Genomic DNA, 129,502 nt, shown 5'->3' with positions numbered 1-129,502 from the left:
GAGAACCGCTTTTGAGTTGCTACAATGAAATTTGGGCAAACTGGACTAGCCAGTCACACCTTGATTTTCAGGGTTCATCCCTCTGTGAGTGATAAATTTCATTCCCATCAAACGATGCGGAGTCCTTTCATGCCAAACATATCACCAAGATAACCAGCACCGCCTCCCATTAAACTCTGATGTGTTATAAGCATTATATCTGATTGAATGAAAAGAGCGGCCCCTGAGAGACGAAGTAAAATGTATCTGAGGAAAACTGCTGTGAAGAGTCTGGTCACATAATCGTCAGGACAGGTTAAATGTGTTTGTGTACGCCTGCAGCGTGTTCTTCCAGTCTGTTCTGGTTTATTCTGACTGAAATGATGTGAGCACAAACAGCAGGACAGAAAACTGTTTTCGTCCTGCAGAACATTTTCCAACCTTCTGCAGTTCTCAGTGTGTAATCAGAGAAATATGCTGCTGCAGAAAGAGTCCAGAAGTCCAAACAGCTCATTAACACACAAAGATTTGCGCTCTTCATCCAGAGAGCAGTTAGACGCTGATCTCAGGTCAACAACTTTTATACAGCCTGTATATTCACGTCATTTTCCTGAACACGGAAACATGTCTGCCCGCGCGTTACGGACATCTCTGTAACAGTGACATCATGCTAGACCAGTGCCAAGAAAACTACAGCTAGAACAGAGTCCTACTCATGTCAGATAAAATGTTCTGCTCCTCTGCAAGTCCAGAGTACAAGTTCTCACCGTGTGATGACGTGTCAACAGAAACCAAACAGGACTCCCTAACAGAGGAAGCAGGAGCACAGCTGGAACCATTTTACCACATCCTTCACTGTTTAGCCTTCCACTCATGGTTTCAGCAGTTTCACATGTTAATATGTTCATCTTTAAGCCACTTCAAGCTGCTTTCAGTTGGTCATCCCTCTGGATAAAGATTTAAGGTCAGCTATTAAAAGATGTACGCCTGTGTGAGATTTGATTTGTTAAATAGAGCAGCGTGCAATCATATTTCAGGAGTTTTGAGATATCCTAATGGAGTTTTGTTTGTTTTTTTATAAAGGGGGGGTTAATCTTGAGCTGAGTATTTACAGTCATATACAAAAGTTTGGGCAATGGCTCAATTTTCTCCCTATGATACAGTGAACAACAATCATAAGCATGTCATAAGTTTCAAAGACTTTATTGCTAAATAACTCACTTTTACAGTGTAGAGTCCGTATTTACAGTTGTGAGTCTCCTTCATAACGTTTTCAATCCTCCGTAGCATGCTGGACTTACCAACACTCCTAGCTAATCACAGTTTGTGCTTTTAAAGGACTGCTTGTAGGTCTTCAGTTGAATTAAAAGTTGAGAAGTTTCCTGCCAATGGATACAAACTGCTGGATAATGTCACTTTGCTCCTGGATCATTCAAGCTGGTCTTTGAGGAGATTTAAGGGCAGTCTTTAAAAAGCAGACTTGCACAGATCATTTTACTGGAGCTAGAAGAATTTGGACTGTTTTTAAGTGCTTGTTTGATTCTGAAACCCGAAGGAGCGCTTGGACCCAGAAAGAGCGAATGGCAAATCATATCCACTTAACAAGCGGATTTCAATGGTCTTTCTTTACTGTGAAAATTCAAACCTATTTGATAGTGATGGTTCACTTCAGCCAGTTTGCCATCTATGAGATTGGAGCAAACACAAGTCACTTGACCTAAATAACCCCACAGCTGACCAATCGACTGATCCTACATACCCATTACTGAGACCTCTGCCCGTCAGGCCGTAGATTACGTGGAGCCACAAGGTGGCTCCACGTAATCTGCCCAATACTTGAGTAAATATTAGTTGGGATAATAGGAGCTTTTGGTCTTACAGAAACAAATAAGTGTTGTAGAGTGAAACCTCTTTATATGACACAATGTCTGACAGAGTTCACAGAGTCAAACCATTGATCATTTTCACTGCTCATTAATAACCAAGGAGAGCAAACTTAATCCGGCTCAAACAGAAAGAAAATGGACAGTGTGCAATGAATATTAATTGCACACTGCAAAAAATAAATGAATAAATAAATATATAAATGTCTATAGTAGATTGTAAAAAACAATCTTTTTTGTGTAGCATGAACATCCATATATTGGGTAGATAAAGCTATAAAGCTTATGAAAATACAGTTAAAAATGTATGTTTTCTGTCACATTTTCTAAAGCTGTCTGTATGAGGTCACAATTTTAAAAATCCACACTTTCACAAGTTCTCTGTGTAGTTAAAAGTCAAGATGGGTTCAGACTAGTTCGCACTCAGAAACCAAAGAGTGCGATGAAGCTGAATGTCTGTGGGCTGACAGAGCTGATCTGAGAGGTCTGAGGGGGTCCGAGAGGTCACAGCTGAGGAAACGGTGAGATCATCAGACTAATAACAAACATCCTGATCAAATTTACACAAACTGATCAAACTGAAAGTCCAGACAAACACGCAGAGAGGACGTTTATGAAAGAACACAGAACTCGTACTAAAAGTGTACCTGCACTACAAATATTTTATAACACTGTCTGCACCTGTGATTTGGAACAGACTTGTTTTAAAACCACAGTCCACCTCATAATGGACACAACTCATTCAACCAAAAATGCAAAGCACCTCATGAATGTGGATTCTCTCCTTTTAGTTGCAGCACTCTAGCTAAAACCTGCAGTAGGCTGGCGAACTGGTTCATGGGTGCTGCTATGCCAAAGTCACAGAGGTTGCAGAACAAGACGAGGACTCCAAGCTGCAGTCCAACACGGAGGAGATTGAGTGTGTCTATGGGAGGAGAGACGCACTCGAGAGCCAGCTGGTCTGAATGTTTCCGCTAAAGGGGCTCTGTAAGCGTTTTTTATCTTATAAATTCCAACCTTGACATGAGGTGTGTGTGTGTTTGCATGTGTGTGTTTATAAAGGAAGCCTCAGGACTGGAAACCTCAGGTCAGATGTGAACAGACAGCATCTGGTTTCCTCTACTCTACCTCCTGAGAGACTCGTAAGCCTGCAAACTGCTGCTGCTTCTGTCGGCTGTTTCTCACAAACAAAGCATGGAGGACGAGCAGCTTTAGCAGAAACCCGAGCTCCAGCAGAAACTCAGAGGAGGAGCATGTACAGAGGCTCTGATTGGCTTGCATTATCTCACATCTGGAGAACATCCCAGCACCTCTGACTGCATCCCCACACCAGGAGGAGACATGAGAGGAAACACCTTATTAGAGATCTTTAGATCACAGCTGGATGACACTGAGATTGAATGTGAGCCAAAACTACGAAGTTTAAAAGTAACCGAACACCTGGCTGCAGCTGTACGTCGTATCTCCTGAATGCTGTTTGGACTCCAATCAGATGAACTCAAGAACACACAAAACTCCCCCATAAATCAAGCCCATTCTGGTGTTTAAACTAGAGCCATCTGCAACCCCACAGATTCATGAAACCTAACGTGGAGGCAGCTCCTCGTGTTCTTCCACCTCATCTATTTAAAAAGTAACGACACACACAACAATTACTCTCATTTTGGTTATTTCAATCTTACGGCGCGGTCATGTGATATCGAAAAAAGTTGTTTCCAGCTGGCTAAAAAATAAATAATGGGAAAATGGTAATAAAGTTGAAACTTTTCGTTGTTTTGGGATTTAGTTTGTAATTTGTAACCGTTCACAGACAAAGATGAGTTGGAAGAGGTATTAACTGGCAGTAATCCTCTTCGGCTAAAATCAGCACAATACTATCATAGGAATGATTTCTCAGCTTGGGAGATTCCGGCTCTCCGAGGAGCACATGAATGCAAAGGTGCATGCACTCTTATTATTAAAGCAAATTAATCACATTTTTGAGGTTTAAGACTGTGAGGAGTGATTAAAATTTTAATATTTTCTGTCTAATTGGTTTACTAAAAAACCCCCAAAACAAACATTAAAGCTTTCCCACTGCTAGATTTAGCATGTGTCCATGAAATTCATACACATATGCAATTTGACAAGATTAGTCATTTGAATTCTCCTTTATGGAAGGAGAGGAGATAATGCTGTCCCATAATTCATAGTAATGCAGACATGAGAAGCCTTAATAAGGAGGAAGAATGGAGTTGCACTGGATCTTTTTTTTGTAATGACTTTTTCATGGTAACAAACTGTTAGCATGAAGGCAGAGCACAAGTTCTTATCAGTCGTACTTCAGAGCTATCTTTGACCTCACGACAGAAGGAGGCAGGAGGTATTTTTGGACCGAGATGTCATTTAAGCTATTTCCAGGTACACTTCAAAACATATCATGTACCACAAAACATATTTGGTTAATCTAGTCCAGGGATCTCAAAGTTATTTTGCATCATGGATCAGTGAAAGTATAGAACAAAATGTGTAAAATTACAGAAAATATAACTGCTGACGGTTCATTGTCCAGACTGTCCTGTAAATATAACATATGAAGTTTTTGTTCATTCACAGAAGACTTCCTTGAACTCGCGGGGGGGGGAGAGTAATTTCTATACCAGAAGGTGACCTTTTTTTCTTTGTGTATCTATTACTATTGCAGGGAGGGGTCTTTTATCAATATAAAAAGCTGTAAAACCTATGAAAAATACCTGATCAAGTCTAAAGATCTCAGCTAAATTGCAAAGCCTTGTCTGTTCACCTATCCTGATACTGGAGCAGATCCTGAAGCTTGAGCTTCATATTTAGATCATACTTTTAAAACCTGTAAGTTTCATTTCTGCCAGCATCACTGAAAGTAGGTGCTCTCTAATGCCATAAAGTGGGAACAGAAAGTGATTTGTAACTCGATTGTGCAACAGGCAAAAAGAGTACAGGAATGTGGCTTTAAGGCAGCCACATTTCTGAATTAAACTCTTCAAGTGCCGTTTTCATTTATTTAATATCATAGAGGTCTGGACTGTTTGTGGGACAAGATGAGCACGTGAAGGCGTCTCTTTGAGTAACTGTTCTCGCGCCTCTTCTCCACAGCAGAGTGATGTGCCATACATAAATAATAACAACCAGTATGAACTAAGTTTAGTAGATAAAGCTACCCTAACTGTAGTTTTTGTCAGGAAAGGAAGACACGATGTCCAGTGTGCTGCTTTTTTCTGCCACGACTCATGCTGTCAAAGCATCGTCAACCTGAAAAGGATAAGCGCAAGAGGATGGATGAATGGATCTTAAACAATGTCTTACCCCTGCAATAAGGCAGCATTTCCAACCTCGGGCAGTTATTAAAAAAATCCAGCTCCACAAACCGTTTCTAAAACAACAATTCAAACACTCAAGTGACCTCATTTGTTCTTGGTGATGAAACTTAAAGGAGCAGTACAGTATCTTGCTACAGAAATACAGTGAGGTGTCGGGAGGGAACAAGTACACTATTTAAGCCCCAAATGCTTGGTTTTAATTGTTAGTAATCTGCATTTATGCCGTTAAAAAGTAAACGATCGTGAGTCGTGAAAAGCATATTTATTGTTTTTGGTAGTTGAAGCTAAAGTCTGTTTGAATAGGTTATTAAGTCACAGAAACCAATACTGTCACAATTATACTGCCCTGTTTCCTATTAAAATGTGAGGACCGAAACTAGTCAATCTCCGAGGTTTGTGCTGTTTTAAACCTTTAAACAGACTGTGGACCTCAGAACCAGGGTTCTGGCTAGTCTTACCCAGCAGGGGGGACGTCTCGGGGCATTTCTCCAGCTTCTTCACCGGCTGCTCCAAGACTTCCCCCTCTTCGGAGACTTTATCCCCGTCTTTCGCAGGCTCGAGTCCGGAGGTCACCACCGGGTTGTTATTCTGGATCTTAGGGATGTTATTACTGGACTGCTGATTCTGAACGAAGGCGAGGCGGAAATCGTAGGAGCGGACATAGAAGACCACAGTGACGGCGATGTGGAGAAAACAGAGCAGCACCACCAGCTTACAAATCCGGTGGAGGACGCCGAAGTTGACGGAGGACTCTCCGGGCATCCTGGCTCGCACAGTCCCGGAGGTGTTTCGTTAAAACCCGGCCGATGAAGCGGAAATAACGTCTGTTTCCCCTGGTCGCTTAATGTTATCTGCTTTCAGACTCCATTTTCCTGCAAGTTGTCGGGAAAGTTTCCAAGTTTCCTGTGATATCCGGTTAAAATAAGAGCGAAATGTCGCGGGAATAAAGCGAATAACCGAGACGTCAAAAACAAAAACGAGCTCCGTCACGTTCAGGTGGATGGTAAATTAATTAATTTGCCCCTCAGTTCCGGTTTAAAATAAACTCACAGCTACGCGGCTCGGAAACTATGCGTCTCCGTTAAACGGCTCTTTTAAAGTTGGCTAACAAACGTTAACAAATCCCGCATAAAAGTTCTGAAAAGTTCTCGAGAGAAACATCCGCACGTCAGTCAGTACCGGAGCCGGGAGCAGCAAACGTCAGTTCGGAGGGTGAGCTGCGAAGTTCCGGAGAGAGTGGATAAACTTTCGCGTGCCGCAGAGGACACTAACCTGTCAGTGTGACGAAACTATTGTGAACACCTCCGGTTTCAGACTTTCACAATAAAACACAAAACCACCCGGAGTGCCGTTTCTCTACATGCTTACTAATAAATTATATGTTATAAATTAATCCCACTGATCTGTCAGTCAGTCAGTGAATTAATCAATCAAGAAGTCTTTTTCTATATAAAACATGGATGTATCCATTGATAAGTTTTTTTTTCTTTTATTGACAAACACTCTTTTTAATATAACACCCCCCCCCACTCCACCCCAAGGGAGGGAGTAGGTAGTGTCGGTTTGTTTGTCATTTGACCTTTACCTTCACTCTCACTGCCCAAGGCCAAAGTTAATTGAAATAAAAATTCAAGAAACCATATTGAGTGTTCACATATGAAAGGGCAACACACTTTTGTACCTGTGCAATACAGTACCCTAAAATGCCACAATGAGGCACATAGTGATTAATATAACATTTCAACCAGTTCTGCTCCAATCATATAGATAAACATAATAAAAGAAACACCTCACCATTTAATCTGTCACTGTTAATCAGCTATGTACCACATGCCTTCAAGTACTTTCATGATCATTTTTAAAGGCCACTGTCTTAGCTAATTATAGGCCAATCTCCAAGCTTCCTTTTATCTGAAGATGGTTTATTTGAAGAGATCCAGTCAGGTTTCAGAGCTCATCACAGTACAAAAAACAGCTTTAGTGAAGGTTCCAAAAGATCTTCTTATCCTAACAGTGGAGAGGCAGACCCAGGCCAAACTGTAGAGGTCAGAAGAATTGTCATATGATTAATGAGACAACATCGAATGTAAGAACTACTAGAACTCAAATCAGAAATTATTGTTAAACATAAAAAATATGTCAAAATTATCAGAGCACCAAATCATTTAGGATGTATCAGATTATTGAATGAAATTACTCACATAATCAGTTACTTTTTTCCTAGGCTAATATGCTAGGGTGACGATAACACCTGAGAATAAAATTAGCTAAACTCTTCTTAGCTCCTAGCCAGACCTTTATTTTGAAGGCAAACGCAACGATTTTCCTGGAGGAAGTTCACGGTAGTGAATTTGAAGAAGAGACTTGGCTTCCGGTTATACAAAGCAGTGACGTCTTCTTACCGCCTACAGACTTCACAAATCTTTTATTTGCGTTATGAATCATTGATCTTCCCTGAGTCAAGCTAGTTATTCTTAAGGATTAAAGGCTGTAAAGAAATTAAACGAAGAAGACGAATAAATAAATAAATAAATAAATAAATACATAAAATGAAATGAAATGAAATAAATCATACTAAAATAAAATAAAATTACTTAAATCAAATGAATTACACAAAGTAAAATAAGAGATAAAAATAAAGTACATTAAGACAAAATAAAACAATGAGAAGAAACAATTTAATAAACAACCAATAAACAGGTAAACAACAACAAACAATGCTTCAGTTAAACAAACAACAGAGTTGTCGTTACTTAAGTGACAATCAGTTACGTACCTTTAAAACAATGACTACATTAATTTAATATTAATGCATTTAGACGATTAAGCAAACAAAACTAAAATAAAATAAAGTGAAATTAATTAATTGAACATTGAAAAATTGGCACAAAATAAAAACTACAAGCCAAGTAAATTATCTGAAAATAAATCATATAAACTACACAAAAGAACTTAAAAAGTATAATAAATTGTTGACATGAAGTTTATTATTACAGTCTGAACGGGCTGTGGTAATTTACGAATGTTTACTGCGCCTCCATGTGGTCAAAATGTTGAAATACAACAACAAAGTTTTCACCAATCTCAGTAATATCCGTTTGGGCAATAGCACATATAAATGAATGATATTGGTGGTGTCTGGCCGTGTCAAGAACTTTGTTTTAAATTCAGTCTTCGCTTTAATCCAAAAATCTATAAAAAGTTGATAAAACAGTCCCACTCTCTCAAACTTTAGCGAAGATCTGCAGCACTCAGAGATTTCAAAGATCCTGATCTGCGCCACAATGAAAATATTACATTTAATGCTAAAAAAATTATACTAATCAGGTTAAAAGACACTATATCTTTATAAGATATTTTTATCTCTATCAGATCAGATAACCAAAATTTGGAGACAACATTTTAAACCATTTTAAATGAAATTTATCCAGTTAATGATTTTATTACACTAAGATTTAAAGAACAGGTAAATCACTGTATTTTTGTAACAGTGAGTCAGAAAAATTCAGTGTAAAACAATACAGTCCTTTTGGATTGGTTGCGGGCCAGAATAGAAAAGCAGAAATTTGCTCAACAATCCATCCATCCATCTTCATCCGCTTTATCCGGGGCTGGGTCGCGGGGACAGCAGCCTAAGCAGAGAAGCCCAGACCTCCCTCTCCCCAGCCACCTCCTCCAGCTTATCCGGGGGAACACCAAGGCGTTCCCAGGCCAGCCGAGAGATATACTCTCTCCAGCGTGTCCTGGGTCTGCCCCGGGGCCTCCTCCCAGTGGGACATGCCCAGAACACCTCCTGAGGGCATCTGATAAGGATGCCTCCTGGCATCCTTATCAGATGCCCGCTGGCCCGCTGGCTCCTTTCGATGTGGAGGAGCAGCTTCTCTACTCTGAGCCCCTCCCGGATGGCCGAACTTCTCACCCTATCTCTAAGGGAGAGGCCAGCCACCCTTCGGAGGAAGCTCATTTCGGTCACCACCCACAGCTCGTGGCCAGAGGTGAGGGTAGGGACGTAGATCAACCGGTAAATTGCGAGCTTTGCTTTTACACTCAGCTCCCTCTTCACCACGACGGACCGGTGCAGCCTCCGCATTACTGCAGCTGCAGCACCAATCCATCTGTCGATTTCCCGATCCCTTCTCCCATCGCTCGCGAACAAGAACCTGAGATACTTGAACTCCTCCACTTGGGGCAGGAACTCATCCCCGACCCGGGAGTGGGCACTCCACCCTTTTCCGGCTGAGAACCATGGCCTCAGATTTGGAGGTGCTGATCCTCATTCCCGCTGCTTCACACTCAGCTGCGAACCGTTCTAGTGCGAGCTGGAGGCCTTCACCCGATGAAGCCAACAGAACCACATCATCCGCGAAAAGCAGAGATAAGATTCCGAGGCCACCGAAGTGAAAACCCTCCGCCACTGGGCTGCACCTAGAAATCCTGTCCATAAAAATTCTGAACAGAATCAGAATCAGAAAGGGTTTTATTGTCAAATGTTGAGCAGGTTTACAACATTAGGAAATTGCTGCGGTACTTAGTGCAAACATACTGTCATATAACGCTTAAATAGACATAAAAATAAAAATAAGAATTAAAAGTGCTAAGTAGATAGATATATACATGAGTGCAGGTGGTGATCAGTTCCAAACATGGAATGATGCAGTGAACACAGGGGGGGTGGGGCTGTGTGCTTCCTGAAGTCCACAATAATCTCCGCTGTCTTCTGGGCATTCAGCACCAGGTTGTTGTGGCTGCACCAGGACACCAGACGTTCAACCTCCCTCCTGTAGGCAGACTCATCCCCGTCCGAGATGAGTCCAATAACAGGCTAACGTACAGGCTAACAGCCTAAAGAACAGAATCGATGACAAAGGGCAGCCCTGGCGGAGCCCATCACCTACCGGGAATGAGTCCGACTTATTGTCGGCAATGTGAACCAAGCTCTTGCAACGGTTGTATAGGGATCGAATGGCCCATAGTAATGGGCCAGACACCCCATACTCCCACAGCACCTCCCACAGGACACCCCGAGGGACACGGCCGAATGCCTTTTCCAAGGCCACAAAACACATGTAGACTGGTTGGGCAAACTCCCATGCACTCTCAAGTGTCCTTGAGAGGATAAAGAGCTGGTCCAGTGTTCCGCGACCAGGACGAAAACCGCATTGTTCCTCTTGTATCCGAGGTTCGACTAGTGGATATACTCTCCTTTCCAGCACCCTGGCATAGACTTTCCCAGGGAGGCTGAGGAGTGTGATCCCCCTGTAGTTGGAACACACCCTCCGGTCCCCCTTCTTAAAGATGGGGACCACCACCCCGGTCTGCCAGTCCACAGGTACTGCCCCTGATCTCCACGCAACATTGCAGAGGCGTGTCAACCAGGACAGCCCTACAACGTCCAGAGCCTTCAGGAACTCGGGGCGGACCTCATCAACACCAGGGGCTCTGCCACCAAGGAGTTGTTTAACTGCCTCAGTGACCTCGCCCCCGGAAATTGGCGGGTCATTCCCCTCATCCCCAGACTCTGCTTCCTCCTCGGAAGACGTGTCAGTGGGATTAAGGAGGTCCTCGAAGTATTCTTCCACCGCCTGACAATTTTCTCAGTCGACGTCAGCAGCGCTCCGCCAGCACTATACACAGTGCAGGTAGAGCACCGCTTTCCCCTCCTGAGACGCCTGACGGTTTGCCAGAATCTCTTCGAGGCAGTCCGAAAGTCTTTTTCCATGGCCTCTCCTGAACTCCTCCCACACCCGAGTTTTTGCTTCAGCCTCTGCCCGAGCCGCATTCCGCTTGGCCTGTCGATACCTGTCGGCTGCACCGGGTCGGTCCAGCGTCCTCCCCCGCCACCTGATCCAACTCACCACCAGGTGGTGATCAGTTGACAGCTCAGCCCCTCTCTTTACCTGAGTGTCCAGAACATATGGTCGCAGGTCTGGTGATACGATTACAAAATCGATCATCGACCTACGGCCTAGAGCAGGGCTGCCCAATCCCAGTCCTCGAGAGCTACTATCCTGCAGCTTTTAGATGCATCCCTACTCCAACACAGCTGAATCAAATGAATGGCTTGTTATCAGGCCTTTGCCAAACACGATGGCATGCTGAAGAGGTAATCAAACCATTTGATTCAGCTGTGTTGGAGTAGGGATGCATCTAAAAGCTGCAGGACGGTAGCTCTCGAGGACTGGGATTGGGCACCCCTGGCCTAGAGCGTCCTGGTGCCACGTGCAGTTATGGACACTCTTATGTTCGAACAAGGTGTTTGTTATGGCCAAACTGTGATTTGCACAGAAGTCCAATAACAAAACACCGCTCCGGTTCAGATCAGGGAGGCTGTTCCTCCCAATCAGGCCCCTCCAGGTCTCGCTGTCGTTACCCACGTGAGCATTGAAGTCTGCCAGCAGGACAACAGAGTCTCCAGGTGGAGCACCTTCCAGCACACCACCCAGGAACTCTAAGAAGGCTGGGTACTCTGAACTTCCACTTGGTGCATAAGCGCAGATGACAGTCAGGACCCGTTCCCCGACCCTAAGGCGCAGGGAACAAACCCTCTCATCCACCGGGAAAAACCCCAACGTACCGGCAGCAAGCCGAGGGGATATTAGAATACCCACCCCAGCCCGCCGCCTCTCACCAGGGGCAACTCCAGACTGAGACAGAGTCCAGCCCCTCTCCAGGAGACTGGTTCCAGAGCCCAAGCCATGCGTAGAGGTGAGCCCGACTATATCTAGCCGGTACCTCTCAACCTCACGCACTAACTCAGGCTCCTTCCCCACCAGAGAGGTGACATTCCATGTCCCTATTGCCAGTCTTGGCAGCCGGGGGTCAGTCCGCCAGGGCCTCCGCTCCTGGCCGCCACCCGGCACACAATGCACCCGACCCCTATGGCGCCTCCTGCGGGTGGTGGGCCTGCGGGAGGATGGGCCCATGTCTCCTCTTCGGGCTGTGCCCGGCCGGGCCCCATGGACTAAGGCCCGGCCACCAGACGCTCGCCCTCGGGCACCCTCCCCGGGCCTGGCTCCAGGGCGGGGCCCCGGTAACCCTATTTTTTTTTCTTCATAAGGGTCTTCTGAATCGCTCTTTGTCTGGTCCCTCACCCAGGGCCAATTTGCCATGGGAGACCCTACTAGGGGGCAAAAGCGCCCAGACAGCATAGCCCCTGGGATCCCTGGGAACACAATAAGGTAGCGATTCACGGAGATTCTCCGTGAATTGAACTTAACAATGTAATTTTAATTGGAAAATATTTCATTCACAAATGCAGATTCTGGACGAATGATCTAAAGCTGTTTAGTAAGTCTCTGAAAGCAGTTCAAAATGGATCAGTCTATAAATTACTCTCATTACTTAGTAATTTAAATCTAATATGTGTGTGTGCCTTTTTTCTTTTTTCTCTTTTCTTTTTGTATAATTTTTATTTATTGACATATTTATTTTTCATATTTATATTTATGGATCATTGTATTTGGTCAGCCTGTGTTGTTGTTACAATATGTTCAATACAGCTTTTTGCCTGGCAAAAAAGAAATCAAGTATCCATCCATAAATTTAAAAGTTTATGCTGGACTTGGAATCAGTTTCGTTATGTTTTTCCAGAAGCGTTTAGCAGCACCTGCAGTCTTCCTCGGCCGGCAGTCTTTGCTCTGTCGTCTGTGCAAACTGAAGGAGAAGTGATAATACCTGTAAGTAAGCTGCTGGTTGTTTCTCACTGTGGATGAAACTTTTAATGTTAGGCAGGCTCCAGATGGAGGCCCAGAGGTACCAAACCCCCACTTTCTCTCCTCATTCTCATTCCTTTTTTTAAGTGGTAACTGCTCCAAGATCCTTTTAGAAAAATCTAAATAAATAAGGTTTGTATTTTGTTTTGTAGCTCCTGTCACTTGTTTCCAGTAATGATGCCCAGGTATCATCTTCTTGAATTAGCTGTGTCTCGTTACCCTGATGTTTCCTGTATCACTGAATACTGCTCACTGCTCTTGTTAAACTCTGAGAACCTTGTTCTTGAAAATAGGTACCAACGCACTTCTATTCCATTTCTCAGTCATCCTCTCCAGAGCACGCCTTTGCCTCTCCGGGCTCTTTTCCAGCTGTTCCCTACTCTCATTGTGTTAAACAATCTGATCAAAAGGTCCACTGCCCTCTCTCCTAGACATCTCCTGGTATGTCATCTGGACCATCTGCCTTTCCACTCTTTGTCCTCATCATAGCTACCCTCATTTCCTCCCTACGAATCATCAGCTCTTCCTGATTCACTCTTTCCACCATCCATCCTCCACTCAAAGTACTCACTTTGAGTGCTAGTACACTTCCATCTCTGCCCTTAATCACCCTAACCTGTTGCACATCCTTTACAGTTTGATATCTCTGCCAGCCAGTTGATACAAGTTCTTTTCTCATGCCTTAGTATCCGACCTCCAATAAAATTCACTATTGGCCTTTTCCTTTGCTTTTGCCAGTCTGTAAGCACTGTTTTGATATACTCAGATGTTAATTTTGTGTTTAAAATCATTCAATAAGGAATCAAACCTGATTGACTGAAACAAAAATGATTCTGAGAAATCAGTGGTGTGAGCATTTTTAACCCTTTATTATACAGATTCATATACTTTCATCAATAATGGGATAATCTAGTTGAACGATAGGTGTGTATGGAGGTTTTACAATTTGTATAAATTTCACGGTCAGGTGAGGGTGAGGACTATGTACAGTTATGTCCAAAGAATTTGGGGAAGCAACATATTTTGTGATTTTGTCTCTGTCCACACCACAGTGGGTTTAAAATAAAATAACAAACAAACAAAAAACAAGATGTGATTGAGGCACAGACTTTCAGCTTTAATTCAAAGAGTTTAACAAGAGCACTGCATTAGCTGTTTAGGAGACAGACATTTCTATAGTCTCCCAGTTTCTTTCTTTCGTTCTTCCTTTTTTTTTTTTTTTTAACAGGAACTGGCTATTTGGTGTAGCAAGCACAAGAGTTCCATAACAATACAAGGCACTTTTTGGCACAACACTGAAACAACAGAGTATAACTTTTTGTTTTCAATTAAAAAGCAAAACAAAAAAACTGTCTTTATTGTTCTGTATGAGGGAAAAGTCATCTTTGTAGGTAACTGTGACTTTTTTTTATAAAACAAATTAAATCAACTGGATGTATCAGGTACAATAATCAAAATAAAGTGAATAAAATTAATGAATTATGCTATTTAATAAATAAATAAATAAATAAATAAATAAATAATACGGTTACTTTAAAATAAAAGATTGGGAACTGATTTCCACACCTCCTCGCGCTGTGTGAACGACGTGCTGACGTCACGGTCGTGCGTCGCTGTGGAGGAATGTGCGGAAAGTTGTGTTCACTTTTCTCCGTGCGCTGTTCGTCGAAGGGAGAAAGAAAAACTACAAACAGAAGCAGAAGTCCAGGAAAAGTTTCGTAGAGTTCGGACGTGAGGAGCCGGTGAGTGTCCAGGCTGCAGGGCGGGAAGTGTCGGGCTGAAAGCGCATCTGTGCGGGGTTTTTGTCGGAGCGAAGCGGCTGCAAAGTTGAAGTCAGTTTGGGAAAATGGAGGCGGTGAGGTGGTGAAGAAGGCGCTGTCCGGGGCTGATCAGGACCATGGCTAACACTCTAACACATCGACCCACACTTTCCCCACATTCTCCCGGCTGCCAGCTGCAGATTCGCCGCTGAAAAACAGCTGGAAAAGCTCCTGTAACACTTTAGACCGACTCCGAAGTGCCGCAGTAAAATGTCGCTGTTTGATTCGACTTGTGCGCTTCCGCAAACGAAGTTTGGTGAAACTCCGTAAGGATCTGAAATGGTGGCTGTAAATTACAACGGCAGCTTTACAGCTACCATTTTTTTACACGAGTAAAATATAATCTCATGGGTTCAAGTTAAAAGTGATTTAATCAAACGTCTCAGGAAAAAAAAATCGTGAGTGAGATTTTTTTTTTCTACAGAAAATAGTTCCTGATGTTGTTAGTCCCCAGACATCCTAAATCTGGGCAGATTATTGGACTTTCACTTTTTAATCCTTCACTTAAAACCTCCTTCTTTTGTCCACTCTGACCTTATTTAACTTGATCCAAATCAGCTGAACAAGTTTACTTCCACCACTGCTAATTCGATGTCGACAGATTTATGGAGGTATTTGTGTTTTTATGTGGCAGAGTTTTAGGTTTTTGTCACTTCTGTTTTTCCACCATAAATTCGGCTTATTTTCTGCTGAATAACTTTGACCTTTAGTTGGTGAGATGTGGGGTTTAAGTAGCTGCCAGGCGGCCTCCTTCCCCGCGGGATGGTCCTCTAAACTTGGTGTTTTTCCAGAGGGACTTCTGTGTGGCGCTGTCGACTGAGCCGTGGTGCTGCTTTCAAAATGGCCGACAAAGCGATGCAGTGAAAGTTTTCAGTTGTTATTTCAGCATCTTTACTGCAGGATGTTTATTCTGAGAGGAAGGAAAATTACCCTGTAATGACTTCCTCTTTTTTTATAATAAGCAAATTCATCTCCCGGGAGGCTCATTGATTAGTAATAAGCGCTAATATTTAAAATTGGTAAATTAAAAAGACCTAAGCCGCAAGTGACCAAGCTATTTAAGCGACTAACATGACCAACGAATCGCTTTTTTAATATGAAAAATATTTTAAACAAAATAAAATGAAGTCCCATTTTTTATTTATTGTTTTTTACAATAAGTTAAAAACACACACATTGTATCAGTAAAATGTATCATACAGTCCAAGTATTACAAATATTTTTAAAAAGTTTTAGTAATACTAGGAAAAGAATACATTTTTTAAAAGTTAAGACAAACACTGTTTCTGTGACACATTTTATTCCACGTAGGAGTACGCTGTGCAAATGCACTGCGTAAATTGTGAGTAAGAAAAATTTACACACAAGCCAGTGATTTATCAGTAATTTTATACCTGACTGTGTTCGTACTCTACCCTCAAACTTAGATGTAACAGCATGAGAACAAATAGTGGCCCTTTTCTTAGGAAAAAGCACAAGTTTTTAACTAGAAAACTGCTGCTAATAACAATAATAAAACTATTGTCGTTATTATTGCCCTTTGGTCATCATCTACAGTTTGCAAAAATCTCCCAAACAAACCATAATGTCTCAGTCATCCAGGTCATGTTAGCCTAGGAAGCTTTATAAGAAGGCAAGTGGACTTATTTAAATTTCTTGAAAACGTTTCACGTCTCATCCGAGAGTTTCTTTCGTTCTAAAGCCAAAGTGAAAGTGATCAAGTGGAACCTCGCCTTTCCCCCCTTTTTCTTGCCTTAGCGATGCAGGTTTCTCTCTTAAAACATCGTCACCACTTCTGCTTCAACTGGAGGTAAACTAGAGGAGTGATAGAGAAGTAGTGGCAGTATGCAGATTGCACAAGCCTGCTGGTTCAGAATGAGTCTGATTTAGTAACATGCGAAAACAAGCCGCTCCACATGTTTTGTAGATAATTTTTTTGCACAGGGTAGGAACGGTTCCACTCAAATATTCAGAAATGAGGGCCATGAGCTTTTGTGGATTTGCATTTATCTGTAATTATGGACATTATTAAGTAGATTGCGCTCAAATCCTACATGAGAAAAACTGTTATCTGTGGTCCGTCTTAGGCAGAGAGGATTTAGAACGCTTCATGTTCAGTGTTACACATAAGTTAAAGGAAAAAATAACCAGAAACATATATGTGGTTATGATTCTGAGATCGCAGTTATTAAAAATATTCCTCCCGTGTCGTTGTCCCTGCAGCTTTCCGTGTGTCTAGGTGAAGCGCTGAACTCCACATGGCAGTTCAGCCTGTGTTCTCGCTCGATATGTTCCCCGTGGGTGTTCCTCTGATGGAGGATGGGCAGAATCTCAGCGACATGCCCAGGAACACGCTGCCCGCCCCTCAGTTGGTGATGCTGGCAAACGTGGCAGCGGTGACAGCCGCGGAGAGCAGCGGTGGCTGTGATGGTGAGAAGGAGATGATGGAGCTGAAGACCGTGGGAGGCAGCTACTCGGACAGCGAGGACGAGAGTGTGGTCAGGTGAGGAAGTGAGAACGAGTCCGACCTCGGCTTGACCCCCATATTAACCAAGGGAAACTTTAAACAAACATTGAAACTATTTTTTAACTCATGGGTTGTTTGCTATTCCTGGAAACATCCAGCCGTTTCTATATTTGCAATTAAGAGAAAAAACCTTCAGCGACAGCTCCTCTGAATGGCAGAAATCATAATCACACTTTTTTTTCTGTTGAGATTGTGTTTGGTCAAACATGATTACACACACAGGGTTCCCGCAGGTCATTAAAAAGTCTGGATTTAAAATGAAGGAAGCTAAGATCTATAAATGTTTTATGTTTCCCTGTGAAGTTGCAAAAGGCGTTACATATTCCAGTTGAGGACAGCCCGTGAAGCTCCCATGTGCTCCCAGTTCAGAAGCGAGTTATCTGCCTTTTTTGCTGTCATGAAGAATGAGTTGTTGCTTTTGTAGTCATTTTCCCTTTCCAGCAGCACTTAGTGTGGGTAGTTTGGTTTGATTTCAGCTTAACTGTGAGTGCGTATTGCGAGGAATTCCCTTGTTTGTGCAAAGGATGCCCACAGCAGGCAAAATATTTTAAAGCATGCTCTAAATTTTCTGATTGAGATATTACTGATAATAAAAGAAAGACCTGCTCTATAGAACCTGATAGTAATATTGCAGATACCTGTTTCATCTGGCCACTAACTCACCTGTGTGTGCGATCAGGTATGGCTACGAGAACCAGAATCAGAGAGATGCCGGTATTGAGAAGTATCCCGAGACTCTGGGCCCAGGTATCCGTGCTGTGGTTGTTGGAAACAGGACAGAGGAGAATGAGAACGAGGATGAGGAAGACAAAGCTGAAGATCTGTCCTGCCCGCCTCAGCCCTGCTCCTCCTCCGCCACCACCACTAAAACACCACCTCCCCAGGGTGCCAAACGCAAAGAGGCCCCGCCTGCTGTGACGGAGAGCACGAAGAAGAAGAAACCGTTCCACTGCAAACCATGTCACTTCCAGGCGGAAAATGAGCAGGAGTTTGTGGATCATCTAAGCACCCACAGTATCAGCAAGATGATGGTGGTGAACCGGGTGGAGGGGAGGAGCAAGACCAAGGCAAAGGAGGCGGAAGCACCCGAGGCCCCGGCAGGTGGTGAGGCCGAGAGCGGCGGGGAGGTGGCAGCCAATGCAGATGACATCAAAGGGCTGATCAGGTGCGAGCGCTGCGGCTACAACACCAACCGATACGACCACTATATCGCCCACCTGAAACACCACAACAAGGAGGGTGAAGACCACAGGTAAGACCTGCACTTGTGCACTGACACACACACTTTGCCTCCATATACCAGCATTTTGCAGGAAAATTAATGACCATTTGTTTTACCGACCTGAGTAACGAGTGTGTGCTGCCGCTGTGTCTCTGCAGGGTGTTTAAGTGTACTCTGTGTCCATACACCACCGTCAGTCAGTACCACTGGAGGAAACATCTAAGGAATCACTTCCCCAGCAAACTGCACACCTGCAGCCAGTGCTCCTACTTCTCTGACCGCAAGAGCAACTATATCCAACACATTCGGACTCACACTGGTACGACGACCCTCTGCGTTCCTGTCTTTTGCCTGTCTGAAGTCTTTTAGGCACTAAAAGTGTCTGTATGTAGGTAGTCGTGGGACCTCAGTGTTATTTTCTGTCTATTTCAGGTGTTCGCCCATTCCAGTGTCCATACTGCGACTACTCAAGCTCACAGAAGACCCACCTGACCCGACACATGAGGACTCACTCAGGTAAAACTAACTGTAGAGGCTAATAAATCAGTTGGAGAGTTAAATAGTAAACTGTTAAATCAGTTGTACAACACTGCTCGATGTTTCTCTTAGCCAGCCAGAGTGAGTGGTTTGCTCTCTTTGTTTGGCACTTGTTCCAGGATTAAGCAGATGGCGTAAAGACCCGGGCAGTTTGTCAGGGCAGTAGTAGTAGTTAGGGCTGCACGATTTTGCATAAAATGAGAATCACGATTTTTTGGCTTAGAATTGAGATCACGATTCTCTCCCGATTTTCTTTTCCAGTATAAATATTTATTGCACTTATTAACTGCACATCAACTTCGTAACAGTTGAGACTGAACATAAAAACAATAAATAAACATAAAAACAACAAATGTCTCACGTTTTGTTGTTGCCGCAAAATGTTGTACTGCTTGAAATTCAGTTTCCACCGTTGCTCGACACTGCGTGTATAGAGCAGGTAGTGCAACAATAGAAAAATAGTTGCGGGACGGCACTGTGTAGCGTTTGTCTAGGGCAGGGCTGCCCAATCCCAGTCCTCGAGAGCTACTATCCTGCAGCTTTTAGATGCATCCCTACTCCAATACAGCTGAATCAAATGGTTTGATTACCTCTTCAGCATGCCATCGTGTTTGGCAAAGGCCTGATAACAAGCCATTCATTTGATTCGGGTGTGTTGCAACAAGGATGCATCCAAAAGCTGCAGGACGGTAGCTCTCGAGGACCGGGATTGGGCACCCCTGGTCTAGGGTGTTGATCATTTTCCTAAATCCCTCGTTTTGCACAGTGTTGATGGGAGCCATATCTTTGGTCAGGTGATAAGTGATAGCCTCCGTAATTTCTTTGAGTTTGACGGGTATAGGGAAGCGCTGTATAAGGTTCCCGTTATTGATGTTTGGGTGGTTGACCGGGACGGATTTTCTCCTGTCACTTTCTCGTCATCCCTGACGTGCTCTCCGTTGTTTTTTCCCTGCTAATTTTAGCATCACACGGCACAGCTTCTGTATCACGTGGTATAAGGCTCCGCCCTTGTCATTTGTTGAGCAGGAAGAGTGAGCGCTTGTTTTCATGCAGAGTACGTCCCGGATCAAAATGCGGTACAATCGTCGTCTTTTTTCTTTTTTTTTTGAATCGTTGTCATTTGGAAATGAGATCGCACATAAGTATGAATCGAGATCGCGATTTTCTAACGATTAATCGTGCAGCCCTAGTAGTAGTAGTTTCTTGTCCCTTGAAAGCAGCATTGTCCCATATTTATAAAATACGGCCGAGTTTGACACCCTTGGTCTAGATTCTGAAATGTACCTTTCTTTCTTATCTAGCTCATAGTTGAATATTCAAGACCCGAGAGTAAAATTGTTAAAGTATTAGTATTACAGTAGTTGTAGTGCTCACACTGCTGTACTTTAGTAGATGTAGCATGGTGATATTAGTGATATATGATAGGACTAAGTAGAATTAATATCACTGATGTTTTCGCTCTGTTTTTGTTCCTCTGACTCACTCTGAACATTTCTGTTTGTGTTGCTCTCACTGAAGCTGTCGCTGTTGGACTAACATGGTAACAGCAGAACTATATGCTACCACCTCCTGTGTTGTGTTGTGTTGTGTTGCTCTGTGGGGCATTCACACCGAAGAGCAGATGAATCTGAAAACATATCAGCGGGGTCAGAAAACGGCCTCTGATTAAGTGGTTTCAGTTTTATCTGCTCTTCTGTGATCCTCAAACTCCTGCATGAACGATCCTGTTTCAGTTGTTTGGCTTCCATCGAATACACGAATAAACCTGAATGATTTGAAAGTAATAATTTTGCAGATTTTACTAAACAAGATACAATTTATAGATTTGCTGAGAAAAGGTTAAATAAAAACTCCACCTATAAAAAGCAAAAAGCACATTAACAGCAATTTGACCAATCTCCACGTAACCAAATTCTGTGAGGAGGGTAGGATGGTAAAGTTTTGTTGGTTTGGTCAGCAGTAATTGCCCTCCCTCACACCGTTGGATAAATGTTTGGTCTATGGGCTCCAGCTGGAGACCGTTCAACTTCAGCAGTGATGATCTTTGGCCTGAAAGGTGGCCACTTTAAACCGAAGTTGATGTTTGGAAGCTAGTTTGCTCGATTTTACCATGGAGCTCATTCAAAAAACAGCAGCCACAATGGGAAGTTGTCCACAGGTGCACAAGGAGATTACTTTGAACTAGAGATGAGACAGACTTGTGCATGGTGTGTTTTTTGTTCTTTATGGTTAAGAAAGGGACCTCAGGGTTGTGAATACAGACATATAGCAGTTACAGACAAACATAAGGAATCAGTCTACTGATGTATATAGATCCTCAAGTATCAGACTCACCTGCTGCATGAAGCTTTTCTATATCCTACTGCCTTCACTGCAAGGGTGTAACACCTCACTTTCTTGTGTGCAGGTGAGCGTCCTTTCAAGTGCGAGAGCTGTACCTACCTGGCAGCCAACCAACACGAGGTGACTCGACATGCTCGACAGGTCCACAATGGTCCCAAACCTCTTTCCTGCCCCTACTGTGAGTACAAGACCGCGGATCGCAGCAACTACAAGAAGCATGTTGAACTCCACCTCAATCCTCGGCAGTTTCTCTGTCCCCTCTGCAAGTATGCTGCCTCCAAGAAATGCAACCTGCAGTATCACATCAAGTCTAGGCACTCTGGCTGCAATGTTGCCCTGGATGTTTCCAAAGTCAAGCTGCGAGTCAAGAAACCAGGTCCCGAGAGTGCAGAGGAAAAGTCAGACTCTGGAGCAAATAAGCTTGATGATTCATCCAGCATTGAGGAAGACCTGGACATGGACAACGGGGAGGAGGAGTCGAGTCCTATCAATCTGTCAATCAGAAAGAACACTCGGCCCAGCACTGGCCAATCGTTACAGACCGAAACACCTGGCAAGGTTCAGAAGAAATCAACCATCACATCTGAGAAACTGCCAAAAGCGAAGGACAAAGTGGAACCAGAGAAAAAGATCACAAGACAGAAGAAGGTCGAGAAGGTCACTGAGAGTCCGGTGGACAGGGCATCTGTTAAAGAAATCCAAATGGAGACAGAAAGTTTAGAGAACAAAGTGAAGAGACGAGCCAAGAAGCTTGCAACAGAGAAAGTAGCTGTTCAGAACCAAGCAGAAGCACGCATAACCCAGAAAGACCCAGCAGAGAGAGAGAAATCTGACCAACAAAGGCCAGAGGAGGCAAGATCAGCCAGGCAGAAGCTGGACAAAGAGGAACAAAAAGGGATGCCTGAGAAAGAGAAAGAAAATCAGAAGAATGACAGCAAAAATGCCAGCAAAGCCAGAAAGTCTGGAACAAAGAAGTCTGAGAAGACTGCAGTGCACGTCAAACAAGCTCCACAGAAACACAAGTGTCCAGAGAAAGGTCAGAAGGAAAAGGTAGTCAAGGAAAAGGCATTAAAGCGGAGAGCTGTGGAGGCTTTAGATCTTTCCAGCAAGCCCTGCACTCCATCCAAGACCAGGAGGGTGAAAGCCTCAGCTGTGGAGGATGTTCAGTCTAAACCTGCCTCACAAAACACCAGTAAGGTAACTGAGTCCAGTCTGACAGCACACAAGTCCAATGGGGCAATACCAGCAAAGCAGAAGAAGACGAGGAGCTCCAACAAGAAAGCCCCCACCCCTCAGCCTGCTGTGGAGCCAGCAGAGGGTCGAGCAACTTCAATCAACAGTCCATGCTCAGAGGCTCAGAAAGTTTCTCCTCATCTGGACAACTCAAAGGAAACCGCTCACAGCGACCCAACAGAACACAGCCCTACAGCAAGAACCACCGCAAGTACACATGCTCCACCAGAGCCAGAAAAGACTCCAAACAAACACTCTGAGAAGACGGACATTTCACCCACCTGCAGCTCCGGTGAGGACACGCCTTCTCCTGCTGAAGAACAACCTGCGCCAACATTCCTAAAACCCAAGTCACCACCTTCTCTGGTGCTCCCTGGGCAGCGAAGCAAACCCACCGAGCCCGAGGATGACGAGGGCATCCACAGCAGCCACGAAGGAGGGAGTGACATCAGCGACAGCGCCTCCGAGGGCAGCGACGACTCCGGCCTCAATGGCAACGGCGCCGGGTCGACTAAGATGCCCAATGACCCAGAAACACCCACTGATGAGATCCCAACTCCTACTGAGCTAAAGAGTCACATGTGCATCTTTTGCGACCGCACGTTCCCCCTGGAGGTGGAGTATCGGCGCCACTTGAACCGCCACCTGGTGAACGTCTACTACATGGACAGCAGTTCCCAGAAATGAGGAGCTGTATCCAGCACGCTGTGCATCTTTAGGACCCGTCTCTGCTTTAAAGTGCAGACACTCCAGTTGTGTGAAATAAGACTGCACAAAAGTATAAACTGAACAAATGTCTCATCATTTGGTGTCCGAGCACCAACTCTTTAAATTTAGCAGCTGATTCTATTCAGTTATCACCAGATTTGCTCTTGTTTTGCTGATTTGAAGACTTCCAGGATTCTGGAAGGTCTTCCAGAATCCGCCTCCTCCTGTGGAGTCCTGGAAGAGGCGTCGGGGGCTATGTTAGGTGCTCAGACCCTTTTGAACTTTTACATGCTGGTCTGGTCTGGTCTGTAGGGTCAGTTTGAGCCGACACACTGGCATGTACATATGCTTTTCTCTCTCTCAGATCATGTCCACCTCAACTCTGCTGTTGCACATACAATGAATTTTAACATCATATCAATTTTCATGACCTCCACAGAACATCTGGAGACCTTTTTAAACCTGTCAGTGTCGTGAAGTCTCCATGTAGGGAAAAAAAAGAAAGATTTTCTAGTGTAAAAGTGGAATTTTTTCCTCTTTTTTTTTTAAAGAAAAAAACATTCAGTGCCTTTGACAATCAGCTGTTGAAATGTTGCGCTTTTCTTCTCATTTGTTTTTATATTTGTCGTCTGAAGGTTCAAGTCTGCAGAAAAATGCTTTTCTCCTTTGGCGTGTTCAAATAAAACCTGAAGCAGAGTCGCTGGATTGTTTTTGGACCTTTTCACAATCACATATATTAATAGCCAGTGGCATGACTGCTTCTTAATAAACCTCACCAATACCTGGAGTCATGTAACATTCAAATGAAGTCCTAAGATTACTCTCCTTATCATTTAGCAACTGGCTTTTCCTCCATTTCTGGCTTGAAGTAAATGGACAGTCTGCAGGAAAATCGACACAGCTCAAAGCAAATCTGTTGAATTTGTGTTCAGTTCTTCCCAAACCTTTTCCAAACTTTGTTTGTAATCACGCTGCACTTAAACTTCACTTTGCATTTGGACTGAATATGCCATTTTTGTGTTAGGGACTAGTGTTAGGGCTACTTTATGGAAAAGATTGATTAAAACCAAACTAAATAGTAAGTCTACTTAAAATAACCAGATTTTTGAAAGGATGAAAACCTGCTCACACAATTATTTTGTGCTTCCACAAAAAAAGTGTGTGTGTGTGTGTGTGTGTGTGTGTTGAGCAGGCTTCAAACCACATAGCACCTGAGCCCCACGCCTTCAGGATCAAACACTTTAAGTGTCTCACCGTTTCCTGTGGTGACCTCTCACTATTGTGACCACTGATGTTCTTGCATCTGTGCATTAGCAGCTATTTGAGTTTGCTCAAATGTGCCTAACTGGAATAGCTGAATTCCGGATACTTTTCACCAGACTGTGCAAATTTGTCAGCACAGCCCATATTATAGAGGCGCCAACAGGAAGATGAATTTTATTCTCAAAATTCCTTTTTCCCCTTAGTGTGGCCCTGGCACCAGTTTGTGAATGCTTTGATTAAAGATCTGGTTATTAAACCAGCTGTAGTAAAACATTAAATTCCATTAATGGTTAGGGGTTGGGGGGTTATTTTTCATTACAGTTTCAGTGCGATATTCCTTTTAGTGGAGACGCCAAAGTGTTTTCTTTCCAACTGTACAGAGTGATCGTCATCCGAGGACTTATTATTACAGAGGCTTATTACTATCAAATGAAAACGACATCATGCGTATGAGTTACTGCTTGTAAAGGTTTGTGTCAGCAGCAGGTTGTGTAGTTTCTGTAACTTAACGATAAGGATGGTGTTATTTGATCTTTTCTGTAATTAAGCCCATTGGGGCTCATCGAGTCTTCCAGAGCAAGCACTGCGGTCAGTGCTTGCTCTCAGGCATCTCTAAGCCTAACTGAACTGTGACAGAAAGGTGAAAATGATCTTTTTAAAGAAAGGAACAAAATTTATTTGGGGCTGCGTTCAGAGGACACTACATTTACGTGAGCCAAAAAGTCCGTCCAGTCAGTCCCGAAACCGCTTTTGTTGCTAATTCACACTGCGATCAGAAGGTTCTTCCTGCTTCTACAGACTTTGTATTTTAGTTTCCGTCTTGAAGCCTCAACTTGAGCACCTTGGCCTCCACCATGCCCCATGTACAGCTTAATATCAGAGTAACTGAGTGATGAAAATGATCAGATAATATTACACCAACTTTATCGTTTACAAAGGTTCGCAGCCTGTTTAACAAGATGAAACGTCTTCTCCTGTCAGGTTTAAATCAAATTAGAAATGTTTGTCTAACTGTCTGATGTTATTGTGAGCAGCTTGAGTGCACTCTTCAGCTAAAAACTAACCGATTAAAGCTTTAATCTGTAACGTACTTTCTTCTGCTTTTTTGTAAATAAAGATTTCCAAACACTATCAGCAACTTCAGCATCTGTCTGCCCGTTTTTAATAAAGTTGGAACATATTCAGAATTAACCGGAGCTCTGAGTCTATTAAAAGCCTCATTAGTCCTAAAAATCAGACTTCAAAGAAAATCTGGTGTGACTTTAAATATTTACAACATTTAAAATATCACACATGGATGTGTTTTTGCACAGAATGGAATCAAAGCATCATGACCAGCTAACACCAAAACTCCCCAAATTAACAGTTTTCCCAACAGATTTTTGTGAACACGAGTTTAAATAGTAAAAAGATTTAATGTGAGGGTATTTCCACCTAGACCTCTGATTTTACACCTTACATTTAAAACAAATTAAATTTTATTTATATAGTGCCAAATCACAACAACAAGCATAAAGACCCTGCAATAATAGCGAGATAACCCCAACAATCAAATGACCTCTTATGAGCAAGCACGTGGTGACAGTGGAAAGGAAAAACTCCCCTTTACCAGGAATAGACCTTTAGCAGAACTGGCTCAGGGAAAATTAGTTTACAACTTAATGAAATACAAAGTCTAATGTCACTTATGAGCAACGTCAATAAAATAAACCATTTCAAAGAAGACGCTCTGAAAATAACAAAACAAATGATGAACACTGTCCAGGAGGTTAAAGTCTACCAGAAAGAGTGAAAGAAACAGGAGTTTCTCGGGGGAAACAAGTGAATTATTTATTTAAGAACCACAAATAAAGAGGTGAGGAAACGGCACTGGAGGCCCAGTTTGTGAGGATGTTGGTTTAAAAGTGTGAATTTTATTTCGATAGTATAACTTCATATTTATTGTGGCTGAATTTCAGCCTGTCACTGTCAGAACATTAAGACCCAGCTGTATAAACGCCATTGACGATAACAGTATGAAATATGTATATTTATTTAACAAAACGACACACATCCTCTAACAAAGCCAAATTGATCCAGAATCACATTCTCTGAGGTCAGAGGTCAGTTCTTCTAGATGTGGAGCTACAACCACCTGCAGAGAGTCTTGGTGGTGAGAGCGCCTCCTCCACATCCTCTACCCTTGGCTCAGTTCTTCTTCTTCTTCTTCCTCTTCACCTGCAGCCTCTCGGTTCCGGCGGCCGACAGTCCGCTGTGCAGCAGACCCACGGCTTTCATTGGTTTGTATGCAGCAGACTTGCGGATACGTTCTCCTTTCAGAGAGATGACGTGAGGAAGCAGCGACGGCGTCCTCAAACCGAAGCCTGCAGCTTGCGGCCCGTGAACTCTCAACAGCAGCTGATCGCCCTCCACTGCTGTCACAGCCACCCAGCCTGCAGAGAGAGAGTGCGAGAGATGGGCAGGTGAGGCAGGTGAGACACTGAAGGTGCTGCAGGTGATGTTTATGAATTTACCTGCAGATGACAGTTTGATGTCAGCAGCAGCCTCCAGGTAACCCCGACCCTCCAAACTGAACTCCTGAGGAACCAATGCAGGGAACTCCTTCATGCGCTCCGAGCCTCCGACAGGCACCTGAACGCAGCACGCACACAAGCATTAATAATCACAGGCACTCGAAAGCAGCACTGTGCAGGGCTCATGCAACTCACCCCCAGCAGCACGTGTCCACCGTGTTTCTCATAAATGCTGTCGGCTTTTTCCAGGCTAGTGATGTGAACCGGCACCCGATCGGAGGCCATGACAGAAAACCAGCAGGACTTTTCTCCCTGTGGAGGACAGCGCGGATCAGCAGCTTATCAATCACTTATTAGTCGCTCAGAAGCACCAAAGAGCTCATTTCTATTTGTGGCAGCAGCTGCTTCAGGAACATCCACATGTTCAAGTACCAGTGGTGCCGTTTCAGAGCCCAGGCTTACGTCCATGTGCCACTGTGATATTTGTAATCCTTAAACATCTCCAATCATGAATGTATCAATTTATTTAACAACATCTGGGTTAATTTAAACAGATACTGGCTCGTTGGTGTGGTCAGGATAACAGAAACTTGAAGTGTTCTTTGTCCAAAGTGGAATTATTGTACATCTTTAAAGACTTCAAAGGAAAAAAAGATTTAGGTTGACAAGTTTGAAATTTATTTTGGATTTTTCCCTTTAATTTTTTCCCCAGCCAACTGTGACATTCACACCCACAGGTACAGGTGACCACACCTGTACTCATTAATAAATAAATGACTGAAGAATACGTTCAGTGGCCTCTCCAGCAAGCCTCATCCCGCTGTTGGACTCTGATCCAAAAGTATTCCTTGTTCTGCCTTGCCCTACCCCCTCCCCCAAACTTCGAGGACTACAGTCACTAGCTCATCCAGCTCAGTGGAGATGGAGTCCGCTCTCACTGGTGCTGCTCCTCCACTCTGACTAACAGCTTGCTTCTCTTGCTCTTTTTCACTCTTCGCCACAGTAGTTGGATTTCAGTTCTTTTGTTCAGCTTCTTCTTCTCACCTGCAGGAAGTCGATCCTGGCCAGAGCTCCCACAAACAAACTCGTGCCGGGCTTCAGAACGAACGTTCGCGGGACAATGGCCTGGGTGGGAACCACCAACCTCACTTCCTGTTCATGCAGCAGGTTTAGAATCTGAGAAAGAGAGAGGAAAAGAAAGATTTGTGAACATCCAATGTCAGGAACACACTGAGGAGAAGTCTATTCAGTGGAGCAGTGCCCCCTGCTGTGTGGAGGCTGGCATTTACAGTTAACATGTAAAATCAGAGCTTCTGCCACTGATTTATAGTTAATGAAAGTGTAAGGGTGACTCCAGAGATATTTGCTTAGAGAATGAACTCAGGTGACTACAATAATTGGGACGAAGGGTAGCCAATCATAAGAAAGTCTTCTTAAAGGACTAGCTCCAAGCCTGAAGATTAAAATGAGCCTCACATCAAGCTCCTTCATGATTCCCGGCGTGTCGTACAGCCAGTGGGCGTCTTTTAGCTCGTTGTGACTCAGCTCCTCAGTTGACCTGCTGGCAGCTGGAAGGCAACGTCACACAGAGGTCAAAGGTCAAATCAGCAGTGTAGTAAAACTCTATAAGACTTGTAATAATTTATGAGCATCACAACTGGAGGCTTAGATGGGAGAGAAGATTAATGGAGTCTCCTGTGGAGTAAGTAAATATCAGTCTGAATACAGGAAGAAGGTAAAGCATGTTACAGCAAGATAACCACTAATTAAAGCTTCATTAATGATCACTTAAACATTTTTGGATTCTCATAAAATGCTTTCGACAGATTCCTGCATCAGTTCGCCCACCTGTCGTGGTCTCCTCGCCATCTTCGTTTTCTCCAAATGCCAGGCTGTCAGGATCAAACTGGATCTCATTCGGTCTGAATCCTTCAACCCGGAATGTTCTGCCAATGCGACCTGAAGAGATAAACACATGTTCAGACAGGAAGCACCTCCTCGTCTTTCCTGCTCCTTCACCACTTACCCACTAAGTATCCCTGCTTGCTGAAGTACTGCAGCCTTTTTAGCTCTTCTGGCAACAGCTCGCTCTCCTTTTGCTGCGACGCCTCCTTCAGTCGCTCCTGACGCTTGAACATCCTGTACGGAGTCGGGTTGATGATGGGGAACTTCAGCAGGTTCAGAGTTGTCCCTGAATGCACCACAGCAGGAGGAAACAGTCACATGATGATGGGAAACTCAACAGTTTAACCAAGAGACAAGAATATCAGAAATAATTGAAGAGGAGAAGAATTAAATCATTAAAACAGTATTTAGATATATATATATATATATATTTTTATTGCCAAATGTCTTAAAATAAAAATAGACTCTCTGACACCATCTCTCGTGGGGGCAGCTGTCATTAGTAACTGTTAACTAAGTTCCTTTAAATCATTCTACGGGAAAACAGGAAACTCAAAAGAATAAATATGATCGGAATAGATTTAACTAAAAATCTAAAAGCAGTAGCATTTGTCTTGAATGTATCGCTGACAGATTTGTTTGTGACAGAATTTTTTTCAACCCGAATTAAGAAGCAGCCACTTCAAATTCATAAACATCTCCCATCATGCTCTGGGACTTCTCTGTATCTGGATGAAGACAAAGATACGATAAATTGGGGAAAATGTACATGGAGTCTGGTGCAGACCTGGCCACGGTGAGATGGTAGCCTTGTGAATGACGTTTGAGGCTCTGGACTTGCAGTAGTCGGACTCCAGGAGCGTGTTGAAGAGCGTCGACTTCCCGGCATTGGCGCTGCCCACCAGGTACACATCGCCTTTGTACTTCCAGGACCGCTGCAGACTGGAGATCAGCTCCTCTATGCCGTACCCAGTCTTAGCACTGATCAGGTGGACGTCGGTCACCTGATCGCCAAAGCCGGCTTCCTTGCAGTACTGAGAGAGCTGCCGCTTGAGTCGCTGCAGGTAGTTCGGCGAGTCTCCGGGCAGCAGGTCGATCTTGTTGCCAAGAACAACGATGTATTTGTTGCGTCCCACCAGCTCAGGCAGGTCGGGGATGATGGAGTCCGGCACGTCGAGTAGGTCGACGATGAGCAGCACCAGAGCCTTGTGCGGGCGAATCTGCCGCACCACGTCCCGGTACTGGTCTTTGGGCATTTGCAGGTTCAGGGCCTTGTGGTGGTGGGTGAGCAGGTGGCAGCGCTGACAGGTGGCGCCGCTCAGACGACCCTCCTGAACCAGCACCTTGTATTTCTCACTGGGCAGGTAGCCAGGGACAGCGGCGGCAGTGCAGTGCAGCATGGCGCCGCAGCCTGAGCAGCACGTGTCGCTGACCGGCTCGTCCACGTCGGGGGTGCCGTAGATCTTGTGCTCGCCTTTCCCCACAGCCGCCTTCTTTTTCTTCTTTGCAGCCACAATGCTCTCGTCCAACGGGAAGTCCACATCATGGAACTGGATCAGGGAGTCCAGCTTTGCCTGCGGCTCCTTCAGGACGCCATGCCTCAACAGCTGCAGCTGACGCTCGAGAGACCTCAGGTGTTTCTGCGGGGACAACTGAGTATCGACCAATGATCCGGGCGCAGCAGCGGAGGAGGAGGAGGAGGAAGTGGTGGCACTCAGTTGATGGAGGAGCTCTTTCTCCTCCTGACTGGAGTCCTCATCTGCATCTGAACCAGGAGAGAAGAAGATAGACTCATGACACCTTTGCAGCAACTCTGCAGACACCTGTCCTCTGAAGCTGGAATTGGGGCTTTAAGGCTCGGTTTTCAGTGATTGCACACCTAACCTGCTCCAGAGCAGCTTATGTTACAGAACCACCACCAACCAATCATTCCACTAAAAATATAGCATTGCCACTCCTGGAATATCCCGCAGACCTCAGTGTGCAGACAGCAGGAGGGTCTAAAGCTTTTAAAGAGTATTCAAAGCATTATTAGGAGATTCTTAGTAGTACCCGTCTGTTCCTGTTGATCATATGAACATAGCAGAAGACAGACAGGTAATGCTATGCTAATACCTTTACTGATCCAGCAGAAATAATAATAATAAATGAGAAAAAACTATTACCGGAGAGTTCAACTTTCCAGTTAAGGTTGAACTGTCAGCTGGTGCTTGATTTTAGTGTTTCTCTTTGATAAACAGATATATCTCCACATTAAACACATATACAGAGATACACATAAACAGAGATATCTCCACATTAAACTGTTGCAGAACAGCTAACCACCTGCTGGGCTGAGCCTGTTCTTATCCCTGTAGCACCTGCGCTCTCACCTGTGCAGTCCAGAAACACGAACTGCTCCTCCAGGTTCGGGTCTACGGTGCAGGTCCGGACCCCGGGCCGGCTCAGACCGCGACCCCCCGCGGCCCCAGAGCCCCTCTGCGCTCCCGCAGCAGAAGAACACGCGCTCCTCCACAGGTGGCGGCGGACGCACACCTGCAGGATCGTTAGCATCCCGACTGCCGCACGCGCACTCAGCACACGCGGAGGAGCCGACCTCTCTGCTTCAACTTCCTCCTGTGGACGTGACGTGGTTTGTTTATGTTCCGGTTTAATAAAAAATAATAATTTACTTAACATTTACTTTATTTTTTTTTTTAAGCAATCAAAAATCAAACACTGCGCGTGAGATAGTGATAATAAAGTAATTCATAAATTCAGCCAAATGGAAAACGTTTTAAAAGTCGTGACGTCATAATGTCCTGCTATCTGAGACGTTAAGACAGGAGAGCTCACTCCGCCTTAAATTTAGACGCACAACTGTAAAAAACAAAAAGCAAAAACAAAGTGTTTACAAATTGGCCTTAATTAATTTGCTTATTTTATTCTTTAGCACAGACAATTCACAATAAATATTTGTCACCAGATAGTATTTAAGTCTTATTTGTGTCTTTACTCGTTAGGTGGAGAAGCCTGGAGGCAGCTAGCAGCTACAACCAAGTTACCTATGTGTTAATGATTGCTGTGGATGTAAAATCCCTCATCGTGTCTCCACGTACATTGAAAAGGTACTGTCATGCGTGGTTGGAGCCTTCTGAGTAACTCATTCAATGACCCCAGCTGGTGGTAAAGTAGGTGGTGGTGCAGCTGGATTGGAGCAGGGACTGGGTGCATCAGTCCAATCAGACACAGGGATAGTAAGGGGGCAGGTAAGAAAGAAGAGACATCAGGCAGAGCCAGTGCCAGTGTCCAGGGACTGACCAGTAGAATTAAAAAAAAGAAAAAAAGAAAAACCCTGATAGGAATCATCTCATTGAGAGGGAGCGGAAGGAAGTACTTTGGAGTGAGACCTCACGCTCATAGAGGATCTGCACACGTCCTGCCTGAGTTTCTTCCTGCAGTTCCACTCGTTTCGGACACTTTCTCAACATGTTGAAGCTGAGCTGCTCTCTGAGGTCCGCCGCGCTACTCCTCAGACCCGCTGCTGCTGCTCAGGTGAGTCCAGCTGCAGCCCAGAACCAGCCCAGCAGGTCAGTGCACCGAATCTGCACCTTGACCCTGACAGTGCACGCACATCCGAGCTGGAACATGTAAACTTTAACCTGTGCACACGCACATTCCTGCTCTAGACTTCATGTTTGTGAGCTCCGTGTGTGACCTGCTGAGCTTTGATCTGGGTCAAAGATCACAAGTTTAAAATTAACCAGCAGCAGAAAAGCAGTGGGTTCACGTGAATACGCACACGAGTACACACGGAGACACAAACAGAGCCTGCTCTGTGGTCCACGGTCACGTATCCCTCAGCTGCAGTGTTTTAAGGAGCCCAGCAGGTGGCAGCAGGATACAACTAAAACCGTTTCCATGACGACAGTTTTGTGTTGATTTTTATCAGTGTCTGTCCTCCCATGCTGGGTTCTGGATGTTCCTCTAACACTGGTCATATCTCTAACACAGATTAAAGGGCTCACATGCCCCCAATACAGACTTATAAACAGATTGTTTTGAGTTTTTTAATGTGGGACCCAAAAAGGCATGGGAGAAGGGGAGTGGTTAAATAAGAAACATCTCTGACAAATTAAAAACAAAACAAACAAACAAATGACCTCCTGCTACCTTAAACATGCTTTAGGAGTTCTGGTTCTGGTTCCAGCCTTAGATGGTTCGTTATGCTGAAAAACTGCATCTCACAGAGGAGTTAGTGATATTAGGTAAACAGAAATAATTTCATGACCCTCAACCCCAATTTTATTTAGATAAAGAACAGTCTGATGGTACACACTCATTTGCTTATTTATTATAAAATTGCCCATTCACACTGTTAATCTTCATCCTGTCAGTTTATGAGGGAGTATAGCCCTGTACACACTTCTGTACACTTCTTTCAGCAGTCACATCATCAGTGATGTTTCCTGAAGTCATCCGGTGTTTCAGTCCTGTGACATCAGACGTCCTCGTTCAGGTGACCCAGCCAATGGCGATCGGTCCCTGACTCGTGCCCCAGCAGCATTGGCCCATGATTCAGACCTTTTGATCCAAATGTGTTTCTTTGTTTGCTGATTGGCTTGCGTGTTCTTGTTGCTGTATCATACAAACGCTGATTTTAGGACAACAGAAACCAGAATGTGTTTTGAGTATCGATGAACTCCATGCTCCTTCTTTTCTGTCAGAGTGAGACCTCTGCACTCCTCCCTCCTCTCTGCAGCCACGTGCGCACTTCGGCACCGGTCCCCAGCAGAAACACAGAACCTTCTATGAGTTTCGCACCTACTGCATCCGCCCGGATCAGAATGCCGCCTTCCTCAAGCTGACCAATGAGAAGATCCACCTGCGCACTGCCCACTCCGAGCTGGTCGGCTACTGGAGCGTTGAGTACGGTGGCCTGAACAAGGCCTTCCACATATGGAAGTATGGTGAGGACCTGTTTCTTCTTCTCTCACACAATATGAAGGTGTTTCTTCTTCATGGGGCTTTTAAAAGGTAACGGGTCCCTACCCACTCCTCAGACAGTTACGCCCAGCGGGCAGAGGTCCGGGCGACGCTCGCTCAGGATCCCGCCTGGGTGTCAGAGTACCTCTCCAAGGCCTTACCAATGCTGACGTCACAGGACAACGAAGTCACCTATATGGTTCCTTGGAGCCGCCTGCAAAGTCCGCTGCAAGAGGGTGGTAAGCCCCGCCCTCTGTGTTTCACGTGTCAGTGACATCATCCCCAGCTGGTCAACACTCACCTGTTTTGTTTGTTTGTTTCAGGTGTGTACGAGCTGGTTTCTTTCCAGATGCGTCCTGGTGGACCAGCAGTTTGGGGAAAGGCCTTCCAGGCCGCTATCAATGCCCATGATGCACCTGGGTACGGCAAGCTGATAGGAGCTTTCCACTGCGAGTTTGGACTGCAAAATAGAGGTATTGAGGTGACGATGTCACTGTGAGTGATCATGGGACTGTGAGTGGTTGACAATATCACTGTGTGCATCTCGTCAGTTCACGCCCTCTGGTGGTTCGAGAGCCCCGACCATAGAGCTGAAATCCGACACACAGCTCACCATGATGCCAGAGTGGTGGCTGCAGGTGAGACTCCGCCCATCATAACATCGCACACTGACAAAAATCCCTCATACATTAATCAATAATCGATAATCTGTGTCTTTCAGTGAGAAACAACATCGTCAATCTGGACTCTCAGAGGAACCAGCTCATGTTGCCGTGTCCTTTCTCGCCTCTGAAGTAACTTCCTGTCCTGATGCCCGCCTCTCACCCAGAACAAAGTTTAGCATGCAAACCTGATCTTTAGTTTGACCTACTTGGGCCTCTGTAGACGCAGACGTGCTCAGCAGCAAGTGTTGGCGACAGCTAAAAGGTGGGCGGGGCTTATCTTTGCTTTAGGTTAACTGACTGGCTGCTTTAAAGTTTCAAAGTGTGAAAATAAACTGTCACGTGCCTCTCAGACTCTGTGGACTGTTTTTCCGCTCATGGATGGAATTATTTTCCACAAAGCTGGGACTAAAAAATATTTAAATAAAGGAGATGATTTACATGTCATTTCACGCCTGTTATCCGATAACATCTGGAGCAGTTTACACATTCACCTAACAGGTGAAAGGTCCCTCATTTGGCTCAGAGAGTGGTTGCATCAGGCATGTGTGGAGCTACCTGCTGTGAATAAAGGAGCAGCCCAAACTAGCTTTATATGTGATAATATCTGGTACAAAGACAACATATAAAAAGGCTGAAAACTGAGAAGCAAGTAGAGCTGGGTTAAAATCTGGAGCTTTTTAATGTAATTTTGATCGTGTTGTTTTCTGAGAAAACTTAAATTTTATCCAAAATGCACTTTTTAAGGCATTGTGTCTCCACGTGTGATGGGTGGCTGCTCAAAACAAGTTGGAACATGTGAAAATTCCCATTTTCACCTATTTTTAACACCAGGATCAACATCCAGTCCCTGTTCTTCCACCAAAGGGAGAGAGCATGTAATCGGTCTGTTTGTTTGTTTGTTAGCAGTCAGGCGTCCACAGTTTAAGGTTTCATTTTCAAATTTTGTGTGATGGTCGCGGGTCAAGGTCACAGCAACTGTGAAAATCAGTAGAAACTTTCTACTTCCCACAATTTCTATGCATAGTCTTCAGACTTTATATCAATACACAAAGGCCATTGGGTTGACTAAGCATTTGATCTTCATTGTTGGGATCCAAGGTCAAAGCTGACCTTGAAAAAAACAAAACATGGAGTAATATATTATATGAAAAGACACAGAGACGCCATAACAGGTTGGTGGCATCGTGTGGTGATACAAACATCAAAGTTTTAATGCAGCCTTTAGCCTTCGGGGTGCGATGTGAGCTATGGATGCTCTCCTGTAATAGCAGTTTTACTAGTATTCAGGTAAAATCAGCTGATTCTGATGAAATGACCCTAAAAGCTTATTTAACCCTGTGGGAAAGCATCGCATTCAAAATAAAGAGGAAAACTTAAGATTTCTAGAATTTGAAGATTTCTTGGTTTTAACATGTTTTCTTTTCTTTCACACAAAAACTTCAAACTGTGTGTAAATCTGAATTCTGTCTTTACAGTTTAGACTTTATTTTTATGCATGTCCACCTCAGGGCCTTTAACCTTTGGCCACATGGATTATGAACAGTAACATTACTTGGTTCTTCCTTAAAAAGTGGGTGGACAAGCAGAAACCCGCAAACTGATCAGCACGGATAGCCAGCACGTCACAGAGAACTGCAGCAGAAGAAGTCTTTGCTTGAAATTTGATTTATTTGCTAATAAAAGCCTTTGAAACATGAAATGCTCACGATTGTTCTTCACTACATCATAGAAACATGTAAAAAGTAATAATAATAAAGAACATAGTGGCACAAATTTTGTTTCCACAAACATTTTTTAGTCATGAGTGTATATGAGAGGTCTGAGGAGATTCATCAGGATCCATCCATCCATCTTCCTGCCAGTTATCCGGGTTCAGATCAGTGGGGCCAGCAGTCTACGCCGAGACGTCCTTACTGCCCTCTCCCCACACACCACCTCCCAGTCATCTGTGGGGATAGGGAGGTGTTCAGAAGCCTCCTACCTGTAGGGATATGGTCAAAATACCTCACAGAGGTGGTGTTCAGGATTGCTGGGTGAGATTCAGTGGCAGAAAAACTGATTCTGCTTTTTAAACTGAACTTTTCCAAACCTGAATTCATTTTTTACTGTTAGTGATTTAAAAAACCTAAGAGAGGAGTGTGTGTGTGGGTGTGTGTGTGTGTGTGTGTCAGAGCGAAGTAAAGAGCCGGGTGGAGGCAGGAGATTTGTTTCAGTTTAATCCTGGTTGTTCGGGTCGTAACAGCTCTTCATCCATCAGCCGCACGGTCAATAAACGTGATCAAGTTTGATTTCAGTGCAAAGACAAACTGATGGTGTTTGAACACTTCAAGTGCTGCAGTCACAGAGAGTCACCTTTAGCAGCTCGCCGACCAATCAGAGCGCCGATCGATCAGCAAGGCTGCTCATCAATACTGTAGTGTGCTTTAGAAGCTGATGAGGTATTTCACTGTTTCACACCCAAACTCACAAATCGGCTTTTCTTAGTATCCTTTCTTTAAAAAACAAAACTATAAAAATCAGTACATGTCTCCTCGGTATCAGGTGCTTTGATTGGCAGTTAAACACTACAGGAAACAGTTAATGACTCTGTCAAAATAAAACAACAAATTACACATGTCTCTTTTCACTACACATATAAATAAAGTCTGACAGTAGAAACGGAATCAATTTTTTTTTTTTTTTTTTTTTTTAAACGTGTGATTTTATTTTTTCAAACAGCCCTCGGATTCTTCATCGTTTGTCACCAAAAACAGTCGCTCGCGTTCTTCGCATTCAATCAGGAAGAGAAGAAGAGTCTCGGAGCCGCGGGAGGTCTGAAGGCACTCGTTCAAGTGTTTAAGTCGGCGTTGTCGGCAAAGCGCTCCCCGCCTCCAGAGGAAATCATTTGCATTGACTGGCATAAGGCAGCAGGTGACTCCGCCCACCGCCATTTTTTTAAAAAATCAGTGTGACATCAGAGAAGAGGTAGGTGTCTTCTCTGCTGCAGGTCAAGTCCAGGCTGAAACTTCAGCCTCACAGTGCGGTCACATGACACTCTCCGACAGCCTGCCACCATCATGCGAGGCTCCGCTGGTCGAGCTCAGTACCGGGAGGTCGATGACGACGACGTCCTTCCGCCTCACAGAGTTGTCTTTGGAGTGATAGTCGTCGCTCTGATCCTTCGCGAAGTTTACAAACACCTGAAAGTACAAACATCAGTCAGAGCCTCTGCAGGCCACACCCCCTTAGTACCTTCTTAGGTGCGTGCGAGTCTCTACCTGGTCCAGCGTGGTCTGAGTGACGGAGTAGTCCTCGATCCTCAGCGTCTCTTTATTTTTGGCCAGGATGGAGAAGATGTGAGCGAGCGAGGTGAGCGAGGACGGCAGCTGGTACTGCAGCATGTTCCGGTGCTTCTCCTTCAGCGTGCTGCCGCTCAGCTCGCTTTCAATGAACTTCATGACGGGCAGCAGGTCGGGGTTCGGCCCCGCCACCCGCAGGATGATGGTGTACCCATCGCCAAACCTGAGGCACAAAACCGGGAGTTCAACACTGAAGATACTCATTTAAAATAAACTCACATTAGAGGCTCTCTGAGCACAAACTTCTCTGACCGAACAATTGAAAAAGCTGGATTTGGAGGATGAATGTGTTTAAATGTAGCTGCTGTCGTGTGTCAGTGAGCGCTACCTGTTCTTCAGGTGCTGGACGCTGCCGAGACATCTGAACCGGCCGTTCACCATGATCGCCATCCTCGTGCACAGAGCCTCACATTCCTCCATGCTGAAACACACACAGCCGCTTTAATAAGCACACGCAGAGGGGACGCCAGCTGGTTTCACAATAACTGTTTAACATTTAAATGTTTGGCTGTGCTTGTAGATATCTATTACTGTTTTTATCACCAGCCAAAGGGTTAGTCACTGATGACAGTGAGCAATTTTGGAATCAATAAAGATAAATCTGAACTGGAAATATAAAAGTGCCAAAAATGTTCTACAGATATGGTAAAAACATGTCTCAACCGTTCAAAATCTCTACCAACTAAACTGAGCGACTGGCAGACCCACTATGAGGACGCATTAACCATGAAACCATCCGCCTGTCCTCGTGTTTACCTGTGCGAGGTGAGGACGACGGAGCGGCCCTCCTTGATGACGCTGTGGATGCAGTTCCAGAGGGCTCGGCGGGCCTTGGGGTCCATACCCGTGGTCGGCTCGTCCTGTAACGAGTAGGATAGCCAGGTTGAGGTTGGCCCACAGATGCAGCAGGAAGCAGAAGGTAAAGGTGAGGAGGAGGGGGAGGAGTGTCATTGTAGCCACACCTCCTCTACCTGCACCTGACAAAGCACCGGCTCTTGTTGTTCTGTGCTTCAGACCTTCCCGTCTCCTACTCCGGTTTTCCTCAGCAGTTCCTTTAAATCCTTTTCCCATTACACAACCTCCACCCTTCCAACTCCACCTCACCCCCCCACACACACAAATCCTACTGTTAAGCATCTGCACTGTGATTGGCTGCCTTGGTTCTGCTGCTGTTGTGCAACAGCGTGTTTCTTCAGCTACAAGACGAGTGACAAATTAAAGGAAAAACCTGCAGTCTTGACCCCTGCGGTGAATCTGTGGCTCTGCTTCAATGCCCCTCGTGGTGATCTTACTGAATCTTACTTCAATCTAGTTTTACCTTTAACTAAAGTTAGGCAGTGAGGTGCATCTTACCAGAAACACTACAGGGGGCGCTCCGATCAGAGCCATGGATGTGGACAGCTTCCTCATGTTTCCTCCGCTGTAGCTTCCAGCTGCTTTATCTGCATACTTGACCAGACTCAGCTTCCTGATACCCCACTCTGCTACCTGTCAATCAAACAGCAGCAGAATCATCACGATGAGCATTATCATGGGTAGCAGATGCACAGCAGTGTGTTGCTCAGGGTGTCTTATTATTTAAAACTGCATATTTACAATGTGTGTTGGCAGTGCATGTTTGCTTTGTGCTTTTGAGTGTTTGCAGTCTGTTGGCAGTGTGTTTACACTCACGTCACACACTTCCTTCTCAGGCACCCCTCTTAGGATGGCGTACAGCTCCAGGTGCTCTCTTCCTGTCAGCAGCTCGTTGATGGCGTCAAACTGAGGGCAGTAACCCATGTTTTGATGCACCTCGTCAATCTCCCGCAGGATGCTGCAAACACACAGATATTAGCATGAAGAGCAGAAAAATACTTTAATTTAAATTTAGATTAATCCTCTTGCTGTCCCACCACTGCACCTGTGCCTAGTGTGACTTTTTGGTGGATGGAGGACGGTGTGTGAGGGCAAAGGCCCTGCAGGGAACATTGCGCAGCTCTACACGTGAATTGCTGACAATTATAAAATAATGGAGCAACTTCCTGGCTTTGTTTTAGCAACTTTGTTTGAGCTGCTGAACGAGGATCCGAGCAGCCAGTAATGAGCTGCTCGGCTGTTAAAGCTTCAGCTCAGGTTCTGTTTGCACAGTCAGAAGAAATCACGAGAAGACAAAGCCCTCAGAGATGAAGACGCTCATGTCTTTAGTTAATTAATCAGTGTTCATGATTTGGAATAACATGGCGGCTGGCTCCACAGATTTTAAATCCATGATTTTTACCTTAGATGTTCTTCCTGATACAACCCCAAAGAGATTTCAGGATCGATCCAGAGATCTCTCACTTGTTTGAAACTTTTTTACGTGTCACACATCGTCCTACCTTCTCTTTTAAAATGAGGTTAAATTATTTAATTACGACTTATGGCCTCCAATTTTAAGGCCCAACCACGTGAAGTGAAATGAGTTCTCAGTGAACTAAATCCTCAGAATAAATCTGCAGGAAACCAGGTCAATCCCCGACTCCAACACACAACAACAACAACAACCCAGAAAGTTTCAGCTCCAATAAGCTCTGAGCTGCTTAGACCTTTGACCTCACCTCTTCCCAGCCAGGAAAGCCTCTCCTCTGGTCACTATGGTGTCTCCCGTCAGCATCTTGAAGGTGGTCGTCTTTCCGGCTCCGTTCACACCGAGGAGGCCGAAACACTGAGGACGCACATTTTAAAATCACCATTCACAGGTTCGTTTTTATGAAGGTGATGGTTTGGTTTTAGAGGCTGAACTGAAACACGAGACTGCAGATCGAGCTCACCTCTCCGGGAGGAATCCCGACACACAGTCGATCCACCGCCGGCTTCTCCTTCCTCTTAAACACCTGCAGGACACAGTTCACTCGGTCACGAATCATTTACTTTGGATTAAACTACTTCCAATCTCCAATAAAGTTTAACAAGCATCATAAAAATACACATACACAACAGCAGATTTGTTATAATCTGGGAGAAAGAGAGAGTGACTCATTAGGTTTTCTTTCTCAGGCTCCTCCAGATTTGAGGAGGAGCCTGAGAAGTTCCCAAAAGAAGAATGGGCTGGGATTGCTCAGGAGACGTACACGAGACTTGTTAAAAACTACAAGAAACGACTGCAAAAATTAAACAAAACTGACTGTTAGGATGGGGGCTAATCATCTTGACCCTGGTAGTTTCTGGTTTTGGTGAAAAAATTCTGTTTCTGTGTGGAAAGTAAAATAACGTAAGCATCTGAAATAAAACCAGATGTTTGGAAAAGCTGTGTTAAAATTTCCTTGCGTTGGGTAACAGCTCTTAAGAAGTACTTGCTTTGTTTCATTAATATAGTTTATCAGCGTCATTCAGCCTCTGACTGTGTGTTTGGTTCAGGTGGAAAAAACAAGTTGGATAAAAATCTGCACCTTCGTCAGCTGCCGAAGTTCCACGATGTCTCCTTGTCCGAGGCCGTGGACGATCCTCTGTCTCTCTCGGGCCACGTCCTCATCCTCCTCACCCAGAGGTGCCAGTTTGGTGAGCTTACTGACCGGCCTGCACACACATAGACGCACAAACACGGTGCTCATACCGGCTTTCCTGCAAACTGGTCTACATAAGACGAAATGAAGCGATCCAGGTGTGCTGACTCACTTGGGTTTGATGCAAAACCTGTACTGAATGAGGACGGTGATGAAAAAGAAGACAACTCCCTCCACAGCCATGGCGAGCAGGTTCTTTCCCACCATGTCCCACTCCAGAGGAGAGCGGAACCTGTTCTCACCTGGAACACGACCACAGCGTTCACAGAGCCATTCAACAGCCTCACATCACGCTGACTGACTACAGACAACAAATAAATAAATGCTGCGATCAGAAACTGGAAAGCTACCGAATCTCTCGAGGGCGTCGGCCATCGCCTGGTTCTTCACCATGTCGATGAGACCTCGACCGAGACAGAAATGAGGGAAGATGAGGAGGACGTTCTTCAGGATGTCGTTGATTCCTCCGATTTCCTGAAAAGAATGGAAAGTCAAACCGCTGCTCTCGGGTTTATTTTCATTCGATCTGTGAATCGTTTTGAAATCTAGCGTCGGCGTCCGTGAGGACTCACGTTGTTTCCGAACAGCTCCATGACGAAGGTGGAGATGCTGCCGTTGATGCCGATGAGGATGTTGACGCTGGTGAGGACGACGTACGCCGTGCTGGGGATCTTGAAGAAGAAGGAAGCCGGGTACATGAGCGGCGTGATTGACCAGCTGGGAGAAAAAGGAAAACAAAGGTTTCTGTTAGAGCACAAACTGGCTCGGTGCCTCTGATGTAGTATGATACAGTGGCAGCATGCAGTACACTGCAGTACTTCGCAGTATTTTGCAGTATCTGACCCGTAGAGCAGCAGCAGCAGGGCGAGGGTCGGCAGATTTGTGGATGATACGTAGGCTTTTTGTTGGAAGCAGATGAAGATGAGGATGACGAGCGTTGCCGGGACGATGTAGTTGCACTGCAGAGACAAGCAGGCATCAGCAAACACCCAAGCGCACAAACACACAGGACACAGGGGCACTTGTTTCGGGTCTCACCATGTCCCATATGAAGTTGGCGGTCCAGTAGAGCAGCGGATGGACGCCACTGATGAAATGCATGTGTTTGGCTTTGCTGACCCGCTCCTGGATGAGGAAGACCACGAAGCTCGCAGGCACGAAGGACATGGCGAAGATGACGCAGATGGACACAAGGACGTCCACGGAGGTCGTCACCCTGGAGATGAAGAGCAGAAGGAGGTGGTGGGGAGAGACAAAGAGGGGGGGGGTTAAGAGGACTGAGGTGCAAACAAAGACTGCCGACAGGTGTGTCGTTCAGGTGTGCACTCACAGAGCGACCTGGGACAGCTGCTCCTTGGTCAAGTTCAGCGGGTGGTTGACGGCGCTGATGCCGTACTTGCTGGCGTCTCTCCCCTGAGGGAGGTTTGCCCTGAGGATGGCGTTGTTCATCACGTTGATGAAGGCACCGATGCTGTGCCAGCCTTTGTTGTTAAACCAGATCTGAGGAGAGAGGATTCAAGGACAAACCAGTGAACAGCCTCTTCATGTTAGCTGGCGTCCCCTCCTCCCAACAGAGCCGTGAATGACCAGTTTTAATCCGCAGGTTTGACTAAACTGACTCTTTCAGCTGTCAGTGGGTGAAGTGAGTCAAATATTTGATTGAAGGACTGATGGTTTTGTTTCTAACATGTAATTAGTAATAAAATCAAAACATATTACATTACAAACAAAACAACAAAGAAAAATGACATCAAGTTGTCTGTAAACCACACAATTTACCTGCCGCACGTTCATGTTGAGTCCACAAAAGTCCACTCGTATTATTAGATTTCAATAATTGGAAAAAATGTAACTATAAAACGATTTTAACTTAAGTGTTTCTCAACCCTGAAAAAACTGTCTTAATATCTCCTGTTGATATAAAGCACGAAATGCTGGAACGCTAATTCATAGTATAAAGACCAAACAGACCTTCATTGAAAATACTACAGTTATTATTGCAGTCATACTCCTGAGGCCGGCGCCACCATGTGTTCTCACCTTGACGTTGTTCTTTGTGTCGAGACCGTTGATGAAGCCAGACAGAGTGTCCAGGAATCGATCTGCAGCGGCTCCCTGCAGGAAACAGCAGTCACATTTCAAAGTCTTACTTTCCCTTTAAAGAACCAAGGGCTGGTTCTGGATCACACAGGTGGACTGGCCTTCCTCTGATGAACTTCATTAGACTAAAGATAAATTATTTCTGACCTAAAATATATCCACCATCTCAACTTAGATTCTGATGGTGTAATTGTCTTTTGAGTTCATCAGCCTGTGAGTCGAGCCTGAAGCCGGCGTGTTTTTAGTAAAACGTCTGCTTTGTAATAAACCCGACAGCCTGGAGGAATGTCTGGACAATAAAAGCTGCAATGAGTCAAACATGTTTCTCTCTGACTGACCTTCTCTAACTCAAAGATCTTTCGGACTCTCTCTATGGCGTCGTCGATCTCGTTAGCCGGAGGGAGGACTTGAGTGCTCCTGGCACCCAATGAGAAGCCTCCGTACCTGTAAAAATACCAAAAGAAAACAGCTGAGCACCTACAAATGACCAACAGATGGTGTTTATGATTTCAAAATAAAACCAGACAATGACCTGAATTCATTCACCCAGACTTTGTTCTTCAAGCTGTGAAAACAGAAAAAAACTTTCAGTCTGGCTTGTGTTCAGTTGGTGTGTGTGTGTGGCTGTGTGGTGTGTGTGTGTTGTGTGTGTGGTGTGTGTGGTGTGTGTGAGGGTGAGTCTTGGAGTGTGTGGTGTTGTGTGTGTGTTGTGTGAGGTGAGTGTCTGTGTGCTGTGTGTGTGTGTGTGTGTTGTGTGTGTGGTGTGTGTGCGTTTGTGTGTGTGGTGTGTGTGTGTGAGCGCTGAGTGTGTGTGTCTGTGTGTGTGTGTGTGTGTGTGTGTGTGTGTGTGCGTGAGTTGTGTGGTGACGGTGGTGTGTGTGTGTGTGGGTGTGTGTGTGTGTGTGTGTGGGTGTGTGTGTGTCTGTGGTGTGTGTCTGTATGTGAGCAGGTGAGTCCTCTGTGTGTGTCTTACCTCTTGCCAATGATCTGAGCGTAAGTCTTCACCAGGTAGTCGGAGATGTTTCTCCCAGTGAGGTTCTGTAGGATGTCCGTTTCACTCAGCTTCATCTGAACGACAGGAAGAGTCCCTTTTTTTATTTAACCACAATTTCACAGGATGCTGCACACAGGTGGGTCAGGCTTAGGTCAGGTAAATCTAACACTAAAGTTGGGCCAAATGCACAAAATAGCGTTTTTTTTAAACTATGTTAAAACTAATTTGTGTGTTCAGGTGATTCTTTTCAAAGTTTTTCTAAGCTTACAGAAATTCCCCTTCAGAGAGCTCAAAGTGAAAAAGTGGATGATTTGAGTGTTCTAATTCTTCTAGTAATAAATGTTGGGATGCTGTGTAAAATGTAAATACAATCATTTAAAGCGTCTGCATTTATTTCACAAAATAATTTAAAATTAAAAATAATTGCTCGTCTTGAATTTGTTGTAGTAAGATGGCTTTGATAAAGTTATTACAGCTAAAAAAACGATTACACTAAAAACCTATTGTTGGAACATCTGCCAGCTAATGAGGTTAATTAGCAAGTTGACTGGGTGTAAAACGAGCATCCCATAGAGGTTGAATGTGTGTGTCCTCCTTTCGTATCTGCCCACCACTCCCCGTGCTCTGACCTCAGGTGGGGGCAGACCTCCGGCTCCAGCCGGGCAGTCTGGCAGCATCTTCTTCTTGCCATCGCAGCTGCACATGCAGGCTGGAGAGGGATCGTCCATGGTCCAGTTTCTGGAGCTAAAGAGTTCCAGGACGCTTTCAGGAACTTCAGGAGTGTACCAGTCCTCATCGCCCATCGTACAGGGTGCCTCTCTACAGGGAGGAGGAGAGGAAGAGACAGAGGGTAGAAAAAAAAAATGTAGTGAGGTTTCAGGTGAGTAAAAGCTGATTCGCTCACACGTTGATGAAGACTAGTTTAAAGTGAATGTAATGCCCAGGGTGTCGAAGTTTCTTACGGGATCGTGTATCCGTCCATGCAGCGAGTCCCAAATCCCGGCGCGTTCAGCAGCGCATCTAAAAGCTTCTGCATGTTGGCATTTCCAGGAGCATCATCACTGAGAGTTCGAAAAACACAACCACAGTCAGATCGCAGGAAATACCTCTGGATAACTCAGTGAGAGTTCAGGGCAGTCGTGTACCTGATGAAGGTCGCTTGTTCCTGGTACATCCACGGCTGCAGCTCCAAACTGGGATAAACTCCAAACGGCGGCACGATGAGACTGAAGACCAGAGCGATGCAGACAAACACGGCCGGAAGGACGATCTGAAACACAGATTTTTTTTCCCCGATGAGCCGCAGCAGGCCGGTTTGATCAGAAAGCAGCAGCGGGTTTTTATCGCTGGCGACGGCATACCTGAGCGAAGAAGCCCTTCCTGGAGCGCCGGGCATACAGAAACCGCTTCCACATCAGAGCAACAAACTGCTGCCTCCTCAGAGTCCAGCCTGTCACCTGATATGAGCCTTTACCGTCAGTACAGTTCAGCCAGTCGGTTTCTTTGCATTCTGAGAGGAAACGAGGTCACATGATCAAATAAGAAAACTTTGAGAGTGCGCAGACAGGATGTTACAAGACAACAAAAGTGAGAAACTTCTCATATTTGCACTCGTTACTTTGTACAGTTGGCGCTTTATTTTGAAATTCCAGTCTTTTGATTTCTTCCCTTGAATTTTGCGCCCCTGGTATTTTATCCCATTGTAACTCTCTGTGAATAAATTTTGCTTTGCTGTGTTTTTTTTGTACCTTGGTCTTCAGAATCATTGCAGTCATCGTTGTCATCATCTGTTAACGGTCTCAAGCAGCTCTGAGGGTCTCCTCCACCGAAAGCATGAGTCCTCCTCCGCCTCTGAACAGGAAATGTCCCGTCTAAACAAAAAAACTTGGAAATGTGATTTCAGGCTCTTATTTTGATATGTCACAGTCAGACATCACTCCTTCCTCACCTGAGGTCACTTCGGTGTCGACTCCGTTGTCTTCAGCCACTTTCAGGAAAATCTAAAGTGACATAAAACATTAAAACTAATGTCATACTTTTGTTTTCATGCTTCACGGTGTTTCACCGAGAAGAATGCTTCACAAATCAGTTTTACTCAAATGTGTCCCACCTCCTCCAGGGTGGTGTCCGACACTCCGTAGCTGGAAATGCTGAGGTCGGAAAGCTTCGTGTCCAGGTCTTTGAAGAGCTCCACGAAGGCTCCGTCTTTGGCAGCGCTGTACGGCAGGACGTAGGTCAGCTCGTGTCCCAGGTCCTCCACCAGGCGGGCGTCGGGGACGTGACGCAGGATCAAGGCAGAAACCAGCGACACGTCCGGGGGTACAAAGGGGATATTGCAGATGGATGCTGCTGGGCCATTTTCTGAAGACGGAGACACAAAACAAATCAGATCCACCGGACAGCGAACCAATCAAACGCTCTGTGGGAACAGAGAGCTCACCGATGGTAGCGGCCTCACTTTCATGTTCGCTGCCGAGTCCTGCGTCGCTGCTGCTGACTGAGCCGCACTCCTCCTCCTAAAACACAAATGGTTTTACTTTAAGGTATTGCTACTGCACAGGAATTAATATTGCTAATTAATACTCCAAATGCTAAAGAAAAATACTATAAGGAGACAACTACACGGTAAAGGTAAAATACTGCAAAAATACTTTTCACTAACAGACAAACTGCTGAAAATTAATTAATCATGCTGGAATACTGTGTAAAGAAAGACCCATATACTACTGAAAACTGCAGAGCTAAGCATTACTAGTAAATAAATTCTACAGAGACCTTCTTGGTGAAGGAGACTGTGCTGGCAGAGTTCCTGCAGGAGCTGAGTGATGGCTCTGGGTTCTTCTTCACCAGCGTCAGGTAGTAGCCAGTCCCCAGCTGGTTCTTCAGGTACAGAGATGAGCCCACGCAGCACAGCTTCCCGTGGCTGATGATGGCGATGCGGTCGCCGAGGATGTCAGCCTCGTCCATGTGGTGAGTGGACAGGATGATGGTCCGGCCTGAAAGGAGACCCAACGTTAAAAATCCAGTCAAAACGAAGAGAGTAGCTAAAATCTGACCAATCTGGGAGAACCTTACCCTGACGGTACTTCAGCAGCAAGTCCCAGATTCCTCTGCGGGCGTAAGGGTCCACGCCGGCTGTGGGCTCGTCCAGGATTACAACCTTTGACCCCCCGACGAAGGCCAGGGCCACGGACAGCTTCCTCTGCATGCCCCCAGACAGAGTGCTGGTCCTGCAGTTGCGTTTGTGCGGCAGCCCTGTGTCCTGCAGGATCTGCTCGATCTCACCTTTCACGCGTTCCTCTGGCAGGCCTTTGAGCCGTGCGTAGAACCAGATGTGCTCCTCCACCGTGAGCCTGCAAGAGGTGCCACAACATGAGCAAGGTCACGTAACAATCGAGGTAAAGACGGAGCGAAGACAGCATAACAAGCATGTTGAGGAAAAGCACTCACATGCTGAAGAGGACGTTGTGCTGTGGACAGACTCCCAGACTCTGCCTAATGGCGCTCAGCTCTGTCCGGATGTCTCTGCCCAGGATGTAGGCAGTGCCAGAGGTAGGTGGGAACAGGCCAGTAAGTATGGACCTGCAGGGAAAAGAGAGGAGGATGTTACCTGCACCAGGACCTGTGGCAGAATCTGTATCAGCAGTGTGGTGTGTCTCGGACTCACATGGTGGTGGTTTTTCCGGCTCCGTTGTGTCCCAGGAAGGAGGTGATTTGTCCCTCGTAGAAGCCGAGCGTCAGTCCATCCACCGCCAGCTTCTTACCATGACGGTAAACTTTCACCAGGTTCTCTATGTAGACTCCAGGCTCCAGATGAGCCGGCTCCTCCTCCATGCACACCGCTGCAGACATACAGACACATCTTACTGCAATGTTCAGGAAGTCTCTTTCACATTAAAAACTCTGTTTAAAAATAAAGAGAACTCAGTTGTTGGTTTTTAGGAGGAAGTTCTGGAGCTTCGCAGCACAGTAATCTCACCTCCGGGGTTTCCTCTCCGATTCAGTGGGAGTTTGTTGGACTTTCCGTCCTTTTCTCCAACCCAATAGGATTTAGTGAAGGGGAAGTACCACGGCCGAGGGATCCCATACTGACCTGAGGAGCAGAACGTGCTTTATGGAGTCTTTGTTGTGTATCAGAGATTTTTCATGGTCAGTGTACAAACAGCCTGTGGACTGATCGATAGTTTGAAGAACTGGGGATGAGCTATTCAAAGGATGTGTTGATTATAACCGTTAATAATGTATAACTAACAATTACTTCTTGTAGCATGCTAAATAATGATGACTGCAGTTCAATAAACACACGAAGAAGAAAAGCTCTCACCTGGAAACACGGCTTCAAGGTACCATGTCAGGACTCCGTACAGGAAGGAGTCAAAGTACATGATGATGATGGCGGTGCGGAGGCTGAAGTCATCCTCCTCCAGTGGGCTGGACACCAGGTTCTTCCACTGGATACCGACTCCCTGCTCCTCAAACAGGGCGAAGTACTCGCAGCCGAATCCGAACGCCACAGGGGACAGAAGGCTCTGCAGAGCGAGAGGTGGGCATGTGACTCGCCCCATCACATCACAACATTAAAATTGTGAAAAAGATGCGCAGCCTTACAGCGAAGACTTTCGTCCCGAAGCCGATGTACTCTTCCCAGGCGACGCAGAGCACGTATGGCAGGTAGAGGGTGAAGTAGATGATTCCTCCACAGGCGGCGGCGAGGTTGGCACGGGCAAATGCCGTGCTGAGCAGGAAGCATTGCATGATGGTCACCACACCGAAGGACCCCAGGAAGAGGAAGATGACGCCGGGGTCACTGTAGGGCAGGAGGTTCCCCATCTGCACAGGAACCACGAGAAGAAGAGATGGGACATTATTAATATTGCATTCTTGGAGATGTGTATGTGTGGATGCTCTGTTTTTCTAATGACACTGTTTTCTATGTATTTTGGTTTTTAGTCGTCACCTTGAGCAGCAACACTAGCAGCCCGGCGCTGATGAGCAGAGGAATCAGGCTGCTGATGAACCAGCTGAACCACAGGATGCCGTTATCCAGACCCATGATCCTCATAGTCTCCTTCAGTCGAGCCTCCTTCTCATACACCACGCTCTTCAGGATGATGGCCACTGAGTACATCCAGGCAAGAGTCATGAAGAGAGGCATGGAGCGGCTCATCACCCGCAGGAAACTGAGACAGAGGACAGGAAGGACGGGGTTACAGACCGAGAGCGGCGAGGAGGGGACCAAACCTGGGAAATGATGTGAATAATCTCACATGTCATCTACGTAACACGGGTACGGCATCTGCTGGATGTAAACTCCCGTCTTCTCCTTGGTGCCCGTCACCGCTCTGATGATGCCTTGCTCAATAACGTCCTGAAGGTACGAGAACCCACCCCAGATGTAACGCATGTCCTCAAACGGGTCGGCACGAGGACCCGGGTCCCAGTATCTGAGAAGGAGGACAGAGTGCAGGAAGTGCTGCTAGTTAAACAGCAGGATGTGCTAAAGAGCTACAGAAGGAACAGTACAAGACTGAAAGAAAGGTAATGCTCAAGCAAAGGAGCCAAGGCCATGACTTTGTCAATTTAGACCTCAAATGCATTATTTTGCATTGCAAGGTCTGTAACTTAAAAGTGCATTAAAAAAAACTGTTGTTGTAAAAATGTAATTATTATAAGACAAATGTTAAGTGTTAAAATTTGCTCCAATTAATTTTAAAAAACAAACCTAAAACTCTGGTTTGCAGAGCATCAGATAACCTTTCACCCACATACTGTTTATGCTTTCTCTACAGTTTCAGATACAGTTTTTACCTGTAGAAATTAAATGCTTTACATTACGGGGATGTCCTGGCTGTTGCTGACTGAGAGGCGAGTCCTCACACGGACCGTATACAAACCCACCTATAAACTATTTGTGCTGGCTTTACTGGAGTAAATTCTGGAATTTAGGAATGAGGAACGGGACACTTTTATCTGCGTGTGTGTGTGGCTCCTTACGCGTCTTTGATCTTATTGGTCCGCTCCACGTTGTCGATGTCCATTCTGATCTTGTAGTTGAGTTTGGGAGGTAGCTCTGTGGCGTTGGAAGGGACATCCAGAAACACAATCCCTGCCCAGAACTTCCTGTCTTCCAGTAGCTTCATGGACACGTTCACCATTCTCTCTTCGTTGGAGACCGGCTCCAGTTTGTCCAGGTTCACACACTTAAAATACAGACAGACACAGATCCGGTCATGTGATCTGTGCACACCAACTACAGCCAGTTTCCCTGCATGCTTGGATACTGACCTCCATGAAGTGGGAGATGCTCATGATGGCCTGATCGGTCTCGTTGAACACATCCCTCCAGGTGAGGTAGCTGCCTGGTGGCTGCTGGTTATCTGCCTGCTTGGACAGGAAGTTGGAGATGTCCTCTACGGTCCAGTCCGTGTCAGCAAGCTGAGCGCGGAAGACTCCGGCGGTGATGTTGTTCTTTAGCAGAGTCTGAATGAAAGATAGGAAGGAAAGAAGAAAGGAAACAAGAAAAGGTATGAGAACATTTTGTCTAAAATAAAGCAGATGAGTTAGAAAGACATCGATGATGAAGAACACGTGAGGTGGTGGGCGGAGCTTGCTTACCCTGATCACGTTCATCTGCTCGCTGTTCTCCATGAAGTCCCAGACTTTGGGTCTGATCTCCTCCCACATCCCCCCCAGCTCCCTGAACACACCGAGCTCCTGGAAGGTCCGATTCACCTAAACACACCACAGACATGAGTCTTTTTACCCTGGGTTACTATCAGTTGCAGTCTGAAGCTTTTGCACAGGAAGTGACATCATACCTCGTGGATGATCTTCTGCGTGGCGGGCGTGTGGGGGGTGTACAGGAGCTTCCCTAACAGCAGGGGCTTCAGGGCCTGCCAGATCATCCTGGACATGGGGTTTGAGTCCATGTTCTTCACCAGGCTGTTACAGTACGGAGCTACAACACACACGTGATGGAGGTTACCACATACATGTAGCAGGCGTGTTTCAGGAATCACGATAACACAAAGAAAAATAAATACAGAAGTATCAGAGTCTGGCTTTAAAAGCACCTAGAGTACTTGAAGTGGACATAATAGCTCATGTCCACCTCAGTGTTTTTATTCTTGGACTCGGACATATATCTGTTCACAGGAGGCTGTTATATAGCAAGAGTTTAGTTTCTCTGACATGGGCTGTATTAGCTGAATGTTTGTCTACTGAATACAAAAGCTTCATTGGGGTTGGAAGGTCCGAGGATGACCCCGAGGACTCACTGGAGGAGTTGTCATAGAGCGACGCCGTCTCGTCCTCGCTGCTGTTGTAGTTTCCGAACAGAGCCTTGTAGTTGCTGTCTTCGTACCAGTTGAGGGATTTGATCTGCAGGCCGCCGCCTTCAGGGTGACCGCACACGATCCGGGAGACGGCCTGGTACATGGTGCTGGGCGACGAAGTGGCGTTCTGCGTCAGGAAGACTATCTCGTTCCTCAGATCGATCCAGCTCTTCATACTGGCCAACTGTAGACCCAAGACAGAAGATACTGGTCAGACTGGTCGAGGGAGACTGGACTGATAGCTAAAGCTGGATCATGCAACCCTGAACCCTCCCTTAATTTACGCTGCTATATGCTCAAGGAGATGGGAGACTTCCCATCATGCACTGAGCATCCACTTCCCTCTTCAAAATGTTACATTTTGTCTGCACTTGACTGTAGCTTGTGTTTTGCCCTGTCTATCTACACTCTCCTCTCTGTTCCTTCACCCCTCAGGTCAAGGCAGATGCTCCTCCCTGACCCAATGTTTGGGTTCTCTCTCTGTTGTTATGAACCAGCGCTAGATTTACATAAAAATTCTAAATTAAAATATATAAACATGTAATAAATGAAAAATATCAAAGTTAAGGCTCAAGTGGAAAACAATGCGTAATTAAAAATGAAATAAACTTTAAAAAGAGTCTGAACTCAGGAATTATAGACATTCGCCGAAGGTTAAAAACTGAACATGCTAAAAATGGATCACAGAATGAAGCTGAACTCTCCCCTAGCTAAAAACTGCTGACAGTAAACTCGTGTCTGGCTGCGCTTCCTGTTGAAGCTGAGACTAATTTTATACATATCATAACAAAAGTGATGTAACAAAGCAAAAGTTCAGATGCAAAGAGCTGATCCAGTTAATGTAAAAAAAAAAAAACAAGGTTTAAGGTCCACATGCTTAATTTGAAGTAGCTTTTAAAAGTCTCACAGTTGTAACCAAAATATCTGATAACTCATTAAGCAGTTTGGTTTTCTGCTCACAGATTAATCATTCGGTCCTTAAACCACATCATGATTTATGTGTCTGCTCAGTCTCTAAAAATATCTCATTTAAAGGAGAATAAACCAAACAGATTTACAGATTTGAGCATCAACTTTTGCTTGTTTGACTCAAAATCTTTCCAGTTCTGCTATTTCACCTGTTTTTGGTAATTAGGTCCTTTTAAGCTCACAGATGTTCCCCAGGTGTGTCACAAAATAGGAACCAGAAAGAAGACATTCTTCTGTAACAACGTGAGTTTCTTCTAAATGAAAAGGTTATAATCTGACCGGAACACCACAGGTGTTTTGGTGCCTGCTGGCAGAATCTAAATATGAGCATTAAAAAAGTACCAATAGAGGAAAGGTAAAGGGAGCTTCAGATGATATTATTTTTATTGCCTCAGGAGGAAGGGACCTCAACGAGGAAGAGCCGCAGGTTACTTTAGGTCAGCGGCATCAGCAGAAGTGAAACTGCTGCAGCTCCAATCTGAGGAAAAGGGTAGTTATTGTCCCAAACATGTCCTCAATATGTCTACAGTTTTGTCCCAGTATTTCTTCAGTTTGTCCCCACCGCCTCTTCAATATTTATCCGGATTATCTGCAAAAGTTTGAGTACTATGTGTCGAGTATCTCTAAAGTTTGTTTCCAGTATTTCTACGCTGGGTTTCCTGTTTTTGTCCTCAGCATGTTTATTGTTTCTCTACTGTCCCCAGCCTTTGTTGTCAGTGCTTCTATAGTGTGTCCCCTGGGCTCTGGGAAATTCAGACAGGCATGTTTTACCATTCATGTTAAAGCTGTAAAGTTATTGTTCAAAGCACTCTTTTATGAACTGATTAAACAAATAAATATATTAACCAGGCAGTAAAACAAGGACTACTTTATTGTCGCCGTATCATCAGATCCCGTACATATCGCCTTTAAACCTCACAGCTGAGACGCTTGAAAGTAGGTCAGGTTTTGACAGCGTGGGCGTGTAAACTACGTGTTTACCTGTGGACAGGGAGACACTGTATGTGTTTTTCATATGACTGGGATCCTATCAAACAGATGGAGCTCCAGATGTTTGAATAAAGTTATTTTAAACTGGGAGTTTTTCACAGAAAATGTAAAATGGGTTTTGTTCTAATGGTCCCATCACAGCTGAGTGTCTCTTCTTTCTTCATCACATGATTTTTAATGCAGTGCTGGGAAAAACACTTCCTCTCTGACCATGAGAACAAAGCAGAACGAAGGAGATAAGATTGTTAAAGTTATTTAGCTGTTTGGGTTTTTTAAACTAAATGTTGTAATTTCCTGGATTGCCAGTTCAATAATGCCCATCTTAAATCCCTTTTTCACAGGATCACACTCATCCTGTCCCTGACTCAGCGCCTGCACAAACCAAACAAACCACTCTGTCACATGTTTTCACTTTAGCCCACAGAGCGATTGTGTGTACTGTGTGTTTTAAAGTGTGTGATAACCTCGGGGCAAAAAACAACAATCTGGGGAAGTCTAACTGAACTTTACTCTGGTTATCAAACTGTTCACGCCAACCACAGTCTCCCACTCAAACTTTATTTCCAGTCTATTCCCACTGTAATCCCAGGCTGGAGGCTCTGCAGAGCTGCAGATGTGTCGCAAACCACTTTCTGCCACACAATGCAGCTTTCAGAGCCCCCTCAGTGTCTCTGTGACCTCTAACATGGTCACTAAAGGCTGCATGCAGCCATCTGCGGTCTTCAGCGTCTCAGCAGGACGTAGACGGACGCTGAGTGTTTGCTGTTTGTTCGGACTCGTGCCTTCTCCTCCTGAGGCGGCTGTGAAGTAAAAACCCACTGAGACATTTGAGTCTTTGTTCAGCTGGGAACTCGTCTGTCTCTGCTGCAGGGAAACTGCTTTTATCTGGACACAAAGACTCGCAGAGACACTCGGAGCTGCCAAGTAAACCCAGTGGCCCCTGATGGTGCTGACGTGGCCCGGAAGACTCGATTGGGTGACGCGCATGTCCAGTAAAAAGCTGACTGTGATATTTTGTGCCCTGATCTTTGTTCGTGAGACAAACACCATCATTAAAAGCACATGATGAAAAGACACAAAGAAAAACTGACTGATGATCTTTGCATCAGCCTGAATCAAGGGATAAAAAGTTAAGCTAAAGCTCCAGTTCCTCTAATGTCCACCAGAGGCTCCAGCAGTGAGCCAGTCCCCAAAGAGGCCAATTTAAAGCAAAAATAAACCCCTTCAGAGCCTGATACAAAAGGGGAGTGGCCTCTTTGACTGACAGGTGGTTTAAGCTGCTAGCTTATGCTAAGCTAAACCTCAGTGTCTGAACTGGACCTGTGAACCAATAACACGGCTGCTGAGATATTAATCGTACTAATAAAGGTCTGAGCTCCTGCTGATGACTTACCTCAACTGCCAATGAACCCAGACTATCCAGCAGGTTGTCGGTTGCCCTGGCGACCTGTTGGACGGCCTCGGGGTCAGCCCTGACGTCCCTCTGAAAGACACAAAGAGACATTTTCAGTTTCAGCTCAACCTTGGCTGAAATAAATAATAACCCACTCATCTATCTTCAGTTTAGTTATTTTTATTTTTACAGGTTTCACAGTCAGATGAGACAGAGACCTTCCTAGCAGTGTTGAAAGATACTGAGTGATGACATAAGTCATCATACGAACGTTCTCTGGATCCTGTAAACAGACAGATTTAGCACTCGTCCAGCAAACTGAACTCTTTAGGTGTTCTGCACTTCTAGCAGATCACCTGAACTCTGCTCGCTGTTGTTTATTTTTGGCTCATATTTGTGACGATTTCACTTCTCTGTCTCTGAGTATCTAACATTTCTTTGCTTTCGTGTTGTCCACTTTTCTCCGAACGTTGTCATTTGTCTGATTTTTAATCAAGTTTTAAAAGTTGCTGTGTCATAACTGGAGATAAATGCACGGCAATAATGGGCATGTGTGGGGGATTTTCCCCTAAAATCTGGCTTTTAAGTCTAGTTCACTCTGTTTAAGATTCCTATAATGATAACTAGCTAAACACCTATGACTTCTCTGAGACGAGGCTGCTGGATTTTCACGGACTTTGTTCTGTGCTGCTGTGGAAACTCGCACGGTTTCAGCTTTGCAGTCACTCGAAGTGCTCGTAGATTTCTGCACACAAAAGAGGCTGAGGCCTCTTGTGACATACGGCTGCATTGAATCCTTCAAACTCTTTAAAACTGGTCTCCGGGCTACGAAAACTGAGACTGTAAAGAGCTGGGACAGGCCGAGGCACGCCTCCTCCCACACACACACATTTAATATGCTGAGGACACGCCAGCACACCTTTGCTGTGTCACCTGAACGGAGGGGGGGGAGGAAAAAATGCCTTTGGACTATTCCAGTGTAAAATTCACGTTTTCAGACAAGTTTGTTATTTAAAGTATGTTAGAGACAGCCTGAAAGACACACCTGCAGGCAGAACTCGGGGCTAAAAAGTGCTCAGTGTGCCAGTTCAAGTGTTTGACATCTATAAGGATCATTATATCTGAGAAAGTATTTAACAGAAAAGCAGACAAGTCACGATTTGAAATGTGTTCATACAGGATAAGCTGAAACGCTGCAGGAGGTGGTTTCACACTGGGAGAAAAAGTTTCTAAAAGTTTCTGGATGAAAAACCTGCTTTAAATGAGCAAAACATGAATCATATCAGTGGATTAGCAGGGCCGTATTTACCCGGATGGGTTTGAGGAAGTCCAAGTTGTCCAGAAAGTGCTCCTCGGCGTGGTCGAGCCAGGCGGGCGGAGCCTGGCAGATCTTTTCTTGAACCATCGCCGACACCTGTTTGTCCGAGATCGTCACAAATTCCTCCAGGCTCTGCTTGCCCCCCTTCCTGGGACACATGTCCCTCAGGTGGACCCCGAACCCCCCGAGGAGGACCTGAGACAGAAACAGAGGCCAAAGAGGGATTTCTTTATCTTCAGGTTTCGCTTCATATAGTCTGACTTTAATATTCTGAAATTAGTTTCAATCATTGTGTTTATTTCATGTTTTACTGTGTAACATGTACTCCAACATTTCAGTCTTTTATTCCATATACTCTGCAGATTTTCTGCAAGTTAGCAAATTTTATTTCAAGTGTTTAATCATTCACGAACTTTTCCTCCTTATTGTTATTCCACCTCTCCACTTAATTCATATTTGCATTTTTCTTTCTTGTGTTCTGTACACCGGTTCATAATATTCCAGCTTTTATTGCATATTTTTTTTTTTTTTTATTTTATGTAGTCTGACACTTTCTTCTTCTTCTTTTACGCCATACTGTGTTGTGTTTCTTTGCATTTTATATATTTTTTAAATTTTACCTATATTTTCAGACTTTCATCTGATATCTGTCAACTTTTTATCTTGTATATTGTGGATGGTTTTACTCCACACTGTTAGTTTTCTCATGAATGAAAGTTGGAGTAAAATTCCTCCAGCTGCTCGTATCCATGTAATAATAATAATAATAATAATGGATTGGATTTATATAGCGCTTTTCAAGGCACCCAAAGCGCTTTACAATGCCACTATTCATTCACTCTCACATTCACACACTGGTGGAGGCAAGCTACAGTTGTAGCCACAGCTGCCCTGGGGCAGACTGACAGAAGCGAGGCTTCACAGGGGTCAGACTGAGCATGTGCAGAATGCCTCCTCACCTTCTGCAGGTTTACGTCGGCCTCCGTGATCTGCTGGACGCTGTGTTCGGGGAAGGAGGCGTTCCTCAACAGAAAACTCGACAGAGTCTCATTGTCTCGCAGGAAATGCTTCAACTTGAAGCCTGTGGGAGAAAAAACAAAAACAGACAAAACAGAGCAGGTCAGAGAAACCTGACTCCTCCTTCTCCTCCTCCAGTAAATCAGAGGGTTTTGTCTTTTAAATGTGAACGTATTTGTGGCCACAAAGCAATTGTGTAATTTTTTACAGAGAGGGTGAAGCAGTTCCCCCAGCACATTTTTAAAATGTCATCTCTGCTTTCGGTTTGACTAAAATCCGTCCAAGCTGAGAACGAGACAGGCTGATAAAACATTGGTTTCATTCAAGCTTTTAGGCCTCTCAGGTGACACACCACTGACTCGTGATTGGTGCAGGAGAAAGACTAACAGGTAACAGTCAGGCCATTAAACAGAGACATTCCTCTATGTTCTTATGACATTGGTAAGTAAACTGTGAGGAATCCCTGAAAAACAAAATTCCTCAAACACCCCAAAAAACTGCGATGAGAAAAATTCAATTGCACAAAAACACAGATCTGAGATTAAAATAAATAAAAACAAACAAACAAACAAACAAACAAACAAACAAACAAACAGGTGTGACTGTTGGTAACAGAGCCGACTGCTACAGCAATAAAAACCTTTGGGATTATTGGTAGTTCAAATATCTTTCAGACGATTGAGAGGTTTTATGTGTTTGGATTTGGACGGCTGGAGTGATTGTTAATGGTCCGTTTACTGTGGTTGGATTTTCTATTTTAATCTGATGTCAGTTTGAATCTGAAAGTCAGATTGAAATCATTTTAGTGAAGGTACAGATGCTATAACTGCGGCCTGAGGAGGCGTTCGGACCATATTTGGGCTTGTCGGGGGCACGTCCGTACCCGAGCGGCTGCAAGTGGGCTTTACGTTCAGTCTTTGTTACGTCATCGCTGCTCTTCGTTCGACCTGCGTGCTCACACACGCCTGCAGCTCAAACTTTCCACTCAGCTCCATCACAGCAGCTGGATGCACTTTTGCATGATGCCCCCGCACGCATACATGCCCACCCCTCCCTGCGCCTTTCTTCTTCTTCTGCAGGTTTGAACAGGCAGCTGCAACGAAGGCTGAGAGGAGCTTCTCTTGTCATTCATTTGAAACAAACAGGAAGCTAACGTGTGAAGCTTCTCTGCCTGTGTTGCTTCACTCTTTCAAAATGTGGAGATTTAAGATGACGGATCATCCAAGATTACAGTCGTTGCTGTCCTCCTGCCTCCAGCCTGCTGAACATCAGCAAACCACAGAAATGTATCGATCGATTGGTTTTATTTGCAGCTTTATGGACATCCATGAAGAAACGCTCTAACTGGTAAAATGCGGCTGCTGATCCATCAGCCAGCTTCCATCAGAAACCCTAAAATTCAATAAAAGCATCGTCGAGCTTCCTCAGAAGCTTTTATCCTCCAGCTTAGAACGACGTCACCGTTATTAATTGGCTCCTTCATCACTCTGTTTATCAGCAGGAGAGCATCAAACTGAGGCATATCTTTTTATCCCTCTTCTGCTGCATTTTCCGTTTCACTTCTTATTTTCCAAGATGTGATCTGTATTTTCATACATCCAATTAATATTTGTACCCTTCTATTCACAGACTTTATAAAACATGGACAAAGCCATTGTGCTGTCACACAATTGTTACCTTAGCTCACTCAAAGTGACTTAACATTAGTAACTTGGCTCGTGCCATGTTGGTTTTTTATATTCATATTTTATTACAGGTTTGTCACAAACGACCATATTTGGACCGGACAGTACAGGTACTTCCGGCTGCTTCCTTATTTTCCCCAGAGGTCGCCATGGATGGATCTGCACATCTACTTTCCCACAGATTTTACGCCTGATGCCTTTCCTGACGCAAACCTCCCACTTATCTGGGCTTGGGACTGACACTAGGAGTACACTGGGTTGTGACAGCCCACACAATTTTCTTTACGTTTTATTTTAGTCCAGTTTTGTGTGACAGCTTATTGTTTTCACTAAATGCACTTTGTCTTTGCACTTATCTCACGTAGCACAACTTTATGGTTTACAAGCTTCTGTAAGCCTGGACGATCTACCATTTATCTGTTTAAATTTTCCACTTTTCATTCCATGTTTGCAGACTTCAGCATGTTCAGCTAAAATACAGAGATCATATTTATGATTTATGTGATTTTGTTGTGAAAGAAATTATTTAAAATCAGAAGCCGTCACTCCTCAGCCTCAATCTGATTTCAGTGCCAGCCCAGATCAGCTACTCGCTTCACTTCCTGCTCGAGCAGGAGGAACCCTGAACAGATCAAGTTCAGGTAGGACTGCCGTAAAAGCGAGTCTTTTCCGAGGAAGTATCATATGTTCTCTGATCTGTCTCTAATAAATCAATCGATGATTAATTTTCCTGTTTCAGCTCGAAGGCGACAATCATGTGGTGTTCATCTGCGCTCAGATGAGCGGAGGTATAGAGGCCCTTTGGGGACAAAAAGCCGACTGAGTGTTACTACAGTTAGTGTTAGTGATGGGTCAGAGGACAGGTCCAGCTGTCTGACATCAGCAGCTCGCAGTGATGCGATTGGTCAAATGAGAAGCAGTTTCCAGCAGAGAAGCCCGTCTGCTTCAATCACAACTCGCCATCATTAAACCACCACGTTCTGGTACCACATTAAAAAACTGGTTCTTGTCTGCTGCTCATCATGTTTGAACTTTTTGATAGTGTTTCAGAAACTAAAGATGTTCAAAGAGTCCTCCATTTTCTTGACTTCAAGCTTGCCGGATGGGTTTTAATCCACAGAGGAACTAACAGTCAGCTGCTAAACTGTACAGTAATGGTTATGTGAGATGCCTGCAGCGACCCAATCCAGGTTCAGGTCTGATGTGGACCCCCATTAGGGCACTCTGAATTACACGTTTGTACAGCTGCAGGGACACATCTGAACTCAGTGACGCTCTGCGGGACGGCGCCGAGCCGAGCAGCAGAAAACCCAAAACGACAGGGCGTCGCGAACATGCACGATACACACTGACCCTGTCAGTCCACCTGCAGGGGAGGGGCCACAGGGCCAGCCAATCAGAATCGGCTCCTGCTGCCACCCTTCTACCCCCCTCAGCAGAGTTAGAAGAGAGTTGTGTTAATATCAGAAAACTGCGTGTGGAGTGACCGCTCGCGATCAGATGACAACCGAAAGACAAAATCCACAACAGAGAGAAAACAACACAAAGTGGAAAAAATCAAACACGAAGAGGGAACAATTGAATAGAAAGATGCAATAACTGAATAAAAAGAAACAAAAACAATCACATAAAAATAAAAAAAGGACACAAAGTGGCAAATAAATAACCCATGGAACCATAGAAAAAAAATAACACGAACAGACACAAATCACAAACACGAAGAGGCAAAAACAAGATAAAAAGAAACAAAAACCAATAAGACACAAAACCATAAAAACAAAACAGAGACAAAAACCAACTACAGAGAGCCAAAAACAACATAAACAGCCAAAAATCAAATACAAAGAGAAGAAAACCAACACGAGACAAAGACAGGACACAAAATGACAAAAAAAACCAAAAAAAACCCTACAAATAAATAAACCAGAGACAAAAAAACCCATGTCATACAAAACAAACCAAAACATAAGACCAAAAACAACAGAACAAAACAACAAACCCAGCATAACGAGGCAAAAAACAACCACAGACAAATAAAAACACCACAAAAACAAAGACAAAAAACACAAAGAGGAAGAAATCAAACAGTAAGAGGCAAAAACTGGATACAAAGAAACAAAATATCATACAGAGACAAAAAGCAACTACAAAAGAGACAAAAACAGACAAAAAGACAACGAATTAACCATGAAGAGACAAAAACCAGGACACAAACACAGACAAACAAAAACAACACAAAGTGACAAAACAAACTATAAAAACCACCAGAAAGAAACAAACAAAGGAAAAACTTTCAGTGTGTTTCGTTGTGCGGTCTTTAGTCTTAACGCCTCGATGTGAACATTGGAGGTCTTGGCTCATTTGAAGCTTGAGAATTAGCTGATTAGCTTTCTATGCTTGCTTTAGATTTAAAACTGACATGAAAATTGTCTGTCAGATGAAAATCTGTTTTATTGGTGCTGAACAAACCGTTAAAGGTCGCTTTCCTGCAGAGAAACATTTGCATTTTCGCAGATCTGTTTCTAAGGCCTCGGGCTATGAAGCTTCCTGAGAACTCCTGAATCCTGGTTGCTGCCCTCTAACCAGGTGAGCTCACCTGGAAGGTAAGCAGGTAAACCTGCTGCAGCGTGTCATGCCGCCCCCTCATCACACCATCGCCCTCCTGACCAATAAAACTGCTTCATTTATTATCAGATTAGAGGGAATAAAGAGCAGAAACGTGCTGATGCTCAATCAACAGGGAGGAGAAGCAAGAGAGCCGGCAGGTCGGTGCAGGTAGGGAAAACAAACGCCCCCCACAGAGAGCCAAAGCTGCAAATTAACGCACAAAAGAGAGAAATTCTTTTTGTTCAGCGAGCCTGAAAACTCCTGCGGCAGAGAAAGGACGCCTAAAAACCTGCTGACCTTTGAGAGGTTCTGCAAAGACTCGCTAGCTGTTAGGTTCCTTCAGCGAGCTGATCTCAGAGATGATTTATTGACGAAGGTGGCATTCAAAAAAAGAGCCTGCCGACAGTCATGACTCACAGGTTTATGAATTACACTGTAGGGTTAGTCAAGGCATTCTCTCCAAACATTAACCTCTGGGGCTAAAAAATAAAAGCTAAGGCTCCAGTTTCAAAAGCTGCAGTTCCTCTAACGTCCACTCGAGGCTCGAGCAGTTTTTTAATTTTTATACAATTATCCGACCAATATTATGGCTGCTGTTAGCTTAATTGTATGAATACGGCGTCCAAGTTGCCTGTTAACTGTTTGTGTCCTACTGTACAGTCTATAGATGAAGCTTGCTAACCAATGTAGCCAGCATTAGGTGATAACTTCAATCCATCTTCTCCTCTAACATGGTAACCTGGGGTTAAGGAATTCATCAGGTGCGTCTCAAAAGACCAAGTCCTATAGCTGCCATAAAATCAGCACAAGAAATGTTTAAACCTTTGCCTCCAGCTTCCTTGTTTTGCACGAGGAACTGTTCTCACAGAAATATGGAAGATGGGTGTTATGTGGCTGGTTTCCGAGGCTCTCATCTGGCCTGAAGTCTCAGTAAGTTTAACTTCTTAACACCAATCAGGGCCCAGGTGACCAGTTTTAGGGTTCTGCTGTGTTTTTACAACATTACCTTTCAAAATAAGTGCATGCATTTTGGCCTTTAGGTTCCTCTGTTAAAGGAATGGCGATAAAACCTTCACATTTAGGCACCGGCTGGATGTTAAAAGAAAATGTTCTACTTCTTTTAAATTCTGCATTTGTTCTGTTATACAGTTTAAAAATGATAATAATGAATATTATTACTATGGTCATGTTGACACAGTAAGATTTTACTTTTCTTATCCAAAAGCTGGCAAAGTCCTTTTTTTAAATCTTTGTTGCCGTGTGCAGGTTAAGATTAAAACAAGAACATGTCTATAAATACACCTCGTAGCTGGAACTTTAGCCATTTAAACGCTTTGAGTTTTTATCTACACTGTGTATTTCTTATTTGTGATGACGTGATTACGGCTGATATGTCTGTTATCACTCCAACCCACACTGATGCTCAGATTAGCGAAATCAAACAAAGTCAAACTGCATCGCTAACCCTGATCTGAGCTCATCCCCACACAGTGAGGGTTGCGTTTTGCGTGTCCTACCTGAGCGGCTGGACTGCAGCACCTGCAGGGCTTGAGACAGCTCCTTGAAGCCCTCAAGGTTTTTATCATTCTGACTGTACAGGAGGATCTTCTTGGCGTCCGAGAAAAGGCGAGAAATTCTGCAAAATAAAAGTAAAACATCAAACGTGAGCCACAAAGGAGCTCTTAGCGTGCATACAAACACAGAGGGAAAGACCCGGCACATGCCAGCTTACAGTGAAAACAACAAACAGGTTAAAATGACATTTCTGTTGACACTCAAAACAGTTAAAGTGTTAGTTATTATGGAAGCAGTGACTAACTAAACTCCAGCGTTTAAGGTTTACATTCGCCTAACAAGCAAAAGATCCCCCGGTTTGATCACAGATCCAATCTGCAGCTGAAGTGACCACCTTCTGAATAAGGGATCAGCCAAAGGTAGGTTCTAGATAAAAGTAGTAGATATGTAAGGATACTACTTCAGTCCACAGGTTCAAAAGCTAACCTTCTTACACTGACTGTCTGCAGACAGAAAAGGGAGGAAGGTGTCAGCAGATGGTGCTATTTAAAATATGTGAAGTGAAACAGTGGAAAAAGGTTCAAAATTAAACTCTACAGGAAGTTTAAGTGTCACTTTAAAACAAGTAAAGGAACATGAAGTATTAAAGTGAAAAAGCTCAGATAAGTAATTTATATCGTAGCTTTAAGTCTTAAAAGTAGTTGATGTTTATGTGTCACAACATCTGAGAATTATTGAGCTTCTGGCTCCTTAGGAGAATGAAAACGTAGCAGGAATTTGATAAGCAACCAATAAGATTAAAGATTTGGGGCCTCAGTCACACAGGCCTAGAGACCAGCGAACCTCCAGCGACCTCTGGGTGATATTGGCTCACAAAGAAGATGTTGCACCCAAAACCTCTTTATGATCGATCTGGTCACCAGCAGATTCCCACGGTACACCACAGGTTGGATGAAAGATGCCGGTTAGTCTGCAAACGCTCGCCCACTAACCACAGAGTGGTGGTGAAAGTCAAACACATACGACACAAACCAGAAAAAAAAACTATGTTCGCCTTCATAGTAAAAGCGACTCCTTATTGCTGAAACCAACACATTTCAAAAGGCCGCAGCTTTTACTTTGAAGGTCACTGTTCCAGTACCGCTTAACGAGCAGCTCCCGAGTGTAAACTAATAGCGAAAAAAGCGACCACAAAATCGGCTGATGTGTGTGATGTAATCAGTCATGATGAATCCTTACTGATTTTGGGTTAAGGCCATGAAAACAGCTGAAGCGTCAGCTTATACACAAACACTGAGAGCAGATGACCTGCCGGTGTTGGTTAGAGGTCAAAGCAGCTGAAATCTTAAAATTCAGTTTTGTCTGTTAATGTGTGAGAGGAGGAAAGTTAAAGTGTATCAATAAAGTTTCAGAAATAAAGTCACTGACAGCCTGTTTCAGCTCTACAGACGGCATTTATGTAAGAACTGAGCTGAGATTTCACTCTATATGTAAATGTAAATAACAAGAAATGAAAGAATGTGAGGTACTATCAGAATAAAATTCATTTTACTTAAAAGTGTCTGCTGATTAGTAAAAGATGAAACCACAAGCACGCTTTAGCAGTTTAATAAAGATGAGAAGTTTTTCAGAATAAAAGCCTCTTTTTTTGGCCACTCACATTGAGTCGTTGAAGTTGCCGACGATGCCCGGGGACTCGCCCGGTGTCGGATGTCTGAAGCAGGGGTTGTTGGCGTTGCAGAGGATTCCCTGAAGCCAGGGCAGCGTGCCGGCTGATGGCATCGCCTTGTTTGGAAAATGACCTGCAGACAGGAAATGAAAACAGGAAGTCACAAGAAAGTCGGAAGATCTTGCAGTAAAAATGACAGGAAAGCTGTGACCAGCTCCAAACAGGCTCACAGGAGATATAGTGCACATTTTTAGGCGCCCTCCAACTCACATGAAGAGAATAAAGCCCCTGTGTTTCCCAATGTAAGATATGCAGGTTTTAAAGCCATAGATGTGGTTTTTCCTGTGTGCTGCGGTCAGATTTAATCTGAAAGATGTTCAGGGTGTTTCTTTATCTTCCTGCTCTGATGGAACAAAGTGTTCCCACGTTCACCTGGACTCAGAGGTGTCAGATAAGCTGCAATTGGTTTATTGTCGCTCGCAGTCGAGCATCAGCGGCACCCGCTGCAGGTTGAAGCCGAGGGCAGAGGCACGAGCGGGTTCACTTTGAGAGCAAAGACCTTTACCCCTTTCTCTCATTGAGCTTCACCGTGTCAGCTGTACGCGCAGAGAAGGCGCTGATATCAGGGAACCTTTAAGACTGCCAACTGGCCTCTTTTTAATCAAAACACAGATAAGATAAAGGAGAGGCGCAGATTCACTTCACTCGACAGCAGAGTGAGGGCCACACAGGTGGAACAACAGCTTCAGGATGAGCTCAGGGGTGAAAAACTCCCACAGGCTCCAGACCAAAACACCAGAGCTTGACTTGTTAAACTGGGTGTAAAAGACACACTGCAGCTTAAATCTGTGAACTGATAATGATCATAAAACATGTTAATAAATGGCCTGTATTTGTATAGCGCTTTACTAGTCCCTAAGGACCCCAAAACGCTTTACACATCCAGTCATCCACACACACATTCACACACTGGTGATGGCAAGCTACATTGTAGCCACGAGGCTGCCGGACACTGGCACCACCGGGGCCTCTGACCACCACCAGTGTGAAGAGTCTTGCCCAAAGACACAACGACCAAGACGGTCCAAGCCAGGGCTCGAACCGGCAACCTTCCGATTACAAGGCGAACTCCCAACTCTTGAGTCAGGAGTGCCACAGAGCAAATGATGAACTGTGTGCTGCTTAATCAATTAATAGCTCGAGCAAAAGCTCCACCCGCTCGGACCTCCCTCCTGGTGTTGGTCAGGTTCAGATTTACATTGTAAGCAGGTCCATATGCAGACTCGTGCAATTTACATTACTGCAATTGGGTCCACTTGTGCACGTGTGCACCATGATTTCCCCACACCAGCAGCAGTCTGCCAACAATCCTCAAAAACAGGCAGGTAAACATAAACATGCGGGTTTAGGCAAATATTTTAATAAACTTATCACTTTCATCATGTCTGCTGCCCGTGACAGAGAAGTCATGTTCATACACAGACAGGTCAGATCAAGATTTTTCCCACTGGGGCTGAAAAAGAAAAAACTAGAGGAAGAAAGAAAGCTGAGGTTATGTGGGTGTTATGGTTGGTAACCTACGCTAGCTCGCTATTCAGTGACGTCTGAATCATAGCCATAAACAGCCTTTTACACACTGTAATGAAAATAGTTATACTCTAAAGATGGCGCTAGTCTAGGCACAGACAGACTAAAGGGATGTCCTTCAGTCCTCCACCTGTCCCAGCAGCAGGTGGAGACTCTCTTGTCTGTGACTTATTATGAAACAGAACTTCTGTTTCGTGCTGCCAACTCAAACATGTGGATCTACGCACTGTGGCCTGACTCTGCTGTGATAACTGCGTCACACCAGCCACATCATCACGTTGTTTTCTTTGCAGTTATATTCCAGCGTGGTTACACCTCAGTCAGCTGGCTGCTTTATTTAGTAATTTCACTTATCGTGGCCCCTGAGGTGTTCAGAGTTTGCTGGAAGTTGGTAAAATAAACTCATTTGGACATATACACACACACACACACACACACACACACAAACACACAACACACACACACACACACACACACACACACACACATATACACACATGCAGATGTACACTCATCCCCCCTCCAAACGCCTTCGACGCTTATTCCCTTCCGATGCTGACGGTGGATCAAGGAGACCAGCGCTTATGCTGCAGGCCCGGATGCACTGTCTACACTGGCTGTCTCTCACCCTTTACCCATCCCTGTTGCTTGTCATGTGTTTCTTTGGTGTATTAAGAGTTTTTTCATGTGCTATGTGCAGAGGTGTTTTTTTTCTGTTCTCAAACTGATCTCCCTGTTGGAGCTCAGTCTGGGGGGAGTTATTTTTTTCTCCTTATCTTTCCTCGTGTTGTGCATACTCCTCTGACCTGTCTTCCCCATGTGATGTTTTTGTGTCATGTATGTATGGTCGGGGGGTAAGATGGCGCCGCTATTGCGTGCACTAGATCGGCAGCCTTAACATGAAATTTCCCACTCGTGGGACTAATAAAGGTATCTTATCTATCTTATTTGCTCAGGAGCACAGTTGAAATATTTTCTTCCCAAAGCGCTTCTTTATCTGGTCACTGTGCAGCAGGTGAGTTTTTCAACCACGCCTTAACTCTTAAATCACCTGTGAGACTTGGCGATGCATTCAAGTACACCCCTGAAAGGTCAGAGGTTTTGGAGTAACACGTTGGTGTACAGATGTGATGCACCTCAGTGGGAAACGTTCTCCCGTAACAACTTCACTCAAGCGTGTTAACAACTGAATTTGAGAAAGCGCTGATATTTTTTAAAAAGACAATCAAATTTCAACACTTGACGAGTTGCTTCAGGATGAAACATCCACACTTTGGTTTTACGCTTTAGATTTTAAACAGCAGCTAAACTTTTTTTAGATGCTGTAAACAGAGTCAACTGAAGTGAATAATGTGGAAAAACCTTAAAAAGAAGCCACAGATGAAGGAGACTGTCCTCACATGACTGATTCAGACTCGTTAAAGGTGATGTCAACAGCCACATTCTCTTTAGAAATTAATCTTAAAAAGTAATTTTACCCTGTTGACTCAATCACATCCATTATACTTCTGATGTTTTTGGCCGGCATGGTGGACAATCGCCTGAAAGAAAAGTGGGATCTACAGCTGAAAGCAGCTCAGCAGCTCTGAATATCTGCCACAAAAACAAACAGAAAAGTTTGAACTGTGTGCAGCGGAGCTGTCGTGTCACGTCAAGTCACATTAATTTGTACAGCACGTTTAGCACGCGGTGTTGACCCAAAGTGCCCACGCAGAGGGATTAACCATTATAAATTTGTCTCCATGAACATTTTCAAAGCTATGCTGGTGTGTAAAACTGGATATTAAAGGATCGAGCGGGCTCCAGCTCGTCTCTGATCCAGCGTGGCGAGTTTCAACACGTCCCTGCAGCTCACATCACTGCACAACTATTCTCACACAGCACGAGAAGTGAAAGTACTTCGAGTGCCCAGAGCTTCTGCTTTCACGGGGAAAGAGGAAGACGAGCAGCTTCCTGCTCCCTCTTCATCTCCTGATGTTGACGTTTGGCCCGAGTGAGGCAGAGAGGCGCTCCTCCTCTGAGATAATCGGTGAGGAATGAAAGCGTTTCCTTTTGTTTCCTGTGAGGCAGGTTTCATTCATCCAGTAAAAAAGTATAGCCTGAAGCTTCTGATTCTTCATCTTCAGCCGCTGACACCGGATTATCTCAAGATCCCCTCAGTCATTTTAAACTTTGGCATTTTACACCCTATTTGAGTCGGTTTATGCCGACATGTGTTACACTGCGTCGTTTTAAGGAAGGATTTCCTGAGCTTCAACAGAGCGAGATGAAAAGACGGCTGAAGAGTCAATTACAGCAAATTGCTGTTATTAACTGTGACAAATTCCCAGTAAAATCACAGATATTCCCGGTGCAGTGATGCCAGATTTAATAGTAAAAAGTTAACACTTAAAAGCATTTCTTGATCTGGACAAGTTGCTTGAATGCCTTTACGGTAAAGATTTCACGGGGGTGGAATAACAATAGGTCTCTAAGGACAGCAGTGTGGAAAAACACTGGTATATTTCCACTGATTTCTCTTAAGCAATTTTAGGCTGTTCTTCCTTTGTTTTTCAACTGAACTGCTCAACAAATGAGAAAAATTACTTTTTTTCCTTCAAAGTCTCGGCATGAAAACACACGACAGGACGTTTTGTTTTTTCCCGGAACTGCTGTAAAACAGTTTGGGGTTGGGGTCGTCCCAGATCGTGACTTTATATCTCACAGGGTTCATCCGGGTTAAAATATGACTGTTGGCTGCACAATATCGTCTGCAGCGGTGGAAGAGTTTACCGATCAGTTGATGGGAAGAACGTGAACTGATCAATCGTGAAGTCTGTGTTTTTGAGGTCTGGACTGTTGGTCGGGTGACGTCAGCTTTCGCTGAGCGGACGTGTCAGTCAGTGCTCAAAGTAAATGAACAAACAGATGGGTGGAAACATAATTAAGTTGCTGACATGTGACTAATAAATGGAGTTACCAGCAGATGTTCAGTTTTTCTTCATTTTCACAGCGCTCGCCGGGCGAAAAGGCCTCGCATCACACAACCATTCGCTATAGGTTTAAAGTGGACCTTCGCTACTGAGTCACCGCTTCACGTCTTCATATTTTGCTTTCAAGGAGCAAAATCCAGTTTTTCTCTGGACATTTGCTGCTTTTTCACTCATTTTCAGTCCAGTTCTTATACCTGACCATTTTTAACCATTTAGCATTAACAAATGAATCACTCAAACATAAAAATTCGCCAAACTCAAGAGATGAACCGGTGTTGAATCTACACATAACAGAAAACTTAAAAAAGACCAATTTCCATCTGCAGTGCAGTCCAGCTTCGAACACCTTTGATTCAAACTTGAGATCGTTTCCATGTGGAAGTAACCTGGAAAATGTTTTCCTGCTTTCTCTCTCTGTGAGATCACCATAACTTCCTGTCTGAGTCAGCTTCTTCTCTCCAACTTCTCCATGTCCTTCGTCATATTTCCTTCCAGGCTTGGGAAGATGTTCAAAACATCTGATTTCAAACAGCTGATTTATTTATGCAACATCGAGGTCTACGCTGAGACGGAAAAAGAAGACGCTGAAGTGAGGTTTAACCCTTTCGTGCAGTTTAGCACTCCTATCAGAGCTTTTTGATTGTCGATGGATCACTGTGGCCTTCACGACGTCTGATAATGAGTGATAAAGAGCAATAAAAAACAAGCTCCTCGTGATAAACAACACGGGGAGATTCATTTAGCACATGAAGCTTTAATTTGAAATCCTGCAGCAGTAAGCAATACTGCACTTCCTCCTGCTTCCAGGACCACTGTCAATCAATAACCTCGGGTAATGAGAAATCAATCAGTGTGAAACTGATATCAGATGTTCCTAAAGGTGCAAGGGTCTGAAGAGAGATGATAACCAGCACAAGATATTCCAGCACTCATCTGGCCGCCCCTGGACCCTCCAGGAACACCTGAAAACAGGACTCCAGCTGGACTGGGCTGGAATGTATGTGCCTACAGCCTGATCGCCCCCTGTGTGACCACCAATAACTGACACCCTCACTGCCACGCCGGAGGAGGAGACGGGGTCAGGGTGCACAAATTAAGGTAGTTCTATCCCCCCTCCATGATGATGCTGGGGTCAGAAACACGCCTATTGTGTGATTTATATAATGGTGCTGCACCTCACAGCAGGAACGTTCTAGATTTGAACCTTTGTGTTCATGTCTCTCACCTCCAGCGCGTATTTGCACCACCTGACTGGTGCTGGTCCAGTTCTGTTTTGGTTTGACACTGTTTCTAGCAGAAGCTGTGCTCATTTTTTGTGCAAAGAAAATCACTTTCGTAGCTGAAAAACGAAGTCAACGTAGATGACGTCCAACATACGTCAAACACCGCCTGATGTTGTCACCACCATTTTTATGACATCATCATTTTCAGCCCGAAGCTCCGTGTGCTGGGTCAACCATGACAAGCATAAACTTCGCGTCACACCAAGATTTGTCTCCCAGATCAAACAGACACGATGCTGCAGGCTGATTGGATGAGGATGCTCTCCGACATCACTCTTCATCTCTTGAAACTTTGTGAAACTGGGGCAGCCGTTGCCTCAATGGATCGATCGGCTCAGGCTCTGAACCAGAGCGCCGTTTGATTAGCGTTTAAATAAAGGTTTTCAACTCACACTCATGCTGCTCGTAGGGAGGGTAGTTCAGCCGCACAGAGATGAGGATGAAGAAGATGAAGAGGGGCCAGACGATCTCCGCCAGGAGCTGGAGCTGAAACACACACAGACACACACTTTGACACGTAATCCAGCTAGAAACGGGAAACCATTAGAGAAACACAAAAAGAGTGCGTGCATGCGGTCTAAAAGCCTCCTGATTGGCTCCTTTTAAGCTTCACGTGTTTATTATCAGAAGTTATTCATAATTAATGAAAAGTCACTGATCGATCAGCAGCAGAGCACGGAGCCCGGACCAGGTTACTGATCAGGGTCGAGTGAAAATCCCCCCCAAAAAAACAAAAAAACCCACATAACTCCAGAGAGGTGACCTTAAACCCCCATCACACTGACCGCTTGTTTCTGTGGTCAAACATAAAACAAGTCAAACAGGTGGATCTATCCAGGTAACACAAACTGAACCAGTTAAAGTCAGCTTCATCTCAGTTTGCAAACATAAAAATGTAGAAAATAAAAGTACTTTTTTTATTTCCAGCTCCTCACATGATGCTTTGCATAAAAGCATCATTAAAAAAATGTTTCTCTCTGTTATCAGACATGTTATCAAACAATCAAGCGATTGATTTATCCAGAAACTGATCAGCTAAATAACATTTAATCTAAATTGCTATACAAGTAGTTCTTTCTCCGAGGACAGGCGCACACTGATAACATATACAAACAACATGGCATTTATTCCACGCTTTTAGACTTTTCTTCTGTAACCATCTGTAAAAATCCCACAAACACTTTTTCCTTCAGCTAAAGATATCGGCTGTTTCAGGAACCACATGACTGATTAATAAATCCAACATGTCAGAGCAGAAGGTGCAGTTTCTTTAAGGACAGGAAGGTAAAGGCTCATAAAAGCAGCCTAATCCACTGTTTTGTCTAGCAATATATTTCGTTCAGTCCAACATTTAAGATTTTAAGGGTCTAAAGGTCCTCAAAGGTTATTTATGGACCAAGTGATTGACTGAATAATGCAGAAACTGAATAAAAAACCCTTTAAAAAGACTTTTTATGGACCAAATGACACCCTGATGAATGAAATGTGATGTAAAGGTTGACAGGCTAAGCCCTGATGTGTGTGTGTGTGTAGTGTGTTGGTTGTGGGGTGTGGTGTGTTGTGTGGGTGTGTGTGTGTGTGTGTGTGTGTGAGTGTGACTGACCGTCTGTCGTCGTCTGTAGGTGAAGTTCTTCCACAGCAGCAGACCCAGCTGTGTAGTGACAGACATTCCTGCCGCCGTCGCTGCTCCGCCTGAATAATCGTCAGCAGCTGCTCGCTCTGCATTAAAGCACAAAACAACACTGAGCTCAAAGGTGCAGGGGTCAAAGGTCACATCAGATACTGAAGCTGCTGATCTCAGTCCAAGTTATCAGCTGAAACACAGTCAGCAACTGTCCCAGTGTTTCCCATCAGAGTCATCCTCACAGGGTTCCCTCTTCATTCTTAGCGAGAGCATTTGGAAATAAAACAGGAAATATTTCACAAAGTTAAACACAAATTAAAATCTCATCAAACATTTTTAAATTATCTGAGGATTTTAATCAGAGACCTGACATATGTATTTTTTTAAGGTGATCGAATCCTGACCCAGGAACCTTTGGAGCAAACTGCACATCTGCCGTCAAATCTTTACAAACACATCAAACTGAAATCAGAACTGTGGGCGTCTCCTGGATGATCTCAGGAGAACATCGCAACCCGTTTCAGATCCAGGTATCCTTCTGGAGTCAGGATTTCATCTCCTTAGAATTATTTATAGCGTAGGTGAATCTAAGAAAATCTCCTTTTTTACCCTCTCAGCTCTCTTGTTTTCCTCCCGGGTTTACTCCACCCTCTCATCCAGATTCGGTCACTTCTGGCTATGAATCCAACGTTCAGGATTTAAAAATACACACCTGAGGGTCTCTCACACCACAAACTCCAAACGAAGGTTCACGTTTTGGTTTCATGCACTCTGGTTTGCTTTAGCTTGAGTTTGTAATCATGCAACAGCACAAAAACAACTTCACCTCTCATACCTCCACCCTGCCATCATCACCTGCATGGGCTGGGTCTCGTTTTGAACAGTGATGACTACTGCCTTCTATTATGACTTTATTAAACAGAGAGCACATCCATCTTGTTGCCTGCCTGTAGGCGTTACTTTATCCCACTTTGTATAACATCAAACCATCATTCAGTAAAAACTTGATCCCTTCCTCGTATTTTGACTTTTTTTCAGGTCTGGATCTGCAAACAGCCTCCCACACACTAATTAGCAGAAAAGGTAGAGAACTCAAGGAAGGTCTAATACTGAGAAGCTGCAAATAAATACGTTTCTGCATCTTCAAACACATGCCAAGTGATTTTGTTTCTCTTTGCGAGTTTTTTGCTGTAACTGCAATTGGTCTGAAAGTCTGAACCAAGCAAAACACTCCTGCACGCTAATAACAATCTGAGCACCTGTGATTTAAATCCAGCGTGTAAGCACTCAAACGCCTCAAAGTGCACGTGAAAATCTACACCATAAAGCTTGAAACAAAAGCTTTATCTCTTCCTTTACTGCGGCATGAATACGCACTTAGATACGATATGCGGTGTTTAAGGTCAGACATTTCAATAAATAAGAGATGTCAACTAAAGCTCCAGTCAGCAATATTCACCCATGTGACGTCAGCCCCGGTTTCTGAGAACTTCTCGTGGGCTACTGGTGGTTTTCTTTACAAAAAAGCAGAACACGCACAATGTAAGGCAACACGCAGATGCAATGCTCTCTAGTTCTGTATTTTATTTTGTATTGATTTTAATCGTTCACCTCCCACATACTGGTGTGGACACCGAGAGCTGCAGAGCCTAAGGATGTCCACGCCGAGCCCCACCCTCACCGTCTGATAACAAACTTCATGTCACCCTGCAGACTCACGGATGCAGAAACAGTAAAACTTGATAAGAAAATAAGAAAGCGAGCTGGTTTTACACGTGCGCTACAATAACCTGAGAGTGAGCCACAGGTGTCGCTCTTTAACCTGCAGGTCTCGGGTTTAAAGTCTGGGTGGTGTGAGAGGTCATCATGCGTCCTGTCGCCGGGTTTAGGCAGCTCAGGTGTTACTCGTGGTGTTAATGAGATTCAGGACATGGTAACAGAACAGGACCCTAAGAAGGGGACCAGGAATTAGGGACTAGGTGACTCTCACAGTCTGTTTTAATGGGTAATAACCCTTACAGTCAAAAACGCCCAGCATCCATCCCTGTGTATAGCAGAAACCCCGACAATGACTTTTCTTCATCTTTTAATTTTTTTATTTGAATTATATTTCGAGGAAGATCCTTTTGAAGGAATTTTAGTTATTATTCACCTCTGGCTCTAGTGTGTCTTTATCCTGTCTTCCTCCCCTCACCGCCAACCGGTCGCAGCAGATGGATGCCCCTACCCAAGCCTGAAAAGGGAGTTTTTCGTTGCGTCTTGTCTCATCACAAAGCAGGCACTAAAGACGGAGTCTAAAACGAATCGATGTACGCTCTCTGGACATCTACCTGCTGCATCACCGCAGGGATCAGCTGGACGTCAACTGGGAGCTGCAGCTTTCAGGCATGATTAATCTGATCTGAGCAAACACATGTGAAGAGCTGCAGTGCATGCTCAAGAAGTGATGAGTGCTGAGCGTTTAAGCTGGAACTGATCTTCTCCTATCACCGCTGGCATTTATATTCATGCCTGTCACCTGTATGTTAGGATCACGTCTTTAATCTAAACTGCTGAGCTCGATTTCTTCTCTTTCTTTTGTGCCGTGCAAATTGTCAGCTGTGTTGTTTAAGTTTCTTCCGTCCTTTGCCATCGGGGCAGCTCCTCAGGCACGTCTCTGAAATAAGACTTAGCGTTACTTATCCTGGGCGTAGTCTTTAGTTTTGAAAGTTACAACTAATCTGCCTTAATCTTTGAGCAAAGTCGAGAATAGTCTGAGCCGCCCGTGGTTTTAAATAAAGTTTTCACTGATCTGAAAGTAGTTTAAGCAGCAGTGGAGAGTTTAATCAGCACTGGCCTGACTGATCAATGTGATTGGGCAAAAAGGAAGGAGACCACATGGACACACACCTTTACTCACACTGATCAATGAGCTGCAGCTCCGCCTCTAACACACATAGACACACACACACACACACTTGCTTCTTGTGGTGTGCCCATGATTAAATCAGAAGGTCAGAAACGGCCTACGGCACAACAGCTGCTTCATCTATAGAAAACTTTATCGATAAAGCTCGATCAGGTAAATCTGCAACTCCACATTTCATCTCTAAAACGCCACACTGTCATCATCAAAGTCTGAACAAATCAATGCAGTTACTGATTAAGGGAAATGATTAGAACCCAATCATCAGTGATAACACTCCCAGACTGAGGATTTAATGTCTGTGGGTTCTAATAGACAGCGTGACACACACACACACACTGAGGAAATATGACAATACTGCAGCCTGACTTGGCATCATCTACAACACATAAAAACTGAGCTTGTCTTCACAGACTTTCTAAAAGCAGATTCTGCTGCTGGTTTCAGCTCATCAGATTTTACTCCCCTGGGACTCTGAAGGAGGCTGTGTGGCGTAAAAAAAAAGCTGAGTACACACACACTCACATGTGGAGGTTCAGGAATAAACATTTCCGGGCAGATAAAACATGTCAGAAGCTTTGATCTGCAGTTCGATACCGCTTTAGGAGTTTGATTCATAAAACCTCAACTACGGCTGCTGCAGCGTCCCCAGCGGTACGATCACAAACTGCACATTCTGCTTCTCAACTCGCTTTAAAACTTTATTAAAAATCCAAATAACCCCCGCTAAATGTATTAAGATGCACTTTGAAAGCAAGAGTTTATTCTGTTTTTTAAAGAGTTTGACGTAAACCGGGTTCACACCCCGATGTCCTCCTCCTCTTTACTGTCTCACTTTTTGTTCTTTGGAGTTTATTTTGGAGCCTCTTCTGTGCTTTTTATTCAGTCCGAGAACCTAAAGCGAACTTTTCCCTTTCCCCCTGAGAAAAAAAAAGGTGAAGCGTTTAAACCGAGTCCTGTGTTCCCGCTGTACCGCAGTTAAACCGGATTAAAGAGCAGAAGCAGAGGGGAGAACATGAAAGAGGGGGACAGGAGGAGAGAAGCGAAGTGATCTCACCTGTGTGGCTAGCAGTCAGTTGCTCGGTCCGGGACTCCCTGTCTTCTCCTCTGCCTTCACTCAGCAGCATCTGCTCCTCACGGAGCAGCAGCCGCCGGACAAAACTCACCGGAGTAAAGCCTCAATAGTCACAACACACTTCCGCCTAGCACCTTCAAAATAAAACCCGACCGCCATGGAGGAAATGAACTACAAGAATGTTCAAGGTTCTTTATTCGTCACATGCATAGTTATACAAGTATAACAAACAGTGAAATGAAACCTGACACGTTCCTCGACTTGTGCAAAAGGGGGGAGGAAGAACATTATATATAATATATACATGAAGTGAATGTGCAGCAGCAGCATGTAGCAAGCAGGTGAATTCTGTACATTAAGTGAATTAAATAAGAATAGACAATCTGAACATTTTACAAAATAGACAATATTTAAAATTAAAGGAATTCGAAATGTACATTGTGCCGGTGGGTTTAGAGTGTCTAGAAGAGAGTCCTGTCTCAGTCACTTATGGATGATGTGAGAGGGCGTGTGTGTGTGTGTTGTGTGTGGGGGGGGGGGGGGCTTGGGGATAGAAGCTCCTCTTGAGTCTCTCTGTCCTTGCCCGGATGATGTGGAACCTTCTACCAGATTGCAGAAGTTGGAACAGTTTGTTGCCAGGATGGGACGGGTCTGCAGCAGCGTTCTGCTGTACGGATCACTCTCTGGAGAGCTTTTTGGTCCTTCACACAGCTGTTCCCAAACCACGATGTCATGTTCTGTGTGAGGATGCTCTCCACAGCGCCTGTATAGAAAATCCTGAGGATCTTTGGAGAGACCCTGAACTTCCTCAGTTGTCGTAGGTGGTACAGGCGCTGCCTAGCCTTTTTGGTCTGGACCTGAATGTGGGCAGCCCATGTCAGGTCTGAGGAGATGTGGACACCAAGATACTTGAAGGACTGCACCCTCTCCACTGGAGCTCCATTGATGATAATGGGCTTGTAGTCTCTGTGCTGACTCCTTCTGAAGTCCACCACCAGCTCCTTGGTCTTGCCAACGTTCAGCTGGAGATGCCAGATTCTTCACTTCATCCATGTAGGCCGCCTCATCGTTGTTGGAGATGGCACCCAACACCACTGTGTCGTCAGCAAACTTCACAATGGTGTTGGAGCCGTGGGTGGCCACACAGTCTGAAGTGTAGAGGGAGTAGAGCAGTGGCGAGAGGACACATCCCTGAGGTGCTCCTGTGTTGATGGTGATGCTGTTGGAGAAGCACCTGCCCACCCTCACCACCTGAGTTCTGCCAGTGAGGAAGTCCAACACCCGTACTGGGGTTTTACAAACCGGTGTGTGATTTTGTACTTGTTTATGTTTTGGAAATAATTAATGAAAAATTTATTCAACCAGGATAACAACAAAAAACACAAAACAAGCAAATGTCAAAGCTGAGCAACCCTAAAACAACAGAAAAGTCCGTGAAAGCAGTCATTGATGTAATTGCCTCCAGATCTAATCAAAGAAAATCTACTTAAATTCATCTACATAGACCGGATCTTTCAGGTTTATTGATTTTTGCTGCTGACTGCAGGTGGAGGGTAGTGAGCATGTCCGTGCTCTTTATCCAGCTGCACTACATTTTAAAGAGCACATTTTAAGGGTGCCTTTTTTAAATATTTATTTTATCACATTCTATTTTTAGATAATATATTTTAAATTTTGTATATTGTGTATCATATTTTATATAATATTTAACATATTTATTCTTTAAAAGTGACAATTCATTCGTGTATTTTAAAGTGAAACAATATTTATATTTATATTTCATTTCTGCTTTTTACCAGAGATATTTTGTGGGTTTTTTTACCCTGTCATAAGGAACTAATAAAATTAATTAAATAATACATTTTTAGTGTGGACCAATAGGTAAAAAGCTAACAAATAGGCTACCTGATTTAAATTTATGAAATATAATACCTTTATTTTATTTTATAAGATTTTATGCAACCTTATTAATTAAGGAAAAAAAATAAGACTCTTGATATTGTATGACTGCAGTACAATTATAAGTTAGGTAAATTGGTAACAACCGGTCAAGTACAGGCAAAGAATAAAAATAAAAGACAGAAACAACCAAAATATAAAAACTTTAGTATTATAAAATAACTTTCTATTAGTTCTGTGAGTATTTTGTTCAAGAAGTGCTTTTGTTTTAACAGGTCCGATGCAAATTTAAAAATTTGAAGTTAAACCTGTTAAAAAGCGTGAAAAGAAAATCGTTTTTATATCGCTTTTGTATTTTATATTGCTTTTATATGCTTTTATTGTGGTAGCAACGCTTCCGGTCATTCTGAGAGTCCATTGATGGAGCGCTCACTTTGCGGGGTTTCTATCGGTCACCAGCAGCTGGATTCACTGTTTCACAATAAAAGACGGCCCAGCTGATATTTCACAATAAGAGAGTTTCAGCTGTGATTCATGTGAAATGAGAACACTGAAGACGCAACGTACTAGATCTTTATTTATTTAGTGATCTTTAACCTGACATACACATCGCTTACTCCATTTTGTAGTTTCTTTATTTTGTTATCTTGTTTGTTTGTTTTTTAAGTCTGGAACTGTGAATGTATTCACTGATTAGAGCTCACTGATTGCTGAAACATTTATTCTGTTACTAAGTTGATGTTAGTTTTACTGACCCAGCCTTCACTGAAGTACCTAAGGGGTATTTAGAATTTTAATTCATTACACGTTAATGTGGTTTGCCCTTTTAATGTATTTTAAGTTGCTTGCCCATTTTACTTGGTATTTATTTTGTTTTACTACATTTTACACTAAGTAGTGATAAGGTGGTGATCCATGGAGGGTGTCTGGCCTCTCTGGGAGAGATGAGGAGGAAGGTAGGGGGTTGGTCATATTGGAGAAACTCAGAGCAGAACTGCTAGTCCTCGACAACAAAGGGAGCCAGCTGAGGTGGTCCAAGGACCTGACTAGACACATTAAGTTGATGGATGACTCACTGGTAGGACGTACTCAGAAAATAAAATGAATCTCAGACAATAAAAGAAATCCTGATATTCTCACGCAGGAGTCTAGATTTCTTTAGATAATTCAGGAAAATGTTTATTTTTAACTTTATGGTTTCTATTAATCAAAAATGAAACTCAACTTATCAAGATTCTGCTGATGCACTGTTGGATGGTGAAAGATATACTCTTCCTCAATTCCTGTGAGTACATCTTTGACCATCTTATAATGCTGTGATTGCAACCATTCCCCAACTCTCTGTGAATGGTACTTAAATGTTTGCAAATGTATTGTTTATAAGTTTGGACAAGCCTGCTGAGACCGAAGAAGTTACCTGGATGACACATTTCTCCCACAGAATCAACTTTTTGTGATTTGATTTTCTTACCTGGGTGATTAACAATGAATCAGAATGTTCCAAATACTAAACCACAAACTAGTAAAACACTCACACAAACTGTATGACTTTTGTATAAGTAGGTGAGAGTGGAGCCATTTCATTGGTGTTTGTACAGTGACATCACAGCTTGATTGCTGACCCAGAGGCCTGGCTCCAGATGATCACACAGCTGGATACATGCGATATAATCATGCATCTGAGCTGTTGTGCCACAGAAACACAATCCCTTCAACTGTCACCTTAAAAATCTTCTGCCGTATACACTCAGTGTTCACACAGACCTGTCACAGAGAAAGAGCTGCCCCTCAGAGTTATTATTTTTGAAAAATCTCTTTAATGTACAGAGAATTTAAAAAACTTTAGCATCTATTAGGTATTTGGCACTAATATTCACTGATATGATGATGTACAGACTTTACTGACTTTAATAAAAGCGGACATTGTCCCTCAGGACTTCCAGACAATACTTGGCACAGATATACTATACAGGTATACTATGCCGGCCACTCGGCATTTTCAGGAGCTTCCTTGTCTTGATGTCAGTGGCTTCTATCTCCTCCTTTGAGCAGCTTATTATTCCAGCAAGGTACCTGATCACCGGTAGGGTGTAGGTTTTGATTGCCCTGATCTTGTTCTTCCCATTCAGCTGACTTTTCAGGACTTGCCTGACCCTCTGCAGGTATTTTGTGGTTGCAGCTTTCCTTGCCTATTCATGGTTTCCATTTGCTTGTGGGATTCCAAGGTGCTTGTAGCTGTCCCTGATATTGCTGATACTGCCTTCTGGTAGTGCGATGCCCTCAGGTCTGACTACCTTAACTCTATTGGTTACCATCCGACTACACTTCTTCAGTCCGAATGACATTCCAGTCTCATTGCTGTATATCCTTGTGGTGTGGATTAGCGAATTGAGGTCTCGTTCACTCCTCGCATACAGCTTGGTGTCATCCATGTAGAGGAGGTGGCTGATGCTGAATTCCATCTGTATCTGGTGTCACGGACTCAAGCTCCGGGGACTCGGGGTCCGTGAGCCGCGTGGACTACTGTTATAATTATTGCTGTTATTTTGTGATGTGTGTGTTGTCTGCACTGCTGCTGTTCTTGTGATTCCCCATCCTTGTATGTATAGGCAAGTGGGTGTGTCTGTGAATGTGGCTGAGTACTGGGTTTCAGGTAGGCCTGGTGGGCGTATCCTGTCTAGAGGATGGCCACACCTGAAGCAGATGATCACAAACCCTGAAGCTAATGAAGTGTCATTGGAGAGCTTCTTAAGGCTGTGGCTGAGCGCTCCTCGGCATGGGATTGTTGTGTGAGACTCCACGTTAGTGTCGATAAATGTCAAGTTCAGCGAGTGCATGCCTGCGGTAGTCGAGTGTCCTGACAAGTTGCCTCTTTGTTATTTTCTCCAGGAAGGAGCAGGGAAGACAAGAGCAGCGAGCACGGGGTGTGGGGACACACAGGAGCGGAAGAGCACGGACTTGTGGGTGAAGACACGACACGGAAGTCAAGGGGAAAACACGGGGATCTATTCTGTGAACTATTTGCACCACTGTAAACAAACACACTACCTTCATCATTAAGTCCTGCATCTTGGGTCCTCATTCCTCTCATCCCCACGGTCTGCCACACAGACCGTGACATCTGGTATCCATAGCCAGTCTTTTCAATAATCTCATTGAGGGGTTCTGGCCTATGTAGAAGAGCAGTGGGCACAGGACATCTCCTTGGTAGATTCCGCAGTTAATGGTGATTTTTGCTATTTGCTTGAAGTTAGCCTCTAGTGTTGTTTTCCACATTCCCGCTGAGTTCTGTTTTGGGTGCTTAACTACATGTTATTAGGATACACTCATGTGAAAAAGAAAGTTTTCACTGGAAAGAGTAGAGTCCTGTGAAAATTGTATGTACATTTGTGTTTCTTTCAGTACCTCCTTTGTTTCTGTGTTTATACCTTGGTCCCTTCTGTTTCCTGGTGTCTTTCATCTCAGGTATTAGTAGTTATGTTCTATTGTTTGGCTATTTCCTTTTTTATTTTAAAGTTATTCCCTGATTGTGTTCACCTATATGTTCAGTTAAATAACTGAACTAATATAAAGACATTCATACAGATATTTTTGTGTTCTCATTTTTGCTTAGCTTTTATCCATTCAATAATATTTTTTAAATGTATTTTCCTCTAAGCTGCTCTATTTGACATCCCTTTTATGAGATTTTCATGATTTTTCCTGCACCACCCATTCTGTGTTGTCACTGTGTATTCTGCATATTTTTCTGTATACTTGTTGTCTGGAAAGCACCTTGAGTAAACTCCTGATTGTTTCTAAGTGTGCAACAGAAATAAATGACCTGAATTCAAGTCTGGGCCACAGAAGACCACTGCTGTACCTGAGCTATTTTGTGGGTAATTACAAAAGGGTACTTATCACCATGACAGCACAGCTGCACAAATGACAACCAGCTGTGAGAGTTTACTTCCAGCTGCTGCCCCCAGGAAGCATTAAAAGATGTTTGTTTGAACTTTAGCAGACATTAAAGCACACTTTTAATAGATTTTAGCTGACATAAGATTTCAAAAAGCCTGTAATAACCTGGTTGTCTATAACTGTGAAATAAAGTAAAAGCTTGGAAAGTTTAAATTTGTTGTCTTGTTGCGTTTTTCCCGACGATGATGAAGCATCTGCTGTGTCACACTGCCCTCTGCTGCACCAGAGTGAAACTGCACCCATCACATCAGTTATAAATACGCAAGGTTTCTTTGTTGAACATGTTGGATGATCCTGTTAATAAACTTCTGTTCAATTCAGTAAAAATTTATTTATACAGTACCAAATCACAACAGCAGTTGCCTCAATGTGCTTTCTATTTTAAGGTAAAGACCCTATAGTAATACAAAGACAACAGAGAAAAACACAACAATCATGTCCCCATATAAGCAAGCACTTTGGTGAAAGTGGGAAGGAAAAACTCCCTTTCAATAGGAAAAAGCCTCAAGCAGAACCAATCTCAGGGAAGGGCGGCCATCTGCTCCCCGACTGGTAGAGGTGAAGGGAGGATGCTGTGGAAGAGAGCCAGAGATTAATAATAAGTAATGATTAAATGCAGAGAGGTGTATAAACACATATGAGTGAAGAAGAAACACTCAGTGGATCATGGGAATCCATCAGCAGTCTACACCTATTGCAGCATAACTAAGTGAGGATTCAGGGTCACCTGACCCAGTACTAACTATATGCTTTAGCAAAAAGGAAAATTTGAAGCCTAATCTTGAAAGTAGTGTCTGTTTCCTGAATCCAAACCGGAAGCTGGTTCCATAGAAGAGGGGCCTGAAAACCGAAGGTTCTCCCTCCCATTCTACTTTTAAACACTGTACTGTTTCTGTACTGTGATGAGCTTTGAAACCCAACTGAAACTCTTCAAATAAGCACGATAACAACAGCATTTAATAACAGTGCTAATCTTATGGATAAATATCAAGTCTAGCCAATACCAAGAACTATTATTATTTCCCTACTCAAGAAATTTTATACAAATTCTTGTTTAATAAAGCTGCAGCCTGTGAAGACTTAATTCCAGACTGTTAAGCATGCCTCATGGACATGCTCATGGACCTCATGGAACTCAAACAGCAATCAAATGATTACTTTTTTATTTTTTGTTTTTTTGTATTCTGAATTACATTTACCAATAAAGTGTGAAAGTCTGAAATAAAAACAACAAAACAATAAATCACTTGCAAACAAAAAGTCTTCCTCATACCACTCTTGGATATTCGTTTCCCAACAGCTGTAATAACATTTTTAGTGCTTAAAAATGAAAAGAAAGCATAATTTTTCAAATCCAGAATTTCAATCTGCTGAAACTTTACAAAGGTACAACGCTCAGTGTCTCTGTGGTTTAATAAGATCAGCCATTCTCTCTGAGGCAATACCCAAGTGTTCTCAAGCAAGTGGCAAAAAGCTCATCATGATCCCTGTCTCGTGATATCCATCCCTCCATCCATCCATCTTCTTCCACTCGGGGGCCAGGTCGCGGGGCAGCAGCCTAAGCAGAGAAGCCCAGACTTCCCTCTCCCCGTCCATCTCCTCCAGCTTGTCCAGGGCCAGCTGAGAGATATAATCTCTCCAGCTTGTCCCGGGCCAACCCTGGGTCCCCCTCCCTGATTCTATATGATTCAATATGTATTAACTAATGGAGTTTTTTCCCTTTTCTTTATTTATTGTTATTTTCTTTCTTTGTTTGATTTTGAAAGTAAAACCAGAATAAATGTAAATGAAATGCAAACATGGCCTATTAGCAGCTCTTTTATTCTGCTTGGATTTGTGACTAAGGTTGTTTCACCTTGTCAGACCATGTTATTCCTCCTTTCCCTTGATAAATGCATTAAACACAGAAGTGGCTGAAGTGGACTGATGAATTTACAGCCTATAAAAGCCCCAAACAAACATCTGAACACTGCTGTGTCTCCATCAGAGTCGGACTGGACACCGGCAGCTAGCACATTGGAAACATTATGGATGAACCCGTGTCTAACTTCACAGGAGCTTTGGTTGGTGTAAAAAGATCAATCAACTCGACACAACTCAAATCCTCCAAACAGACCCAAGAAGTCAAAGGGCACCTCATTATGTCAGTCTGTTTGTTTTAGAAAAGATAACGAAGGAAACTCCATCTCTAATAAAAGTTTTACATTGTCTACTTTTTCCATTTCCAATAACACAGTCTTTTTTTCGTTTTGAAATCAGAGACCAAAAATTGCACAGAGTTGAATATTTATAGTGTTTCTTTGTGAACATTTTACACAAGTATGTCATCTTTGCAAGAGTTGCTTTGTTTCAAACTAATTCGTAATTTATTTTGTAATCTTTGGTTCTTCTGTATTCCTGCCATCTTAGTGTTAAGGGAGGCAGACTAAGAAAGGGAGCAAACCTTTATTGCCCCAGCTCCATCACCATGACCTGCTCGCAATCTGTTAAGAACTCTCCAGTATATAAACTCCTCTGTGTGTCTTTGGTCCTTTGCAGTGTTTTCTTGTTCTCACCAGTTAAGCCTTCCAGAAATTTCTTTGGTCTTGTTTGTTTCCTTCCTCGTGTTTCTGCCCGTCTTTGGATTTTTGCCTCTTCCTGACAGATTTGTTTGGTCACGATTGCTTCCTTCCTGATTCAAATGTGATTTTGAGAGAAGTTAAATATTTCTGCTGAACATTGCTGTCTGTGAACTCTTTAAATGAACACACACAGTCATGACGCCCTCTGAAGGAATGGAAACATGACTGTGTGCGTTAATTTGAGACTTTAATGAATCTTAATAAAACTTCATGATTTATGTATGTATATGAGGTTCAACTGCTTTACGTGCCCGAAATGTGACCGGGTGAAAAGTTTAATCTCCCATAACAAGAAGAACGCAGGAAAACACATGCCCACACCCCCCCCAGTGTTCAGCCTGGTACAACAGTAAACAATAAGACAAAAGCTCTCTGTCCTCTGCAGCCTGATCAGACCTACATCACTGCCGTCCTCAGTCTGACAGCAGCACCAGGACTCTGCGGAACCCTCCGGGACCCTCCAGGACTCCCACAGGAATATGGACCCCAAGCGCCTCTCCTCAAGCTCTCAGCAACAGGTTCGGCTCAGGCAAAAGGTAAAAGATCTGCTGCTCTTCACACAGCAAACGTGATTATTTTACATGAACACACACACTCAAAAAAAAAAGCAACGCAAAAATGAACAAAACAATAAAAAAGTGGGTTTGGTTTCACTCAATGACTCAGCGAGAATCTGATTATTATTTACAGGAAAATTAGTGGGAGAAAAAAGTAAACTTACCTCCAAAGTACTACAAAAAATACAACAACAGTATGATAACAAAGCACTGACTGGACAATGAATACAGGAGTTTCTAAACTGACTGCAGTACCTTTATTGAGGAGTTAAAGTGCGATTTGGAAGGTGAGGGAACCCTTACACTTTGTTTCATGAGCTTTGTGTACAGGCTGTGATTTGCTAACCCTGCTGCTACTCCAATATTCACCGTCCTTTGTGGAGAATTAAACTTAACAACATGAAAGCAGAGAGCTTCATGGCTCAACAATACAAAGCAAGTTTTTTTTTAAAAAAAGCACTTTAACCCCTGATTTTAATCATCAGAAACAATTTGTTGTTGAGGGATGACCTGAGGAGGTAGGGAAGCTTTCACTGCAGCAAATGTATGAGTAAAATGCAGCAAAAGAAAACAACTGCATTTAAACACAAAGTGCGGAAATTGACTTATTTCAGCCTATGAGGGGCTACAGGAAGTTAGCAGAGTGAGTGCAGCTTTAAAGACAAATACAAAAGTGAAGGAAACTTTGCAAAATCAGTGTAACACTGAATGAAAATCAGCATCCTCACTGTCTCACACTTACAGTCACATCAGCACTAAAACAGTTTAAGGAGGGGCACACGGCCTCCTGCAGAAGCTGCTGTCATGAAGACCAAATCCCTTACTTCATGGCAATCAGAGAGAGTACGAAATAAACTTTCGTTTTTAGTCTTTGGGCGGGATGCCATGACAGCCTATAAAAATGCTAAAAAAGGTGATCACAGCTGAAGGCACGCCCACGTTAACAGATGGTTTAATGAATGCCTCAAACTGAGAATTTCTTTAAACATTCAGATCAGATTTCAACTGAAGGAAAATCCTCCTTTAAATTTATACCAGCAGTAGCAGGTCAGCTCTCAGATAAAAGTTCAAACACTCAAGCTTGACATGATGAAAGTTGAATCTACAGTTTAGCTGTGGTTGTAGAAGTGACACAAACTTGAAGAAGTCCTTTCTCAGAAATCTAATATCTAGTGTGAGAATGTGGTGGGTGAAGAATTCAAATGCAGGACACAATCAGACCAAAAGTGAGTCATTTATTTGGCTGTTTGAACAAAAGGTAAACAAAAACCAGAAAGAAACCAGCATCCACAACGGGCACAAGGAGCAAAAAAATTAACTTGAGGAATACAGGAGCACAAAGGAAGACAAGGTTGCAGGACACAGCACAGGTGAAAGCAGTTAATAGCAAATGAGAATAAGGGAAATGATTGTGTTAGTGCAGAATACAAATAGTACAGCCTGCAATAAATAAACAATATAGTTACAGTAAAAGTGCCACAGGTGCATAGTATGATGTGCAAAATTTATGTACACAATAGTGATTAAAACAAACAAATAAAATACAAACATTAAATTAGGTTAAGTTAGACAAGTTAAACAACATGGCTCTGTCTGTATTTATAACAGTTCCATCCTTTCTTAATCTATGACCGATACTCTAAAATATTTTGACATCATGTATTATGATTTTCAGTCATTTTATGAAAAAGAAAACCCCAAACAAACCCGCAGTTCTGCCATCATAGTTTTCTCAGAAGGGACGGTATGCCTGAAACTGCACCTGGCTCTGAAAGCTACCAACTGTTCATCCTCACAGAGATCAGAACCAGGGAGACAGGCCCAGCTACAAACATTGTTCAAATATTCCTGAAAGGTTTGTTCACCATCTGCTCTGGCTGCTCGATTGTCAAACTGCACGTACTTCAGGATATCTTCGAGTCTTCTTCTAGATCTGTCTCTTCGAAATATCAGAGTGTGGCCATTAGAAGTCAAAAATCAGAACAAAATCTGTATAGTGCTAAAAATATTTCCACTCAACTTTCTGTTTCCCTTTCCTTTCCTTTCCACACCAATGGAACAGTTTCTATTAATAGCTATGAAAAGTTGTTAAAGTAGAATTATGACTAATTCATGGTAGGAAACATTTCTATAATTGAAAATACCGCAGCAGCTGCATGGCTTCATAAATGAGCCAACATAGTCTCTTGGAGGTATATGAACGTAGTGATGCAAAGTTCAAACGCCAGCCTTTTTTCTTTCTTAGCTATGACAGTGATGTGTCCAGCATGTGGAAGAAAGCGCATGTTGCTGTAGGATGGTGTGTTGTGTATGTGGTGACTGGTGGAGAATGTCAACAGTGCATTGAGTGTTCGCATGGACGTGAAACAAAGATGTCACTTCTTTAAATGTTGCAGGAGCTCTGCGTGGCAGTCTGTCGGTGGAGGTCAGAGGTCAAACTGCTTTCTTTAAAAGCTTTATCAAAATCAGCAGGTTTACAGTGACAGACACAGTGGCTTTCTTCAGCATCAACAGCAAATGCACACTGAGGAAGAGGAGGGAAATGAAAGTACATAAATACATACATGCAGGGGAGCTGACAACACCAGAGCAGCTTCTTCTGCAGCACAGGTCAAACTTATCATCCCGACAGTGAAAACATCAAAAGGATAAACAGTATTTGTAAGTGAGGAAGTTTACTGAAAATTAATCTTCAGCTCCTCTTATTTTGGTTGCCACAGATGATCATTTGCCTCCATCTCCACAACAACCCTCTGTATGTCCTCCTTCACTATATCCATGAACCTCCTCTAACGTCTTTCTTTTTCCTCCTGCCAGCCAGCTCCACCTTCATCATCATTTGTCCAGTACATTCACTCTCCCTCCTCTGCACATGTGCAAATCATCTCAGCCTCACGTTTCTGACTGAGCTCATTTTTAATCCTGCATCCTGTTTACTCCCAATGGAAATCTGAGCACCTTCAGTAGCAGATATCAATCTCGTTTGCAGAAATGTATAATTGCGGGATTTTGGGGGAGAAACTGAGGTTTAATTCTTTATTTATTCCATAGATTGTTGCATAACTTTGGGGTATTTCACTCTGTTTGAGAAAACTGTTGATGATTACTTAAAAGATGTGACTGTTTAGAGTGTTTTGTGTTACTTTCTAGTGTAGATTAGCTCTACAGGGCAAACAGCGGCATCTTGCTTTTAGAATGGATTTAGTGGTCAAAGCGGGTACTGCAGCTGCAGGTCAAAAACGGCTTTGTTGTTCTGCTCCGCTCACGGCGCGGGCACAAGCGCAAGCGCAATGAGATGAATGGCCGCAGCACCTGACGGCCCACCAGGAAGTGTGGCGGACAAATCCTCGGCCGTTAATCCCCGCTCGGTTAGGTACCCGGAGTAGCCTCCGACAAGTAGAATGCTCAGTGGGTCGGAGCGTTCTGTCTGACCGTCGGGACCGTCTCCGCTCCGGGTTCGGCCTCCGGGATCACGCGGGGCTGGTCGTCTCCTCCTCGCCCCCCACCCCCCCGCCTGTCGGGCTCCAGACCCCGCTGCTGCTGAGCTGAAGCTCTGTGAAGCTCCGTGAAGCTCCGGGCACCTCCACCCTGACTGCAATGGGATGCTGCGGTAGCACGGAGGTAAGCGCGGCCTGGTTCGGTTCGGTCCGGTTCGGCTCGGTCCGGTACCGTGCTCGTTCTTCTAAGCGTGTCCTTCAGCAGAGCGCCGGTGTGTGTTTATTTTGTGACCGTGAAAGGGAAACCGGTCCCGGGGACCAGAGCGGGCCGAGCTAGGATTAGAGCCAGTAGCTCGTTTAATCCAATTAGCTCCAGCCGGGAACAGGCGGGTAACCGCGGCCTGTGAGCGGCCCCGCTCCGCTCTCTGCGGCCGTAAACAGACACGGAGCTGGGGGATGGAGCCGAGTTAGCAGGCCGGGGCAGGTGGGATAGAGGGAGGGATGGAGTTCCTGAAGGCCCTGCTGTGCTCTCACCGTGTGTGTGTGTGTGCGCGTGCGTGCGTGTGTGTCTTTCAGAGGACAAAGAGAGAATGGAGACCGCTGGAGGACCGGAGCTGCACAGACCTGCCCTGGTTTCTGCTCTTCACCGTCTTCTGCGTCGGCATGGTAACCACAGAAACCCTCCATCAGCACCCACATCACTCACAGTACTACAGTAATGCTACAGTAATAAAAGACACAATACTACGATGATAATATGGCGATAGTAACCTGGTATTCCAGTGATATTACCTCAGGAGTACATACAGTAATGTTGACACACGACACTACAGTACTATTACTGTAATACCCTGGGTATTATACCTCTGAACTATAGTAATATTACATTAATGATATGCCTAATACTACTACAATGATAACAAAGTAAATATTACAGTAAAGATGTTCTCATAACTACAGTAATTTTAGAGTATTAATACCAACTAATAGTACAATGACAATAAGGTATTAATATCCTATTATTACAGTAATGATAACCTCAGAACTACAATATTATTGTAGAAATATTGTTCTTAGTACTACAGTGATACTACAGTAACATCCCAGTATTACAGTGATGATACCCTCGGATATACAGTATCAATACAGTAATAATAGCACACAAAACTACAGTGATACTCCGGTAATTGCAGTTAATTACAGCAATTACAGTAATGGTACCCCAGTACTACAGTAATAATACAGTAACAATACCCTCAACATTACAGTGATATTATAGCAATAAGAGTTCCAAACAATAGTAATAGTGCATTTATATTACCTCACAATAATATAGTAGTACCACAGTAATAACACTTCCTGTACTACAGTGATACTGTAGCAATAGCACCCTCCTGTATTACAGCAATTATACCACCAATGCTACAGTGATACTACAGTAGTGATACCTCATAAAACAGTCATACTATGCTAATAATGTCCACCAGCACTAGCTGCTAAGTAAAATAAAAGCACAAATTATAGTAGATTTTTGGGTAGCCCACTTGTGATTATGAGCATAACTCTTCTGTCTGTGTTGCTCACAAAATAATTTTATCAGTTTATGAAGGATTATGTTCAAAATCTCTAACGATAACTGCAATAAAAGTATTTTCACTGTTAGCAATCTTGATCCCATATTAGCCATTATTTAAAAGTTACTTGCTTCGTTTATGAATATTTTCTGAGTTACAAGCGGAATAAATTTTAGTTACTGAAATAAAAACTAGACTTAATTAAAAAAATGAAATGATATTGTTACTTATTAAATTCACCTTGGATATTTTGCCCAACGTATTCTTAACGTGTTCTTTGAAGCAGGTCATATAAAAAAATAAGGTTAAAATCATCACTTCATTACAAAGACTGGAAGAACATAAACAATAATGGATATATAGCTCATAAACGGTGAAATACAATGCTTGTCCTTCCTTCTCGAGAGACGATCGAGTGGTTTTTATTAAGGCTTTCTGTGGCTGAAGTCAAATTAATTAATAATAAAAGTAAAAGTAACATAGCAACGGTCATACCGAGTAGTAAGGACAATTCAATTTTATTTATATAGCGCCAAATCACAACAACAGTTGCCTCAAGGCGCTTTATATTGTAAAGTAGATCCTAGAAAAATAGATACAGAGAAAAACGCAACAATCATATGACCCACTATGAGCAAGCACTTTGGCGACAGTGGGAAGGAAAAACTCTAATGAGTGGCTATTTGAGTCTGAAGCAGTCTGAACAGATGTAACCAGTAAAGTGGCTGATGGCTAAAAATGAAACTATGTTTTATTTTGTTTTTTAAACTTAAATGAGCATATTTTATTCACTGACACTAAACCAAAGATTTTAAATGAAATAAAAATACAAATTATTATGAATCTGCATCTTACTGACTGATAAGCGTTGACCCAGAAAATCACGCGAGTGAATTTAGCATTTTCTGATGTTTATGGTTGAGAGTTGGTGCTAAAATGTGGAACAAGCCTGTTTTAGTCTAATGTTTTTCATAAAGAACGGACTCTGAGGCTTCTCTGTAATTGGGATTTGGCTGAGCAGCGTGAGAGCGCATGACGGTATAAGCAAGACGTGGGAGAAGTGTGAACACTTTGAGAGAAAAAAACATGTATGAAAAGTAAAGTCGGTGAAACTTGCTTTTACAGCTTTGTCTTGTTAAGAATCGACTTGAAGAAACTGTTTGCACTGTAGTTAGAAGCCCCTTCAAACTGCTGCCTGCCTCTGTAATATGTTTGGTGTTGTTGATGTTCTAACAGCGTTTCTGTTTGAGTTGATTTATGAGGAAAATTACTTACTGGACATGCAGCTGAATACTTTTCTGCTGCCAGAAGCACAGATACAGAAAATCTTTACCAGCTTGTGCCACAGTGACTGCATTCATTTTACATTTTAACCCCTTATTGTAGATTTTGACTTAATAAGTCTTCAGTTTTTTTATATTTTATATATAGTTAGCCATTGTAACACAGTAATCGCTGATGATGGATTACTGCTGAAATGCCGCTGAGTCTTTGCCCTTTAATAAACATGGTTAAGTAGTTTTTCTTCCTTTTCAGCTTAGTAATTACATAACTTTTGGGTTCTCTTACATCTTAAATTTCTGAGAAAAAAACTCAGAAGTGAAGAAAAGAGAGCACAGATTGCTTTACTTTTCAAGGTGAAGTGGAAAGATGTTCATTCGCTGGCCCTGGTGGGTTCAACAACTCAAGCGTAAACGCTGTTAGAACATCAACAACATCTCCTGCCAGACTTATTGAGGCAAGCAGCAGTTTGAAGAGACCTGTAACTACAGCACAGCAGTGATAAAACTCATTTTTATTTGCGGCACGTCTGAAGGCAGAAGGCCAGGCTGTATGATGCGGGCAAACTCTCTGATTATTTAGGTGTATTATTTTTTGACTCGGCACCACGACATGTTTGGTTTTATTAAATGCCTCATTCTAACCATAGCTGTTAGACTCAGGCTTGTGAAAGTTGTGAGGTACCTGAAAAAATACAATCAGAATGAATTCTTTTCCAAACTATAACTTGATGGTTAATTGTGTGGCTCTATGTGGACCACACTGAAGCATGTTATTAAACTATATATTTCTGCCCCTTTATATAATTTTTTGGGGGGACTGAATGAATGTGCACATCTGGATTAAGATTCTTGTGGTAACAGGAAGTAGCAGCAGGAGCAGAGCAGGCAGCTGATTGGCTTTTAGAGCCTCAGGCAGAGCTCTGACTGGTCAAGAGTCGTTTGATTTTACAACTGAAGCGAGGACAGGAATAGATGCATGAAAATTTTATGATGAGTAGAGAATAAACAGTGAATCTGAGCCTGTTCAGGTCAGAACATCTGCTATTCAGCCCTGATTTCTGAGGATTTAAACTTTTTAGATGTCATGTGGTCTTAGATTTTTCACAGTGATGTCCTGACGGGGTTTTTACTGGAACTCATCCTGAGTTTGGTCATTTTATGTGCTGCTGAGACGAGAGTCATGAAAGTTTCCATATATATTCATAGTCTGGTGCGAGTATCAGTACAGATAAAACACAACAGATTTTCCCAACCATGCAAAAGCTGAAGGCCCAGATTCAAATGTATGCAGTTGATCAGATTAGATTATTGACTGAAGATAAATTAACGTGTAACTGGAGAATGTGACAGCAGTAGATGGGATACAGTGCACTGAGGGATGAGATTCAGTGAATATAGACAGCAAGAAACGCGCCTGTTGCTTAAGGTGTGTTGCACTCGCTGACTCTCTTTCTATCCTCCAGGGCAGCATCTGCGGGTTCACCATCGTCACCGGCGGCGCCGCTCGCCTCGTCTTCGGATATGACAGCTATGGCAACACTTGCGGCCAACGAAATGAACAGATTGAAGGCGTCAGGCTGAGTGGCCTCGACCACACGGACAGGAAGTAAGTACTGAGGTTTTTACTGTTCTTCGTACAGTTAAAGTGTTGAGTTTGTTACTGTTTGACAGGAATCTGTGCATTTTGAAGTTACTTCTGACTATTTGAGAAACAAAAATGTGATATTTGAGTAAATATATACTCTTAACAAAGCAATGTTTAAAAACAGGTTATCAGAGGGGAGATTTTGTGTATGAATTTTTCTGTCGGAAAAACTCGTGACTACAGGAATTCTGTAGTTTGGCTTGTCTTGGTTTATAGGTTGTATTAAGGTGTTCATCTTTACAGTTTATAAAGCTCTTTCAGTGCGTAGCAGTTTCGATTATTGTGTTGATATTTTATTACACAGTGCTGTGTTTTGTGTCTAATAATTAGGATTTTATTGCATAAATATTTTTGGGTTTTTTTTTAAGTTATCAGGGTCTTTTTGCAGTTTTTGTTTCATTTATTTTGTGCTCCTGGTGGTGATATATGTAAATAATTTAATTTCACTGTAATTCTTTAGTATTTTTGTTTGTATTCTGGTTGTGTTGCACGTCTGTCCTGTACAGTCTGTCTTTGTTAATTTGCAGTATTACTGAAGTAGTACTTGGGTATTTTTAGAACATTGTGGCAGCTCATCCTGGCACTTTAATACTCGATGCGTTTGAGTTCCTGTGGGAGAGTTCACCATTGATTATGCTGACACTAGCTGAGAGCTGTGACTCATCTCACACACACACACACACACACGCAGAGCTCCACCTGCTGGAGGGCGAGCAGCTGTTGGAGTTTGGAGGCGATGTCAGACCTACTTTTACACACGGTACAGATCTTTGTTAGGCATCTGTCAGCTCTTTACTGTGTCAGACTGTTTGATCTCTGAGACATTCTGACTGATGTGGGATCAGATGTAGTCTTTCAGCTGATATAAACCCACGGGAACACGAGGCTGAACAGAGAGCGAGGTGATTTCAGGTGAAGTGAGCGGGATCACAGGATCACAGATTCCTGCGCCTGTAGGAGAGGAACGGCGAGGGTTTGAGTCTCTGCAGACTCTTTGTGGCTCTTTGTTTCCATTCGTTGTTGAGTCACACGTTTCTCCCACATTTACATTCCTGCATTCTGCTCAGCTTTAATCCTCCTCTGCTCAGACTCAGCTTCTATTTTTACTCAAACACTTCTGTTCATGACTCAAGTCGGGATTATCAAACTGGGCAGACTGGGCAGCACTGCCAAAATTCAGCAGTCAGTTCAAGTCTACAGTACGTGAAACAGTCAGATAGTAGCAGAACTGATACACGATGGACTGAAGAGCAGGCAGCTGATGTAGTGCTTCTGCTGGGTTTTCTATAATAATGAGGTTGATTAATAATAAAATGGATCATGAGTATAAAATTATAACTTACACTCTGTTTATCCAGTTTTTAAAGTATATTTCCTTAATGTGATTGCATTCTATTGCAGTCTCGACACGCCTCTTTTAATAGAAATTAGATGTAAAATATTCCTGTTCTTAAACATTTCTGCAGTTGATATTTATTTGAATGTGATCCTTTAAAACTGATACTTTAAAACGCACTGAATAAGTAGGTCCATTCAACCCTACTGAAGGCCTTACCTGCACTTAAAGACACTTAAAGGACTTTATCAGAAGATTTTTTGCTTTATTTGTAATATTTGGTACTCTTCTAAAATATGGAAAAATGTGCTTTTCTTTTAAAAATGCATTGTGTTCTTTATCAGCAATTCCTGAAATTAAATTTTGATAAAGTTACTGGCTTCATGTCTTCATATTTATTAGAAGATGGAGATTTTTCTGGTTTTAGAAGCACCATTTGTTAAATGGTTTAAATGCCAATCCAATGCTGACCTATTTGGTGTCACTCTTTTTTAGATTTTAAGGTCTTTGGAGGCATTTACCTGCGTTTTTTATATATATATATATATAGAGTCATTTTTTCTATTATAAATGTCGATGTGCTGACTTCCTGTACTTTCTGTCGCTTACAGGTTTGTTTTCTTCCTGGATCCCTGTAACATCGACATTGTTCAAAGGAAAATCAAGTCGATGGCTCTTTGTGTGTCTCTGTGTCCCACAGAGGAGCTGAAGACCTACCAGGACCTGAAGAGGTTCGCTATGGTCAATGGTGAGGGCATAAATGTCACACGACTCCTTGCACACTTGAATAGGTGTCTGGATATCCAGATATATTTTTACATGTCTGAGCTGAGGGACAAAGAGGCTTTGTTCTAGGCTTTAGAGGCAGGAGAGGGTGTTGATGGGAAATGTATTTGAATCTGTGTCTTTATTTGTTCAGCAATGTCAAACATTTAAAGCAGGTAAAGTTTTTGAGGTATAAACAGATTATATGTCAAAGATGAAAACAGGTGAAGCTGGCCAGGGTGATGTGTTGGAGGTGAAAACTGAAAGGTGACGATTGTGCTGAGATCAAGCGTGCAGAATATAAAAAAATAAAAGCAGGTAACTTAATAAATATGAAGATAATGGAAGCAATAAAAATAGAAGGAATTAAAGTGCAAAGAAGCTGATGTGTTTGAGGTGATAGCAGGTGATGTTTTTTTAATAGGATTTATTTTCATTTTTCAATAAAAAACAAAACAAAAGCTGTTACAGAACATTTATGGCACATAGTAAATATCTGCAACTCGTTACAGTACGGTAAGTTATTGTGACTATAGGAACACACTTAAGTGTATATTCTTGTATCCATGCCATTCAAGGGTAATTTCAAACATCTGAAAACCCAACACATAAAGTAATAACAATATTCGTGATTACAAGAAACAATTAGGATAATACAGTATGTGGGAGAAAAAAGAGCAAAACAAAAAGTAGAGAACACCTTATACAACCCCCCCCCCCCATACCCTTGTATGGCTAGCAGATGATATGTTGAGGTTAAATAATATAATTAAGTTTGAAAGAAATATGCAAAGTGTTAAACAGGAAAGCCGATGAAGTATTGAAGCTTAAAGCAGGTGAACCATTAAAGATAGAAGTAGGTAAACAGCTGGAGGTGAAAGCAAGTGATGTCTTGAAGTTGTGACGACGCTTAGGCACTAGATGTCCCTGTTTTGGTTTTGTGGTCTTGTCTGATTTGGAGAGTAATTAGCTGTGAGAGCTGGGCCCAGTGAAACACTTCCTCCTGCCTGCACTTGCATTGCTCCTTGTCCTGGATTGGATTTGAAACCAACCTTCTAAACTGGACCAGTTCAGCTGCATCATGTTTTCTTGTGTTATTTTTTGCTTTGCACACATTCTGCCGCATGCATGTGCAAGCTTTACACTTCTGACAAAGGCGTTCTCTCTAATGATTTTTTTTTTTTTAATAATCATTTTCCAGCATGCAAAGTGTTAAAGATGTAACGGGTGATCTGCTGAAGGTGAAAACATACAATGTGCTGAATCTGAAAGCAGGTGTTAAATATGAAGGGTGGGTGATGCGTTGGAGGCGAAAAGCAGGTGGAGTGCTGGAAGTGGCAGGGGATTGGAGGGTGCACTGTGTGACTCGATGTTCTCACAAAGACCGAAGTACGAACATGTTGCTGGTTTTAAAGGAAGCAGTGATGTCAGCACTTGGCCGACCGCGCGCCATCGCGTCACCGTGATGATTGAATGTCTGCAGACCGGACACACCAACAGTATACTGAACTTACAGTACAGTAACAAAGGCAGCATTAATGCGTGTCGTGTAATTGGTGCCACTCTGCTCTGCTTCTCCTCCATCATGGCTGCTCTGTGACTCAGAGCCTTCACTGTTCACTTGAGACACAAACGTGTTGAAACATGACGGCAGACCCTCGGTCAGGTGACCTCACAGCTCCTCCGGCAGTCGTTTATAAAGGATCCACTGTCACAGATTCACACAGAGGAACTAGTTTATCTGCTACACCTGAGCAGCCTGTCACAGAGGCCCAGCTCCAGCACGCTCACTCAGTTTGTTCATACAAGCGGAAATATTCATATCTGTGTTTCAGATTAAACCTTCAAAATAAAAATCAAATCAAGTTCACAGTCAGGAATGATACAAACTGGGCATATTAGTCAAATGACTAATATTGGGGACTAGTTTCTTTTGGAGCTGTTTGCACTGGATGGTGTTTTTTCCCCTCTTCAGCCACGCGTTCCCATGGGTTTTTTAAAGGATTTGCACACAAGACATTTTAATGACTGCAGTCATCTGAGCTTTGCATGTTTCTTTTGTTCGAGTTCTTCCCTCATAAGAATGGTGCCTTTGGGTGGTGATTATGTATGGCAGCAAGCATGATCACTGTGAAGAGCAGAGGTAGTGATACCTTTTTGATACAAATATGTGCAATTTTCTGCAATATGTCTATGTTGCACCAATAAATAAAGCCCAAGTAACTAACTGGTTTAAAAATAGTAGAGTATATCAGTATAGTATATCCATGTACACTTCAGAGTCCATCAGTAACCAGCAGTGGCCTAGTGTCACTGGAAGCTAAACTGGTCCATGCATCACACTGTCTGGACTGCACACTGTATGGATGTGGTTTGCTTCAGATCCTGAGCTGTTCAATGCCTTCTCCACCCATTTTCCCTCCATCATTACTCTACATGTTTATTTTAGTTTTGTCTGTCTGCTGTTTCAGAGCTATAGGTTTTGCAGCTTGTGCTGAACCCACTGGAGTTTCTCTCTGAAGTTGTGTCTTTATGGTAAACTTGAGCAACAATATGTTTACCTCCTGGAAAGTGTTCTTTTTTTCTTGACCATGGAAAGGATCCTATGATCATCCTCCACTGTTGTCTTCTGTGGACGTGCAGACCTTTTAGTGCTGCTGGGCCCAACATTGTGTTCGAGTTTTCTTCTGAATGTACCAAACTATCGATCTATCCTTGCCTAGTGTCACAGGTCGTGGGAACAGTGAAGGATTTGTATTGTGTTTAGGGAAGTTCAACTGGCTGCATGCTGTGGGTTCACACAAGCAGCTGCCAATTGCAGATGGACCTGGACTCATCTATCAACCTTTTAGCTGTTTAATTTATGATGAATTAATGAAACTGTGTACCACAGGTTACATTTGGCCCCTGGAAGTTGTCTATGTAGTACAGACCTATAATTCCTAAACTTTTCCTCCAGATGTCAAGGCCAGAGGGCCAACACGAGGAAATGGACTTGAATGCAGACCGCACTTGGGAGTCAGGGACTGTGAGCAAAATAGACTTTTATTACAGACGTGAACTGAGGCACAAAGTGTACAGAAATGCAAGGAGCGATAGCAAGTATACCATAAACTTAGGGCAAGTGACAAAGCAAACTAGGAAGCTACTACTCAAATAATTCTTTGACACATTATGAACAGGAGTAATACTATAATGTACTAGTTCCCTGAACTGTACTATAATCACGTGAAGTATACTATGAAGCAAAGAAACAACACTATAAAAGTCACACGATTACAAAAACACTGAAATGAGTGGTTAGTAAATCACTACGTGAACTGTGACATGGTCCGTGAGGGAGCCTTGGGGCTGTTGCGGACGAGGGCTGGGGACCCAACACTGGGTAACATCCAGTGCAGGACCCATGGGGTGTGGGACAGAGGGAAAGGGTGTGGCGTAATTCTCAGAGTCACTGAAACAAGGGAAACAAGTGTTAGAAGGGATGCCAGATGTGGATCCAAGGCGTAGGTTGCAAATTGCAAACAGTCTTACTTTTCACAGGCGGAGGCGAAGCATAGAGGGGTTGGTGCGGATGGGGTGTAGAGGTACTCCGATGAGTAAATCCGTTAATGTCAGAGGGCTGGACAGGAAGGCAGGCAGGTGAATGTAAGTGGAGAAGCTGTGTGCTGACCAGTGACAGTGAGTTTCAGCAACATCCAGAGGTTTTCTGTGAGCAGAAGGTACAAGGTCAATACAAGAATAACTATGGCAAGATACTGTCACTGTGGCGGCTTGACTAACGAGGCTTAGCAGACGATCTGGTGGAGAGTGAATATGAGCACTGATTTCAAGAAGCCAGCAGCCCAGATTACACTCAGGTGCAGCCTGTCAGCGGTGATGCGGCGGATACGCTCAGAGTTGGAAACGCCGGCACTGTGGAAAAACCCAGCGCTCACCCCGACCATCAGCTTGGATGTGAAAACCATGAAAGTCTGCATGTTAAGATTATACTGATTCTATAACTTTAGGACTAGAATACCAATATTTTGAATATCAAAAAACCCCAAATTTAGCAGAACAGCAGAACAGCTTATAGTTGAACAGTGGTGCCTTTTTGTACTTTTAGTGACTTGATCCCATAAGTGCATCTACTAAAAATCTTGGATGAGTATCAATATTGGTGACCTTGACCTCAAGGTTAAGGTCAAAGGTCATGTTTACTAAAAATCTTGTGAATGCAATAGGTGTATTTACACAGGAAGAATATAATATAGGCTTCTCATACTAATAACTTAACTGACAATCTCTGACACTTTGCAATTTGACAATCTTGATCCAATTCATGCATTTTTGTTTTGCAGGTTTCTCAATGATGCAGAAAGCAATATGTAGTTAAAATGGTGTCAGTGTTTCAGTGTTTTGACACAATGACATTCAAAGCTTTTTCCCAGTTTACATTCAGTGAATTTTCATAATGATAATCACGCTTCTGGATGTTCAGGCCAGGGCACAATTTGATTGCAAAAATGTTAAAAGATGTTAATGTTGTTTCAACATTATACAATAAGCATAGAACAACTTTTAACCTTGTTAAAATGTAAAAGTGGGATTGTGCCACCTAAAGATTCAACTGCCAGGAGGCTGAGGCGCTGGCACCTGCCAGTATTTTATAAAATTTATTTTACTGAGTGCTTTGAGTGCTCAGTGAGAGTAGAAAAGCGCTATATAAGAACCAGTCCATTTACCATTTATCTGAATTGTCCTGTGAAGGACTTTGTTCTGAAAAACAGTTTATAAATAAAGATTATTATTATGTTTTATTGTTTTTAAAATGGTTAAGCCAGTAAAAACCTATTTCAGGAACTGTTTGATTTACTGAAACAGATGTGCTTCCATTAGGTCATACATATTGTCTGCAAACATCATCTGATGCTGTTGGCATAAACAAAATTATATTATCAACATATAGGGATAGTTGATGGTCAGTGTGTCCTGTTGTTAACCCATAGATTTGTGGGTATGATTGTACAGTTACTGCAAAAGTGGAATTGCTAGTGTAAACAGCAGCGGTAGCAGAGGACCATCCCAGTGAGACTTTAAAGAACTAGGATCATTAAACCTTGTCAAAGACCTTCTCTGCATCTAAAGGGCCGTATTAGAAGTTATTTTATTATTATTTAAAATATGATGGTGGTTTTTTTTTCTTTCAGGTTCTGAGCTGTGCTCCTATGAGTTAGCAGCTCATAGATATCCTGTTCTCGAACAGAGGACCACTAAATGCCCCAAACTACCTGTTCCACCCAGGTATGTAGCAGCTTTTCACCCCAAAGTCGCTTGCTTTTTTGCTTTTTCTGTGACCTCTGACCTCTGTCTTCCATTCTCAGTAAACCGCTGCCCGTGTTTAATCGCTGCACTCCGGTGGACATCTCCTGCTACGCAAGGTTTGCTGAGGCTGTGGTGACGTTTGTCGGGGATAACAGTGTTCTGCACCGACTGATCGCTGGCGTCGCTGCCAGTAAAGAGATCATCATCGGACTTTGTGTCCTCGCACTGTGTGAGAACAAGCATCAACCTCTAAGACGAAAATCGAATTCTCATATGGAAGTGCCAAAAACTGCAGTTCTTCTAATGGCCACTTGAGGCTCTAACATCACTTTTTTTTGCCTGTCTTTTTCAGTCCTCTCCATGATCCTCATGGTGATCATTCGTTACATCTCTGCTGTCCTCGTCTGGATCCTCACCTCACTGGTTGTCCTTGGATCCCTTGGTGAGATCACTGCCTGTCTGTTTGTTGCATTAAAAGATGTAAACAGATGAAATGTGTCTGAACTCAGGGCTCTGCTTTTTGTGTCTAAGCGGGGACTAGTGTGCTCTGGTGGCTCTACATTGACTACCGGCTATACGGGAACGACACTTCCTCTAAAGTACTGAAGGAAGCGAAGGAGGAGGTGGAGGTCACCAGAGATAGCGGACAGGCACTACTTGTCTATGCCGTTGCTGCCACTGTATTCACTGTATGTACTCGACATCAAACTCGACATCAAACAGAGCATAGAAAGTGTGATCGATTGGTGTTTTAAACCCGAGACTGACTGTGTGTTTTGTCTCCAGATCATCCTCCTGCTGCTGATGCTCTTCATGAGGAAACGAGTAGCTCTGACCATCGCTCTGTTCCACGTAGCAGGAAAAGTCTTCATCCACCTCCCCCTCCTCACCCTGCAGCCCTTTGTCACCTTCTTTGCCCTCCTGCTCTTTTGGATCTACTGGATCCTGGTCCTTCTCTTCTTGGGAACCACCGGTCAGTTGCAGCAGTCAAAGAGAAAAGCTGACATCATAAACACGGAGCTGTCCCTCTGATGTGCTCATTTCTAATCCTATCTCTCCTGGTTACTCCCAGTGAACATCTTAACACCTTCAACTCTGCTACTGCTACCTTGGCCTCCTGTCTTCAGTTTAAACTACAATGCTGTTAGATATTCGTCTTTGTTTTGCTAATAAGTCAAACAGCTGGTACATATTTGGTTGAACCCCCCACCCCCCAATCACATACACATGTTCACATGTCCAGTTTCTCTCTGTTCTTGTTGTACCTTTTGGTTGTAGTGACTCATTCGTAAATCGTTTATCCTATAAATTGTGCTTGAATCAATTTGGGCGAATCGCGGTACCCGAAACTGTCTCTGTGGATTTATGTTTCTGTTGAACGTTGAATGTAAAGTAGCAGATTTCATTTAGTTTTAGTCATCAAATTATTCTTTCTCTCTTTGCTCTGTGTGGTCGTGCAGGTAACCCCGTACAGAACGAGGAGACGGGGCTGACGGAGTTCAGACTGACCGGTCCTCTTCAGTACTTGACCTGGTACCATGCTGTGGGCCTGGTCTGGATCAGTGAGTTCATCCTGGCCTGTCAGCAGATGACTGTGGCCGGTGCTGTGGTCACGTACTATTTCACAAGGTGAGTCCATACTACACTTTACATACCTTTTTCATACTTGATATTTCACTGGAGAATTTGGTATATGATGGTATTTAAATAGAAAAGACAGCTTCTTTTCGCCTGAGACACTGACTGTAATCGATGTAGTAAAGCAACATGGTGGAAAGTGGATAAAATCAGCTTGGATACTTTTAAGAAAATGAACAGCTGGTCTGTAGGTATTTGGACAATGACAGCAGGATCATGTGTCTCTCTTTCTCCATACCTTTCTTTAGCAATCGTTCTGGTATAAATTTATCTGTGCAGGCTCATTAGCTGTTTTGTCATAAAGTCTAATCTAAGATAAGATGACCTTTATTAGTCCCACACGTGGGAAATTTGTTTTGTTACAAAGTGGACAGTGCAAAGTTACATAGCAAAAATTAGAAAAACACTGGAATAAGATAAGAATAAGATACTGTACACAGCTGTACACAATAGAATAGCATAAAATAAAATACTATATATAATAGAATAAAATAGAATACAAATGCTATATACAACTGAGTATAATACAACGATGCCAGAAAAGAGTATTGCACTTAGTATTATTGCTTTTGCACATGTGTGGATGTGTGTGTTTGGTCAGTTGGAGTCTTTGTTGTACAGTCTGACAGCAGTGGGGAGGAAAGACCTGCCCACACCGTGGGTGCCGCAGCCACTGAAGGAGCTGCTCAGTGCTCTCAGAGTCTCCTGCATGTGATGGGAGATGTTGTCCAACAGGGATGACAGCTTAGCCACCATTCTCCTGTCACTCACCACCTCCACTTGTCAAGAGGGTATCCTAGAACAGAGCTGGCCCTCCTGTTCAGTCTCTTCCTGTCCCCAGCTGAGATGCTGCCACCCCTGCAGACCACACCATAAAAGATGGCTGAGGCCAACCCAGAGTCATAGAAGCGCTTCAGTAGTGGGCCCTTCACTCCAAACGACCTAAGTCTCCGCAGCAGCTACAGCCTGCTCTGCCCTTTTCTGTAGAGGGCGTCTGAATTATGAGTCCAGTCCAGTTTATTGTTCAGATGAACACCAAGGTACCTGTAGCTGTCCAGAGTCTCAATGTCCATACCTTGAATGTTTAGTGGTTGCAGTGGAGGATGTTTGTGCCTGCAGACGTCTACCACCAGCTCCTTGGTTTTACTAGTGTTGATCTGGAGGTAGTTCTGCTGGCTAATCTGGTCCTCTTGTTGGTTGTAAGCAGTGGGTTGCAGCTTGGTTACAACAAGCTACAAAAAGATAATATTTTTGAAGGTTTCTCTTGATTGTAGACATTGGCCGTGATACTTCTAGAGAGTGCGCTTCAGTCATATCGTAATTGTTTGAAGTAAAGTACACTGTGGAGGTGTACAGAGTCAAAATTACAAAAAAATTATTATGCTTGTTTTCTCTCAAGGTATTAAAATCATACTGTCTGTATTTCTAGTCACTCTGGTATACAATGATAGGATAATACTGCATCTTTTTAGCCTGCCTTTTTAAACTCTGGATTTCCGAGTGGATTCTCCACATGTGTACCCCCTCGTTTCAGGAAACATAAAGGTTCTTCTAAATGTCTCCTGGCAGGAAAGACTCTTAACCAGGACTTTGTGTTTCAGGGACAAGAACCGACTCCCAGTGACTCCAATCCTGTCCTCAGTCCTGAGGCTGGTCCGGTACCACCTGGGCACAGTTGCGAAAGGATCCTTCATCATCACACTGGTCAAGATCCCACGACTCATCCTCATGTACATCCATAATCAGCTCAAAGGAAAGGTACAAAAACTTTATTTACTAGACTGTTAAGATAAGATAAACCTTTATTAGTCCCACATCTAGGAAATTTTTTGTGTCACAGCAGAAAGTGGACAGTGCAAAGTTACAGCAGCAAAAATTAAGAAAAACAATGGAATAGAATAAGATAAAAGAATAACATACTATATAAAAATAGAATAAAATGCTATAACTAGCGCAAAGCAGTAGTGCATGATGGCAGAATATAATTGCTAAGACTTAAGTTAGAAAGTTACAAGAAGAGAGGAAAGAGGAAATAAGAAAAAAGCTCAGAAATGAGCAGAGCTGCCGTAACAGGCTGCCACACGCCAGAAGCTTTTAAAGAAAATCCAACCCTGAAAAAATTAGTTTTCACTTTTACTAAACATGAAGTAATAAAGCAATAAGATGCAAACAAAATACCTAAAATCAAAGTTTTATTTATTCAAATAAATAATTTTTAAAGAGGACAGTGCTTAGTGTAAACTGAATATATACCAACCAAGTAAATGTTATTTCACCAGATCCCATTAAATTGATTTTATGTAACAATTAGTTAAAGAAAGCATTTAGGCAGATTTTCTCTTTTTCTGTATGCCCTCTTGAAACTCCTGATGAATCCTGAGATGTGCATAGGTTTATGGATTTTTTTTCTCAGTAGGGAACCTTACCATGACACTGTCACTTAGAAGAACAATGTGAACCTGTCAGTGGCGAACACACTGTTGCTAAGATTACACGGAAGTGATTCATTGAACAGTTTCACCAATTATGATCAATCTGGAAAAAAAACATCAGAAGAATGACTTGATGTCCTTTAAAGGTTTGGTAACAATACAGACCGAAGGGCATCCGTCTGTATGCTGATGATGTTTTGGTGTTCAAACAGAAGTCTCCTCGTCACTACAACATTTCTGTTGCATTAACAACTCGTTCATCCTTTTTAAAAATGATTACATGTACAGTGTGTTGTATGTGACATGTAAACATAAATACATTTTATGTATAACCTGATATTATCTGTTGTTTATCAGGAGAATGCGTGCGCTCGCTGTATGCTGAAAACTTGTATCTGTTGTCTGTGGTGTTTGGAGAAGTGCCTCAACTATCTCAATCAGGTAATACTCCACCCTCTTCTCTTCTCTTCTCTTCATTGATATGATCATCTCACCATGTCTGGTTTTATTTCCCAGAATGCATATGCAGCCACAGCCATCAACAGCACCAGTTTCTGCACGTCTGCACGTGATGCCTTCGTGATCCTGGTAGAAAACGCGCTGCGAGTCGCCACAATAAACGCCATTGGAGACTTTGTGCTCTTCCTGGGGAAGGTGAGGCGGGAGCTTGATTTTTCATTTTTCCTGCCAGTTTGTGCTGCTTTGGAGGAAGGATCTTCACTTTGAGTGTGATCACCTAACTGGATGTTGCTGTAAGAGAGCTTCGAGTGCTCAGCTACAGCAGAAAAGCACTATATAAGAACCAGTCCATTTTCCTTTTACAGTTCTGTGGGATTAAGTTCAGAATTTCCAAAACATTGACTTTAAACACTTTTACTGGTCCTGTGAAATGAGATTTGATGCCATGCCTAAATGTTTTTTCTATACTATACGTATACGCCAGTATAGGTGGGGAAAGGAGCTATTAGCTAGCCAGATCCAGAAACAGTGCTATTATGTTCATCTTCCTTCCTTTTCTTTGTATTTGTTTTTTAGCTGTAAAATCTAGTGGCAGGGGGGGCTTTCATCTTGGCTTTTGTCCACCATTCTCCTGTCACTCACAGACAGATAAATTTCTAGCTTACAAACACCCCAGCAGAGCTGGAGCTGATGTTGACTTGTAGGTTACCTGTCTAAGGTGTTCTCGGGAGCTCTGTTGCTTTTTGTCTTTAGTAGGAAAAAAGTAGCTAGTGAACTTTGAAGCATCACGGCATATGGACAGTGGATTTCAGTTTTTCTTTTCCCACCTGTCATCAGTTTATTTGAATATATCTCCTCAGATCCTGATTGTGACGACGACGGCGTTCGCTGGAGTCCTCCTCCTGAACTACCAGCGGGATTACGCAGAGTGGCTGCTGCCGCTCATCATCGTGTGTCTTTTCTCCTTCCTGGTGGCCCACTGCTTCCTGTCCATCTTTGAGATTGTGGTGGACGTCCTCTTCCTCTGCTTCGCCATTGATACAAAGTACAACGACGGCACTCCAGGGAAGGAGTTCTTCATGGACAAAGCTCTGATGGTGAGATCTTTCGTCTGTCTCCCTCAGAGCTCGGTGAATTTACTAAAAGGACTGATATGGTAACATTCAACTCTGAAAATATGTTAGTGTAATGATGACCTGCAACAATGTTCCCTCTATGCTGCGCGCATGCGCAATTGCGCACTGCTGGCACAGTCTCTGCGCACAGAAAATCTGCGTTGTGTTAAAACTTTAACAATTCTGTTTTGCAGTGTTAGTCAGTAAGTGACTGACTGCTGGGATTAGAACGATGCCACCTTATCCCATAGTCCAGCCAATAATGCGATTCACATTCGTATATACGCAGCTAATCAACGTCGTTGACAGGCTATGACAGCGTCCTTATGTGCCGACACCGGTGTTTTAGCTAGCAAAGCAGCGTGGCTGATGTGGAGTGAAGCCATGTTAATGACAACGTGGAGATGTGAGCAGGACAGACGGAACAATTGACGAGAAAAGTGTGGACTTTATACCAGTTTTTAAATTGTGTTGATAGACCAGGTAAAACCAGTTATGATAAAAATATATGCAATGTTTGGTTTTCTTCCTTAATACTATCGTTGTTTATATTTACGGCGTTTTATAAGGAAAACGCTCGAAAGCCTGTGAGCAAAAACAAAAACAAAAACATGGAGGAAGAAAGGCTCTTGGCTCTTTCAAAGGAAGAGTACCCAGCCACTGGTACAGATATGTAGACGACACCTGGGTCAAAATCAAGACACAAGAAGTGGAATCCTTCACTGTGCACATTAAAAACATCAAGTTCACCAGGGAAGACACAAAGGACGACTGTTTGCCTTTCCTGGACTGCGCTGTGCACATTGAAGAGAACGGCAACCTCAACATCGAAGTTTACCGGAAGCCCACACACACGGACCAGTACCTCCTGTTCGACTCCCATCACCCTCTGGAACACAAACTTGGGGTAATCAGGACCCTACACCACCGGGCAGAACATGTTCCCTCTAAGCCTGAAGGGAAAAAGAAGGAACACACACATGTAAAGGAAGCACTTAAAACATGCGGTTATCCTAATTGGGCGTTTATCAAGTCAGCAAAGAGGCACAGAAAAGAAGATCAGACACCAGCGAAGGAGGATAAGAAGGACAGACGCAACAACATTGTCATCCCCTATGTAGCCGGTGTATCAGAGAAACTCAGGAGGGTTTTCTCCAAGCACGACATCCCAGTGTACTTCAGACCCAGCAACACACAGACAAAAACTGGTTCACCCGAAAGACAAAACTCCAAAACACAAACTTAACAACGTGGTGTATGCTGTACAGTGCAGCGAGGAATGCTCAGACCTCTACATTGGAGAGACCAAACAGCCACTTCACAAGCGCATGGCACAACACAGAAGAGCCACCTCCACAGGACAAGACTCAGCAGTCCATCTGCATCTTAAGGATAAAGGACACTCTTTCGAGGATGCCAATGTTCACATTTTGGACAGAGAGGACAGATGGTTTGAAAGAGGAGTGAAAGAAGCCATCTATGTCCACTGTGAGCGACCATCTTTGAACAGAGGCGGTGGTTTACGACACCAACTGTCTGCCATCTATAATCCAGTTTTGAGATCCCTTCCCAGACGCCTTAACGCCCACTCACATCCTGGGCCATCTGACCTCAGGAAATCACATGATAGGGTGGGGCCAGGTTTCACAATGAGCTCACCCGAAACCCTGGCTGATTGTGACCCACACCCGCTTTCACACCTTGGCTCATGTGATTAGGTAGAGGATCATCAGGGGTCCTTTGTCCCTCTTTGGGGGGAAACTCCCACTGGGTTTAAATCTGGGACTCTCCACCATTTGACCTTAGAACTGAAGAAGCTTCTCGGATGAGAGGTGAAACGTCTTGAAGCAACTCAAAGAAGTCCAGACGCTCCTTAGACAAGCTCCTTAGACTACTTTCAATAGTGTTAACATACTACACAGGTCATGAACAAGAATTTTTAAAAATTTTCATTGTAAGTGGGCTAAAGCAGTTAATTAAAAGTAGTCTAACATAAATGTAAATGCTGTAATTTGATTATTTTAATAAACCATGTAACTTGGATGGATTTGATGCTGGCATGACCACAGTGCACACGTCTAATGTTGCTCCCAGTGGTCCAAGGGACCGCTCAGGGAGTTTGTGTGTTCGCTCAGACACACGAAAAATTAGAGGGAACATTGACCTGCAGGTGTCAGTTCAAGAAGGGGAAGTTGTTTGTCGTAGAATCTCCAGTTTGCAATTCATCATGGGATGTGTAGTTCCTTTATTGTTAAACATAATTATGTTCAAAATAAAGTTCTGATCATGATTCCTAATAAAAGGACTTTCTTGAATATCAATGGGGTGCAGTGTTTTAATGTGTTTGGTCTTTGTCCACCTTTCTGTGTTCCTGCAGGAGTTTGTGGAGAGCAGCCGGCGGTTGGAGCGTGCTGTGGAACGTGGGCGGAGTCGGGTGAAGGAAGTGGCATCAGAAGGGGCGGAGATCAAGCCCATGGTGAGTGACAATGACACCAGAGGGGGCGTGGTCAGGCAGAAGAACTCGTTGGAGGCGGCATCGGTGGGTCCAGACTGGGGTTGTGACGGGGAGTGGGAGGAGCATCAGGAATTCCAGGTGTACTACCTGTTGGTGGGAGTGCTGGTGGACTGGATGCTGATGGAGCAGAGTGACTTTGTCCTCTGTCTCAGCGAGGACGTCGTCCTCTTCCTGTGTGTCTACCTGCCCACCTCCACTCTCTTCCTGTTCGTCAGCCTGCTGAACACACCAAACCCCGCCCCCTCTGCCCATTCGCATGTTAAATCAGCTGCCGTAAACACTGTGTGCTAACCTATACATGCTAACTGATGCATGTGGTGACTCAAGCATGCTGACTGGATGGCCCACTGACGCATGCAAGCCAAACCCATTTACATCGCCGCCATCATCACCATCATCATCATCATGCTGGCTGCTTCCTCAGAGACTAAACTCCTACTGACTTTTTGTTTGTAATCTATTTATTTTTTACTTTTGTAATTTTTATATTTGAAATATTTTTTTTTTATAAATGTGTTGATGTTTTGTTGCTGTTTGAGTGAACTTCTGTTCAGCCTTATTTTCTCACTGTGGTGCTTTAAACAAGAAGAAGGACTCAGCAGATGGTAAGCTGCAGCTTCAGGTTCATGGTTCAGTCTCAGGCTCTCTTTATGCTTCTGTGATTCTGGTCCTGTCATCACATTTTTAGATATACTACCTTATGATTGGAGAAAAATTATGTAAACTGAGATGCAAACTCTGCTCTTCCCTGCTGATCAGAATTATCGAATAACCAATAAAATTGGAACAGACGTAAGACAGGTTAGTTAATTTTTAAAATATGAATCAAAAATGTTTACAGAGTTCAGTTTATGGACCATAGATTTAAAAACAATCTATTTTTCAGGAGCTGATTGAGGTTAACTAAAGGTGGTTTTTTGAAAGATGCTTTCTTCTGGGTCCTAGCTTCCTATTTGGTTTCAAAGAATGATATTTCATCACTTGAACTCATGTCCCTCATAGTTCGAGCAGCTTAGGAAGAGCTAGGTCTGACTCAGAAATGAATTCTAAAGGGTTCATTATTTTCCCCACCAGATGTTTGCTCCTGGTAGAGTGAGACGAATTAAAAAGCAGAAACCAGGTGGTTGTCACATCCTGTATGTTTGTCCTTCAGCGACCCCCAACAATCAACCAAAGAAAAACTGCAGAGAAACAAAAAACAACCAAATCTAGAAGCGCAGCAACAACAGAGAGATGCAAAGGACCACTCCAGCTCTTGTAGGTTTGTGCAGATTGTGTTTCAGTTTGTGAAAAATCCCCAGTATTCTGTCACAGTAGTAACAGCACTGGAAAAATAGCTGTGGTGGATACACTTTACCCTGAATCGCTTCTAAAAGTTTTGCAGAGTAGTTTAAGGATAGCTTTTCCACTCTGGAGCCAAACAGCTAAAATGGCTATTTTAACTGTTATAACACCAGTTCATTGTAATACCGTAACGTCAAAAGCCTACAACTTTAAAAAAGAGGTCCAACAATCAGACAAAACTTTTATGAACAGCACTTGGAGATGATGGAGAGGAAGAACTCCCTTTTAACAGGAAGAGACCGCCAACAGAACCAGGCTCAGGGAAGGATGGACTGTCTCGATCAGTTGGAGGTTATTTGGCAGCTTCTAGGCTAATCTTTTACAAATATAACACTAAGTTCCTTCAGTTAGTCTTACAGTGAAGCCAATTTTGCCTAAAAACTATCATTGTTTTGCTAATGGTTGCTCAGTTTAGAATTTATGCCAGGAGGTCGTCCTTTGGTGGCAATAGCTGCATAGATCTTACAAGTGTTTGTAGACAAAGTGGTGGTTAAAGGTGATGCTATCTGGAAACTACTGCTTGTATGAAGCCAGATATCAGAATGTAAGATATAGTAAATGGTGCTGTAGTACTCGAGGAAAGGGGTTTTACCACAACATTTACCCCTTTTAGCTCTAAGTCCATAGGGCCCCATTTATTCTAAGCATCCCCATGAGCGTCCCCATGAAACAGGATGCCCAGAGATTGGAACTCTCATGGAAATAAGGGACCAACTGAAGAATTGTTACACCCCTAATAATGATGATGATAATAATGATAATAATATTAAAAACTTTCTGTGCGGAGTTTGCATGTTCTCCCCGTGTTTGCGTGGGTTCTCTCCGGGTACTCCGGCTTCCTCCCACCGTCCAAAGACATGCAGCTTGTGGGGATAGGTTAATTGGAAAATCCAAATTGCCACTATGTGTGAATGAATGTGAGTGTGAATGGTTGTCTGTCCCTGTGTGTTAGCCCTGCGACAGACTGGCGACCTGTCCAGGGTGTACCCCGCCTCTCGCCCTATGACAGCTGGGATAGGCTCCAGCGCCCCCCGCGACCCTGAAAAGGAGAAGCAGAAGTGAATGGATGGATATTAAAAACTTTTAAGTGAGTAACTTAGTGAGAAAAACTAGGAAATAAGCAAACCCTGCTCCAGCTATGTGGACCTGACTCACCTTCATCTCCCATTATGCTCTGCTCTCTCGTCCATACCCTGTGTGACTGCCTGTAATGTGTAATGACTTGTGTTAACCATATGACCGTTTTGCTGTTTCAGGCTCCGGGGACGAGTTCAGCTTGACCAAAATCAGCCAATGGGACTTGTTAAAAAGAGACATTCCAAATGTTTATTTTTACCAACGTGTAACATGTTTACTATGGTTTCACTCCAGGGAAAACAATATTTTAATAAGAAACTGTAAAAAAGTAACAATGTAATGAAGCACTTTATATTGAAGCGCTGCAGATTTTAAACCGGCTGATGCATTTTTTCGTAGTGATGTCCTTTTTTATAAAACTCACCCCAACTCATCGCTCACTCTTCAGTTCCTAACAGTTTTCAGCCACTTTTCCGTTTTTTGTCTTAACGTTTGTTTTGGAGACGACCCGCGCATCGCGGAAAACAGCTCGTCAACCAAGTCATCAAAGGGACGGGGCCTGTGGACAGGCGGAACAGCAGCCATAAAACTCCATTTATTTGGTGGACGAGATCTGTCCAGGTCATACCGAGGCTGTCAGACTCTATGTGGGATGGATCACCACGAGTGTGCGTTTTTTGTTTTTTCTACCGTAGTTACTGCTACAACCTGCAAGGTGTGGGTCATGAGACCAGTCATGTGACTCCTTAATGCAGCACCTTCAGTTTGCTGAAGCCTGAAGTTCTCCTGCAGCTAGGAAGGACAACAGAGCTTGTGGAGAAGACGGGGTTAGTGGCTCTTTTTTAAATCCACCAGACTTGTTTGACAAAAACAGGGATTTTTTTAACACTGAAAATGAGTGTTATTGACCTATTTGTGTGACTTTTGCTTTTTAATGCATTAGTTTAGGTCCGAATTAATGCATTATAACACCAAAGTAGCACAATATTACAAACTATTCAATTGTGGCAACAGTAGATGAGTAACTCCTGTGTTCTTTGAGGTAAAATTACTGTTTTGATGAATGGGGTCTGGTGGAGTGTAACAGCTTCAGTTACTTGTTTAAGAAAAGCTGTTTAATATGGGTAAAGTGGAGAAAATCTTGTGTACATAGCAGCTCATGGTTCTTGTTTGTGCATCTGCTTGTGGGCGTGGCCTTCTGCCACCCACTGCAGATAACATATTGACTGTGAACAGTGGAAAATGATTTTAAAAGGTTTCCTGACTGATAAATCAATACATTTGAAATCACGCTCTTTTTAAAAAATATCAATCAGTCATTTCAAACACCAAGATATGTATTGTGCATTGCCTAAACATATCAGGACAGAATCTTTGATGCATATCAGACCTATAAATAGCCTATAGAAAACTGTCTCCATCAGTCACATGACTCTCACCTCGTAGGCTGTAACAATCAGCCGAGTCCCCTTGTGGTCGGGGCTCAAAATGGTTTACTGGCGTCAGAGACGGATGCTCCAACAAACAATCACCCGGATCCCACTTCCTGTCCAGAGCCGAAACCGCCGTCTCTGAAACGGCCACAAATCAAATTGTTGTTTCCATTGAGAAGACGGTGGGAGATGTGACGGCTGAGTTCAGTCAGCAATAAAAAAAACTGCATCATGTGACCACATCAACAACGACAACAAGTCTTCCTGCTTCCTTTTGTTCAACATGTTCCAGGTTCAATGATTAATTTCGCCTCAGGCAGGAAGTCCGACCAATGGCTCGACTGTCAGAGGTTTAATCTCCTTTTATTGTTCAACAAGGCAACTCATTGGGCAACCTGAGAAAGAAAGGTTGCCCAAAATGTGAGTTTGAGTTATCAGAATGTCTTGAGTCAAGTGCTGAAGAAAGTGAAACTTTTGATTTGAGAGCAACGGTGCTGCCGAGGAAACTGCTCTCCTGGTTGGCCAACATGTTGCCTTGTTGCACTGCAGGTTAAGCTGTGTGTGAGGCTGAATCCAAGCGTCCTTCCTTCAGACTGAAATACAGACTTAACCCAGATAGCAAACATGTCTGGCCTTATCTGGGCACTTTGGGGACCTACAGCTCAGTTATGTTGTGTAGACTGAACACTCCTATATCATCCCAAATCCTAAATCATTATGATGATCTGCACATGAGTACCTCCCATTGGAAACCAGGTTCAAAATGGAGGGAAATTAATAAAGGTTTAGAACCTAATTAGTGCTGCAAATAAAATCCTAAAATTTCCCACACCAAAACTGAAGCTCAGAACATTTGGACAGTCAGTTAGTACAGAAACCTCACAGCAGCCATATTATTGGTCAGATAATTGCATAAAAATGCTCCAACAAACACGGTGCAGAGGTCCAGTTCTAACTCCAGTTACTTGAGGTGAAGCCTAGCAGACAGCTAGCCGCTACAGTCAGCTGTATCACTATCCAGCTGTCAGTCAAAGAGACCACACCCCTAATTATGCAAACTTCAAGCCTTAATATAATTTAAAGAGGTGAGTTATAAAAACATTCTTGACCTGTAGACGTGTTATGAAGGTGTAAATTATCTATAGAGACAAAAAACGTTTTTATATAAACTGTAAACATGTTTATTTCTGCTGTAAAGTTTTAACATGGGGGTTTATGGGGACTGACTCACTGCTGGAGCCTCCGGTGGATGTTAGAGGAACTGCAGCTTGTGGGCACTTTACCATTTGCATCAGTGGAAACAGCAACTTTCATTCACATTATTCAAAAAATGTTGCCTTTACAAGCTGTTTACAGTAAACTGAAGCTGAAGGTGTTTCCATGGAGACATCCTAAGGATGAAGTCTGGAGTTTGGACGTTCTCTGGGTTCAGTCAGTTTAAAGTTTGTTGTGTTCAAACATCGACCTGCTGACATGTTTCTGGTCTGAGTCTGTAACGATGAACATCTGTGTGCAGTTTAACACTTTTTGTTCCTGAGATGTTAATGGGCGCAGCTGATTGGCTCCGACCGGCGGTGTTTAGGCTGCGACTGTTCCCATCATGCACCTCGTCTCTGCCAAACACCTCCTTCACTTTGACAGATAAACCGCTCAGAGAGGCCAAACTGAGGAGCGTCTCCTCCAAACAAAAACAAAACAACCCGACAGATTCACAAGCTGTTGTGGAAAATCTCTCCGTGTGCAGAAAACTGGACCTCAGTCTGACATTCAGCTTTCAATTATTAAGCGCATGTGTGTGAAAAAGCAGCGAGGCCGTGGTCGCCGCACTCGATGCTCTGAGCATGTTAACTAATTGCACTAAAGATGGAGTTCATTCATCACTGACGTCCGTTTGAATTAGCTGTAAAGTATTTTAGATGAACAGTGTTCGTAGCTCAGATATTACCACACACACTTACACTCTCTCACACACACACATTTATTCATGTTTAAACGTCCCAAAAAGAAAAAACTAAGAGCAATCAAAGGAAATATTTAACTCCTGCTATTCAGATACACTTAGATTAGTTTGGACCATGTGACTGCTGTCGCCGGGCAGATTAACTTGACTGCAGATTAACCTGGAACTGAGAAGTTTCATTCCAACATCAGAAAAGTCTGATCATTTCAAGTATTCAGTTAGAATTTGTACAGACACTTATATACAGGACTCAAATCAATTTAAGGGGTGTGTCTCCTAAAACACAAACAGACTTCACTTTGGGGTATTTTTGTCCAGACATCTCTACAGAATTGTTTTAATTAAGAAACTTTAGAGGGTGTTCTGGCGTGACCGGCCTGTTTAAGGACTTTATGTGAAAATCATGAACTAACAAAGCAAATTTGTTATTTATTTAACTCTATTTCTTCTTGGAATGAAACATTTCAGCTCCTCTTCCTTGTCTGCTGATTAATTATACGTTTCATTTACCATTATCCATCCAGTCGGCACGCAGAGGTCAAGCTGCTGCTGAAGGTATAGGGTCAGCAGGTGAGCTGTGGGTTAGTGACACTCCAATCAGAATCTTTGTATCGACTGACTTATGCAGCGTTGTCATAATCAGACTGCTTTTTTTTTTCCAGTGGATCTTATTGTATTTTTTTATTTAAACACAGGGTGCATCTAACTTTAAGGTCAAATCTGTCAAATTTGCATAAAGAAAACAGCTTTTAAAAAAAGAAGCATCAGTTTGAAATCACACAGGTAAAAACACAAAACACAAATTTAAGGCTGATTTAAGTCAAATTCTGTCTCGTCTCAGAAGGTAAAGAATGTTTCCAAAACCTGAACTGAGCCCCAGATCTGTCACAAACGTGACCTGGTGTTTGTGATGTTTGAGCTGCTTGTAGCTCAGTGAGATTTAGGTTACAGCCTATGTGAAAACATTTCACCTCTTCTTTAAAATAAAGTATAAAAACTTCATCGTTACTGGAGGGTTATCAGGTTGCATCTCGTCTTTCTACTTTAAGAAGTTTAGAATGGGTTAGCTTTGAGTCTCGACAAATTTGACCAAACTCACAAAAACTATCCAAATACAAAGTAAATTTCATGTATGTTTTTTTTTTTTTTTTTACTTCACAACATTGTTTCAGTTCATCACCATTATTTTTTCCCAAAGATTTGCTTTATGTATTTCAGTTAACTAAAGTGTTTTTTCAGGCTTTAGTAATTATAATAAGTGGTCTGAACAGGAGGTGGGTGGGGCTACTGTGCCCTACGTCATACAGCTTCAAAAGAGGAAAACAACTCTTTGAATCTAAGCCTTTAGAGTGGCAACCTGAGCTTTTGGCTCACAGGGATTACTTGAGAAATTCTTTATTTGAAACCTGTTCAGTATGACAGGAAATAACTAAAAGCAGAAGAGCAGATGTATTCAGGACGACTTCCTCTTGTTTGATAAGATAAGATAAGATAAGATAAGATAAGATAAGATAGAACTTTATTAATCCCTCGGGTGGGTTCCTCTGGGAAATTCGATTTAATCCCTCCTTTGAGCTGGTTCTTTGAGTTTGTGTGACCAAGGTTTTAGGTGGTCAGTAGTATTTCACAGAACCTGAAGAGGACGGTTAACCTGCCCCCGTTTCTGCATGCCGCTCTTCAGGTGTGATATCATATCTTTGGTATTTGGAGATCTCGGCAGTCACAGCTAAAATGGTCTTATTTATTCTCCTGTGAAGTTTATAGGTCCATTTGTCAGAGCCTTGAAGTTGTTTCTTGCTTTTTATCCCTCAGCCATAAAAGGTTCACCTTTTAGTGACCTGAACTTCAATGTGAAGGTCAGAGGTCAAGTTTTCTGAAAATGTTGTCGTAGGTGCATCTGCTAGGAGGCTGGGGGTAGCACTTAAAACTTAACAACATTTTAATAACATGTTTGCATATTCTCTCCCGATTATTAACATCTCAACCCAGACTACTCTGATATTTTCTTAAGAACATCAGTGGTCAGTTTGATATAATATCCTAAAATGTCCATTTGTATTTTTTATCGATTTTTATTACCCATAACGGTAAAAAGAATCCCAAATCTAGCTCTTTAAAGTTTAAAGACTTGCAACTTGAGCCCACCTTTAAGTCTGTGCACAGCTCTTTGAGTAATCCTGTTAACAGACCAACCAAACCAGTTACAGGTTATTTATTTTTATTCAGATGTGATTTTCTGAGCCTTGGCAGTGATCTTTCTTTAACATTGGAGTGTCTCTAACTCGTCCTCTACATGCCACCCTTCTCACTTCGGTTGTAGGTTTTAAATAAGGCAATCTGAGACTGTTTGCCTGCTTCCTCGGGCCCGGATCGGAGCAGATGAAGGGCCGGTGTTGTAGTAAAGTTGCATGTCCATGTGTCCCAGCTCCGTATTGCAGCGCGTCGTCTTCGTACGGTGTGAATAATCTGCTGTTAGATCCACAGCACTAAAAACTCTGACGTCTTTGTTTCCTTCGGATGTGACTCTTTGTCTTCATGAGGGACGGCTTCATAGCAACAAGAAAAAGTTAAGACTTTAGGCAACACAAGTTTAACTGTCAGGTGTAACACTAGTGTTTGTTTTCTCTGCAGTACGAAGTGGTTTGTAACATTGAAGAACTTTTTCTTTGGCTCTGGGTTGTTTTTTTATATTTATCATTTCTTATGTATATTTGTTTTTTAAGAAAAATAATAAAAAGGAAAATTTGAATCTGTGCTTGGTATCTTTCTTGACTTTCAAGATCTGTGTGTTATCATATCAGAAGGGAATATGATTGACAGATTAATCGTTTGGCCTCCGAAATGCCCGAAAATATCCAACAAATGGTCCCACGTGGAAATGTATGTACACAACCTGACAGGACACATTGGTGGTTATTTTTCTGTTGATCTGAACAATAATCTGTCTTCTTACCCTTTTGTGACACTTAAAATTTTTTTTTTAGCCAAAATCCACATACTGACTGGCCGATTTATTAGGTACAACTGTTCAGCTGTTAACCCGTTTCAAATGAGTGCAACTCTAGACATGAGCAAGACGACCTGCCGAAGGTCAAAGTGTGGATCTGGATGTGGAAGAAAGATGATTTAATGGACTCGTGATGTGGTTGTCCATGCTAGACAGGCCGGATGGGTGGTGTTGATGTCAAATGACCTGACTGCCTCAAGCCAATACAATACCCCTACTTGTTAGGAGCTTTGGGCCCCTTGTTTATATAAGAATAAGTTATCATTTTAAGAAACACCAAGTTGATGTTCATAGAAGTACATACATATACACACACACACACACTATTCCTTACCTACACACATCAGATATTGATAACCTTTAACTGACCCCTGATCTCCTAACTGTTCCTTAGGCCTGACTCCGGGATCCTCTCGTACTCGCTGTCACTTTCATCCAGTTCGCTGTCCTATATTGAAACAATGTTAGGGTCTGATCTTGGATCAATGTTAAATTCTGATTTTGATTTTCCACCACGTTTGCACCCTTGGATAATATTGAAACAACAATAAAATCATCATTAAAAACCAACAGGACTTCACAGGTATTTCAATCAATAATAAACCACTGCAAATTACCATCAATACCTGTGAAAAAGACAACTGTGTATGATATAAAAATAGGATAACCATTATCTGTTAAGCATTATGTTACAATTTAACATAATGTAAAATGGTAACATCGTAAACATAATGTAAAATGGTAACATTGTAAACAGAATGTTACCATTTAACATAATGTAAAATGGTAACATTGTAAACATGAATGTTACCATTTAACATAATGTGAAATGGTAACATTGTAAACAGAATGTTACCATTTAACATAATGTAAAATGGTAACATTGTAAACAAATGTTACCATTTAACATAATGTAAAATGGTAACATTGTAAACAAATGTTACCATTTAACATAATGTGAAATGGTAACATTGTAAACAGAATGTTACCATTTAACATAATGTGAAATGGTAACATTGTAAACAGAATGTTACCATTTAACATAATGTGAAATGGTAACATTGTAAACAGAATGTTACCATTTAACATAATGTAAAATGGTAACATTGTAAACAGAATGTTACCATTTAACATAATGTGAAATGGTAACATTGTAAACAGAATGTTACCATTTAACACAATGTGAAATGGTAACATTGTAAACAGAACGTTACCATTTAACACAATGTGAAATGGTAACATTGTAAACAGAATGTTACCATTTAACACAATGTAAAATGGTAACATTGTAAACAGAATGTTACCATTGTACATTCTGTTAATTATAACTAACGGATTTACTTTACCAAATGGACCATCCCGGCCTTGCCGTATTGGTCTATTTGATTCACCTTTGTTTTTATTGTTTATTTTATTTTCACTTGCTACACATAGGACAGACATGACTGGGGGAAAGAAAGGGGAGAAAGAAAGAGGGAAAGAAAAACAACAGGGAAGAGGAATGGTGATAAAGGGCAAAAAACAAAAAACAACAAAACAAACAGACAAAAAATATATATATCAGTCACTTCAACTCAAAGAAGTCCAGACGCTTTTCTTTCCAAGCTCCTTTGACTGACTGTTAGGACAACTTATTTATTGCAAGCATGCAGTACAAGAATAACTCGATGTTTCTGACTTTGCATTACGAATTGTTTACCCACTGACAAACATTTCAAATTAAATTAAATTAAAAAACAATTTGTGGTAACCTGATTTTAATTCAAAAAGAATCATTAACAACACTTCTTGTAATGGTGTCAAAATCAGCCCAACTTTTATTTTCAAATGCAAAAAGTAAAAGAAAATGAGCCAACATACTGGACACATATAATTGTCAATATAATTGTTTATAAACAATTATACTGTCATCATTGTTACAGATATGGAAACTTTATTAACAATTTGTCCAAGTAAAAAATGCCCTGCTAATTGTTGGGGTTTTCTCTCCTCTAGCCCTTTCCTTTAAGCTCTTCTTTACATCCCCCCACCTTTTCTTTTCTTTTTAAATAATATAAGAATAAAAACAATTGGCTGCATTTTAAATGTGTCAGATCAATGTCTTTATTCAAGAATACAAGAAATGGTAATAGCTGCATGTGTGTTTGTGTGTGTGCATAATATGCCTACTTTACTTGTTGGATCCAAATCCCACAAGGAATCAAATAAAACAAGAAGACAAACAAAAACAAAACAAAAATATATTTCTCTCCCTTCCCAGGTCAGGTTCACGAAAGCATTGCAGCTCTTTATTCCTCTGGTACAGCTCCAGAGTCTGTCAGCCAAAAAGAAACTACTGAGGTTCCAACACCCAGTGTTTCTGTAAACACAGATGAAAATGAACAGTCATCCACATCTAAAAGATTTGTAGATTCGTGCTCTTGTGGGGGAGACGTATGTTATCCACCACCTCGATAGCTAGCCGAGAGTTCGAGGGTCACTAGAGCCGCCGAGAACGCATGAACTACTTACGGTAGGACGCTTTGCCAAAGTAAGACGTTTTGTCAGAACACCGAGTCCTCAGGAGGATGCAGCCCATGAATTTGGACACGATCTCAGATGCATTTCTGGTGTTGTCATGGCAACCCACACAAACATTTCAGCGTCAGCTACAATGAGGCGGAGCCCTTACTGAGACACTGAGCTCAGGTAGAGTGAAAGACAACATTTTTCCGCATCCAAAACAGCAGCGCTGTTCCTGTGACCTCTAGTAAAGCCTCTACTTGAGAAAAGGGAGTCTTTCATCAAAGCATCCTGCAGAAGTTGAATAAAAATATGCAAATGTTTAAATGATGCAACTTAATGAAGGCTGACAGCAGTTGTACTATTTTACATTGCAGCGAACAGGGGTGACTATTATTTTCAACGTTTTTACAGCATTTTTCACATTGAAAGTGAAATAATATAAATAATGTCTCAATTAAATTGCGTTAATATTTAAAAATACAAAAACTACAGCTTTGTTCACAAGCCAATAAAAATGTACTTGGGCCAGTGGTAAATGAAAATAACACTTATTCAGCACCTGGTTGTTGCGGCTGCATCAGGACACCAGATGTTCAGCCTCCATCCTGTAGGCAGACTTATCCCCGTCTGAGAGGAGTCCAATAATGGTGGTGTCATCTGCAAGCTTAATTAATTTGACAGACTGGTGGTTGGAGGTGCGGCAGTTGGTGTACAGGGAGAAGGGCATAGAAGAAAGAACACAGCCCTGAGGGGAGCTCGTGCTGATGATCCGGGAGTCCAAGACATTCTTCCCCAGCCTCACTGGTTGCTTCCTGTCCGTCAGGAAGTCAGTGATCCACCGGCAGATGGGATCAGGCACATTCATCTGGGAAAGCAATCCTTGAAGAAGGCCTGAAAGGATGGTGTTGAAGGTAGAGCTGAAGTCCACAAACAGGATCCTGGCATAGATTCTGCAGGACAAAGTGTAGGGCCATGTTAATGGCATCGTCTACAGACCTGTTGGCTCTGTATGCAAACTGCAGGGGGTCCAGGAGGGGGGCCGTGAGGGTCTTAAGATAGGAGAGAACCAGGCGCTCAAAAGACTTCCTGACCAGATGTCAGAGCCACAGGTCTGTAGTCTTTTAGTCCAGTGATCTTTGGCTTCTTGAAAGCTATATATGATATAAAAATGATATAAAAACTGTTAATCAGCAAAAGAAATGATATCATAGTTCTTATAAAGAAAGCCTCTATCAATCAAACACCAGCAGTGTAGCAATGTTGTTCACTTACACTGTATATAAAACACTGATTTTGGCTACATCCAGTTTTTACTGTATTATAAACATTTTTTACCATGAAGAGTAAAGTGTTTGGCATTTTTGTCATTGTTATTGAGCTCAGAGATCAGGCCCAGCCCAGTATCTACCTGGTTATGAGCAAGGAGCTGGAGGTGATAACTCAACAATAACCAGGCCATGCATGCATGGATGGATGCATGGATGGATCAGTTTGTAGGCTGTGTGTGGTCAGCAGCAGGCTGCTGGGTGTGGACCAAGAGGGAAAGCCCAGCATGTGAAACCCATCAGCAGAAGGCCAGAACAAAGGTGCACAGACAAACGCAGCCCAGACACTCAGGCAGGACGAGTAAAATAAATGGCAGCAAACACAGTATGATGTGGACCAAGAGGGAAAGCCCAGCATGTGAAACCCATCAGCAGAAGGCCAGAACAAAGGTGCACAGACAAACGCAGCCCAGACACTCAGGCAGGACGAGTAAAATAAATGGCAGCAAACACAGTATGATGTGGTAAAATGTGCTTTCTTTCACAAACAGATAGCACAAACAAGAATCACAAGAATCTCCTTTGTGGTTCTTGTTTTTCTTTTGAGTACATTAATAAAAAGTTGAAATAAAGTGGCAATAAAATTCATGCACTGAAGACCACACGAAACCCTAATTCACCCTACTACCTGTTGTCTTCACATTCCATTTGCATCCCTTGTCCACAGAATCAAAAATGACCCTTCTTCACTAAAGATCGAACATAAAGCAATTGCATTTTAAATGGAAGCCCATTTTGCATTAAGAAACACTATCAGCAATCAGAAATTGTGTATATCAGAGTTCTCTGTTTTTACTGTCCTGAAAACTGCATTAATTCAGTGGATGCGGTTAGGTTCAAAACAACGTAATATAAGAGGGCAACCAATTCAATCTAAGAGGGATCCAATTTTTATCCATTCATGTACCAGCTACTGGCTTTTTGCTGTTATGTTCTCATATCGCGTGAGAGTTTATTTGCCAGGTGTCAGAAGTCTAATAATGAATAAAGTTCAGGATATGCTTAAAAACTCACCTCAGTATAGCCGTCATCAGAAGGAAGTGCGCTTCACTGACTCATCAACTTGTCTCAGGCTTTCCACAAAGTTTCACAGTTGACCTTAAAGTAAGATGCTGCAAGCTTACCTTGCAGTGTATTACTTTTTAAGGTCTAAAGACCTTAAAGTGCGCTATAGATTGAAGTGATTTGAACTGACAACAGGGCTAATTCAGCACTTCAAGTTAACATCAATAAAAGTTTTTAAATTTATTCTGATTTCCGTTTGTTTTCATTGCCTGTGCTATCTGTTATTTAGTTCAAATTGTGGGTAGATAATGCTGTGCTGTCATGTGACCTGTTCTCTCATGTGTGCCTTTCTCTTGTTTTGTATGTATTTCTCGTTTGTTATTTATTCCTATTTTATTCCTGCAATTGGTATGGAATTCATTTTAAAAATTGATCAGTGTTTTGAAATTAGATGTGATGAAGATGTGACCTTAATTTACAAAATCAACATCATGTTGGATTCAATGAGACATGAAACTAGTGCATGAAACAGGTCTCAGTAAATGTTCTCATAGACTGCAATACACTGCCCCCTGCTGGTCATTATAAAGTCTGCAGATGTCATTTGACATGAATGTCATATTTGTGAAACAAAATAAAGGACTCTGTAAAATAAATGAAAATCAAATATTTATATACAGAATATTTATGTACAAATGCTGAAAAAGACATTTGAACAAGATGCACACCCAGTAAAATAAAAAAAGAAAAAGAAAGTCAGTTTTATCATGTGACTATCATGCTGTCATTTCCGCACAATGCACTTTACACCAGATCAAAATAAAACACTGTGAGGTCGTTCTAACCGGAAGCCCAGAGAGCTTCGACAATGCAGCACAATGCCCTGAAGCATCAGCATCAAAATATACTTCAAGTACCAAAAAGTACTCATTGTGCAGAATGCCCTGTTTTTGAATAGCTGGACATTTAATTACTTTATCACCAGCTGTGACTACAGGTGATAATCAACCATGTTTCATAGGGATGTGACTACATTTAGAAATGTCACACATTTTTAGGTATAAAGCAAAAGATGCAATGAAATAAATAAGCTATCACATATTAATCCAAATGAATTCACTGAAATACATCTGCACATTTCTGCAGCCTGACTTATTACACACATGAACACAGTACACATTTGTTTACTGCAAGTCTTGTTTCAGACATGTGATGCAGTTAAATCTGTATGCGTCTGTTTCCTTGTAGTGTTAGTAGAGATGGTGAACCTGACACAATCCTGTGTTTAGTGTGAAGGAAACCAGTTAACAGCCGGTTTAGTGAAATTCTCTTGAACTCATGGAAAACTCATCGTCGTCTCGAAGTGAGCAGCTGAAGCGTCCCGTGTGATCAGAGGTCCTCGTCGTCCTCGCTCACCATGACGTCGAGCTCTTTGTCTTTCCGTACGACGCTCTCGGTGATGAACTGCTTGTGCTGCTCCTCCAGCTCACGCAGCTCCGCCTGCAGGCGCTCCAGGTGGAGCACTCGCCGGTTCCTCAGCAGCCGGCTGGGGAGTGGGTTCATGTCGTTGAAGGCGATGCTGGTCAGCTTCCTGCATGGACACACGCAGGTGGAAAGGACTCGATCACCAACACAGAGGAACTGGAAACTGATCAGCTTGAGTGTTTCTGTTTTATGCTGCTTGATACTTCAGGTACTGCAGTTTGAGCAGGAAATACTGGACTGACTGGACCACATGTATCCGAGAGCTGCAGATACTTAAAAATCTTTAAATCGTTGTTACTGTGATCAGGGAAATTTAAACTTCTCACAAAATTTCAGTAAAAAGGGTTTGAAGCTCAAAGATTCAACAGCTACATCCGCTACACTTCTGAGAGTGTAACAGCTCGTAGATTAAGGCGGGTGGAGGCGAGTGCGTACCTGGCATTGGAGACGGTCTTTGTGAAGAAGCGTAGGTACTGGTAGATCTCCACGCTGTCGTGAATCTTCAGGATGTCGTCCTCTTTGTATTTGAACAGAGCCAGAGTGTATCTGAAGATCACCTGCAGCACAGACACGCATTTCATAACAGGACACTCACGCCACACAATTAATTGGAAACTTTGAGGAGGTGAGTCATAAAATTACTCTTTCAGTTGTGGTGCAGTTGGGCCCTTTACTCATTACAGCTCTGATCGATTTCCAATAAGCCACTTGGTTCCTCAGTTGCCAGATAATATTAACTTACTTGGTAGTTGAGCTTTAAGTTTAAATTAAACTTTTGGGTTGGATCTACGTGGCTGAAGCTGTTGTCAGCATTTATCCCTGTGTGGTATATATTTCTGTGTCTGAACTGTGATTTTATTTCCTGAGACAAACGATGTAAAAGCTGTGCTGCATTTGTCACATTGCAGAAACAAGCCCAAAGCCATTGTCCCGCTCATCGTCTGGATTTACGCTGCTTGTGGTAGACTGTGAGGTCTTTACTAGAATGATCTGCTTTCCCACTCCTATTTCATGTCACATGACAGTTCCCCATGCTTAGTAAACAATGTCTTATTACTCCTAAAATGTAAATAAAGACATCTAAAGGTCAAAACAAAATCATTTTTGTTTCCATGGACACTACTGTGGTGCATTCAAGTGTTGTCTGCATTTCTGTCATGGTGTGTTCGGGTGTATGGTACCTTGGTACCCTCATACAGGAAGGCGTCCCACAGAGGCATCAGGATGTCGCTGGGCAGACTCTCCACAAAAACCACCAGGAACCAGTTGAAGGTGACCAGAGAGACGTCAATGTTGTGATCCTCAAAGTGAGATGCCAGGCGAGGAAGCTTCTCCGCCATGAAGTCCTTCAGCACGCGCTGGTCCGCCTGAGCACAAAGACTCACAGAGATCAGCCTCACTGATCACTAAAACAGATCACAGCAGGCAAGCAGGTGAGTGTGTCTGCTGACCTGAGAGGCCACCAGATTCTTGGTGTAGTAGTCCTGAGGCATGATGGCTTCCACCACTGCCACCAGACACCAGAAGGCGTCTTCTTCACTTTGGAGGACCAGCAGAGCGAGGGCCGCTAACCTGTGGACATTCATGGAAGGTGAGGTTCTGCCTGGAAGGCGGGTCCACATAAGAACTCAGATATAATATTTATATTTTTGTTCTGACCTGTTGAGTACCTGGCAGTAGCCAATGGCAGGGTTATGCCCGGAGAAGGCCAGAAGGACGCGGCGGAGCTGCTGGAGGGCGGGGCTGGACGGCGAAGAGAAGTGCTGATTGGTCGTCAGGGTTCGGTGAAGGTCCAGCTGGACCTGCCTGGAGGCAGGATTAGGAGCTGTCCGACTCTTCTCACACAGCTGGAAACAGAACAGGATTACTGAGTGCTCGCCAGCATTCCCAACAGGAAGAAGGAGGAGCCACCTGTGCTCAGGTGCGGATAAAGCACTCTCTCTCTCTACAGCTGTACCTGCTGATAGCGTTGCATGTGGCACTCTTGGCTTGTCAAAGTTCTGGTTCGGACCAAACAGCGCCACACTCTCTGCCGATACTCCCGAGGGACGCCTTCACGCACCAGAATTTTGAGCTCAGGTGAGATGATGAAGGCATCATCGGACCTGCCTGCAAGGTACTGAGCCCAGCGGCTCAGCAGGGGGTGCTCCAGACCCTCCTACAGGGACAAACGAGATCGCCAGTTACTGAACATCGTAGCTCTTGATCAAAACTGGGAAAAGTTTCTTTGTAGGAAACTGCTTTCCGGTTTTGGACTGTCGGTCGGCTCTGAACAGGACATGATGGGCAAATAATATAAAACACAATTAATAAATAGCATTAAACATACAAAATAATGTTGATTATGACTATAAAGACTAAATCTTTAATAGGGGACATGTAACCACGGTAACTTCTGACCCCACTTCCGCCAGTCCCTTTATTGTGGCGGGAATGAACCCTGTATAAGTTCCGGGTCAATCAGCTGCATGTCAGTGCTCCTTTGGCTGCTGTTGTCCCTGTGGTTGGCGTACTTGTCAGATATCGACAAATTTTACACTACAGACCAGTTGACAGCGTGCAATAACCCGGCCGATTCATCCATCTTTACACTACCTTACAATCGACGAGGTCTTCACCTCCTGCCGGACAGGTTTCCACTGACCAGCAGGGGGCACGACCGCGTCAAAGCCAGACTGGACCAACTCCAAGAGTATAACTCACAGCCCATGATCTCAACCCACCACAAATACAAAGGGTTGTTGTTGAGCATGTGGTCCGAAACCCAGACATAGGCACCACAACTTCACTACGTCTCCGTGCTTTTTCAGGAAGGATTCCTAAGCCAAGTAGTGAAGCAGATTTTGAATCATGGCGTTCCCAAATTGATCTACTGCTTGCCGACCCCAGTTTGTCAGCTCTATACGTCGCCAGACGTATTATAGAGAGCCTGTTGTCACCTGCTGCTGATTTGGTTAAAGGGCTAAGTCCCAACACATTGCCTTCAGTCATACTAAGTGTACTTGACTCCGCTTTTGGAACAGTTCAAGATGGTGAAGAATTGTATGCTCAATACTTAAATATTCTTCAAAATCCAGGTGAACGACCATCCGCTTACCTCCAAAGATTGCAGCTAACCCTCAGCACTGTTGTAAAGCAAGGAGGACTTGCAGCTGTTGACATGAATAAACATCTGCTGAAGCAGTTTTGTCGTGGGTGTTGGGATAACACTATACTAACCAAGTTACAATTAGAACGGCAAAAGGACAACCCACCACCTTTCTCTGACTTATTGTTGTCGTTACGGACAGAAGAAGACAGACAAATTGCTAAGGAGTCACTTATGAAAAAATACATCGGTTCATCAAAACAAAAAGCCAACATCCAATCCCAAAGCACTTGTTCTTGTTGGCATTCTACAGCCAATGAAGAGCTAAAAGAAATGAAAAAACAACTCCAAACCCTCCAACAGCAAATGTCCCAACTTTTGTCCCGAAAAAGTCCAACCGAGTCAAAGTTTAAGCCATGACAAAACAAGTCCAGTCATTCTTCACCTCAGTCAAATACCAAACCCAAGCCATGGTACTGTCTTAACTGTGGAGAAGATGGCCATGTTTCTTCCACCTGCAACAACAGAGCAAACTCCAGTCTTGTTGAACAGAAAAAGAACCAATTAAGGAAAAAACAGCAAGAGTGGGACGCTAGAAATACTTCATCTTTAAACTAGAAGGAGCTTTTGCGGTGGGACACACAGGAGCTGCGTGCACTAACAGTCCCAGAAACCACAAATAATTTCCATTGCTGCCAAAAGGGCTTGTGGGGACCAAAAGCACAGGACAAATTCAAATCAAGGGCAACCATTTCAACTGTCTTCTTGATTCTGGCTCTCAGGTTACTACCATTCCTTATTCCTTCTATAACACCTATCTTTCAGACCATCCAATCAAACCACTGAATGATCTGTTGGAAGTAGAAGGAGCAAATGGACAAGCCGTACCTTACCCGGGATACATTGAGATTAACATGACGTTCCCAGCTGATTTTCTTGGTTCATCCATTAATGTTGATACACTTGCTCTTGTCGTGCCTGACGTCCAGCAATCACCCCCAATGATACTTGTTGGTACCAACACTCTTGACGTTGCGTACAGCAAACACTGTGATACCCTCTCTGAGCAGTCATTCCTGCCAACTTACATTGCAGTTTATAAAATCCTCCAGTGTCGCCACGTCCAGAATTCGAATGACCAGTATGCTCCTTGAAGTCAGACCAACCACATACCATTACTGCCGGCCAAACCACTGTCCTTGAGGGATGCCTGGTCACAAGGCTATTCCAAGGTGAGAAAGCAGTTATTCTGGAACACCCCACCTCCAGTTCTCTGCCTGGTGGACTCCTAGTAAAAACCTGCCTTGTGGACTTACCTAAACATCAGCCATGTTTTCTGCCTGTTGTAGTGAGTAATGAGTCTGACCATGAAATCCACATTCCAGCTCGAGCTATTATTGCAGAAATCAGTGCCTTCCAGGAAGTCATTTCCAAAGAGCAACATATCCAGTATTCAGACCAGTCTATAGAGTCGTTACCTCCATCTCAACCACAATACAACTTTGGAGATTCCCCTTTAACTCCAGACTGGAAAGAACGCATTGTTCAAAAACTCAACAGTATTCCTGAAGTATTTGCCAAACACGATCTGGATTTCGGCAGGACCGACAAAGTTAAACACCAAATCAAATTGTCCGATCCAACTCCTTTCAAGCAAAGACCCCGACCAATTCACCCTCAAGATCTTGATGCTGTAAGGAAACACCTGCAAGAACTTCTTGACTCTGGCGTTATCAGAGAATCTGACTCACCATTTGCCTCTCCAATTGTGGTTGCACGCAAAAAGAACGGCAGTGTACGTCTTTGTATTGACTACCGCAAACTTAATCTGCAAACAATCAAAGATGCTTATGCTCTGCCTAAACTGGAAGACATCTTCTCCGCACTTGCAGGATCAAAGTGGTTCACGGTGCTAGACCGCAAGTCAGGTTACTACCAAATTGAAATGGAGGAGAAGGATAAGACAAAGACTGCCTTTGTCTGCCCATTAGGATTTTGGGAATTTAATCGGATGCCACAAGGGATTACCAATGCACCAAGCACATTCCAACGGCTGATGCATGGGAGAATTAAATCTAAAAGAAGTCCTGGTTTTCATTGACGATCTCATTGTTTTTGCACCAACTCTTGAGGAACATGAAGCTCGCCTGCTGAAAGTTCTCACCAGACTCAAAGAGTTTGGCTTGAAGCTTTCACTTGAGAAATGCATGTTCTTCCAGACATC

The 129,502-nt window shown here is 43.2% G+C and overlaps 7 protein-coding genes across 12 annotated transcripts in view; 3 read left to right on the top strand and 4 right to left on the bottom strand.

Annotated features, from left to right (window-relative positions):
- The window catches only part of b4galt1l (DP-Gal:betaGlcNAc beta 1,4- galactosyltransferase, polypeptide 1, like), a 22,451-nt gene extending 15,968 nt beyond the window's left edge, over positions 1-6,483 (bottom strand). Inside the window, exon 1 of the mRNA XM_005924041.3 lies at positions 5,656-6,483. Within this exon, the coding sequence (XP_005924103.1) occupies positions 5,656-5,959 (304 nt within the window). The 5' untranslated portion in view covers positions 5,960-6,483. The remainder of the gene's footprint in view (positions 1-5,655) is intronic.
- An 8,005-nt stretch (positions 6,484-14,488) lies between these two features.
- Positions 14,489-25,700, top strand: rest (RE1-silencing transcription factor). Of its 2 annotated transcripts, XR_315919.3 has the most exons (7): positions 14,489-14,651; positions 16,953-17,232; positions 17,936-18,508; positions 18,637-18,797; positions 18,911-18,994; positions 21,423-23,501; positions 23,541-25,700. XR_315919.3 is itself a non-coding variant. In XM_005924040.3 (6 exons), exons 2-6 carry the CDS (start codon positions 16,988-16,990, stop codon positions 23,276-23,278), a joined length of 2,919 nt encoding a protein of 972 aa, XP_005924102.1. In that variant the 5' UTR covers positions 14,489-14,651; positions 16,953-16,987; the 3' UTR covers positions 23,279-25,700. The 2 variants fall into 2 exon arrangements, 1 of the variants encoding a protein (XP_005924102.1); XM_005924040.3 differs by having other exon boundaries at positions 21,423-25,700.
- Positions 25,701-25,791: 91 nt separating this feature from the next.
- noa1 (nitric oxide associated 1) lies at positions 25,792-31,596 on the bottom strand. The gene is made up of 9 exons (XM_005924037.3): positions 31,353-31,596; positions 29,768-30,745; positions 29,102-29,266; positions 28,924-29,034; positions 28,552-28,643; positions 28,120-28,251; positions 27,271-27,387; positions 27,076-27,193; positions 25,792-26,994 (listed from the first exon to the last, which is right to left on the bottom strand). The coding sequence occupies exons 1-9, from the start codon at positions 31,531-31,533 to the stop codon at positions 26,750-26,752; spliced, it is 2,139 nt and encodes a 712-aa protein (XP_005924099.1). The 5' UTR covers positions 31,534-31,596; the 3' UTR covers positions 25,792-26,749.
- Positions 31,597-32,211: 615 nt separating this feature from the next.
- nipsnap3a (nipsnap homolog 3A (C. elegans)) lies at positions 32,212-34,959 on the top strand. Its single transcript, XM_005924038.3, has 6 exons — positions 32,212-32,514; positions 33,722-33,929; positions 34,023-34,184; positions 34,269-34,418; positions 34,497-34,583; positions 34,667-34,959. The coding sequence occupies exons 1-6, from the start codon at positions 32,449-32,451 to the stop codon at positions 34,741-34,743; spliced, it is 750 nt and encodes a 249-aa protein (XP_005924100.1). The 5' UTR covers positions 32,212-32,448; the 3' UTR covers positions 34,744-34,959.
- A 1,852-nt stretch (positions 34,960-36,811) lies between these two features.
- Positions 36,812-76,616, bottom strand: LOC102296162 (phospholipid-transporting ATPase ABCA1). The gene is made up of 49 exons (XM_042221731.1): positions 76,489-76,616; positions 72,506-72,621; positions 71,295-71,388; positions 65,052-65,193; positions 63,394-63,512; positions 57,527-57,648; positions 56,559-56,762; positions 55,250-55,339; positions 51,841-52,081; positions 51,382-51,521; positions 51,179-51,295; positions 50,849-51,043; positions 50,558-50,763; positions 49,831-50,007; positions 49,521-49,743; positions 49,172-49,393; positions 48,888-49,092; positions 48,543-48,656; positions 48,231-48,405; positions 48,014-48,145; positions 47,639-47,916; positions 47,339-47,559; positions 47,004-47,079; positions 46,674-46,924; positions 46,512-46,563; positions 46,312-46,434; positions 45,925-46,073; positions 45,709-45,833; positions 45,526-45,624; positions 45,193-45,382; positions 44,543-44,637; positions 44,102-44,134; positions 43,908-44,013; positions 43,510-43,584; positions 42,800-42,969; positions 42,508-42,685; positions 42,313-42,428; positions 42,042-42,186; positions 41,820-41,943; positions 41,582-41,711; positions 41,356-41,482; positions 40,738-40,800; positions 40,525-40,631; positions 39,620-39,761; positions 39,302-39,436; positions 38,705-38,808; positions 38,277-38,369; positions 37,868-38,111; positions 36,812-37,789 (listed from the first exon to the last, which is right to left on the bottom strand). Exons 1-49 carry the CDS (start codon positions 76,556-76,558, stop codon positions 37,634-37,636), a joined length of 7,011 nt encoding a protein of 2,336 aa, XP_042077665.1. The 5' UTR covers positions 76,559-76,616; the 3' UTR covers positions 36,812-37,633.
- An 8,787-nt stretch (positions 76,617-85,403) lies between these two features.
- On the top strand, positions 85,404-115,521 carry slc44a1b (solute carrier family 44 member 1b). 5 transcript variants are annotated; one of them, XM_005924034.3, is made up of 17 exons: positions 85,404-85,522; positions 89,557-89,646; positions 93,301-93,443; positions 95,430-95,566; positions 100,776-100,869; positions 100,950-101,119; positions 101,243-101,332; positions 101,422-101,579; positions 101,677-101,863; positions 102,351-102,519; positions 104,130-104,286; positions 105,318-105,401; positions 105,477-105,614; positions 106,280-106,516; positions 108,912-109,010; positions 110,124-110,306; positions 111,650-115,521. In XM_005924034.3, exons 1-16 carry the CDS (start codon positions 85,466-85,468, stop codon positions 110,259-110,261), a joined length of 2,148 nt encoding a protein of 715 aa, XP_005924096.1. In that variant the 5' UTR covers positions 85,404-85,465; the 3' UTR covers positions 110,262-110,306; positions 111,650-115,521. The 5 variants fall into 5 exon arrangements, with proteins under 5 accessions (XP_005924096.1, XP_005924097.1, XP_005924098.1 ...); XM_005924035.3 differs by having other exon boundaries at positions 110,124-110,310; XM_005924036.3 differs by lacking the exon at positions 110,124-110,306.
- Positions 115,522-123,131: 7,610 nt separating this feature from the next.
- On the bottom strand, positions 123,132-126,348 carry tbc1d2 (TBC1 domain family, member 2; the record flags this gene model as incomplete). Its single annotated transcript, XM_042221728.1, is given in 6 exon segments — positions 123,132-124,296; positions 124,626-124,747; positions 125,372-125,557; positions 125,642-125,762; positions 125,850-126,037; positions 126,148-126,348. Coding segments are annotated over 6 exon segments (1,020 nt in total), but the record flags the coding sequence as incomplete, so codon positions are not given.
- Between the last annotated feature and the right edge of the window lie 3,154 nt (positions 126,349-129,502).

This window comes from Haplochromis burtoni, unplaced genomic scaffold (genome assembly GCF_018398535.1).
Source record: "Haplochromis burtoni strain Fernald_Lab_line unplaced genomic scaffold, NCSU_Asbu1 Contig_73, whole genome shotgun sequence".
NCBI lineage: Eukaryota > Metazoa > Chordata > Actinopteri > Cichliformes > Cichlidae > Haplochromis > Haplochromis burtoni.
The sequence above is the reverse complement of the archived record's forward strand: the minus strand, read 5'-3'. Positions and strand labels throughout refer to the sequence as shown.

What these genes read in the sequence shown, in the direction of transcription:
- rest (XM_005924040.3), top strand. Translation starts at nt 16,988, where the DNA reads ATGGCAGTTCAGCCTGTGTTCTCGCTCGATATGTTCCCCGTGGGTGTT. An exon ending in GAGGACGAGAGTGTGGTCAG is followed by an intron (nt 17,233 to 17,935) that starts GTGAGGAAGTGA and finishes GTGTGCGATCAG; the next exon opens with GTATGGCTACGAGAACCAGA. An exon ending in ACACATTCGGACTCACACTG is followed by an intron (nt 18,798 to 18,910) that starts GTACGACGACCC and finishes TGTCTATTTCAG; the next exon opens with GTGTTCGCCCATTCCAGTGT.
- nipsnap3a (XM_005924038.3), top strand. Translation starts at nt 32,449, where the DNA reads ATGTTGAAGCTGAGCTGCTCTCTGAGGTCCGCCGCGCTACTCCTCAGA. An exon ending in CTTCCACATATGGAAGTATG is followed by an intron (nt 33,930 to 34,022) that starts GTGAGGACCTGT and finishes CCCACTCCTCAG; the next exon opens with ACAGTTACGCCCAGCGGGCA. An exon ending in AAGTCCGCTGCAAGAGGGTG is followed by an intron (nt 34,185 to 34,268) that starts GTAAGCCCCGCC and finishes TGTTTGTTTCAG; the next exon opens with GTGTGTACGAGCTGGTTTCT.
- LOC102296162 (XM_042221731.1), bottom strand. Translation starts at nt 76,558, where the DNA reads ATGCTGCTGAGTGAAGGCAGAGGAGAAGACAGGGAGTCCCGGACCGAG. An exon ending in ATGGACGGATACACGATCCC is followed by an intron (nt 45,383 to 45,525) that starts GTAAGAAACTTC and finishes TCCTCCCTGTAG; the next exon opens with AGAGGCACCCTGTACGATGG. An exon ending in CGCCCCCTGTAGTGTTTCTG is followed by an intron (nt 38,809 to 39,301) that starts GTAAGATGCACC and finishes TACTCGTTACAG; the next exon opens with GACGAGCCGACCACGGGTAT.
- noa1 (XM_005924037.3), bottom strand. Translation starts at nt 31,533, where the DNA reads ATGCTAACGATCCTGCAGGTGTGCGTCCGCCGCCACCTGTGGAGGAGC. An exon ending in CGTGTTTCTGGACTGCACAG is followed by an intron (nt 30,746 to 31,352) that starts GTGAGAGCGCAG and finishes CTCCTGGTTCAG; the next exon opens with ATGCAGATGAGGACTCCAGT. An exon ending in TGGCGAGGAGACCACGACAG is followed by an intron (nt 28,644 to 28,923) that starts GTGGGCGAACTG and finishes GTTGCCTTCCAG; the next exon opens with CTGCCAGCAGGTCAACTGAG.
- slc44a1b (XM_042221729.1), top strand. Translation starts at nt 85,466, where the DNA reads ATGGACCCCAAGCGCCTCTCCTCAAGCTCTCAGCAACAGGTTCGGCTC. An exon ending in GAGGTTCGCTATGGTCAATG is followed by an intron (nt 95,567 to 100,775) that starts GTGAGGGCATAA and finishes TTTTTCTTTCAG; the next exon opens with GTTCTGAGCTGTGCTCCTAT. An exon ending in TTGTGCTCTTCCTGGGGAAG is followed by an intron (nt 105,615 to 106,279) that starts GTGAGGCGGGAG and finishes ATATCTCCTCAG; the next exon opens with ATCCTGATTGTGACGACGAC.